We start from the raw sequence: 144,179 nt of genomic DNA, 5'->3' as shown, positions 1-144,179 counted from the left end.
CGATCCATTTGGAGAAGTAGTCCGTGAGTGCTAGCATGAAAACTTTTTGCCCTGGAGCTACAGGTAATTTCCCCACAATGTCCATGCCCCACCTCATGAAAGGCCAGGGTGTTAAGGTGGGGTGCAATACTCAGCTGGCTGAGTGTCATGCCTGCGTGTTCTGGCAGCTTTCGCATTTTTGCACATACTTCTTAGCATCAGCACGCATGGTTGGCCAATAATACCCGTATGCTAGGATTTTGTTTGATAAGCTTCTTCCAGCTGCATGAGACCCGCATTCACCTTCATGGAACTCCTTGAGGTGGGCTCCCACTGGTCTTTCTCAAGCATCTTTGTAATAGATCTAGCTGGCGCAAGCTCTTTTGAATAGAGTGCCGAAATAACATGATATCTTGTGGCTTTCATTCGCAGCTTCCTAGCTTCCAGCTTATCTTCTGGCAAGATGCCCCTTCCAGAAAATCGATGATTGGCTGGGTCCAGCTAGCTTCCTGCCTGGCTGTCATCTGTGCACCATGTTTACCTCTTTGCTGATAGCTGGCTCAGCTAGGTGGGCTATAGGTATTGATTTGAAATCGCATTTTCTGAGTGCTGATCCGAGGTTAGCTAGGGCGTCGGCCTTGGTATTCTGGTCCCTTGGGATCTGCTTTATGCTGAACTCTTCGAATAACTTGGCTTTGTCTTTCTAGCTCCAGGTAAGAGGCCATTTTAGAATCTTTAGCTGCGTATCTCCATTTACCTGGCTTACTATTAGCAACGAATCACTGAAGACACGCAAACTGTTAGCTTTTAAATCATGTGCTAGTATCATACCTGCATTAAGGCCTCATATTCAGCTCATTGTTGGTAGCTTTAAAATCGCAGCAGATAGCGCGTACTATCATGTCCCCTTGTGGCGACTTTAGCACTATACCTAGACCAGCCCTCTGAAGTTTGAAGATCCATCCACATACAGCTGCCAGAGCCTGATTTACCTACTTTGTTAATGTGGCGCACTTCTTCCTCAGCGGTAGCTGCTAGTCAGGGCTAAAGTTGCCACAAAGTCAGCTAGGGCTTGCGATTTTATAGCTGTCCTGGGTAGATACCTAATGTCATGTGCACTCAGGGATATGGCCCATTTGGCCATTCTCCCTGAATGCTCAGGTTTTCGTAATACTGCTTTGATGGGGTAATTAGTCATAACATGAATGGGGTGAGACTCAAAATAGTGCTTAACTTACGAGATGCCATATATAAAGCTAACACTAATTTTTCAAGTGATGTGTACCTGGTTTCAGCATCTAGCAGGGATTTGCTAACGTAATAAACTGGGAGTTGTTGATTTTCAGCTTCCCTGTAGTACGCACTTACCGCTTTGCTGCTAACAGCTAGATACAGCTGGAGAGTCTCTCCTGTAGATGGCTTTGATAGTAGGGGAGGTTGAGCCAGATAGGCCTTCAGATCCTGCAATGCAGCTTCATGCTCATCTGTCCAGTTGAATCCTTTATTATTTTTTAGCACGTTGTAAAACAGTGGCACTTGCGGATGATCTGGATATGAATCTGTTCAGCGCAGCTACCTCCGTCAGCTTCTGGACCTCTTTCAGGTTTCGTGGTGACTGATATTGATTAGTGCTTGCACTTGGCTGGGATTGGCTTCTATTCCTCGCTGGGTGACTATGTAGCCCAAAAACTTGCCTGCTGGGACACCGAAGGAACACTTGCTAGGATTAAGCTTCATCCCATACTTCTTTAAGACTTCAAAGGTTTCCTGCAGGTGGTCCACATGATCCTCTGCTTTCTTTGTTTTGACCAGCATGTCATCTATATAGACTTCCATCGTGTCCCCCAGCTGCTTCTCGAACATCTTGTTGACTAGCCGCTGGTAGGTGGCACCCGCATTTTTTAGCCCAAAGGGCATTACCTTGTAGCAATAGATGCCTCTTTCAGTCATGAAGGCGGTCTTTTCTTGTCTGCAGGATCCATTAGTATCTGATTTAACCTGAGTATGCATCCAGGAACGTTAGCCTCTCATGGCCAGCTGTAGCGTCCACCAATGCATCAATATGTGGCAGCGGGAATGGATCTTTGGGGCACGCCTTATTGAGATCTGTAAAATCGATGCACACCGCCATTTGCCATTTTTCTTTCCACAACCACCACGTTAGCTAGCCAGTCGGATATTTGACTTCTCGGATTTTGCCAGCTTTTAGTAGCTTGTCCACTCCTCGTTGACTATCATATTTCTTTCTGGGGCAAACTTCCTTCTTTTCTGCTTCACGGGCTTTGAGTTAGGATCAACGTTTAGCTTGTGGGTAATGATGTCAGGCTCAATGCCTACCATATCTTCATGGCTCCACGCAAAACAGCTTACATTTTTCTTTAAGAATTCAATAATCGCTGCTTCTCCTCAGCTGGCAGGGATGCCCCAATCTGCACGGTCTGCTCTGGCTTTGCTGGGTCCAACGCCACTTCATCTACATCTTGATCTGTTGGCTTGGCTGGCGCTGGACCTTGCTGTAATTGCTAGATAGATTCCTTTTTTGCTTTTAGAGATATGCTATAGCATTCCCTAGCCAGCTTGCGATCGCCCCTGATTTCTTGCACTCCCCACTTGGTAGGGAATTAATAGTCTGGTGAGTGGAGGTGAGCAGCTCGCATTTTGTGGATCCATGGTGTCCCCATTATGATGTTTATATGCTGAGGGACAATCTACCACATTGAACCTGGTTTGGAGGTTGACTCCTTTTGCATAGGTGGGCAAACGATCTTCCCGAGCGTTGTAGCTGGCTCGCCATTGAACCCGAACAGAACGGTTGCTTTCCTAGGATATCAGCTTCCTGCAGCCCCATGCTTTCTAGAGCCTTTTGAAAATGATATTAGCTGAGCTGCCATTGTCTATCAAGACTCGCTTCATGAGGCAATTGCTGACGGTGAGAGATACGACGAGGCCGTCATGATTATCAGCTTCTTCATCTCCATCTTCTTCGTCGAAGCTGATGGTCATGCTTCTGAGCTTTTTCTCTTCAGCACTCCTCGCGGGCTAGGTGCGTTTTGGAACCTTCTCGAGCAAATCTCTTGGCTGCAGAGTATGTTAGTCCACATATTTCTGAACCTCCGGAGATAGAATTGATTACCTTATCGTGTAGGGGCTCAGGTGGCGGATGAGGTTGTTGCTGGCTGGGGCCAGCTTTTCTTCTTGCTGCCCTTCCCCATCAAGTGCTCGAGATAGCCCTTCTTGAGCAGCCAGCCACTTCCTTTTTGAGAGCATTGCATTCTTCTGTTCGATGGCCATGGTCGCCATTGAGCTACACCACTTGGTGGGTCCTTCTCGCTGTCTGGTCTGTCGCTTTAGTGGCCACCTAAGCTGTGTTCCCAGCTTTTCGAGTGCGTTTACTACGCCTCCTGCATCCACGTTAAAACAGTAGGAAGCAATGGAAGGGTTATCGTTACTAGCTGATTTACCTGTGGCCTTGCTGGCTACGTTGTTACTTTCGCGCTTCTGATATGGCTGATGGCGCCAATCATTCTTCTTCTGGTTCTGGGATTTCCGATCGTAGCTAGGCTCGCTCACGTACCTGGACGCCTCGTCCTCCTCGACAGCGTATTCAGCCATAGCTCTGGCCCTGACCTCTTCGAAGTGCCACATGGGTACCTGGTCAATTCATAATACAATCTAGATTTATAGGTTAGTCCTCTCCTGAATGCTTCGATAGCGTGGGAACATCCAGGTTCTTGACAGAGATCATTTCCTTGTTGAATCGATCCAGGTACTGCCTCACAGCTTCATTGCTTCTGGGTGATGCGGTACAGTCGCCGGTTGCTTCTCTAGGACCCTGCTCTTGCAAACTGCATATAAAACTTGTTAATTAAAGCAGAAAATTTTGGATGCTACCTGGCTTAAGACTTATCAGCCATTGTAAAGCAGGCCCGATAAGGTGGCCCGAAGGACTTGCACATGGTGGCCTCAGCAGATGCTCAGGAATGGACAGAGTCCACATCTTCTGTTATATTGAGCACATGGTCATAGGGATCCAGCTCCATCATACAGCTTGTGAGGCTGGGTCACTTGATCTTTTTGGGAATCCTGGCTCTTCGATTTCTTCCACGAAGGGGGATTGAGCTAGCCATCAGGAGATTCTTCAGCCACAGGGGTTGGTGCTCCAGGCACTTCGTCAGCATGCGAAGTATCTTCCTGTTTGAGATTTAGGAGCGCCATTTTCCTAGCTGCAGGATCAGCTTCATCTGCTTCATCGTCGACCTAGCTGCTCCATCTTCACCTTCACTGGCTTGGAATCTCGAGATCAGAATCTTAGGAACTACGTTCGGATACGTTGCTTAGGCGTTTTGCTACTTTTGACAGAATCCAATTCCTTTGGAGGCTGTCAATGGTCTACTGGGCTTCAGATTGAGTGCGGTGAAGGTCTTCTTGAGCCTTCAGCAAGCTGCTTTCATTGCTTCAGCAGAATCGTCAGCCATTTCAAAGTTGGTTGAGTGTTTCTTTTTGGGATTTTAATGAGAGTTTAGCTTAGAGCCCCACGGTGGGCGCCAAACTGTTTATCCAAATTCTGATCAGGCAGAACTTAGCTGAGGATCTACAACTATGCAATGCAGCTAGAAATGATAAAGAGAACTAGCTACGAAATTAAAGAATGCAAAGAGGAGACAAAGACACCAAGAAATGGTGACGCGGAAAACCCCAAGAAAAGGGTAAAAACCGCGGGTGGAATTGAGTCCACCAATCCACTATATGAGAAGATTACAACTTACAGCTAGCAGCTAGCAGCTTATACTAGATACACTTATGAATATTGTAAATGTAGAAGAGAGAGTGTGAAAGTAAGAGCAATGTAAAGACTTGTGTTTTACATAATGTTTTTCCTTCTATTTATACTCATACATTTTATAACGTTATTCCTCCATTTGATCGTTGCATAACAAACTCTCCTAAGAAGGTGCCACAACTCCTAGAATCAAGGGAGATCCTCTCTTCTGCTGGCTAACCACTTCTTCCTTTTTCTTTGGCCTAACGTCATTACTTGACTTGGTCTTGGTTAGTATCCAATGCTCTCCCAACCGGTTTATTTTGCACTCTTCATCTCTGCTTGATGTAGCTGCTACCTGATGCTCTCTAACTGTGACAAACGCGTTACCTGCAAGTTTTAGCTTAGGAAAATTTTAGGACATAACAAATAGCCAATCTCAATGCTTAGGAAGTAGTGCATCTGCCCTAGATCTTTGATGCTAAAAGTGGAATGAAGGTGATGTTTGAGCTGATTAATACTAACAATGTATGTGCCTGTCAAAATAATGTCATCAACATACACAGCTGCTACGGTGATGTGATGATGTTGATGTTGATGAAGAGACTATAGTCATTCTTGGACTGTACAAAATCTTGTAAAAGGAGCTCATGAACAATCTTGGTAAACCATTGCCTAGAAGCTTGTTTAAGTCCATAAAGGGACTTTTTCAATAGACAAACTTGTTGATTAGGATTAGGGAGACCTTCAGGAACTTTCATAAACACTTCTTCAACTAAATCTCCATGTAGAAAAGCATTATTAACATCTAATTGGAAGATATCCCGATCCTGGAAGCTGTCAAAGTAAGCACACATCTTACGGTTGCCATTTTAATGACTAGAGAAAAGGTCTCTTGATAATCAATGCCCTCTTTTTGGTTATAACCCTTGGCTACCAACCTATCCTTATACCTTTCTAGAGTCCCATCTGATTTGAGTTTAACTTTGTAAACCCACTTGCACCCAATTGGCTTTTTACCTTTAGGAAGGTCAACGAGTTCCTAGGTGTGATTGGCTTGCAAGGCTTGTAACTCTTGTCCATGGCTAATATCCAATCAGGATTAGTAGCAGCCTGTTGGTAGGTTTCAGGTTCTGTGTATTGGGAACGATGAGAAAAGAAAGCATGATGAGATAGAGGTAAAGAGTCAACAGTGACCAGATTGCACCAATGATCAGAACAAGACTCCACAGCAGATTAAATGAAGTCCTGAAACTGTCTACTAGGAATAGAGAGTCTGGTGGATCTCCTTACAGGAGGAGGAAGGGATAAATTGGTTGAGAGATCATGTAAGGAAGACTGGGAAAGAGGAGAAGAAAGTGGTGGAGAGGAAGGGGAAAAAGGAGAAGTAGAAGAAGAAAGGTCAGGAGCATGGAAATCTGAGGTGGAAGATATAGATGTGTGAAAAACATCAGGAATATCATGATCATAAAAGGGTGTGGTAGGATTAGAAAGTGGAAGGAATATAGGAGCTGCTAGTGGAGTAGTAGTAGCATTAGAAGAATGAAATGGGAGATGTTTTTCATAAAAAATAACATCCCTAGAAATAATAATTTTGTTAGTGTGCAAGTTCAAGACTCTATAACCTTTTTGAGTGATGGAATACCCCATAAAAACACATGGATCTGATCTGGGATCAAACTTAGACCTTCCTTGCTTCAATGTGGAAGTGAAACAGATACAACCAAATACCCTTAGGTGTGAAACATCTGGTTTGTGTCCAAGAGTTTCTCAAAAGGACTAGAAAACTGGAGAGCTTGCAAGGGCATTCTGTTGATCAGATAAGTTGCACATAGGATGCATTCTCCCCAAAAACGAACTGGAACCTCGGATTGAAAATATAAGGCCCTAGCAGTCTCAAGCAAATGTCTATGCTTCCTCTCAACTACTCCATTCTGTTGAGGAGTTTCTGCACAACTAGTTTGGTGAAAAATCCCATGTTGAGCAAAAAAAAGCTTGAGTGGTCCTTCACATATCTCCTTTGCATTATCAGACCTCACATTCATGATTGAAGTATGAAAATGTGTGTTAACATATGCAAATAAATCAGAGAAAACTTGTACAATATATATCAGATTTGTACTTCATAAGAAACACCCAAGTAAGTCTAGTAAAATCATCTACTAGAGTCAAGAAAATATTACATCATCTGTGAGTACGAGTCTTGTAGGGACCCCATACATCTAGATGAATGAGCTGAAAAGCCTGAGTAGATTTTATTGTACTATGTGGGAAGGGGAGTCTAGTCTATCTAGCATAGTGATAGACTTGGCACATACAATGGGAGATAGTCTTGCACCTTGACATTGGGAAAGATTTTACTGATATGCACAAAAGGAAGATGACTTAATCTTAAGTGCCATAATTTGGCCTGTTCGACAGCAGACAAGCAAATGAGGACAGTAGATTCAGGAATAACAGTAGTAGTAGGTGAAGGAGAAGCTAGATCAGATCCATCCAAGCAATAAAGACCATTTTTGAAGTTACCAAGAAGCAGTTGCTGCTTCTATAGCGGGACCTGAACATAGCACGCTGAATCAAAAAAAGATATAGAACAGATCATATCCTTGCAAAGCATAGGAACAGATATGAGATTAAACTTAAAATGTGGCACATGAAGCACATTTTTAAGCACAATATGTGAACCAAGTTTGACTGTTCCTTGATGTTTTACTTGTAAAGAGCTACCATCAGGAGTGGTTATGCTAGCATGTTGAGCAGTAATATCATTAATTTTAGAAAACAAACTTAGATCATGACACATGTGGTCTGTTGCACCACTGTAAATGATCCAAGTTGTGTTACTCAGAGAAAATAGACAGAATTTACCAGCTAGGAAAGTAGTATGAGTGTCATGTGAATCTTCTGTCTTTGATTTCCCAATATGTGCCATGATTTGATTGTATTGAGATTGAGTAATAGGAGAATCAGGACCAGAAAAATCCTTGTTATCAGTTTCTTCCTCAAGTTGAGCAGCAGTTGCCACTCTTTTGCCTTTCCAAGTATCTCCTTTCCAAGGATCTATAGGTGGAAAACCATGTAACTTGAAACACTTGTCTATGGTATGTCCAGGACGTTTGCAGTGTGTACAGAAAGGTCTTCTACCTTGATTACCTTGATACATTCTAGTACTCTTGGATGAGTTTTAATTGGAATTAGGTATACTGTATACAAAGCCCTTCTCATAGTATCTCTTCTTGTTGTTATTTACAACAAAGGCCATTGACTCATCTTTGTTGTGAATAGCATTATAGACTTCTTTGTGACGTTCTTCTTGCATTAATAGCCTATATGCATGAGAATGGTTAGGCAAAGGATGCTGCACAAGTATTGTGCCCCTGGCTTGCTTAAAATCTTCTTTAAGCTTCATCAAGAACAATATAAGCCTTTGATCTTCATGTCTCTTCAGAAGTTGCCTTGTAATATCACATGTACACTTGTTGCATGTGCACGCTGGAAGAGGATTGTGAGCATCAAGCTCATCCCATAGCATCTTGAGTTGAGTGAAGAAACTAGATAAACTGTTAGTTCCTTGTTCAAGAGATGCATTCTATTGTTGTAAACTATAAATTTGTGTGCCTGAGGTTTGTCCAAAATGTTCCTCCATATTACACCAAATTTCCTGAGCTGAATCGAAGTACAATATACTTCTAGCTATTGCAACATCAAGAAATTGAATAAACTAAGATATCAGAGTGTTATTTTCATCTGTTCCAAGCTTTGAACAATGCACAATCATTGCTAGGTTTAGTGATAGTACCATCTATTAAACCTAGCTTGTTTTTAGCAGAGAGTCCTATGATTACCGAGCATTTCCAATCATTATATCCACTGTCATTAAATTGATTAGGAACTAGTCTATACTGTGAGTCACTTGGATGTATATAGTAAGGAGATGAAGGATCTTATGCTGGATCAATACTCGTGTTTTCAGTTTCAGGCATTTTGTGGAAAAATAGAAGTTGAGAACTTTAGAAATCAGATAGGATGATATATGAAGAAATTAGACTTAGATTTTGAGTAGAATCAAGCTTAATGAGATGATATCAGAGAAAAAATCCAGAATTATATATTCAAACACAACGAGATGACCACAGAAGAAGAATCTAGAGAAATCAACTGAAGATGACAAGATTTTGATGAAATTTGGATTTGCTTGACAGATTAACAGATTCTGGAAATGAAATAGGTGATGGTAAGATCTTAATCTTGATGATTTTGAGTCAATTGATAGATTAAAAAGATGTGATGATTTCATATTTGACTAATCAAACTACAACAATTTTGATTTCCATATGAAAAAAGAATTGATCAAGCAAACAAAGCAAATATTTGCGGAAATGAAAGAAACTTTGATTGATCAAACTTACAGATGAATTCCAATGAAAAAATTCACCTCATGAATTGTTCGAAATGATTGAAGGAAACACCAGAAGAATTAACTTCATAATTTCTGGAAAATCAACTCCAGAAATCGAAACTCTTTAGATATTTAGATCTTCAAATTGAAAAACAGAAGAATTGATTTGAACTTTTGCGGAAGAATTTGATGCAGAATCAGTATGCTCTGATACCATGAAACAATCTCTAAAACTGAGCAAATGAAGTTTGAGAGAGATAAATTGTGTATTGTAAATGAAGTTAACTCTAGAGAGGGAAACTCCATTCTACTTGTTATGAATTAAACTGTATGAATGAATACAGCTTCGAGAGAATTCTAGAGTATTTATACAAGAGATAATTACTACAAAAGAAGCTAACAACCCAAACTAATAACTAACTCTCATAATAGAATAACTAACTATATAACAGAATTAGTTAGAGCTGGATATATTCTCAATAATATATATATAATCCCAAGAAAGATCAAGCACGAAACTAACAATTGACTAAACAAAGTTATTTTTTAATTATGAGTCACATAAACCAGAAAAAAAAACAAGAGAATTAAAAGATGGAAAATTGTATTAAAAATTCATGGGTTATTACCTGAAATGTATAAGAAACGAGAGAGTTTGTTGGGATGATAGTCTTCAGTCTTCATATTCATCTTTGATGGGTATTTAATGCCAAGTTGCAATAGCGTTCATCTTCATCAAGATTCCACATTCATCTTTGTGGTGATTGTGGTTGGTTTGAGGAGATCAGGAAGGAAGACAGAGGTAGGGGATTGTCCAAGTGAGGAGAAGACTGAGGCAATCTTTTTTCTATTAGTGGTTAGCCGTTGCGGTTAAGAGAACCAAAGTGGTTAATAGAAAACCAGAGCGGTTTTCTATTAACCGATTTGGTTCTCTTAAGAACATAAGCAGTGCGTTGGTTGGTCTTGGTTGGTTTTTGAGTTTTTTTTTCTCTCTCTCTTTTCCTCCTTCGTACACCTCACATCCCACTAAAACTCCCACCAACTCATCTTTTTTTTCTCACAATGGTTTGGTTGGTCTTACTTGATTTTTCTATTTTTCTCTCCTACTTTTACCAAATCCCACCATATACTATCTCTCTTATTCAATGTTTATTTTTTTATGAAATAGATGATTTAAATTAATAAAAGCTAATTAGATTATGTTAAATTAATTACGATAAATTAAATTACATTACAAGCTAATTAGCTAATTAGCTTACGTTAAATTAAATTAGCGTTAACTTGATATTATAGTAATTATGTGTTAATTAGCTTACATTATATTAAATTACCTTAATTGACATTATAAATTAAAAACAACGAACACATTACATAAGATAGATAATTTAAAAAACACATATACATGAAATTTGATACATAAACATAGACAATTTAAAAAACACAAATACATGAAATTTGAAATTACTCAAATCATAATTAATTAAATAAAAGTTAATTAATCAACTTGACGATTAGGCCCAAAATTACGCCATATGTGTTCAACCAAGTTATTTTTTCAGTGAGATGTGAGTTTCCCCGTCTCGCATCTCAGATCTTCTCTCCATGTATGCACCTAAATTTCACACCTCGAGTCTTCCGTTGTGCACAACAAATGAGTCTTCTCCGGCTAAGTCAGATGACCCCTCGTTATTTTGAGTTTGAACTTGATCATATTCATTTGGATTTCGGTAATTTTGATAAGTATCAGGCTCATCTTCAACAATCATATTTTGCATGATGATACTTGCCATCATTATTTTCCACAATATGTCTTTATCCCAAGGGAGAGCGGTCTGCGAATGATTGCAAATCTAGCTTGCAATACCCCTAATGCACACTCTACATCTTTTCTAACAGCTTCTTGATGTTGTGTGAATAATCTTTGTTTTGGGGTTTGGGGGAGCTTTATTGCGGGGATGAATGTTGACCATCTCGGGAAGATTCCATGTTATAAGCTGTCCGGTTCACTGAGAAGCTGACCTCTGGAGCTTCATTGTAGGACATCATCAAAGGTGGGAGACTTATGCAATACGTTTATATCATTGCATGCATGAACCCGGGGTGTCAAAAAAAGCATGCCATATCCATAAGTAACTTGAAGCAACCACTTCTAAGATTATTATTGTTGTTTTGCTTCATCCTTGATACATTCCTTTCCAGCCTTGAGGACCATACTTCCAGTTCCAGTGCATGAAATTGATGCTTCCCATCATGCCTGGGAAGCCACGACGCTTGCCTTCATGTACGAGACGCTCAATGCCATTTGCATTTGCCTTCCTCAAGTATTCAGGTCCAAATCTAGCAACAACTCCTTCGACAAAATGAAGAAGGCATTCTCTAGCATTACTTGAAGCAATTTTCAGGTACTCGTTAATAGCATCAAAGGATGAACCATTTGCCAACATCCTGATAGCCTCTGTGCATTTTTGTAGTGCAGATGCACCCATCCTTCCAGTAGCACCTGGTTTTCGCGTAAAGAACTCATCATCTTTAATTATTACTCCTTCGACAATACGAAGGAAAACATGTTTATGCATACAAAACGTTCGACGAAAAATATTCTCGGGGTAAAGAGGTTCGTTGCTGAAATAGTCATGAAATAATCTTTCATGAGCTTCCTCACGTTCCCTATGCACATATTTTCTAGTGCGGGGTACAATTTCCTCTTCTTGTTGTTGCTCAACATCAACGGACTGACTCCATTCTATGTAATCTTGAACCATGTAATTAAAAAATTCAGATGCTGAACTAGAAGAACTTGAATCATAGTTCATTTTTTAGATATGTTGGTTGAAGTGGTGTTTTTCTAGAAAATAAGATATTGAGAAGAAAAAGTGGATGGAGATGTGATTTTATGGTTAAGTTATGTTCTATTATATAGCAAAATTCCATCATATGTACATAACAATAATTCACTTACAGATTAGACATATCAATGCAATGTAGGAGCAGACAATTCACTGCAATGTAGGAGTAGACAATTCACTGCAATTTAGGAGTAGACAATTTAATATGGCACTATGTGTCATACGATTCAATGTCAGGTGAGTAGATAATTCAATACAGTACTATTTGTTACATTATTCAATATCAGGTGATTAGACAATTCAATATAATAATAATGATAATAATAAGTAGGATAAGAATAATAATAAGTAGAATAATAATGAAAACAATGATGATATGATAATTTTAATTATAACGATAATGATACATTCATAATCAAAAGTTACGACACATACACATTCATAATTAAAGTACGATACAACTAAATTGCAAACTAAAACCAATCAAAAACATGAATACTAACTAAACATATTTATCCTTAAATTGTAACTTAAGTTTTTCATACATATCTCTCTCATCCGGATAAAGGGAAGACTTAGCCATTAATATATTGCAAATTTTGAACTTTCTATCTTCCTCTTTTATTGATTCTCTCAAGGCATCACGCTCCGTTTGATACTCAAGCCAGTCTTATCCCAAACTAACCCTCATAAATTCTAAAGAAAATTGAGATGGGTATGTAAAACTGGATATTGGGGCTTTTCTCAAGCTAACACCTTCGTCAGGACCAGGCCGTTTTGAGCTTCCGCCGCTTATTTGGGTGCCATCTGCCCATTTGTCGTAGTGTTTCATAACATTCCATGCATGCTCCAATGTAAATGGCCCATGGACTTTTACATACATCTCAAGGGCTTTAGTTAGGATGTCTTCGTCATTGCAGTCGGACCCCTTCTTCCTTTTCACCTCAGTATATATCCCGACCCATGCATTCACATCTCCGTTGATTTTTTTCAACGACAGTAAGTGCTTTGAATGTCCTTGAGCGTAAAGTTAGATTGAGTCATTGTGTCTCTTCCACACTCTTAAATACTGAACCCCAGAAACCGTCCCCATTTTGGTCGGGTCCCTTCAACAGATCTCCTCCGCACTCTAGATACGCCGAAATGAGTGCATGATCTTCATTGCACTCCATTGACACTTTGGTGTTGTGGCATTTTTTGAAGAAGGAGTGTTTTAAATTCTTGTGATTGGATTTCAACTACATCTTCATTTTCGCGAGGTTGTTCATGTTGTTGTGGAATATGTCGGGATATAGGAAAAGATGGTTGAGCTTGTTGTTGGGATAGATGATTAGAACTTTGTGGAGATTGTTGTGTAGCTTGTTGAGAATTTTGTTAATTCGATTGGCTTTGAAAAAACATAAACATTCTTTGGAATTTCGAATTTGTAGCACACACTTGGATCGATTTGAAAATTATTTTGGGAATTTTGTGGGTGCTTTGGATTATTTTTGAAGTAATTAGGATTATTTGAATCCATAATATTTTCATAATATAAGTAATATTAGGTAGGAGACAGTAATTAGAAAAAAATGGGTTGGGAAGAAGTTTGGTAAAATATATTAAACTATGACTCAATTTTAAAGATAAGAATATTTTATAGCCAATATTGTAATTAATTTTTTTAAAATAATAACCTAATTTTTTCTATTAACGTTACAAAATTTAGAACATTACAAATTTACAGTTGAACATTAAGTAAAGAGCGTTGCAGAGAAAAAAAGACATGTGGCGCACTACCACTTGCTGGTTAGTGGGCCCCTAACATGCGTCAGGGACACTGACAGCAAGCTGCTGCCTTGGCTAATGTTGTTGCCTTTTTCCTTCTTCCAACGTTGCATTTCACAAGGGCCCATCATAATTTTTTCGCCAATTTCTTGCCCCGCGTCTGAGATTTATTCGTCTTGTGCACTCCATCCTAGGTCCATATGATCTGGAAATCAAGACCAACCAACCCAAAGGGCCAAGTGCCCCAATAAGAAAACTAAATAAAGCTAGTTTTACTATTTTCTGAACCAACCTAAAACCATCTTATTGCACATGCTCTAAGGACCGGAGCGGTTGTGTTTGCAGCTTTCTCACCCAAAATTTTGAGCATTTATCGATTTGGTTCTTTTAAGAAACGCAACGGTTTTGTTATGACGTTTAGTGTTTTTTCCACTAGTATAACGAGGATTGTTTGATCTGGGGTCGGCGTCATATGGTGTTTATTATGTTAAAGTTGATGCTTTATTAGTGCAAGGTTTGGCTTTTGACCTCCCACCTCCTATATCGTTTATTTGGATTTGGAAACTTTAGATTCCTCCTAAAGTGAAAATTTTTCTATGGAGACTTCGTAATGATGGGCTTCCTACAAAAGTTAGGCTTCAAGCTCGTCATGTTTTTCTTCCCCATGAATGTTGTTGTTGTAACTATCATTTGGAGAATGCTAATCTCTTGTTTCATTGCAATTTTACTCAAGATGTGTTTTCGTGTCTCATCGATTGTGCTGGTTGGAGTTCTCTCCTTATCATTCATTACTCAGATAATTTAGTTGAACATATCAACAATGTCAAAGCAGCTTTGCTGGATGAAAATTTGATTAGAATCTGTATTGTTTGGTGGTTCATTTGGTTTCATTGTAATCATGTTATTTTTCAAGAGGTTAGCTCTTCGATTAGAGGTTTTGTAACAACATGTCCTTCTACTAGTAAGATACTAAACAATATCTACTCTAGATTGACTAAAAGACGTTAGCGAAAATAATGTCAGGATGGTTATACTACTCTTAAACAATAAAAAAAGACAACCTCAAACTAAAGTTTCATTGCTTCCAAATGAGATATTTAAAACATTATAATTCTAATAAAAAGGAACATCCCAAAACATAATAGAACATAACATCATCCCAAACTACGAGACATGCAAGTCTCCCATAACATCTCAAATAAAACTAAATGTCTTTGAAACCTAGCCTAACATAGGACTCCCTGTTGTCTGCATAGAGCTCATCTAACAAAAAGACTACAAGCAGTTTCCTCTCATTACCGACTCGCACTCTACTAGCCCAAGCAATCACATGTCTAGCAGTCATTTTCATGATTTGCAAGGATATATTAAATCATTCCACAATAAGTGGGGAGTAACTAGCAGTTCTCCCAGAACAAAAGAAATCAAAGCTCAGACGTAAATTAATAAGAAAGGAAAGCATACAATCAAAACTATAACATGCATCCAAAACCATAAAGCTCACAAGTAATACAAGTGATAGTAAATATTAAGCAAATAGGATAAAATGAATGAATCATCTCAAGAGTAATCAAATCATAATAAAAGCAAAGGTACAATAAGTTATTGAGTCAGATTCTGAACGCCAGTGAATCGCAATTCACTTCATACGGTTTGTCAGATCGCAATCTCCATGTCTGTTTATGGGCTTACGTTCCCCACTGCATGTGTCTAAGTATGGCCAAACTCCCGATGCAGGGTAGAACACGGAGAACTCCCCGACCTCTCGGACAACAACAATTAACGCTGGTGTACTCCTAGTTCGCAAACCAGGTGGTTGGCATGTTCTTCACCGGGGACTACATCTCCCACCATATGTTCTTATAAATAAATAAAAATCATAAAGTATCATCTAACTTAAAACTATTCGTCAAAAAGAGAAGGGATGCCACCTGGCCTTATACCCATATTTCACCAAAAATAATTCTTCAAAAATCCTCAAATTAGTAACTTACAACAAAAAAACTCCAACCGCAATACTTTGAACATCACTAAGCATCAACAATGATAATGAAATAGTTTTTACAGCACTAATAGTATCAATCAGAAATGCATCACGTCAAATAGGATCACCAACTACAAGTGAAACATACGTACACGATCATACAAAAAATTAGACTACACAAAACTGTGAGATCGACGCATGAGCTTGCGCTCAACGCCACACTGTGCATCTGGCCCACTAACTAATCTGTCTCTGACACATCAACGTGCGTCTGACATCACCACCGACCAATTAACTCCAAAGCTTATTAAATCAGTAAAACGTACACAACTAATCATTTTTACATAAACCAAAGATAAGCATAATGATACTCAATAATAACCATAGTAACCTGAAAATCATCAGCTCCCAAGAACATAAACGGTCGCAAATTATTTTTGGTTGATAAACCCTTAAATAATTAAAAGGAATACTCTAAAACTCATAACAAAAACACAATAAAATTTATCAAACTAATAAAAATGATCACTGATTATCACAAAAATTATCATACTATTATTGCGACTCTACAGACATGGTACAAACTTTATCTTTCTCATCTTAGGCCTCTAAAAGTAATTTTAAACGTTAATTTACAGAATACCTAATATTGCCAATATAATAATTAAAATAGCAATAAACGCCCAAAAATTACCAAAAATTCACATCACATGCATGAACTCACGGTAATACGTAATATGCAAAGAAATAAATTTTTCGACCTGCAAATATAATATTCACGATTTAAATACTAGTAAATATGAAAATGCAAAAATAGATAAATCAATTAAATAAACCCATAAAATGTAGAAAAAAATTATTCCAAGGCATGAAATACATATTATACACATAACATGCTTCACAAAAAATAATTTCAGAATTCATAAAATTCGTTCAATAATTATTCTGCAAATAAGCAATAAACACATAAATTACCAAATAAATCGAATACATACAAAAAAACTCATACGGAAATTAATTTTCTGCATACAATGTTCACACAGCATACATCAAGTATATTCCCTTAAAATTTCATTCAAAAAGTATTTTTAAACAATTTTCTATCGTATTTTCCAAGGCCCGCCTCACGGTATCCAAGTTGAGAGAGATAAATTGAACAAGTATGGTCTTCCCCTATTAGGATGCACTATTAAACCTAAATTGGGGTTATCCGCTAAAAACTATGGTCAATCTAATATCGAAAAACACCCTAATCTCTATCGTTTTAAGATAACTACTAGTTACCTGGATCGTCGGAGGCGAGCTGAAAATTAGTGGAAAATCCCAATATATATATGCGTGCAACCTTTTCCTTCTTGAAACCCTAAAGCACCATGTACAAGAAAGATGCAAATAGAATAAGTCACGAACTGTTGATGAAGAGTAGAAATGGAAGAATTTGAGAGAGAACGATGAAGATGATGATGTCCGGAATTTTAAGAAAATGGCAGCAATGAAGTTTTGATTTTTTTAAATTAGATTTTGGAGTGCTTAAAAGAATAAATAAAATGGATTTATTAGGAGAAATAATGAGGGGGTTATGAAGGTTACAAAATACAAAGTGTCATCCAAAATAAAAAATAAAAAGGAAAAATTGCATACAATAAGCCAACCTTTTCGTGATCTTCCCAAAATAAGTCAAATTTTGGATTATTTCTGATTGAGTTAAGCTTGTAAGGCTATTTTCTTCTATTGAGTTTAACCTGTTTGTGACCTGCTTAATAGGTTACATGTGCTACGTGTCACAATATGATTGATTTATTTTTTATTTTAACCTTTTTAAAATTTCTTACTTTTAAATTTGATTTTTACATTTTCAAAAAATAAATAAATCATTTTCACTCTCTCCTCCTGACCATTTCTCTCCTCCCTCCTCCTTCATGTCTCCTGATCTTCTCTATCACCACCATAGCACACACCCTTGTTCTCGACATCAACACCAAACCCGCCACAATCACCAGTCGAACCCCACCATCATTTAATCCTTCCACCCAAACCCCACTTCCATTCGAACCCCACCACCATAAGCCCTTGCAGCACCATTCGAACTCTACTACCATTCAGACCCCACCGGCCAAACCCCAAAACCACCAAACCCAACCAACAACACCATCGGCCAAACCCTACCATCAACCAAACTCTAAAATTGACCACCAAACCCCGCCACAAACCAACCCCAAATCCGGAACTCAAATACCACCCACCGGCCAGCCGAACTTCAAACGACCATCATCGACACCATTCCCATCCAAAAATATCAAGAACGAAGAGAAGATGATGGGATATTGAACAAGTTGATCCGAAAAAAAAGGTTGGGTGGGAGACCTGTGCTCGATGGATAGAGATAGAAGATTGGCAATTGTGTTGGTGGTTGTTGGGTGGATGAGGAGAGAGTAGGTGGTGACGGTTGTTGCTGGGTGGGTGAGGAGAGAAAGGGTCGTGGTGGTGGTTGGGTAAGGACGGAATATGTGGTGGCAGTGGTTGTTGAGTGGGTAGGGGAGGAAGCATAAAAAGGAAATTAAAATAAATGTAAAACATAAAACTTAAAAAGAAAAATAAAAAATGAAAACTTGTTGTTCAGGTAACAAGTATTTTGACTTAATAGAAGAAAACAATCTTACAAGCTTAACTCAATCAAGAATTATCTAAAATTTGACTTATTTTGGAAAGATCACGAAAAGGTTGGCTTATTGTATGTAATTTTTCCAAATAAAAAAGAAATGAAAGAAGAAAAACTTCTCCTTCTCCGTCCACATAGCCGGCTGACCCAAAGCCCAACTACACCAAATAATTTCGGCCCAAATCATCAAAGATCTATACGTCAAAGGTCTGTCACGCGATAAATCGATAACTTCTTAAATCGCGCCTACACTTTGAAAATACTTAATAATGAAAAAATAAATCTAATTTACTATATTATAAATAAAAATATGGATATACACATTAGCACGTCATATAATAAAAATAATAATTCGGCTCCCAATATTTATAAAAATAAAAATCATTGATTTAGAGAAAATAATAGTTTCAGGGAAAATTTTAGCGAAAAACTAGGAGCGAAATTATGGGTTGTTACAGGTTTGGCTTCTTGCGTTATTAATTTTGTGCGTGATTGGGTTTAGCCTCAAGCTAATGATGCTCAAGATGATGTTCAGGCGAGCTCTTCAAGGTCTTCACCTCGGGTGCCTAAGGAGGTGTTGCGATCTCCTCCTCCTCATGTGTGGTTTAATTTAAATTTTGATGTTTCTAAGTTGTCCAATGTTAAAGCGTCTTTGGGTTTAACGATTTGCAACCATTTGGGTGATTTGAGTCTTGTAGGGGTGATGACCCTCTCTTCAGATTTTTCTATTCTAAAAGCTGAAACTTGGGGTCTTTTGGAGGGGGGCTCGGGCGGCCGAGTTTTTTTTCCATTGCGAGTTTGTTGCAAAATGTTTGACGTGTCACGAAGTGAAGATTCAGCATATGAAACCTGGTGAAATGATGAAACCTTAGCTTTAGAAGTGCTGAGTTGGAAATGGGAGTTTATTTCAATGGATTTTGTGGATCGTTTGACAAAGTCGGCCAGGTTTATATCAATGAAGGATACTTAGAGTATGCAGAAATTGGCTAGTGCATATGTGCGAGAGGTTGTGAGACTTCATGGAGTATCAAAGGATATTGTTTGTGATAGAGACTCGAGATTTTTGTCCAAGTTCTGGGAGAAGTTACAACAAGCATTTAGGACTTGCTCAAGTTTAGTACAGCTTTTCACCCTACGACAGATTGACAGACAGAGAGAACAATTCAAACTTTGGAGGATATGTTGAGAGCATGCATGATAGACTTTGGAGGATCTTGGGGTTATCATTTGCTAACTATAGAGTTTTCGTATAACAACAGTTATCACTCAAGCATAAAGATGGCACCATATAAAGCATTGTATGGGTGGAAATGTAGGAGTCCTTTGTGTTGGAGTGACATAAGTGGGGTAACCGTTATTTAAGTTATACTAATATGTTTTGCTTAACGTACATATATATTTTCAATTTTTGTGCATATATTTTAATATATATATATATATATATATATATATATATATAATTATATATTATATATATATATATATATATATATATATTTAATGGGTACAACTAGTGCATTAATGATGTTACAAATGATTATTATAAGTTGACATTGTAACTTTATGATGCTCTAATAATGGGCATATTGGTAATATGAATTATGGATGTTTATTATTATAATTATATAAAGTGATTAAGTTGGAAAAATATTTATTGAAATAAAGATGTTCTTGTGTAGTGTTTACTATGATATTCGATGTGCCATAACTATTAAAATCTATTAATATGTAAAGTGGAAAAATTATTGAGGAAATTATCCTGTGGACTTAGATCCTACATAGGTGATGAACAGTACTTAATTTTTATTCTGTTACAACTATATTATTGTCTTCCTCCTAATACTTTTGGTGCGCGTTGTGGATACTCATAGATTAGTGAGGGGTGTGCACACTATGGACGTTCTGCAAAATGATATTGGCCATTACTCTTAATTTATTTGAGTGACAAACCATGTTGAAGTAGGTCGTTACTGGGATTAATCCCAGCCTACTGACGTTCAATTCCCCTCTAATAATTAAATTTGTTGTCGTGTGAATCATATAAACTTGAAGTGTTTAAAATGATAAAGTATATTATATACTTGTTGTATTATGTTATACTTGTTTGTATTATATTATACTTGTGTGTACTACATAATACTTATTTGTACTATGTTATAAAAATTATTTTCAAAGTACAACGATTATTATTTTATGGGATGGAGTTGTAATTACATACTTAGCTTGCGCTAATTTTTGCATATTTGTTTTTCTTTGTTCTTTTCCAATTTAAATTGTGCAGGTTGGTGAAAGGAAATACGTTGCAGGAATGAGTGCACATATAGTTTTAAAATTCACCTAATTTAATAAATATTACAGTACTATTATTTGGGATTGTTTAGTTTCAATTGTTTTAAGTTAAACAATTTAGTTTGGTTTATTTTGATACTTTGGATTGTAAGTTAAATTTTATTTCATCAATTAGTTTTGCATTTATTTTTAACAATAAATGATGTGGCGGTATCACCCTAAAGGTTCGGTCAGATATTTTAATGAAAATTATATATTTTATAAAGTTTTTAAACCAAAGTTTTGGGGTGTTACAAAGGAAGTCAACTAGGAGGCTTCTTCCTTTTCCTTTCTCAACTAGTCTCACGGCAAGTTTGATGGTCCCGACTGGGTGCATTGATCCTCCTCCGAAGCCTATTAGCGACTGACTAGTTGGGGAGACATCATGACATTCAAGGGTGATTATGTCCGCTACAGAGCCATTGTCAATTAGTAATCGCTTAACCGTAGAGTTTGCTATTTGCATCTCAATGATCAAGGGATCATCGTGTGGAGTATAGATAAGCCGGTTGGGCTCTCTGAAGGTCATGATCAAGCAGTTGGATGCTGTCAGTTCAATTTTCAATACTTTGTGTTTAAGTGCTTGAACGTGGGCTCTGCGGGCGCAACCGGTTACGCCTCCCGAGGCAAAGCTTCCTACAATGACTCCGACATACTTGTCAGTGTTATCATTGCCACCCCGAGTTTCTTTTTCTTTACCATTTTGATCCCAAGAATCCTTTAGATACCTGTTCAATTTTTCTCGAACGACTAAGTGATCTAGGGCCTTCTTTCCTTACCGATAGTCCTTAGTTGTGTGACCACATTCTTTATAATACTCGCACCATAACCGTTTATGCCTTTGTCATTTGAAGTTCTAGGGGGCGGGGGAGGGAGTGGGTAGATGATGTCATTGCGGATGCTTTAAAACAAGAATAATATGAATAATACTAAATATTAAAACTTGGTAACAAATATCTAATAAAGATTCGAACTTTGTAACAAATATGTTATAAAGATAGGATCTTTATAAGGCTAGGCTCTATATGTTACCTCGAGAACTAGAGGGTCTCTACCTAACCTTGATTAGGAGATGCACACAAACCACGATCTATGTGTACTTGCTACGACAACCAAAATCAATGCACAAGCACTTGACATTCTTTAATCAAAAACAACCAACTAAATTTTATTGATGTAACTTGTGCATATAAACACACGCCTAACACGAAGTCCTAACTAATGAGATAAACAACAACTAAGAAGATAAATATTAAAGACTCCTAACTAAAATTAACTAAGCATCCCACGCCAAAGATAAGCATCACACGCCTAGGATAAGTATTCAGCAATCTTATCTAACCTAGACTCCTAACAAGACTCTTTGACAAAGGAATTAGACTCTTAAACATAATAGGATTCCTTTATCATTCAAACACCTGAAACAAAGAATTATAAAGCAATTAAAATACATAGTCTCCTAACAGAATAGGAAACTACATAAAGAGTCCTAACAAAATTAGGATTGTCACACTTGATGCTTCACACATGCATCATACTTCCCTCCTTAGAAAAAACTTGTCTCGAGTTTTGAAGTCCATGGAATCATCCATATGCATTGAACAACCCATCAAAAGAGCATTATCTCATGAGAATCATTAGCACTGGAAAACCCATCAGCAATAAGAAAAGGATTCATGGCGTTCGCGCATCTTTGAGCATAAAAAGTCCAACATAGAATTTTTGCAACAACTAAAGTATTAAAGAGGACCGGATTGTTAATGTCTGCAAGAGCCAAAATTTTAATCTTTCCTTCAACTTCAAACACTTGATAATGATGAACATTCTGTTCCACATGATTCGTTGAAACTTGCTGAATTTCCTCTTTATTTTCTTCACGTTAATGCGGAATAGACTGTTGCACAAGTGACGCTAAGATTGCGTTCATGTTTCGTTGCAATTGTTCCAAACGTTCTTCCATCGTAGGGGGATGAAAAAGATCATAAATATCTTACTTAGCTTATTGCTTATAATCTTCTAAAAACTCAAGCGACCATCCACTCATGTTCATAATTCTCAAACTAACAAAAACCTGCCCAGAAAATTCATCTGAAATATGTACCCCAAAACGCAATCAACACACCTCGAAAATTCTGAATTTTTTTACACATCTAGCCCTATGTGTTTGAAAGGCTCGACCATTATTTCATTATAAAATACCCAGCCAATAGTTTGTAGTTTTAATTCTCCCAACATTGTGCCAGATTTACCTGGTTTTAGACCAATTTGAAAGATCGGTCTGTAATATATATCAAATCAACTCCAAATCTTACAAAATTCCAGGAAACCAAAGTAGACAAATAGCAGTCCAATTTAGGATCAAGAATAACCCAAAAATTCGACCGAAGGTGGGAGAACGAGTCGTTTAAAGTTACCTCAAAAAACTGGCTATTATGGACGATTTCTTCTTCCTTTGTTCTTCTTCTCCAAGAACGTATAAGCACCAAAACGACTTATATGCATTTGATCTGATACCAAATTGATGTGATTACGGATGCTTTAAAATAATAATAATATAAAGAACACTATATATTAAAACTTGGTAACAAATATGTAGTAAAGATTCAAACTTTGCAACAAATATGTTATAAAGATTGGATCTTTATGAAAATAGGCTCTATATGTTCCCTCAAGAACTAGAGGATCTCTACCTAACCTCGATTAGGAGTTGCACACAGACCACGATTATGTGTTCTTGATACGACAACCAAAATCAATGCACAAGCACTTGACGTTCTTTAATCAAAAACAACCAACTGAATTTTATTGATGTAACTCGTGCATATAAATACACGCCTAACATGAAGTCCTAGCATACACTAACAACTAATAAGATAAACAACAACTAAGAAGATAAATATCAAAGACTCCTAACTAAACTTAAATAAGCATCCCACGCTTAAGATAAGCATCACACGCCTAGGATAAGTATTTAGCAATCTTAACTAACCTAGACTCCTAACAAGACTCTATGAAAAAGGAATTAGACTCCTAAACATAATAGGATTCCTTTATCATTCAAACACCTACAACAAAGAATTATAAAGCAATTAAAATACATAGTCTCCTAACAGAATTAGGAAACTACATAAAGAGTCCTAACAAAACTAGGATTGTCACACTTGATGCTTCACACATGCATTAGTAGAACTGATTTTCCCTTGAGATCTAGGTAGGTCTATCTCCAATTCCTGTTGAACCAAGGGTCGTTTCTATGATATAAATCCATCAACAAAGGATGGTTGTTCCGGCTGCTTTTGTTTGATTCCCAGTAAGGAATTCTTCCTTTTGCTTCTTTAATTTTTCACCTACTTGCTTACAAATGTATGAGGCCTAAATAAACTTATACGCCCGATGAGGGAGAATTTAACTATGATGGGATTTGGTACCGCCATAATTTCCCGATTTAAGGATGTCATAAAGTTGAGCATCCCCCAGTTGACTAGGACAGGTTCTTTGTTGTGTGGTGGTCCCTAATCCTCCATCCCTTCTGTCTTTTCCCTGTTATACCTAAGTGCGGTGACTTCAAGCTCCTACGTTGAATCAATGAAGCTTGGGGTTCTTCCTGATGAGATTTTTCCCGCTGGCTCGCTTCGCGTCGATTGTTGATAATATTCCAAGCATCCTTCTTTCTAAGGCGCATCCGACTTTTCTCTATGATCTTCTTGGCATCCGCATCCCTGGCTTGTCGATAATTACCTTGGCGAACCTCTCTTCCCCTCGTTTGCGGATTATCCTAATGAAGTACATCATAGTGGGGCTCCTCCCGAGATGCACCTACACGCTTGTCGAGCCTCCCTTCGAGGGGATCTCGGTATGGCTTTGAGGTGTCGGTTGGTTGTTAAGTTGAGGCCCCATGTTGAACTACGGTATACCTGCTACGAGTTCTTGCAAGCTTTGCTGCATGTTCTCGTTGAGTTGGTTGGTTATTCTTTCTAAGTATGTCGTGACTATGACCTAAGGTGGGTTAGGAGGATATTGATTCCAAGGTTGAGGATGCCCTGCCTCATTCCAAGAGTTAATCGCTCATCCTCTTGACGAACTTGATTCCACGATATGAGTGTAGTGTGACGACAAGATCAGAGCCCTTTGGCCCAGATGAGGAATCGCGGTTGTTTTCTTTCGATCCAGTGTCATGTTGCTCTCGATAATTAATTTTGACGTGTAGTATCCTCATAGACAGTGGCAAACTATTTTTGTCTAGAAACTCGTCAAAAAATACGAGTAATGTTTTAAAGTACGAGAAGGTTCAAAATCCTGAGCTCTCATTTCATGTGATCTTGCAAAACACGATTAAACTGATCCGGGGGGTGTTTTCATGAACTCTCCTCCGACGCTAAAGTCTGATGTGAATGAGGTAGAGAGAGAAAGTAAATAGGATTTTCATTGATATTTCTCTCTGTGTTTTGAAATTCTATGATGTACATTTTTTTATTCTACACTATACCCCTAAGTTTTTAAAGTTTTCTACATAATATCCCTAGTTTGTATTAATGAAAATAGACGTTAATGATATTTGAATTTCTACCCAAAACTTCTTTTATAAGTTGATGACCTCTGAACTTCCCTATTTTCAATCTTCTCTTGTTCTTCCCTAAACCCTCCTTATTTAGCACAATACCAGACCCCTTTCAGTTGAAATCCTCAAAACGCATTGTAAAACCCCAAAAATTTGGTCTTTCCAGAAATTTCATCACTCGGAGTTGCATTGAAGACAAAAGTGCAAAATGGAGAGTAATCTGATATGGATAACCAACCTTCAGGTAATTTTCTTGATTATAAGTTATTAAATTGGTAAATTTATGCACTTGCGTTGTTTTGGTGGTTGTTCAACCACATGAATAATTAACAATAATCACATCTCAGATACACTTTGCTCTGATTTCTTTGAGACCTAGAAATGTGGAGCTTACATTTTTTGGGGGGATAAATTTAACTTAGGACAGACGAATTCCAATTCACATGGAGAATTTGATTTATGAGAGTTGGAACTTGACATCTTCGTTAATAAAGGAAAAGAATAGCAAAGAGAATTTGTGTGTGTGTGTGTGTGTGTATGTGTGTGTGTGTGCGTGTGTGTGTGTGCGTGTGTGTGTGTGTGTGTGTGTGTGTGTGTGTGTGTGTGTGTGTGTGAGAGAGAGAGAGAGAGGGGAGAGAAGCCCAGGTGTGTCAAATTTGAGAGAGAGAAGAAAGGAGGCAAGAAGGGTTTGCTTATGGAGGAAAATTTTCCCTCCAAACGTTGTTATTATGAATCATTAACATCTATAATAACTAAATAACAGTAAATATTGAGTACGCTTAATGTAGGGGTACTATGTAGAAAACTTAAAAACTTACGGGTACATTATAGAATAAAAACATTATGGGTATAACGTAGAATTTCAAAAAAACACATGGTTATATAATAGATAACCCAAGTAAATAAATATAGATAGAGAGGCTTTGGTTTTTCTAGCTAAGAATTGAATACTTTTTCATTGATAAAACTGTACTATTTTATATTGCTGGCAGAAGACCTGATGGGGAACATCCCAGCTTTTTGAAATGTTATCTCCCTTTTATGGTAAAGGTAATTCAGATGTGAAAGGGGTAGTGGTTCCTTTAATAAAATGGTTTGATCATAGCCCAAACAACATGCAATACAAGGTAACTTGTGAGGGCCTTCCAAATTCCACTACCTCTTAGGTTGTGTTCTCTTCACCTTAAAAAATAAGTTTTAGGTCCAATAAGTTCATATCATGTCTGACCAGGTTTAGTCAGGCCTAATACAAAATCAAAAATAAGTTACGATAAGGATCACTCAGGCATAATAAGCTTAGTTCAGAGAAAAACGCACCCTAATGCATTGTACAGTTACTTTAACTACAAAAAGTGACCTCAAATCACTATCAAGAGCATTTTAGTTAACAGATTTAAAGCCCTTACGCATGTAACAGATATGATTTCATTTTCTTTGCTCAATCTGATTCCTCATAAAGCTATTGAATTCTATGAAATTACCTTATTTTCAAAACTGAAAAGATGATTCACAGCCTTCGTTTACTGTTGTGATAACCGAGAATTCAAACTCTCTCTCTATAAAAACACAACCGTCCCCCAAACAAACCCTAGGAACTCGCTGGAGTTCTGGCGTCGCTTAGGTTTCTGGCGGGGTTCTCCGGCGAGTTCCTCTGTTCTTTTAATCGCCTTTTCTTTTCTCTTATTGGTTTTTCTTAGTTTTGCGTTCTTTTTCTTTCTTTGTCATGAGCAGCGACATCTTCCGGCGGCCTCCAGTTCATCGGTTCCCATCCCCCGTCGCGTCGGTCATGTTTGCTTCCTCCTCCATTTTTTAAATTTTTTGGTTTCCCCTCCCCTTTTTTCCTACGTGGTTGGCCTCCCTTCCCTTGTTAGGCGTTAGGTGCGGTGGGTTAGTGTTAGTTTTTGTTTGGCCTCTCATCCCCCCTCCTCATTTGGTGTTAGTTGTTAATGTTAGTTATGTTTGGCCTCCCATCCCCTATCCCCCTTTGGTGTTAGTTGTTAGTGTTAGTTTTTTTTTTTGGCCTCCTATCTCCCCTCCCCCTTTGGTGTTAGTTGTTACTGTTAATGTTGGCTTGGCCTCCCCTCCCCCCTTTCCCTGATTACTGTTTGAGTGTTTGTGTCAGTTTGGCCTCCCCTCTCCCATCCCCCTGGTTATTGTTAGTTATGTTTGGGAATACCCTCCCATATTCAATGTTAGTTGCGTTGTTGTGGGCTTCCCCCTCCCCCATATAGTGTTAGTTGTGGGTGTCCTGGGATTCCCCTCCCCCTCCCCTGGTTAGTTTTGCGGTAGTCATCGGCTTCCCTTTCCTCATCTCCTGTTCGAGTTGTTATGTCACCCCTAGTTGGTTTTCCGTGTTGTTTGGTTCTTGGTAGTGGTAGTATAAGTATGTGTTTTGTTTTCTCAATCTGCTTGGTCCTTCTGTTTCTTGCTAGACGTAGTTATTGTCTTCAAAATTTTTGGTCTGGTTTGTACGATTGGTGCGGGTTTGCATGGCAAGTGGTTTCATGGCTGGGGTTTGTTCTCTTTGATTTTGCGAATCGGATGTTTGTTCGAGATCTAACAATCCGTCTCGCTTGGTAATGATCTTATCGATCATTACCTTGACAAAACAATATCTAACAGCGGCTCCTCAATTTGTTAATTGGGTTTATAACACATCAACTCATTTGAGCTTCTCCTCACATGAGAAGTCTCATTGCAAAGGGTATTAAGTCACAAACGACCTTGACTGGTCATATTGAGAGTTCCTCAACTCGCTATTTCTTTGTTTCACCGATTGTGAAGCAGGTCCCCCTCCTACTCTTCTATTCAGCTCTCTGGCGCTCGTCTTCCATCAGCAACATAGCTATCCAGTTATCCAACCTCAGATACCACCAATTCGAGCAGATTTCTCCCAGTTTCAGTTATTTACGTTGTTGTACTTATTCCATAAGAGCACATAATGCTCAGTTTAGTTTCTTTGTTTTGGGAATGAATGTACTATTCTTAGGATGTAATCCTGTTTTTAATTAATGTAAATTTTCTCATGGTAAAAAAACGAGAATTCATCTACGAAGACGATAAACCGTTCAACATGAATTACATCGCCAAGATTTGGAGAAGTCACTTCTTTTTTTGGAAAGATAACCGGAGGAGGGGAGGGGAGGGGGTGATTAGACTAGGGGTGTTAACAAGGCCAACCAAGACCGAACATGTCCATGCTTGGCTCGGCTCGAATATTATTGAGGTCCAACTCGGCTCGAGCTCGAAGCTCATCGATCCTAGCTCGAATGGATCAGACCCATACTCGGCTCGAGGCTCGGCTCAAAATTGATTTGATTGAATTAGATAAATCAGGCTTTAAAATTTTTACGGCCCAACTAAATCTTGTCAAACTCAAATCTTTAATTCATTAACGATTTAGATGCTAAATGGTCATCCCCATTAGGTAAGCTAGGCCCAACATCTATAAATATCTAAAAAGCAGCAGATACACCTATATTTATAGTGATGAATTCTCAATACACTTGTTATTCCTTCGATATAGGACATATAAAAGTTAAAAAGCAAAATCATCTTCCCAGCTACAAGCCTTGGCGTGAAGATTCCATAAACTGGTTTGTAAATATTCCCACCACCTATACCAAAAAGATATTTTCCTAGCTACTGTAGACTTGTGGACAATCTAATCTAATAGTTTTATACTTCAGAATAATTAGATAGTGTTTAAGTTATTTGTTCGAACCTTAGATTGTACAGCTTATAAATTGTCAAATATTGTCAAAGTATACATAGCCTTCACCAAGAAAAGTCAGACATAACAAACAATAAGGGTAAATAAGGGTGTTGTTTTTCACCATATACCCCTGACAAATTTTTTTTGCACCATATATCCTTTCAATTTTTCAATTTCACCATATACCCTCCACTTTTCAAAAAATACATCAACTTACCCTTTTGACTGACGATGTTAGACTTTCGTTAGTCATTAGGTCCTAATTCTTCTCTAACCCTAATTGACTAACCTAAATCAAACCCTAACCACCCCTCTCCCACCCTTTACCCCCACTGCCACATCACCCCCTCACCACCATCACCACCATCACCACCCCCTCCCCTTCTCCCGTTGACCTCCCCCCCCCCTTCCCCTCCTAACCCCCTTCCCCTTCCCCCGTTGACCCCTCCCCCTCCCCTGATATCGACCTGTCGCGAACCCCTCTCCCCTCCCCAACTGTTGTCATGAATCCCCTCCACACTTGATGTCGGTCTGTCGCAACCCCCGTCCCCTCCCTCCCCTTCCCTCGCAAATGTCGTGCAACCCCCTCCCCTTCCCTCGCAAACGTCGCGCAATCCCCTCTCTCCCCTTCCCTTGAAATGAAATAAAATCGACAATTTGAAAGGATTTCAGATGCAAGGGTTTCAGGTGTGAGGGTTTCAGGGGTGCGCGAAGGGAAGGGGAGGAGAGGGGGCGGCGCGACTGGCGGGAAAGGGGATGGGAGGGGATTGCGATGGAGAGGGGATGGGGGATGTGTGGTGGGGCAGTGGGTGGCTAGGGGTAGGGGTGGGGGAGGGGTGGTGATTAGGGTGGTTAGGTATTAGATTAGGGAGTTAGGGTATTAGATTAAGGGGTTTGGTTTAGGATTTGGTTTCGATTTAGGTTAGTTAATTAGGATTAGGGAGGATTACGACATAATGACTAACGAAAGTCTAACATCATTAGTCATAAGGGCAAGTTGACGTATTTTTTGAAAAGTAAAAGGTATATGGTGAATTCGGAAACTTACAAGGATATATGGTGCAAAAAAAATTTGTCAAGGACATACGGTGAAATACCGTTAATTTGCATATATATTACACAAGTAACAAATTTTTGAGCTTGCTCACGAGCCTTCGAGTCGAGCCATAGACAGCTTGGGCTTGGCTTGTTAATTTATCGAGACAAACCCGAGCTCAAGTCAAGTCCACTTGAGCCGGACTTTGACCGAGCCAAACTCAAACAGTTCACGAGCAAGCTTGGCTCATTAACACCCCTAGATTAGACCATTTCAATATAAAACATGCTTCTCCCTTTCGTACTTCACTATATATAGATAGTTGAAATGATTAAAGAGTCCCTGCTAGATGGTTTGTTGTGTCACTGTTAGCTCTTTTCATATGTATTGTTGGTGGCAGTTGCTAATAGTGATTGGTGAAGTAAACCCAAAAACCCCTCTCCCCGTTCTAGTTGTCACATGAATTATCCCAGCGAATTCACCAGAAACCAAAAGCTTTTCAGAAGCATTCCGAATTACTGTCTCTTTCAAGAGCAGAAAAAATATAAAGAATTTTTCCTTTTTGAGGACAAGGAATTGCATACAGCTAAAGATAGGCGTACAAGGAAATCTCAACCCAAATTTAGCATCTTACTATACCAATAACAACTGCCACAGAAACTAACGTTACAAAATATAGGTTGAAAAGAGAGACTGAGAGGCACGTAATTTATTGCCTAAAATTAACGTTACAAAATTGCACTGTACTGAAAAAGTTGAATGACAATGGCAATACAAACAACCTTTTGAGACCTTTGTTGCAAGAAGAAGCAACAAACTTATATATGAAATCTCACCATTTGAGGGCTCACTAAAAGAAATGGTAAGATAACCTAATAACGGTTAAAGTAGGTCCTGCGTCTGAACCAGTTGTAATCGGGCAACTTCTGGATAGGACCCATGGCAGCAATAGCAATATCCTGCAATCAATAAAAAATACAAACTTTAAAAAAATTCAAAAAATATTCCACCATAATGAGTACGAAAAATGATATTCTGACCTTATGAGACTGAATTTCTTACCTGGTCATAAATAAAGCGATTAGCAACACGTTTCACAACGCTCGCATCTACAGCATCAATTCTAGCAAACAATTCGGCAAATGAAATCCTCCGGCCATAAGTGAGCAACTACAGGAACAAGATAGCAAGACAAAACATCAGCACAGCCACTACTTCACACAAGAACTGAGGTTGTAACTGGTAAGGATATTGTCATTATGAGCATAGGACGACAAAAACATCACAAAGGATTATACAGGGCCACACAGCTAATTCACTTGAAAGGGGACAGAAATCAAGGTACAACAAGCCTATCAATATACTAATCAAATCCCTCCCTATCAAAAACTTTTGTCCAGATCTGTGAAACTATCTTTTTTCACCATAATTCAAGATCTCCTTCAGCTTTCAGCCATTGCGAGCCAGCCATCCTAACCATTTCTGCTATTTCTTTGCCATACTGTACAGAAATAGCTGAAACTTTCATTTTTCCCTTGGAGACTTTCAGCTAAATCTTTGGATATCATCACCCCAATTTTTGTTCTTTACCACTTCGGTCTTGAAAGGACAACTTAAAGGTCCACAAGGACTCCATCTGACAAGATTTAATCTTCTGAATGGGCACAAGCATATAGAAAAGTTTCAGCAAGCATATCCTAATACACTAATTTAGTAATAATAGTATATACAACTCAATCCAACTTAACAAGAATAGGTGGAATATGCTTGTAATTAAAACTACAGAAATTGCGCCAAACATTACCAACTATCAAGGTATTGTTCAAAATCAGGGTCTCACCGCCTATGATGTATTCCCAGAATATTCTTGAAAGTCAACAACACATTTTTAGAATATTACAAAAAAAGAACCAAGAAAAAACCCAAAAATCCCCTTCCTCCCCCTCCCCATCCACCCTTTGCCACCATTGCTAGCTTGGGCGCCTCCATCTCCTGACAGAGTGACAGCTGCTGCTAGCACCAGTCCCACCCCTACCTTCTTCCACTTCTTTTTCCCCCATCATAATCCGCCCTTACCCACAACCATGGAGGAGGTAAAGGAGTGAAAGAACAGGACGAAAGAGACGATATAGAAAAAAAGGACAAAAGAGATAACATAGGAAAGAGGAGGTGACGTGAAGTGAAGGTGAGGGGAAAGAAATTGACAGAACAGTGCAGTGCTTGATGACTGCTTGTGCTTATCATTGACCTGTAAGGCTGTAACAAATCACCAGCACTCTCTTTCCCACTCTCTTACCTCATCCTCTCCCTTCCATGATGCCCAACACCACCTCTTTACCACCAGAAACTCAAAGCGCACCACCAATACACTGCCCAGATATCCAGCTAAACAGTTGCCAATTCTAACGACTTTCCTTTCCTCATCTACTGTCTAAGCAGCTATGTTTCCCAAATAACCAAAACATACTTTCAAAATGGTTATTTGCCTGTCTCAACTTTTTAACCGACCAATATATATCAACTTGGTATTTCGGGGGTATTTAATTCCCATTTTCTGGAAGTCGTTGTTTGATTCTGATATGTTGACAAGCGGCCCTTCCAACGTTTCAAAGCTTCATAGGCTCACAATTAACATCTACCACAACATCCTATTTGCTAGCTCAATAACTTTTGCCTAACATAACAAAAATCTGAAAACATGCAAGTCTGTTACAAAGTGCTACCTCCATCCCAAAATACATTTTAGGAGGAAGTATAAGGTGGGCCGTCTGAAAGATAGTGTAATAAAAGTGAGATAGTAAATATGATAATGGGTAATAATTTTATTGAGAAAACATAGCAAAAGTAGGGGAGAGAAAAAGTAGATGTGATAAGGGATAGAGGATAACTTGTATTGAAATTGTGATATTGGTCCCAATCCAAACAAGGGAAGGGGAAATATACTCAGAGACATTCTAAATAGCAATATGGGTAATGTATTTTGAGACTAATGGAGTACAATATTCTACAAAGAGCATGAAATGGTCACAGAGCTATTGAAACCTTCTTTTAAGTACATATTCACTGATCAACAAGGGAAATCAGAGGAAGGTCTATAAGCATTGCCAGACTGGTAGCTAAGAACAATCTGATACACATTCATATACAAAATCATCCAGTCTACATTTTATGCAGCCATGGCTCCTCTACTGACTTGCATGACAGGCTTTGAGACTCTCAAGTGTTATATTTGTTTCAAAATACAACTTGTTTAAAACCTATGCGTTTCTCGTAGCTGTCTTTGTGACTTTGTGTACCACATACAACTTCAGCTGATAGCAGGCACAATGTTGAACTAGTGGAGTCCAAATTGTCTGAAGGCTGCACCCTAGGCAATCCACATCCATAAGGGTACTGCAATAGCAGCAAAATTCTAAACTTTCTCCCACATCACAATTCAACTTACAGCAATGTAAACCTGAAGAATACCAACAACTTCTAAAACTATTTACACCTGGTGATATTACATCCATCAGTCATTCTAACATCTTCAATATTCTTGAAAGACACAAGGAATGTCATCAGGCTAGCATTACCTCTTTTATAAACATCTTCCCTTCCAAATTGAAGAGATTTGAAGGGAAAATGAAACTACAACTTCCCCATCCCTTTCTTTCCCCTCCCTTTCCTCCTTTATCCCTCCCCTTCCTTTCCCTCCTATATTGCTATCCAAACAAAGTGTTGGGAATAAGGACCTCATCTTTTAATTATCAAGGTTAAGGACCTCATACAGATGGAACTGATAATACCGTTAACCATTTCATCCATTGAGATTAAGTTGATAAATTAGAACATTAAATAGAACAATTAAAATTATATAATTGTTGCAGTCACCAAAACAAAGGTAATTTTGAAATAAAATCTCGACCAATAGACTTCAAAATATAAGATGTCTCCAATATATGCCTTTTATATGCTTTTATGATTTTTAGCTCTTGAATCACCCAAAAATTTCTCTTTCTTCCTCTTTGTTCTATAAATAATATGAAAAAAGAAGAAAAAGGGATCATACAGCATTTAATACTTCATGAGTCCTAAAATGACTCCACCAAAAATTAATAATATTAGGTAATGAATAGTTTCACTTGAGCACAATAATTGGGCAGATATATGCAGCTACAAAACAAGTCCAAACCATTAAGAGTAAGATATATGCAAGAAGCAAGTTCAAATTCTTCATTTCAACCAAACATGTATATAGGTTGAGAAATTTAACTTTGAGAAGCTTTGTTTTTGTTTTAAAACAAAAGCTTATAGTGATCATTGGATTATTTTTTAATGTTATATTTTACTTTTCTGAAGAAAAAAAACTCATGCTTGCAATCAGGGATGTATGTACTTGTCAAACTGTGGGGCATAGTTACCTGGACTCGGCTAGGAGTGTCGGATATGGGTACGGATCCGAGTGTCGGGTACGGCAATTCCAAAAAATCAGGACACGGGGACTCTGTCCGAAATTTGGACACGGGTACGGGTACGCGAAAATAATATTTTATAATATAAAATTTAATAATTAATTAGCTAATTTATATTTTATAATTGTCTATTTATAATATATTAATAAAATTAAGGTATTGTTGAGAAGAAAAAAAATATTTTAATAAAAGAAAGTAGAACACAAGAAGGAAAGGAGAGAAAGAAAATAAATAAGAAAAAAGAAAAAAGAAAAGAGAAAAGAAAAGGACAAGTCACGCACTCACGTGCACTTTGTGACAAAAAGAAAAAGAAAAAGAAAAGATGAAGAGACAGAACAGCTAAACAAGATCGAAGAGAGAGAAGAAGAGAAGAGAGAAGGAAGAGAAGTGAAGACTGAAGAGACAAAACACTTACCGGCGAGTTCGAAGTTTCGCCGGCGAGTTTGAAGCTCCGGTCGGCGAGTCAAGGTGAGTTATCGGCTTTTCTTCTTTTCTTCTCTTCTCCTCTTCGAATTCTAGGGTTTGAGAATCTAGGGTTTAGAGCCGCCGTGTCCGAGTGAACTTTGTCGGATCCGACACGTATTTCGTACCAGTGTCGGTGTCGTGTCGTACCGACACCGGTATATGGCAAAATTTGCCGAGTCCGGGTAACAGAGCTGTGGGGACATTTGAACCCACTTAGTTTAATACAAAACTTAATTAAAAAAAAGTAGATGTTATGATAATTCATGCCTTTCTTCCATTTGACCCCACTTAATTTGGAGTAGAATACTGAAAATGGTTTAATACTTCCACTCTATAACAAGGAGGGAAGTAATTTTACTGACATCACTTCATAATCTGTAATAGACTAGCCTAGGGGAGCAAGGGTATTTTAGTAATATACTCTAGTAGTCTAGTTAATATGCTAGCTTTGGGAATAAGGCAAGTAGACTAGTAGAGGAGATTAGGGAGGGAAGAAATCATCAAGAAAATATTGGAGAAGTTTATTTTAAAGGTTAGTTTAGGAGTGTGACCAAGTCACTCGAAAACTTGGTAATTATCCTTTTATTTTCTGTAATTTGCATTTCCATCAATCAAATATCATCATCTACTTCTTTGTTGTTTTTTTTTGGCTTGATTTTATCGTGAATACCAAAACAAAGGTGAGAGAATATTGTTCTCCAAATTTTTTACAAGATAGTATTATAGCAAAACATTAGTTGTTCTAAGGTTCTAGAAAGTCGGTTCTGTCTCCAAAAAAAAACCCTAGTTTTTCAAAGCCGCAATGGGGCTGTCATCATCATCTCTTTGATGATGGTAAGCCCAAGATCTTTAATCAATTTCTTAGTTTTTCTTGTTTTCATTCATAATAATCCTTCAGTCTCTCACTTTATGAGAGGTTTCTTCCCAATTCTTGGGTTTCTTTTCTCCTTTGTGAGAATTGTATCCCCAATTTCTGGGTTATTTGTCTCCTTTTATGGGAGTTTGGATGGATGTTTTTACGTTGTCTATTTGATGGTCTTTGTGTTGGGGAAGATGATGTTGACTCAAAAGGATTTAATCTATGGGGCAGTTGTTTACTCCATAATATCTACATCACCGTTGGTGAAGATTTTACTGAAAGATGCAATGTCATCGAAGATTTCACATGGTTTCATGATTGAAACCACCTTTGTGGAGATGAGCTTGAATAGAATCAAGTTTAGGTGTTGTGATTGTAATTTTTGTTGCTGTTTTTTATGTTCTTTTGAGTTTTGTTCAAATATTAATGTAGCTGCCAAGAAGGCTTTTTATGAATAATATAATATTTCCCTGTCAAAAAAAAAATTATCTACTTCTTTACTTCACTACCCAATTTCTCAGTTCATTATAAATTTTTATGTTTTATGATATGGTTGGGGCCTTTAAAGAAGTTTCATGTTATAAGGGTTGATTATTAGGATATACTCCATCCTCTTTTCATTGATCTACCCGCTTATCGTTTTCATCTGTTTTTTCAAAATCTATCCACATCTACTTTATCCTTATCTTTGGCCCACACTCTTTCTCTCTCTTCCATACCCTCTATTTCTCTTAAAATATAATTTATACACACTTTCTCTCCTGCGAGTGACCCTCCCTTACACTTCACTTGGTCTTTGGATCTACAATAAATGGGTACATCAATAAAGAACAAAAAGAGTATTATACTATTATCATCGATTAGAACATTAGGGTATTGATTGGGCTTTCATTTAACCTCCAAGTAAATTGATTTTCCTATGTTTTGTCCACTTTTCATGCTATAATAAGCATAAAAACATACATTTCGATGTGAGTTGAATATTAACATTTCATTGTATGTTATACTAAAATCTAACTTAGATTAAACAAAAACGGATTCTGTTAGTGTCATCTTGGAGTTGCAATCTTCAAGAGATGGATCTCTAAGCAAGCATGGTAGTTAAAGAGTGGAGTTTACGTGTTCCACACCAGGAGACAAGGCTCTTACTCTCACAACTGAGACCTCACAATTCGCAAGTCGCTCACTTAACAAACAGAAGAAGCTTCCACTTCTTTTTACATCAACTACACACGAGCATAATAATTCAAAGGGTGCATAGTGAAAATATTTGCACCAATCAAAACAACATCATCCTCTCCTTGCTTTAAGGGCATAACAAAAGTTGATAGCACCATTCATGATGTATCACACATTCAAGTCATCAGAGTTCTGCAGTAAGAGTTATATGGACATCATACTTGCTCAATATGTGCAACCGTATAATAACGGAGTGGAAAGGAGATAAATATACCTGGCGGCCGATATCTTCAGCAACTGGGCTTGTTCCATCAATGTGAAGTAGCAGAGATGACTTCAACTGTAATATCAAGAGACAAAAGCTGTTAAAAGATGTATATGCAAAATCATAACCATATGCACTACCACTGTCTTGCACACACATCAATTGTATCCAGAATCTGTTTTAGATGTCCTACAATAGTTTCCAACTAAGATAGGAGCAAGAGTAAACTGAGTAACTGTAAAGTTGGAAAAGAGGTTTAGAGAAAAGTGTTCTAGACATATCAAGTTTACTTAAAAACGGACATTATAGGCTCTCAAACTGGTCTTGGGACCAAACTCATAACAATCAGCACAATATGAGAGTTTAGAAAATAACAAGGGGTGGACAGAATAATTAAGAGAAATTCAGAAGAGCAATTATAACAAGAAAATATACCCTCAGTTTCTTTCCAATTCGACATTTAATATTAAACTTGGACCACAGAGAAAGTGAAAAAGGTAGAGATGAGAGTAAAAGTAAGAGCTAAAGAGTGTAAAGTACGACAGAAAGAGAAGTTGGCCAAAAAAAAATGTGTTGTTTTGCTCGTCGAAATAGTGGGCCAACCTACCATTTAAGGAAAATGGACCGAATGTAAATACTTCCTGGGTTATTTTTCAGTTGTTCCCAGAGGGATTGCCACATTTGCCAACGCACAAATTTGAGCATTAAAATCTCTAATTGCGTTGAAGCAAAAATTATAAAAAGTTGAAAGGTTGAAGATATATACCGAAAGGAATCTAATAAAACCCCACATGATTGTTTTTATTTTCTAATGTATAAATAACAAAAGAAGGTCAAAGTAGATTTTATGTATAGTGTAAATATTCAATATGGTACAACTAAACAATACGAAGGTAGTATCTAGAAAAAAAAAAAAAAAAAACTTAGATCAAAGTTCTAATGTACATGCTATGCTCATTGGTCAAAAATCAAAATATAATAGACTGTAACTTCACATGGAACTTCCCTTTTGATATCCATTGAACTAATCATACAACTACCTTAATACGACACCCTTAAACATGCATCACTAACCAAATATAGTGGTTAAACATGAGCACATTAACATAAATTTTCGACCCAAGCATTAATTCGAACCCATCTTGCCATTCCACATTGATTTTTTCCCTGTCAAGCACGAGGGTTCTAGTACCATCAACCAAGACCACAAAAAACCTTCCGCAAGTCATCACCAATGGAAGATGATAAGGCCATCACTAGTTTGCTTAGAGAAAATATGGTAAACAACTCAAACCCCACGACTTCTACTATAAAGGAAAATACTTGGAAATATTAGGTTAATTAGTAAGGCCAACTTCAAATATTAAAATTCCTAGACATTCTACCCCTCCCACCAACTTCCACCTATAAAACTCTTATCATCTCACTATTTTCATTAGAGCCATTACCATTCGAATAACTCTAAGAGATGCATTTATATTATTAATTTCAATCCACAATCAACATTTTGCACCAAAATTATGAATCATTAGTTCTTTGTAAGTCCAATAAATAAATTCAAATAACTACCCAAACTTTTCGCTAGCTTCTCTATTGATCTTTTCTCTTTACCAAAACCCTAAACTCTAAAAAAACCAACATGTGGTGCAACTCTATGGTTTCCCTAAATTTGTACATTCGCTCTAAGCCTCAAACATGCCATGTGTGACTCATAATTCAAGCACCGCACCGACAACAACTTTATTGGGGGTCCATCGACTTCACTCAAACTGGAACTTGATGGAGCTTATAAACTTATTGGAACTTGATGAAACTTATAAAAACTTATTGGACGTATCTGAATTTAACTTAATTTCTTAAGGTAAAGACACACCCCTAATATGCAGCCCAAACATAATAGGACAACACAGATCACCCACGTAAAATACATTTGAACAAGAGAGGGATCGCTGAAGAACATTGCAACAGACGAGAATACCTGGTTACAAGCACGAGTTACGTCAGCTTCTGAAACCCGATAAGACAGCTTGCTAACTTCTTGCATAATTGCCCATGCCAAATCATCCAAACAATCAGGCTGAAAAAAACAATATAACAATTAAGCCAGGAAGCATCGATTTGCAAAACTGTAATGCTTTTAGAAGCAAGGAAGGTAACAGCACACAGAGGTCTCTCCTTATGATCATTTACATAGCCAAACAATCCCCGTATAATCTAATTCTGATGCTCAACTACGGACAAACATAGCCAATATATATATAGGGAAATAATAATAAGGGATTTAAAAATTCCACTAATTCAAATAGGGACTTCAATTCAAAGATTTTACATACTTGGCAAGTAATATGCTCAAGGCCTTAAGGCCTTCTCTTGCACTTATGAGGTATCAACGTATCCTATGTTACATGGACAAGGATACGGGTATGGATCCGAGTGTTCGATACGGCAAATCCAAAAAATTCAGATAAGGGGACACCCTCCTAAAGTTGGCTACTATTTTTTTTTCATCATCATCATTTTATAATTTTCAGCTTTACAAAAAGACAAAATAAAAAAGTCAAAAGTCCAAAGCTTTAAATAGCATAATTAAAAGAGGCATAAGAATAGTAATTAATGAGAGAAAAGAAAGAGACTATTAAAAATTAGAAACACGGCTCATCAACTGATCAGATTAAAAATAAAAGAAGAGGAAAAATTGACATTACAGTTGTACAACTCTATTTACAAAAAATGTGGTCCCCCTTCCCCATTTCAAACCCATTTTAAGAAATGAAAAAAAAAGAGAGAGAGAAAGGAAGAGTTAAAACCAGACTTTAATGTTTCTTATGTACATTTCTTCTATATGACACCATCACCGGAAAAAGTGCTAGCAAAAAGAGCAACGGCAATGGGAAAACTTCCACAAGCATACGCGAGTTTACATCCCGAGTCAAAGCCCCAACATCTCAAAGAAAGAATATTCAAGATTTCGCCTCCAATCAACAAATCTAGGGTTTGACAAACCCTAAATCGCAAGATTTAATGGCGTAAACCATCTTCTCTCTCTATCTTTGTTTCTCTCTTCCTAGATCTAGCCGTATCCAAGTGTCGATTGACGTATCCGACCCGTATTCCGTACTCGAATCCATGTTGTGTCATATCAACACCGCTACGCCGGCCAAATTGCCGTGTCCGGGTATTGTAGGACATATCATATAAGAATCCATAATGTTTTAAATAAAAACAACTATCAATGGGACCTAGATACAGCAAGATTCCAAAACGTTTAGAAAAACAATTATAAAAGAGCCTCACAAAGAGAGAACATGCATCTGAAGTCCATAAAAGTAAAGCTTGTGTATGTGACACGAGATGACGAGAACATATTTGCCTTAACACCATTAAGAGATGAAAAACAAGGGTAGAAGAAGGTCAAGACATCTGAAACCTATTAGGAATATGCGATACATCATAGAACCGAATATGGGAGACTCATTAGAGCTAATATTGAGTAGAAAAATTTTCAATTATGAGCTTAATTCATCTTTCCATGCTGTAGCAGAACAAGCGTGTCAGTCCATGGGGCTGCAACTGAACAATTACCAATTTATTCATGCTCAAATCCAGCAGAGAGAACTAGCATTTAAAAATTAACATATCGAGTAGAAAACTACAGATATGTTCAGCATGTAAAGCCCAAATTATTCCGCTAAGAAATCTACAACTCTATACTGTAAAACAAATTAGAAGAAAATAACAGTAGGCAACATAAAAATTAAATTATAATTAGTCATTCTTTTAAGTAACTGATTTAAAATAGAGAAAAATAAGAGTTAGCCCATAGCTGACTTGGCTCCACCCACAAACACAACAAATCCCTCCACTATAAGTAGAAGACACTGACATATTAAAAAGTCAAGCTTTTTGAAAACTATTATTACAACTGCAATATTGATAATGCCATTTTTTACCAATGTATTTTAAAACAATTTAACTAAAACTTTGACCTAAAGGAGAGCAGGTGCCTTAGCATTTGAAGCTAAGGGATTATTATGATGCAAAAGAGACCATCAGTACGTTACAAGCAGTGTCATGATTAAGAGGGTTATCCAAATGACGGTCTCACGGTCATTATGAAACCATTAACTATTCTTAGTTTCCCAAATAAACAAGAAATTGAATGGCAAAACCTTCTTTGAGCAGTCATACAGCAATTTGAGTGTAAAGAGGACCAGGAAGCACATATGATGTGAGCACCACGAATGATTGAGAAGTTATGCCTAATTGTAGGATGTGACTCAGTGACTCTGACCTTAGCAACAGCATAAACACCAAATAAGCCAGTATCTTTGTAGTTGGTGTTGAATGCCATCATGCTTTCAGCGATTTCGTTGATGCCAACCCTTTGGGCAAGCTCAGACCTGTCGAGAAGTTGCAAGTTAAAGATCTCCTTAGCCTTGGCTTAAAATGAACTACAAAGTGAAGAGTGGACGCTGTCACTCACCCCATATGCTTTCCACCACCAGCATTTTTGTTCCACGAACCAAGCATCGACTGCATAACCATCAATGCAACTGAATCCGGATCTGTGTATGAAGCTCCATTGAAGGCAACAGCAAATTGGGCCAATGGAATATCATCATCAATCATTCTAACCTGATCAAATATCCAAGTTAGAGAACAAAATAAAATACTTGGAACAACTAGACAAGTAATGAACAGATAGATATAGACACACCTCAGAACCCGTAAACGTAGCTGGTTCCTTTGCAACTAATTGAGCAGCAGTGGTTGGATCAGTTGACAACTTTGTAAAATGTAATTTTACTTGCTCCACAAGGTCCTCATGTTTAACACCCCCCGAAGCAGCAATAACCTGAAATTCATGTATCAGCAACAAGGGATTGCCCTACAAACTGCTTTCATAATAAGAGCATACCATCCTTGGTGCCGTATAGTGTGTTGCTATATAGTTCTGAAGATGAGATTTTGTGATTGTCTTGATATTCTCAGCAGGTCCGAGAATGGTCCTGCCTAGTGGTGTATACTGGAAAGCTGTTGCATGCAAATGATCAAAGATCACTTCCTCAGTCTGCCCTTCAACCTAACGCAGAAGCAACAACTTCGATCAAACAGATAATCTTTTACAATCTACATACACCCATATTAATCAAGTGAGCTACTAAATCTCGCGCTATTTTTTTCTCACTATCACCCTAAATACAAGAGCCCCGCCATTTCTAGCTTTGTCCAATCTCAAACAATCTCAAACAAATAGGCATTATTCAAAAGCATATGAGGGGCCTTTTAGTAGATTAAAAATATTTAAATACAACATTCACAAATTACCATACAACGTTTTTAATTTAATACTATACTATACAACAATCAAATGTAATTTGATAATTCACTGAATAAACATGTAAGGTAGGTGCTTATCTACCACATTTTTTGTACAAAGTCCAACATTAGGTTTAAATATTCAACATTTATAAACTACAATACAACTTTTATAAAAACAATTAATAATTCATCAAATATGATTCAATTTAGTCACGACATTGCCATTGATATACGCAAAAGAAGTAAATCTCCAAACAAAATGAAAAAGTAGAATAAAATGTAACCTCCTCCATCTCACGCAAGATAACATCACGCTCACGAGTAATCCTGGGTTCATCAAACTTAGAATTCTGCAAGATATCAGCCAAAATATCAACCGCCTTAAAAACATCCTTATCCATAACCTTAGCAAAGTAAGTAGTCTGTTCTCTAGAAGTATAAGCATTCAAATGTCCGCCCATATTCTCAATCTCTTCCTCAAGCTGCCTAGCAGATCTTCTATGAGTACCCTTAAAGATCATATGCTCTAAGAAATGTGCAGTGCCATTAGTATCAGCGCTCTCGAAGCGAGACCCGGCATCAATCCAAACACCAACGGTGGCGGTGCGTGCAGCAAGGTGTGACTCAGTGGCGACGCGGAGGCCGTTGGGGAGGGTAGTGATTTTGGTGGCGGGTGAGGTGAGGATAGCGGTGTGATCGGCGAGGGTTGGGTGAGGGGAGTTGTGTTTTAGGAATTTGGGGTCGGGGTTTGAGAGCCGATTTAGTTTTTGTTTTACGGATTCGGCGAGGCGGTCGTAGAGCATGGCAGTGGGTGGAGGAGGGGAAGGCGAGGGAGAAGCGACGGCAGAAGAAGAGGCCAGGCGGTGAAGATGGTGGTACTGATGGGGGCGGAAACCACGAGAGCGAGAGAGGAGGCGCCTTAGAGCCATGGTGGTTACTTGTGAGGATGTTTGGGGGGGAAGATTAACGGAAGGTGTATTAGGGTTAAATATTAAGCCCCTCGATTCATCATTTCCCCGGGGTCAGGTTTAATTGGAATTGTACATCGAAGACATAACCTACTTCTTTTCTTGAAACTTAGGGCGTGTTCGGCAACAGTAGATATGGTGGTATTTTTAGTTGTGTGACTAGTTGTTAGTTGTGCTGGTAGCTGTTAGTGGTTCGTGTATACTTAGGCCCTGTTTGGCACTAGCGTTTGAGGTAGCAGTTAGTGGTTGGACAAGATTGAAACGCTACTTAAGAAAATTATGAGTGTTTGGTAATGTAGTGGTTGTAGTAGCGGGTAGCAGTTGGAGTAGATTATAAGTAGCGGTTGTGGAACGTTACTACAAGTAACGTTTGAGGTTTAGAGGTAGCGGTCTACAAATATTAATATTCGGTAAAAGAAGCTGTCAAAGTAGTTGGTTAGGAATAACTAATTAAAAACTCAAATAAAACTTTAACATACAATTTATACACCATTAAAAGCTACCCCAAAAGCTACAAATTTTAGCTTTTGACAAACACTACTAAAACACTACTTGTACCACTAAAAGCTGCTTACACCACTACTTTGCGAACACGCTTATCTTTTCTAATTAGTGTTTTGACCGAGTCAAGACATTAAAAGCTACTTAAAAAGCTTGTGCTGAACACGTCCTTAGACTATGTGTTAGTTCACCTGAAATTTTCTGATTTGAACTTATCTGATTTGATCTAAACTTTTTTTTTTTATCTGATCTAATCTGAACTGATCTTATTTGATTTACAAGATCTTATCTTTTATAAAATATATTATTACTATTATATTATTACTTTGTAATTCATTATTATGCAATACATTATATCTTTTTATTTCTATCCAACTTTTACACAACTTTTATTAATTATAATAACAACAACAATAATTATAATCATAATAATAATAATAATTACTAAAAATAATTACATAACTCAAGTCATTAATTTATAAGAGCACTTATAAAATGTTTCACACTTTTCCTTAAAAAAAATATTTCAACTTGAGAAGTCGGCAGACTCAACTCTTTTTTTCATATAAAATAAAATAAGATATACATGGATGGTGATAGTATTGTAACTAGGATTTTCCCTTCCCCCCTAATTATTGTTCGGAACAAATACTTTCGGATTGTAATATGTTTAACATTATTAGGTAATGAATGAAATGCCAGCATGTTTACCAAAAAAAAAAAAAACTATGACTTGCACAAGAAAAAAATGGATAGCGTGCAACTTCAAATAACTAGAGAGATTTGAAATTCGGTAGGAAGAGGTATACCATATCTAACTTTACAATTTGTATCTCGCACTTAGCTTATTTCGAAATGTAATCCAAACTTAGTAGTTTCTGTAACACCCCCGCCGACCCGAACCCTTTTTCATTTCGGTAAAACTCGGGTTTTCGGGGGAAAACGAACCCACGAGGGTCCGACTCGACGGGGTGGTGCTACCGCCGCAATTATCTCCTTGGAAATAAATGCAAGGCTAAGTTACAACACACCATCTCACTTTCATTAATCATTACAACTAAAAAATTGTTCATTAACATTACTAATTTATTAAAAAGTTTCAGAGTTCCAGCGGAAGCTAATCAAATGCTAAGTGGATGACAACTCTAAATGATTTCCCTTTTGTTCCCCCGATCGATCACCCACCTGCACAAATATATTGAAAAGAGACAAGAGAGACAAGCTCCCAAAAATCAGATAAACTGAGTAATTCCAACTCCATCCCGTAAAATACTTAAGTTGAAAATACTTTGTAAAATAATAGTTAATAGTTTGAAAGTCATAACAATATACACACATATTATACACTGAATAATCATAACAATTCATTAATCCGTTATTCAAGGAGAGGAAAGAGAACGCCAGTAAGCCGGGGAAACCCCCTGTAACCACTTACTTCAACATAGTAGGCCGGGGAAACCCCCTGTAACCACCTACTTGTAGGCCGGGGAAACCCCCTGTAACCACCTACGAAAAATCACATTGGCCATAACAGAGTCCCTAGTGTGCACACCCCTTCTACTTGGATCACAACAAGATAGAAGGAAGACAGTAACAGAATAATCAGCATAGTAACCAGAGAACCTGTAGGGGCCGCTGAACCACTCATACAGGGCAACCTGTTCATCATTTCCCTCCGATATTTCACTTTACGTGATTAAATTTTTAATTCACGTCATCACATAATTCACATATACATTTACATCATCTTATTCATTTACGTCATCTTGTTCAAACCAGTGTGAACATATTCAATCCATCATAATCTCAACCATTCATAGAGATTTCAATAACTCATTTCCAACACAACTCACTTGAGTTTATTTATCACTTCAGATTTATAATCATTTCGTTATCACAATTTCTTATCAATTCCAACTTCCACAAAGTTTTAATGATAATAATACTCATGATAATCATGATAATAATAATAACAAAAATAATAATAAATATAATAATAATATAATAATGTAATCATAATATTATTAAATAACATTAACCGATTTTAATAACGTTATAATAACATCTATGTCATATTGTACATCGTCCATAGTCATATTCATAATCGAAAATCCATAGTCATTGTCCATTCGTCATTCATATTCATAATCCGCATTAAGTTGATAATCCATAATTATAGTCCATACTTATAAATTTTATAAGCACATAATAATCACGTAATCAATTCGTTTTACGCTAACGGGATCTATATTTAGATGGACATTGAAGATTACCTCGTGACGCGTGCCCAAAAGTTAAGTTCACGAACAGGTTAGCGCTCTTGATAATCCTCGTCTACGAAATCGGAGTCTACAATAAATATTAACGAGATCTAAGTTAGTTCCTAAGTAACCCCTTTTTATATACGTATATAAAATAAACGATTTAAATGATTCAAATAACTTAAAGGAAATTCATAATTAGTTTAAGAGAGTTTTACGATTTCGAATTATTTTAGAAATCGTTTTAAGTACTCACAAAAATTACTTAAACAATTAATTTAAATATATAAAACTAACTTTATTTTACTCCTTGTTTTAATTTAGAAATTTAGAAAACATTAACAATTTTATAAAAGATTAAGTGAAACTAAAACATACTAACTTAATTAAGTAAGCTAGTTTAGGAAGGTTATGGTTTTTAAAAATAAAAGTGAACAAAATAATTAAAACCAATTAAAACTTAAGTAAGTTAAAAGAGAAAATAAAAGAGGGAAAAGGAGATTATAAAATCTCAGTTCCTCAAACAGAGGAACGAAGCAGAGAGGGGCGAAAGAAGGGGAACAGGGAGGCGAAGGAAATTCTGTGGTGCTGATGTTTCGGTCTTGGCCGGCGCACGGCCAACTCAGGTGAGGTGGTCTGACAGGTCGGAGGTCAGGCGGTTGGGCGCGGGTTGCGACGCAGCAGAGGCGCCGCGAAAAGAGGGTAGCGAAGGGTTTTGCTGGTGGTTCGACTTGTTTGTTGTGTGGTTCAAAGGTGGTTTCCGGCGAGATAAGAAAGACAGAGAAATTTTTTGTATTTAAATTTTATTTTAATTTTCAAAATTAAATTCAGAAGTTCAAGGAAGAGAAGAGGAGAATTGAAGCAACCTTTGTGGTTTAGTTTGCTTGGGAATTTTGATGTGAATGAATCAGTATTTATAGGGGAAAATTTCTGAACTTGTGGAGCTTGGTCAATACTCCATTAATGGAGGAAGTGAGGAGAGAGAGTTAGAACTTTGAAAATATTTACTCAATATCTGATTTTGTGGACTGATATCAAGTTTCCTTCTGACAAGGTTGAATTGTTGACAAAAAAATTGCTCCTTTTGAGCTGTAATTCAGACGAAGGAGGAAGAGAGGAGGGAAGAAGATGAGAAACGTTTCATCTTCTTTTTTTCTTTTTCTCTTTCTTTTTTTTTTTTTGTTTTATTTTAGCTTTTCTTTTTGGTAAAAGACACATGGACCTGGACTAATATTTGGGTTTGGGTTACTAATGGATGGACAACATGGACAAAAGTATCCATAAACCAATTTATGAAATTTGATAAATTATAAAATGAATACATAAACAAGTAAATAATTTAATTGAAACTTGTTAAATAAATCAAAACTAAATGAAATCATTATTTTAATAAACATAGTTTATCAAATAAAATCGCATTATCATAATATAATTTCAAGTGAAAATAATATTAAACTTTAATAAATAATAAAATAATCGTTTGAAAATTCGGGGTATTACAGTTTCATTGTCATGAATTTGAGCTATCATATTTTATATATTTCTTATTTTTGAGCAAATCTTATGTACTTAACACGTGGCTTTTAATTTTGTATTATTTAATAACAACAAAATAACTTAAAATAATGATAACAATGACACTTATAATAATAACAACGAGATTTCCCATCAAAAAAAAATAACAATGAGATTAATAATAATTATCAATATTAATAATTAATAAGTAAAACATCAACAATAATAATCCTTTTGAACAAATGTACTAGTAAATAATAGTAATAAAAGTAATAATGAATTTTTAAATATAAGCATGATTTGATCTGAACTTATCTGATATGATCTCATTTGATCTGAAAGAAGCAAAAATAAGGTGAGCTGAACATAACCTTAGCGTGAGGTGAGACCAAATTTTTGGAATAAACAAAGTTGTTGTATCGCGCGCTGTTATCTCAAGATATCATAATGGTAAGACTTAAAATCAAGTTTGTGTATTTAATTGAGAATATTTTTTGAAATGTTGAAATATAATGTAGAAAAATTAGAGGAGCATTAAATGAAATTAACATATAAATCATGATGTTGTGCAAATAAAATTACAACAATGAAAGCTTACACTAACAATAACTGCAAGATTGCCAAACACCACAACCAATGAAAGGCGTGTAATATGTGTGGTCACCAAGTTAGTGAAGTTCATGCAAAGAAATTGAGATAGTAATGAGTTAATGATTTACGTTACATAATTGACTATGATTAGATTGAGTTATTGAAATAAGTTTTACAAAAAAAATAAATTAAAAAGTCGTTATGGGGAGCATCCAACAATGGTAGGGAGATGATTTTTTCCCTTTTTTCTAAGATGGGAAAGATGCTTTAATGAGATCATGGAACTCTTTTGTTACCAACAAATAAGATCGAATCCTAATTTTAACATCCCAAAGAATGAAGATATTAATAATAACGAGGACTATAGTTGACCATCTCATATACCTCAAAACCAAAATAAAACTGAGTACTTGAGAACTGTTAAGTAGAATTGTAGTAGATAACATCAGTATTCAACTCACAACTCACACATTGTTTTAAAAACTTAGCACAATCAGGGAGGCAAACAAAAAACTTAATCATATATATGTATAAATAAAAAAAAACATTAGAAAAAAAAATCAAGCAGAATTCATTCGTTTTGAAGTCGAAAAAGCTTAAACCAAAAATTCACAAATCTCCGTAACATTTAGTATTGAGTAACAAATTTGTGTTCATTAAATTGGGCAAACGTTTTTAGAGTTCTTATCAGGTATGGTCATGCAGTCTTTACTTTTTAAGCTTAAACCAAAAATTCACAAATCTCCGTAACATTTCCCTCTCTCTTCTCCCCTCCCCTTCTAGCTCCCTCCTCAACTTTGTTTTTTTTCACTCAAAAGTAGATAGTAAAATTTCAGGAAGCCTATATATTTAGACTAAGATGAAAGAGAAAATATGCAGCAAGGCTAATTCTCCTATTATATATCCTCATCCTATTTCATTGTTTGACTCTTTCTCCCCTCCCCTTTGTCCTTTTTTCACTCATAAGCTAAGTAGATTGTGAGATTTTAGCGAGAATATATCATTAGACTAAGATGAAATCGAAAATATTTGTAAAGCTAATTCCCCTCCTACATACCCTTGTCACATTAGAAAAGTTTCCTCTGTCGTCTCTCCATCCTCTTGCTCTCTCATCCCTTGCCCTTCTAGTACTCTCCTTCCTTTTATCTTTTCTAAACTCGTAAATTAATAGTAAGATTTCAGTGAGCCCATATAACTAGATTAATATGAAAGAGAATATTTAGTAAGGCTAATTTTCCTCCTACATACCCTGTCACATTAGAGATTCCCCATCTACTTGGCCCTTCCATCTTCTCTTTTTCGGCTCCTCTCTCTTTCTAGTTCTTTCCTCCCCTTTGTCCTTTTTTACTCATAATAGCAAGATTATAATTGGCTATCTTTTAGTTTTGCGATTTGTCAGATCTTAGATTTGTGATTGTTGCTAAAACGCATTTACTAATGCTCTTCAAGTGAGTGGTAATATAAGACTAACATTAATAGAGATCTGTTAAAAGTAAAAGTCGTCATGAAGAGCAAAAATAAAAGTCAAAGATATCAAAAAGTTATAAAAAAAAACTCTGTTTTTTTTGTAACAGTTCTCTTTTCTATACTAGAGGATATTTTCCCTACATAAAATTTCTATACATAAAAGGTAGACAATAGTATTTCAGATCAAAGTGCACCTGAAAAGTATTAGAGGGAACTTTCCATCCAGTAACAGCCTCTGTAATACATTGGTAATTTTATCCAATTCACTAACTTTAGAAAAAGGGTTATAAAAGAAACAACATTCTAATAACATTTTCAGCCCTTATATCTACAATTATCTGGCCTATTTGTATATTTTTCTTCTGAATTTCTTTCTCAGTCAACTCAAATTCAACCTTTAACTTCTGGTCATCCCACTATCGGTGCTTGAAAAATTAAAAGTGATGGGTTTGTGCCTCCTCTGATCATTCATCAATTGCATCCTTGGCAATGTTGACACTTAAGGCATCATTCGGCTTTCCTCCCAACTTCACTTCATCAACACCACGAACCGTATGTGATAACCACAATGAAATTGATTTTTCCATTGTCTTGTTCATGCACTTTAGTCTTCACTTCACCATTCGCCTTTGGCAACTCAGTTCCTGCAACTTCCACATCCATTCTTTCCTACACCACAATCAAAATACTACAACTAGAAAACCTAAACAAATTTCAACACTAGTGACATAATCTAAACCATGATTTAAACATTAGTTTGATCAAACATAATTCATAATCCATAATTCAAGAGCTATAACATGTCAAGCAAGGAATGGAAAAATGGGAAAGGTAAGTAGAATTTGGGAGAAGTAAGAAGAGATTACCAAAGCAGCCTACTGACTCTTTTTCTTCCTCTTCTTCTTCTTCTTGTACAAGGAGACTAGGATCTTTTTCAGAACAATTAGATCAAGCTCTCTATAACCTGCTTCAATAATTTTTCATCCTACTTGTAGTTTATCATCAATTGTGCTCTGATATTTGCCATATAAAATTGGAACTGATAGAGCAAGGACTCCTACCCAAGATAACAACCAACACATCGAAATAAATACACAGCCACACACATAAGCCAAGAGCAACAGGAAAGAAATAGCAAAAAGGTCATAAGTGGATAGAAACACTCACCAAAATAAACAAAGGTAACGAAATTGCACAAACTACTGATGCATGCAAACCACTTCGTATAACGAGGTTGGTAAATATTTTAGATGTAACACCCCCAAATTACTCACTTTTAAATAAATAATTTAGTAAATAATATTTGAGTAATTTAAGAGCATTACCGCCACGTGTCTAACACGCTTTCAGCAACCAACTACTGACTAACAAAATAACTTACAGGAGAAGACTTTAAATTAAAAATAATAATACCTCATTATTAATAAAAGTAAATATTTTCTCAAAAATCAATATAAGTAAAACATCCTAATCTAGGTGAAGATCCTCTTGCTAGTATGCTCCCATGCACATCCAAAATCCACTTGCAAAACAGCTTACCAAAAAGGTAAAAGGTAAACAGGGAAAAGCCAAATAGGAAAAAGGAAATAAAAATCAGTATAAAACTGAGTAAGAAATATATTAGATAAGTAACACATTTGTTAGTTCGCAACATTTTTCATTTTGAAAACTCCATCACTAATAATTCAACAATATCTCTTTAAGAATAAACTAATTTCAAACACTTTAATAATAGTTCAAGAATAACATTTTAAGAACAAACTCTTTCCACACACTTGAATGATAATTCAAGAATAACCTTTTAAGAACAAACTCTTTCCAAACACTTGAATAATAATTCAAGAATAACCTTTTGAGAACAAACTCTTTCCAAACAACTTGGATTAAAAAATAATCTTGAAAACAATTCATCTTCTTATCTCTCGGCCTTCTATTTGCTAAGTGTGCACCCCCCCCCCAAGCTAGTCATCCCATCACAGAGCTATATTAAGGGGTAACTATAATTACCAACAAGTGAACTTTGAAGCTCTTGATGTTAATTAAGTGGTAATAATAATAATATGACTTGTAAGTCATGAATAAATCTCCTTTTCTCATAAACAACTTTTTGAACATTTAAAGTTCATAAAACCAATCAAACCTTTCCTTGTAAAAACATTTTTTATTTCCAAAAAGGATAACAAAACTTTTTTTTATAAAAATGATTAATAAATCATTCCTTCTTTCACTTGTAAAAACAATTTAATTTTCCGAAAAGGATAACAAAACTTTTCGATAGAAATGATTAATAAATCATTCCTTCTTTTCACTTCCAAGAGGAATACTAAAATATTGTAACCGCTTCCAACTATTAAATCAATAAACAACTTTATCACATAAAATCACATTTCAAAAGATCTAGCTACATAACGTACCTTGATCTTGCACAAAGAGTGTTACGTAGTGCTAGACTCGTAAAACAATACTACTATCCCCAACAGTAGGTTCTATACACTATTACATTATTAATAAAACGCAATGGTTAAAATAAGCTAATGCAACAGTTATTTTTTAATACCGCTGCAGTAAGATCATCTATTGCAACGACCCATTTCAATTTAGGTTCATAGATTAAGCTATTGCAACGACTTTATAGTAACCGTTGCATTAGATGTATCTCTATTGCAACGACTTGGTGATGGTCGTTGCATTAGATATATCTATTGCAACGACTTGGGATGGTCGTTGCATTTGATGATGTTATAACTTAATTCGCGTATTCGTCTTATTCGTTGCGTTAGCTAGCCACATACTCCATCCATAAAAAATTACGCGTAACAATTATTCCCTCAGTTTTTTTCACGAAAGTTTAAACACTTCACAAAGTTTGAATAGTGCCTTATCTCCCTAAAACAAGGAAACCGATTGATCAGGTAACTGACATCGAGATCACAACTGAAAAACCCTATCAATTGCAGGTTTGCCAACAAATTGCAATCTCCGATCCCAAATCTCTCCTATGAACTGAAAGCACGAACTGAATTCACCCAATTATATACTAAGAGCAAGAGGCCAGGCGAAATTTCACGAAAGTTTAAACACTACTTCACAGAGGCGAAATTCAAGAAAAACAAGCAAAGAGTCGAAATTTTGAACTTCAAAGGTGCATAATTCTATTTTGGGAATTCTGGAAATCCTTCAAAAGTCACAAAACCCAGTCGAGCTCCAAAATAAAGGTACTTTCTCGAATTTTGTGAATTATGGAAATTCTTCAATCGATTTCTGGAAATTCTCTAATATTACAGTTATTGTTTTGGTCCATGGTAATAGGATATAAATATAGAGGGTAAATTATTCAAGAAAAGACACCAAAGAGTCGAAATTCAAGAAAACCCAACAAAGAGGGGAAATTTCGGATCATTAGTTGAGCTTCATAAGGTATGTTCTTCAATCAATTTATTATTGGAATTTTATGTTTTAGGAAACATTATTTTAGCTGTGAAATAAAGTAGGTTCTGTTACCTTGTACTAGTAGGTTCTGAAGTAATGTTTGTTCCGCATTCTGAAGTCTTCGACTTCCCCATGATTTGGATGTTCTTGGAATTTTAGTTGTGGAATGTTAGAGTTGTGATTCAAATACACTTTTGCCAGGAGAAGTTGTGAATTTTTGTAAATGCACCGTACCTTTTTCATTAGAAGTGCTTGATTAAAATATAGAAAATTCAGAATGCCTAACCCCACCCATTCCCCGTGAAAGAGAGAAGAAGAGTAGTTGTTAATTGTTATCCACGAATTTTCTGACTTGTTTCTAGCATTATGGAGGCGGTTAAAGTGCTATGTTGAAATCTCAATATATTCTACTATGTTACGAATGTTATTGAAATTCTGCTATGTTATTGAAATGTAGTTAGCAGAATTTTCTTGAAATGTTATTGAAATTCTGCTATGTGCTATGTTATAGAGGTGATCATGGATCGGGCCGGGTTCGGGCCGAGTCACGGCCAAAAAAATTTGCCCATTGGTCGGGTCGGGCCTAAATTTGGGCCGAATTTTTGTGTCCAATGCCCGCTAATTCGGGACTAAATTAGCGGGCTTTTGCGGGCCAAAACGGGCCGGGCCAGAAAATAGACTAAAAAGTCGTTTTTGGCTTGCCCAAATCCCGCCCAAAGCCAAAAAATACGACCGGGCCCGGCCCGCGGGCCGAAAAATTCTACCCAAAACCCGGCCCAAAAGCGGGTCGGGCCAAAATGATCACCTCTACTATGTTATTGAAATAGCAGAAGTATCTTGAAATCTCAACCTCGTAAGTAAAAAAGAGTTTCAGCCCTTACTTTTATTTTATTTTTCATAGTTTTCTTTGCAGACTACAAGTAATACATGCTACAACCATGACTTTTTTCCCTGATTTTCACTAGTGCATAATTGGCCTAAAGTATCACCCCAAAAGTGTTACTTAATGGCCTAAAAGTGTTGCTTTAGGTCATATAACACTTTTGTAAGTGAAACATCTGCCCGTGCTACCTATTCTCTAAGGTAACACTTTCCAATGCTAATTTTTCACTTTCTCAAGTGTTACTCAAAATTCTCTAACGTAACACTTTTTTCAATCTAATGTAGCATTTTTACAGTGTTACTAATAATGTTTTATGTAACACTTTTTCGTCTATAGTAGCATTTTTTATGTCATCTCTTGACTTATAGTAACACTTTGTTAAATATTATGTATCATTTTGAATCAGCCTATGTAACACTCAATTAGATATTTGGCAACACTTTCTTATCAGCTAGTTTTATAGTGTAACACTTCTATTTCACATATCTTATAGTAACATTGTTTAATTTATCGGCATGTATACAATGATAATAATAGTAAAACTTATAAACGTAATAATTGAAGAGGAAATAAAATTATATTATTGATATAAATGAGTAGAAATACTCAACGACCATTGTAAAAAATGAGCCAAAGAGTATACTCAATCGAAAACATACTATTGCATCCACAATATAAATAGTTAATCTGAAAATTAAATCATAAAATTATCATAATATATATATCTCTCCTTAAATAAACCTAAATCAATCTTAATGTCATTCTTTTCATTATTCTTCAATTCCATTATCCATGTACGCATGCTTCTCAAAGTATCATGCATGCTTGCTCCTCTAATCCGCCATTATTTCCATCATCCTGCAGTAAGGAAAAAAAAAACTTCAAAGTCTTATATGATAACAAATCTAGTCTGTCAAAAAAAAAAAAATTAGAACTAGTGATATACTTGATAATATGGTAAAAGCAAATTGATAATATGGTAAAAGATAGGTTCTTATAGTTTATGAAAAAAAAAAATTCAAGAACCAAGAGAACCAAACAAAGTAGTAATTGCTTGACAAAATTACTTCGCAATGTTTTTTCGGGTCGGGTTATAGGATATCCGGGTTAATCTTTTTCTTTGTTTTAGTATACATCGATAAAATAATGCCTAATGAACTGAACATCTAATGTACTCCCTGTACATTGTATCTAATATATAACATCATCTCAAATATATATGGACTATAATAATAAAAAAATACCTGTTGAAGCTCTTGTTCATTCGTATCTTTAGAAGGATGCTCCGTGATCTCTAAATCAGATGACACGTCGCCGAGTGATCGAGTCAAATTAGCAAAAGTTTCAGGAGGGAGTTGTTCCTTGAACATCTTCATTACTTCTCCATCTGTATCTTTTATAATCTGATCTTTATATGATTTCAAAAACTCATCCGGGATGATTACACCACCAACGGCTGAAGTCCCCTCACTCTTTTTTCCTTTGATAGTTGAACACCTTCCGAGTTGCCTTTGGTTGTCCGAATTATCAATATTCATTACTTCATAATACTTTATCTCCATCAATCTGCTTTTGCATTTGAACTTCCTCCATCTTATCCTACATTTGAAATAATGGAAGCAGAATAAATAACTACCAAAGTTGCAACCAAAAAACGTAGCGTAAATAAATGTTAAAGCAACTAAACTTACGATATTATATTTAATAGGCTCATAAGCTGTTTTGTATATTTTGTTCGCTTTCCTCTTTCGAGACTCTTTGTACAACAGTGCTTGGGATGGTCATTTTTTCTCATTATCTTGTTGTTGCTAGCATGGAAATATACAAAAGAATCCGGAATACAAAAAAGTTACATGATCGTGCCAAGGGGTGATAAGTAAAAATAAAGCAAAGATATTATTATTCATTATAATTAACTTACCAATTCACGTTCCTTCCTTGCAAAGCTCACGGGACCCATGGTGTGCCTATATTTTTGGTTGATACTGCTTTCACTTTTCTTCTTGCTTTCTTCCTGCGTGTTAAGAAAAAAAAGATGAATACCTCTTAGAAAGTTCCTTTAAAACGGGTAGTTTGTGAATTTGATAAGAATAACTTAGATAATGTGAAAGCATAACAATTACTTCAATGATATCTAATTTCCAATAATCTAATAATTCTTTGAAATAAGCTTCTGGAATATTATCGGGAGCATTTTCCAATCTGTCATCATCATTGTCATAAGCACTAAAGTGTTTCTTCTTTACAATGCTTTTATGTCGACGCCAAAGTTTTCCAACTGCTGCCAACACATAGTCCTTCCCTTCTCCAGAGATAATGAACTTAGTCTGCAACAATCATGAGTCATTTAGATATATATATATATATATATATATATATATATATATATATATATATATATATATATATATATATATATATATATATATATATATATATATATATATATATATATATATATATATATATATATATATTCAAAGAGATCAAGAATTTATAGTCCCTAATTCCTATATATATTAAAAGAACTCATACTTTGATAAATTCCCAAATTTTATCCTTATCAAGGACCTTATGCCAATTAAGTTTGTTCAATGGAGCAAGACTACAATTACGAGCTAAAGTGCCTAGAAATCTTGAAAATTTATCTAAGTCTTCTTATCAGGACCAATAGGCTTCCCCATTTCATTCAAAATTATGGGCTTACGATCATCTACTGTCCATTCGTGGACATCTTTGCACATAGTTGGTCCTCTAGTTCACTTCACTTTTGACAATGCTATAAAGAAACAAGCAAAGGCAATAATTAGAAAATGTATCTTTCTAACTTTATAGAAAATCAGAATTATAAGCTTTAAAATGCTAGGATTAGTGACCATTACCACTACTTTCATCAATACCACCTTGAACATCATCATTACCACATTCAGCATCATCATCATCTGATATATGTCTTGATTCGAAGTCATATGAGTTCATGTTATTTTCATTTTCTTCCTCTAAGACATGTTGGAAATGATTTGCTTCTGAAAATCTCTCCAATTGGGAACCGACCATTTGATATTTTAGGTCTTTCAAAACATTTGATTGAGTATTCGCTTTTCGCAGAAATACCTCATTTGTTTCTCTCTCACTTCCTTTCCCTTTAAATGTGTTTTCATCTTAATGTAATCACTGAGTGAGCCGGGAGCAACCATTGCCTTAGTATGCCCCATCTTTGTTTTGTGACCACGTTCAACCTCTTTCTGATGTTGGATTTGGGATGCTAGTTGTTTATGGGCACTAGACTTGCTCACCCTTTCCTCAGAATTCACTACTACACTTAGGCCTACATTATGTTGCTGAGTCAGAACTCTTCATTGCATCCCTTTCTCTAAGTGTTCTTTCTGAGTGTTTGGATAGTGCATCTTAGTTTTAGCTGCCATTGACATCGACGAAACATTTGTCTTCTCTTTCATCTTACTAGGGTCTTTTCCTTGAACTGCCGAAACCTTAAAAAATACGAAAGATAAACATGATTAAACCATAGCGGTAAAGTTAATAATTATAAACCACAACTTTTATGAATTATATAATTACCTTCTTTGAGCCGGTCCTCAGGTTTATAGTTTTTCTCCTTAACTCCACGCCATTCTCGTCACTCAATTGGTTCTCCTCGTCACTAGGTGTGTACTCATCAGTGCCTTCGACCACCTTCTTAGATTTCTTTTTAATTTTCTTTGGGTGAAATAATTCATTAGCCATTGTAGTAACTCCCATTTCCTTCATTTTTATTTTGTTTTGTGCTATCCTCATTTCTCTTATGTTTTCATAATCTGCCATATCGATCTTACTTCCTACAAAAAAGATGTTGTAATTGATATAACTATTAGGTCAAATAATAAAAGTAACATTGCAAAATCAGGATCACTTCTCATCTTATTTGTTAGTTATGGGGTGCTATTCAGTTCAATGTATTAGTGGAGTGTGTTTCTGTCATCTGACCTCACAGAACCCCCTGCACAGAACCCCCTGCACCCGCACAGTTTGAAGATTAGACACACATCTGCTGCCTTTTCCGGTGCATGCACCAATATGAATCCTGTATTTACTTTTCTTTTGGCTTTGCCACTAAGGTGAGATGTTTTCTTTTCATTATATGTACTTTCTATTGGTGTAAAGAAGGTATTCTTAGGCTATGTTACTCTGATTACGATACTCATGTAGGACGTATGGGTACGTGTCCAAGTGTCTAAATTATTTATTTTATATGTTGGAGTTATGAAGTAATATGAAGAGTAATAAAGTGTTGGGTTCACTTACTGTATTGAGCTTTTTCAGGCAAGAGAGTGTGAACTTGAGAACCAAACACAGGAAACCCACATATAATGCTAGTAACTTGAGTATGGTTACAAAAGTTGGAAGCAAGGAAGAATGGATTCTTACAAAAGTTGGAAGCAAGGAAGAATGGATTGTTGAATTCAGCTGTATAAGCTCTAACATGATTTGATATCTTTCTGCTGAATATTTTCACAAGTTTTTTAGCCATTCTTGTGCAGATTTCATCAAGATGCTGGTATGATGGACCTAATGCAGTTTACCTGGTAAGATCATAACTTTGAACAAGTATCAGTCACAAGGGTATCACTATGTTCAACAACGTGCACTCACCCCTTGAAAAAAAGGAAATTAAGAAATATATAAATAAACAACCTATGCACGGATAAAAACGACATCATTGTGGCTGAGTAAATGGTTTCAATTTGGTATTATTGCATACTAACTGTGGACCCTCTACAAGACTGGAAGGAAGACCTTTTCCTAGGTGATGCGGGTATTGTTTACAATATATTGTTTAAACTATGCAGGGGAATTGTCAATGACACATATAAGAGGTATGGCTGTGGTAACTAATACAAGCTGCTATCTACTTGAATTGAATCTAACATGTTCATGAACTATTCTGCAGAATTCAGAGAAGTGGAAGGCTTCTCGATCAACAAAGGCAACCTTCATGGACTCCAATTACAGTTTCCCTCTTAATGTTGCTTTGATAACTCTTCAGGTACTTTTGATTCTTAAGGCTTCTATCTTAGCAACATTTTAAAAGAGATACTCAAGAAGTAACTTTTGGAGCCTTTTAGTAAGTGTATTAGTGTAATTCGATGCTTTCTGTACAGACTTGTCTGACTGTTCTAAGCTCAATTTTGCAGGAACTGGAAGATAAAAGTGTGTTGCTCTGCTTGGCACATCTCTATGACAATAACAAATATATAGGGGTGATGTGAAATAAAATAACTCAAAGTTGACTAAACATAGGCTGCAAGCAAGCTCAACAAGGGGCCACCAACATCTCAAGTATGGTTGATAAAAACTCCTTATCCTCCATCTGAAGGAACTAAAGAAAACGCCCACTAAGTCAAGCTACTTTAGTGAAGGGAATTGATGGAAAGAAACCAGAAGAGCACCAATAATCCACACAGCAAAGTCAAAACAAAATAAATCTTAACCTATAAAATTAAACAATGCCAAACTAAATAGCCGCAATCCACAACAAACAAGAAAGAGGCTCGTAAAACAGATCACCAGGAGAACACAAAAACCCACTGCCCACACAGAGTTGACAACAACCCACCTACTCACAAAATAATGCAGGAGATCATTCACTTCAAAATTTTTTTTGATGAGAACATCAACTAAATTCGATATATTTTTTAATGAATCAAATAAATCAATGAATCAAATCAAACAAGTTGAGAACCCATTACCCAAATTCTGAATTGAACATGATCAATTATCAAAGAAACTGATATTTTCGAACAATTAAAATAAAAACTAACCAATTAAATTCTCTAAACGGTGAGCGGTGTTGAGCGAATTAAGGAGTGGGGTGAGTTCCTGATATTATCGAATCTGACTGGAACAAATTTAGGAGAGAGGAAATCAATGAATCATCAAATAAATTGAGAAACGATTAACATAATTATAAACTGAACATGATCAATTATCAAAGAGAACTAGTATTTTCGGACAATTAGAATCAAGACTAACCGATTAAATTCTCTGAAATGACAAGATTGAACGACGCTGGTGACTGGTGGTGAGCGAATTCAGGCGTGGTAGGGAGCGAATTCAAGCGTGGTGGTGGTGAGCGAGTCTAGGTGCGTGCAGTAGTGTATGTTGAACTGAAACGACCTAAGCAGCAAAAGAAAAATCAAGACTTTAATCTCTTTGGCGGCTGATTAAGCGCCAAACATTTTCGGGATCGATGATATCATTAGTATTAATTAATTAAAGTTGACTTTGATTTTTTGTTTATGTTTTTTTTTTTTATATTTGTTTTTAGTTTTTGACAAGATGGAAGATTAGTTTAATTTGTTGAAAATATTGCTTTATAAGAAATAATACAAGTATATAAGAAATCATAATATTATTAAAAATTACACTTAAATTACACTCTAAAAAATTACTTATCTTAAAGTGTTACTTAAAGAAAAAAAAGTGTTACTGCTAAATGTTACCAATATGTATATGTTACCTAAAGGTGTTACCTATTTAAAAGTGTTACATCAAAATGTTTCTCAATTAAAAAAGTGTTACTTCAAAATGTTACTTATTGAAAATGTGTTACATTAAGTGTTACGAATTGATTAAGTGTTACCAAGGTGTTACATATATATTAGACAAACTTAGATTTTGAAAAGTGTTACCTCATACATGTTACCTTAGGCCAACTTTGTACTAGTGTTTATTCTAGTTGTCACATGGATTATCTGCTTTAGTTGTCATATGGATTAAAATAATAACAGAACCTACTTTATTTCACAGCATTGAGACAGAAGTAAAAGTGTCTTGTACGTTACTAACCATATGTTTACTTAACATAACCTACTTTATTTCAAAGTTTATATTAACAATTTGTTTTAAAATTTGAGGATTTTTATAATTTTTTAAAATTGGATGCTGACTTAATGTTCTAGTTTGTAACATACGGTTAAGGAACAAAATGGATAACATAGATAAAAAGTGGTGGATGTTTCAAAGATGGAGCGATGAAATATGAAGAAGGAGTTGAGGAGTCCATTAGTAAGACTTTTGCTATTAAAGCACAAGGGAACCAGATTTGTTGTCCTTGCAATGTTTGTCATTATCGTTTTTGGCAGTGATGCAGGAGCATCTAGTTCAAGCAACCAAGGTCTTCTTCTACATGATCAAAAGGAGAACATGGTAAAGGAGGTTCAATTTCTAAGCCTAACTAGCTCGGTTTATTCTAAAACCTTACTTAAGCAACTTGATTAGGCTAATCCTATGTTAATCTCTACTTAAGCAAGATTAGTAATACTTAATGACACCTTAAACATCATTATGTATTGTTAATCAAGTTTAGTAAGTGATTAGTAGCCTAAGTACATGCTTAAGTTATGTTAATCATGCTTTAAGAGTAAGCTAGTATAAGCTCATGTAATCCGTTGTTAAGCTAGTTTAGGAGATGTTTTTGTGCTTTTGGTTGCCACCCCTACTGAATTGAAGCCTTGGAAAGGGAACCATATGAAGTCACATGGCAAGGAGAGCTATCCAATGAAGAGAGAAGCTTCAAGGCAAGGATGCCTGCTGCCCAGCTCCCAGCGTCTGTCCTACCTTCTCTTTGAAGCTTTTGGGCAACAATCATTTCTTCTGCAAATTGGACAAGCTTTTGAGGAGTAATAGTTTAATATGTTTACTTTAGTATCCTATTGGTAGTTTTACTGTTTTGTAACTTCCAATAGAAATCTAAGCTAGTTTGTAGGAGGTGTGCTGGACAGTTGTAATTGTTGTTTCATGTTTTTTATTAGCTTAGTTGGCATAGCTAGGGAAGTCCAAATCAGCCGAAATTTGGACACAATGTAAACAAATATGTTAGCTTTGCTTCTTTTGGAATTAAGTCATTTGAATAAAATTGAAAGAGTTATACTCAAAACATTAAGCTGTGTGCTTATTGTCTTTCGGTCAGTTTAGACCATTTACAAATCTTTGCTTAATTCTTCACTTAATCGTTGAATTAGTGATGAAACTCAAAGTAGATGCAAGTTAGAAGCTTATTGTTATAACTTGATCTTAGTTTGGTGGTAATTGGGTTGTGAAAGTGGTGGTTGTTCAATCAAATTGAACCGGTTTAGATACAATTCGATTGTTCTTGTTTCTTTGTTCTTGTTTCTTACTTTGAATGCTCTGTTATCTTAATCAATATGTATCATTTGGTATCAGAGCTGTAGGTTGATTAAGAGCATTCTAATTCATCCCTTAAACACATTAAACACACAAACAAAACCCAAACACAATCCCCCCCAAAACCGAACCTATTCTAAGCCAAACACACTTCTTTTCTTCTTTCTAGCCTAACTTTCATTGAGGTTGAATCAATCATGAGTGGAGGTGAAGAAAATCAGTTCAAAAGAGGTATGAATGTGCATGAAGCAAGGATGGTGGGATGGAGAATCAAATGCCACTTTGAGTGAACAAATGGCTAATTTGATGACTGTTGTAGAGAAGGGTATAGAGGCCTTTAAGGAGAGAATGTGGAGGATGAAGGTGTAGCTTATGATAGTAGTGAGGAGGTTCTTTCTGAATCTTCAAGAACTAGGAGAAAACCACAAAAGAAAGATGATTTTAGAGACATTAAGTTAGAAGTTCCTGAGTTTGATGGAAACCTTAATCCAGATGCTTATTTGGAGTGGGTTTCAAGGTGTGAGAGATCTTTGAACTTAAGGAGTATGATGATGTAAATCTTTCAAGTTGCTGTAGCTAAGCTAAAGGGGTATGCATCCCTTTGGTGGGAGAATGTTGTATAGCTAGAATAGAAAACAAAAGCCTAAAATCAAGAGTTGGAGTAAGCTAAAAAAGAAAATGAGGGAGAAGTTTTTACCATCTACTTACACCCTTGATTTGTATAACAATTGGCCGAATTACTCAAGACCATAAAGGGGTAGAACATTACATCCATGAGTTTGAAAAGTTGTTAATGAAATTGATGTCAGAAGAGAAGAGGAGCAAACAATGTCTAGATTTCTAGGAGGCTTAGAAAAAGACATTAGGAGGAAGGTGGAGTTACATCCTTATTCTACCTTAGATGAACTCTTTAAGTTAGCTCTTAAAGTTGAAAAACACATTAAGGAGAAGAAGAAGAAACCTTTTGTGAAGGGAACTACCTATTCTAAGGGAGTTTCTAATGTTAAAACACCATACACATCTCCTTACACCCCTAAAGTGGACGGTTGAAAGTAGTTGATAAAGGGAAGAAAGTAGTGGATGAAACCTCAAAAAAATCTGATGTAAATGCTTTAAGTGTCATGGTTATGGTCATTATCAAGCTCAATGTCCTAATAAAAGAGTAATGACTTTAATTGACATTAAAAACATTGAAGAATCACTTGAACAGAGAAAACCAAGAAGAGGAGCTGAAGAGGAGGCCGAAAGTGATGAAGCTTTGGAGGTTGGAGAGGTGACTCAAGGAGATCATTTAAGCCTTGTTCTAAGAAGAGTTCTTCATGCCAAAGAAGCTGAATTGGTTCCTTCTCAAAGGGATCAAATCTTTCAAACCAAATGCTTGATTGGAGGGAAGATATGTTCGATGATCATTGATGGAGGAAGCTGCACCAATGTGCTCATCTTCTATGGTGGACAAGCTCAATCATGCTACTTTCTCACATCCAAAACCATATAAGCTTCATTGGCTTAATGATGGCAATTGTGTGGAGGTAACAAAACAAGCTTTAATTAGCTTTTCTTTTGGTGATTCTTATAAAGATGAAGTTTTATGTGATGTATTACCTATGGATGCATGTCATGTACTCTTAGGTAGACCTTGGCAATCTGATAAAGAAACCTTGCATAATGGTAGGACTAATACTTACACTTTCATGCATAACAAGAAGAAAATTGTACTTAGTCCTAGCCATGGCCGAATCATCTAAACCAAAACAACCTCACCTAAAACACAAACAAAAAAAACCTTAATCCTTTCTAAACCTCAACTTGATAAAGCTGTAGAAAAGGGGAAGGTTATGTATTTGTTGTTGTTATTGGATGAAAATGATGTAAACTTTAATGAAGTGCACGAAATGGTGAAACCTTTAGTGAAGGAGTTTGGTGATGTTTTTCCTATTGATCTTCCATGTGGATTACCCCCTAGTAGAGGAATTGAACACCAAATTGACTTATACCTGGCGCCCCTTTACCTAATAAACCAGCTTATAGATGTAATCCTGAAGAAGCTAAGGAGTTCAAAAACAAGTTAGTGAGTTGTTAGCTAAAGGATTTGTGCAAGAAAGTCTTAGTCCATGTGCTGTGCCTGTCATTTTGGTTCCTAAGAAGGATGGTTCTATGAGGATGTGTGTGGATTGTCGTGCTATTAACAACATAACAGTGAAGTATAGGTATCCAATACCTAGACTTGATGATTTGCTTGATGAGTTACATGGTTCCACTATATTTTCGAAGATTGATTTAAGAAGTGGTTATCATCAGATTAGAATCAAAGAGGGTGATGAATGGAAAACAGCTTTTAAAACTAAGAGTGGTTTGTATGAGTGGCGTGTGATGCCATTTGGTTTGACAAATGCTCCTAGTACTTTCATGAGACTTATGCAGAGGTACTCAGCCCTTCATTGGTATCTTTGTTGTTGTTTATTTTGATGATATTCTTGTGTATAGTCAAAGTGAACAGGAACATCTAATGCATCTCAAGAAGGTTTTCCTTAAACTAAGGGAAAAGAAGCTGTATGCAAAGATGGAGAAGTGTGAGTTCTTTACTTCAAGTGTGACATTTCTTGGATTCATAGTGTCATCTAATGGCATTTCTATGGATGAATCTAAGGTGGAAGCAATCAAGTCATGGCCAGTTCCTAAATCTATCACTGAGGTTCGAAGTTTCCATGGTTTAGCTTCTTTTTACAGGAGATTTATCAAGAACTTTAGCACCATCTTGGCGCCATTGACTGAGTGTATCAAGAAAGGGTCCTTTATTTGGACTCCTGCAGCACAAGAGGCATTTGATCAATTGAAGAACATGCTTAGTAAGGCTCCTGTTCTAGCCTTACCTGATTTCAAGAAAGTGTTTGAAGTGGAGTGTGATGCAAGTGGTGTGGACATTGTTGCAGATGCTTTATCAAGGAGGCATTCTATGCTTTCTCTTATGGAGGCTCGTGTACTTGGTTTTAGTCATCTTAAAGACTTGTATTATGATGATCCAGATTTCTCTTTATTGTTAGAAGCATGCAAAGAAGGATCTCATGGAGCATATTCATTGCAAGATTGCTTTCTTTTTCGAAACAACAAGCTGTGTATCCCTAAATGCTCATTAAGGGATTTGCTAATCAAGGAAGTTCATGGAGGAGGACTAGCAGGACACTTTGGCATTAACAAAACTGTTGATGTATTGCAAGAACACTTCTACTGGCCGAAACTTGCAGGAGATGTTCATGCTATTCTAGCTCGATGTTCTATATGTCAGAAGGCTAAAAGTTCCTTTCATCAAGGACTTTACACACCTCTACCTGTTCCAGTTCAACCATGGAAAGATGTGAGCATGGATTTCATTGTTGCTCTACCTAGAACTCAAAGGCAGAAAGATGCAATCATGGTGGTGGTAGATAGATTCTCTAAAATGGCCCATTTCATTCCTTGTAATAAAACTGATGATGCTATTCATGTTGCTGATTTGTTCTTTAAAGAAATAACTAGACTTCATGGAGTTCCTAAGTCTATTGTTTCTGATAAAGATGTAAAGTTTCTTAGCTATTTCTGGAAGAACTTGTGGAAGCTTTTAGGTACTAAGTTGCTGTTTAGTACTACTGCTCATCCTCAAACTGATGGCCAGACTGAGGTGACCAACAGGACATTAACTATGCTGCTAAGGACACTTGTGAACAAGTCTCAAAGGGATTGGGATCTAAAGCTAGCTCATGCTGAGTTGCTTACAATAGATCACCAACTTATGCTACTAAACACTCACCATTTGAGGTAAATTATGGGATTAATCCTTTAAGTCCTATTGATTTACTTCCATTTCCTATTGAAGCACATAGTAGCAAGGAAGCTGAAGTGAAAGCAGAGGAAATAAAGCAACTTCATCAGCAAATTCGAACCAGAATAGAGAAGGTGAATGAAGCATACAAGGTTCGAGCAAACAAGCACAGGAAAGAAGTTCTTTACAAGCCAGGTGATCTAGTGTGGTTACATCTAAGGAAGGAGAGATTTCCTACAAGGAGGAAGAACAAGCTAATGCCACGAAGTGATGGTCCTTTCAAAGTGCTAGAGAAGATCAACAACAATGCATACAAGATAGAATTGCTAGATGAAATGGGGAACATCTCAGCTACATTCAATGTTGGTGATTTAGCTCCATATCTTGCAGATGATTCAGAGTTACAAGAAGACCTTTTCGAACCTGAGGAGAATGATGCAGGAGCATCTAGTTCAAGCAACCAAGGTCTTCTTCTACATGATCAAAAGGAGAACATGGTAAAGGAGGTTCAATTTCTAAGCCTAACTAGCTCGGTTTATTCTAAAACCTTACTTAAGCAACTTGATTAGGCTAATCCTATGTTAATCTCTACTTAAGCAAGATTAGTAATACTTAATGACACCTTAAACATCATTATGTATTGTTAATCAAGTTTAGTAAGTGATTAGTAGCCTAAGTACATGCTTAAGTTATGTTAATCATGCTTTAAGAGTTAAGCTAGTATAAGCTCATGTAATCCGGTTGTATAAGCTAGTTTTAGGAGATGTTTTTTGTTGCTTTTGGTTGCCACCTCCTACTGAATTGAAGACTTAAGGAAGAGGGGAAGTCCACATGAAGTTCACATGGCAAGGAGAGCTTCATCCAATGAGAGGAGAAGGCTTCAAGGCAAGGAGTGCTGCTGCCCAGCTCCCCAGCGTCTGTCCTAGCTTCTCTTTGAAGCTTTTGGGCAACAATCATTTCTTCTGCAAATGGTACAAGCTTTTGAGGAGTAATAGTTTAATATGTTTACTTTAGTATCCTATTGGTAGTTTTACTGTTTTGTAACTTCCAATAGAAATCTAAGCTAGTTTTTAGAAGGTGTGCTGGACAGTTTGTAATTGTTGTTTCATGTTTTTTATTAGCTTAGTTGGCATAGCTAGGGAAGTCCAAATCAGCCGAAATTTGGACACAATGTAAACAAATATGTTAGCTTTGCTGTCTTTTTGAATTAAGTCATTTGAATGAAAATTGAAAGAGTTATACTCAAAACCTTAAGCTGTGTGCTTATTGTTCCTATCGGTCAGTTTAGACCATTTACAAATCTTTGCTTAATTCTATCACTAATCGTTGAATTAGTGATTGAAACTCAAAGTGGATGCAAGTTAGAAGCTTATTGTTATAACTTGATCTTAGTTTGGTGGTAATTGGGTTGTGAAAGTGGTGGTTGTTCAATCAAATTGAACCGGTTAGATACATTCGATTGTTCTTGTTTCCTTTGTTCTTGTTTCTTACTTTGAATGCTCTTGTTATCTTAATCAATATGTATCAGGCAGTATAGAAATGTTGTTAGGGATCATATCATAGTTAATGGTTTTGTTCCCAGAACTGATAAGTTGTTAGACTTAGATATATATATTGAAAAAGAACCGGATGTGACAGAAGAACATGATGCGATATTAGACATGAATGATGACATTGATGGGTTGTTGCATGATACAATGAGAGAAGGGCCGAATGAAGATGCAAAGAAGTTTTATAGATTAATAAAAGAAGGTCAACAAAAATTATTACCAGGTTGCAAGAAATTTTCCAAACTGTCCTTTCTTATTCATCTATTTATATACAAGTGTGACCATAAGTTGAGCAATGTAGCAATGTCGGCTTTGTTAGGAATATTTAGAGACACGCTACCCGATGCAAATTTGCCCAAGTCTTTTAATGAAGCAAAAAATATTTTAAGAGTTTTAGGGATAGATTGTCAGAAGATTGATGCATGCCCTTATAACTGCATGTTGTATTAGGAGGAGCACGCAAATACAATAAGTTGTTCTGTTTGTAAGACTTCAAGGTGGAAAGTAACTAATAAAGAAAAGACTAACGGGAAGGATTATAAAATTGCTGCTAAAGTTCTAAGGTATTTTCCAATTAAGAAAAGGTTGCAAAGGTTATTTATGTGTCCGGAAACTGCAAAGTACATGATATGACGTAAAACGAATGATTCAGAAGATGAGCTTTTACAACATCCAAGGGATGGTGAATCATGAAAAACATTTGACAAGAGATATTCAGACCTTGCCAAAGATGCTCGTAGTGTGAGGCTTGGGTTAGCTTCAGACAGGTTTAACCCATTTCACAGTATGAGCATTGTACACAATACGTGGCCAATGATATTGATCAATTAAAAATTACCTCCGTGGTTGCTTACGAAGCCTGAATTATTGATGTTAGCATTGCTTATTCCTGGTCCCTTATCCCCCGAAAATGATATTCATGTTTATTTGCAACCACTAATTAAGGATTTGAAAGAATTGTGGGAGGTTAGATTGGAAACTTATGACTCTTTAAGCAATCAAAGGTTTGATATGCATGCAATATTGATGTCTACTATTAGTGACTTTCCTGCTTATGCAATGTTGTTTGGTTGGAGCACAAAAGGGAAACTTGCATGCCCTGCTTGTCATTATGAAACTGAATCCTTATTCTTCAACAAAAGCCACAAGCATTTTTATATGGGTCACCCTACTTTTTTAGATTTGTCCCACTCTGGCGTCATAATAAGAGATATTTCCTTGGAGTTGCGGGGCCAAGAGACCAACCAATGCATTTAACAGGAATCGAATATAAGGAGTTACTTTGTGATTTTCGAAATAAATGTGGAAAGTTGCAAAAGATAACGAAACAAGAAAGAGAGGTTCCATGGAAAAGGGTACCAATATTTTTTGAACTTCCATATTGGAAGCATTGTTCACTTCGCCATAATCTTGATGTAATGCATATTGAATAAAATGTATGTGATAATATCATTGCGACACTGTTAGATTTACCTGGAAAGAGCAAAGATCATGCTAATGTTCGTCAAGATTCGAAAGCCTTAAATTGGATGCATGAACTTCATCCTCAAGTAGTAGAAGATGGTAAGGAAGTATTCCCAAAATCACGCTTCTCAATGTCATTAGAAGAGAAGCGATTGTTTTGCCAGGTCATTAAAAATGCAAAGCTACCACTTGGATATGCTTCAGATATCGCTCGATGTGTGCAAGTTGGTGAAAGGAAGATCACTGGATATAAGAGTCATGATGCTCATTTTCTAATGCATTACTTGCTTCTTGTTGCAATTAAGACAACTTTGAGCAAAGATGGTGCAAAACCTTTGTTAAGATTATGTGCATTTTTTAAGGGCATATGGAAGAAAGCTATCGACCCCCAAGATCTCGACTATTTGCAAACTAAGATTGTTGAAACCCTTTGTCAGTTAGAAGAGATTTTCCCACCTATCTTCTTTGATGTCATGGTTCGTTTACCAATTCACTTGGTGGAAGAAATTAAGCTTGGTGGTCCAGTCAGAGTTAGGTGCATTATGCAATAGAGAGGTACCTCCGAGAGTTAAAATCTGATGTTCGGAACAAGGGTCGTCCGGAGGGCTCAATGGCTGAAGGATATTTGGCTAAAGAATGTGTTGCATTATGTGGAAGATACATGAATTGATTAAACAGTCCTTCAGATAATGTTGTTGATCCTAGTATCTCAAATCCATTATTTCCCAATATTGGGCTACCTATTAGAGGAAAGGGAAGGAATAGAAAGAAGAAGGACTATGGGTTTATGATGGTTCACATTACACAGGCCCAAGTGTATCAATATGTCTTATTCAATTGTGATTCTAAGGAAGTTGAGAGATACATCGAGTAAGATAACTTAACATGCAATTTTTTCTAATTATTTTTCTTAATTTTCTATCTTACTAATTGTGATAGATACTAACATATTTAATAAAATCACAGTGAACATAAGTTGTCTGTAAGCAGCCACAGGAAAAGAAAATGGGATTCCGCACAGTGAACATAAGATGAAAATGATGAGTGAAAATCACGTTTTTCAATCTTTTTATTTTGTTTTATTTTTCTTTTTCTTTTTGGCTAAAACATATGGGTTATGGACTTGGCATTTGGGCTTTGTACTATATGGATGGACAATTATGAATGGACAATTAGTATAAGGATGCTCATAACAAATGTAAAAAGTAATTAATTAGAAATAATGAAATGAATAATAAAACAAGTAAATGATTTATTTTAAACTTTGTTAAATGAATAGAAACTAAATGAAATTATTATTTTAATAAACATAGTTATCAAATAAAATCGCATTATCATAAAAAAAATTCTGAGTGGAAATAATATTAAACCTTAATAAATAATAAAATAACTTTTTAAAATTCGGGGTATTACAGGCGACACCTCAATGCTCCGGCAAACAAGAAGGTGGTTGTTATGGGTGACAGGTCGTGGTGCAAGCAGTGCTAGAAGAGTGATAGATGCAGCGAGAGAGGAGAGGAGGTGTGAGCGAGATAGAGTGGTGCTGGGACGCGGAAAGGTGGTGCTCAGAGGTACGCCGATGGTCAGCGAATGACGACAATAGGTGGGGTGGTGTTGCAGTGGGACGAGCACGGTGATGCGTCGAGATTTTGGAAAAAACAGAGGAGAGAGAGTATGCATAAATGGGCGCTTGGGTTTCTTTGGGATGCATTTTTCCGGCAAAATCAACGGGACCTGGGCCGGCGGGGGGAGGGGGTGGGGGGCTGCGGCGGTGGAGGGGAGGGAGAGGGGCACTGGCGGTGGAGGTGGAAGGATGGGGGGCTGGGTTGGGGTGGAGGGGTGGGGAGGGTGGGTTAGGGGTTAGATTAGGATTAAGGTTAGAGTTAGATTAGGGTCAAGATTAAATTAGAGTTAGGGTTTAGGGTTAATAACGACAAAATGGTAAATAAAGCTAATGACAAGTTACCGTTCGTTAAAAAAGGGCATTTGGTGAACGTTTTTGGAAACTCAAAATTATATGGTGAATGATCTAAAACATAGAGGATACATGTGAATTTCGTGATTTGTCGGGGCATTTGGTGAAAAAACCGTTCCATTAATCATTAGGCCAAAACAACATAGCCTAACTATAATCCAGGCTTCGCAACAAGTTTTGGTTTAAAAGAAGGAAGGGTGAGTAAATCGATCAGCGCGACACAACCGAAGGCGAGTGGGAGCCCGTAGTTATGTCAGGGCTTCACAGATCTTCAAGCGCTCCATTGAAGAACGGCCTTCCTCCTCAAGAACTCCTCGATGATCTCTGCAGGTCTCTCCCTCACTCTCTCTCTTTCTCTGTCCCCTCCTTATTGCTCCTCTCTCTGTTTTACTCCTTTTCTCTACTCAAAATCAGCTTCAATTGATCGCACTTCGCTTTCTTCTGTTTTGGACGCACTTAAAGTTATACTTGGAAAATCAATTTTTATTTTTATAATTTATTATTTGTTTTATTTTATTTTATGGTTTATTATTTTGGGTTTTGAATGTGAGTAAGTGATCTTCAGAGCTGTTCTAAACATTTTTGTTCACATCATACCGAAAAGAGAAGACTAGTAGAAGGAGAAATAGATAAGCAGGAGAGAAAAAGAATAATAAGTTTGTTCTATATTCTATTGATTTTTTTTTTTTTGAAAAAAACCCAACAGACAACTAGTTTTCATTCATAGAAACATCACAAGATAACAAGGGATACTTGTCTCTGGAAGATTATCCAACCACACCCTCCTCCCGGAACCGATGGCAAACAATGAGCAAGCGCATGCACCACCTTATTTTTGGTTCATAGGGGGTGTTTGGTTCACATAATGGTATGGGTTTGGAATCAGGAATGAAACAAGGTGGTATAGATTTGGAACTTGATGCCTAATACCATGTATTTGGTTTTATTTGGGAATGAAATTTTATCTTCTATTTGATACCTTGAGGCATTGGTATGAGCCATTTCCACCTCCCCCATTGGGTTTCTAAACCTTATACCTTATACCTTATGGTTTGAGGTATTAGTTTTAAGTCTATAAATTTTGTAAACAAACACTAGGTATGAGTTTTGCTCATTCTAAACCCATACCTTGTACTAGGATCATATGAACCAAACGTCTCCATAGTGTTATGGGTTTGGAATTAAGAATAAAAACCAATGTGATATAGGTTTGGAACTTGATACCTAATACCATGTGTTTGATTTTATTTGGGAATGAAATTTTTTCTTTTGTTTGATACCTAAAGGTATTGTTATGAGCCATACCCACCTCCCCCATTGAGTTTCTAAATCCCATATCTTATGGGTTTGAGGTATGAGTTTTAAATTTATCAATTTGTTAAAACAAACAATAGGTAAGCTTTGCTGATTCTCATACCTCATAGAATCATATGAACCAAACACTCCCTAACAAACTTCCAAACGACAACATCCAAAGAACGACTAGCATGAATAATATTATCAATAACAAGGTGGAGATTATTTCCTCCATGTTCATGAGACGAAATCGCATTCACCACTTTGTGACAATCACTTTCCGTCACAATCTTAGTGAGCCCATACTAGACCGCAATCTGGACACCAAAGAAGATAGCTTTAGCTTCAGCTGTTGGTGCATCACACTGATCAACCACCTGCAAGCAAGCTGCAAAGAGAACCCCACCAGCACTATAACAAGCCACACCTCCAGAACACGAACCAATTTCAGTCAAACACCCAGCGTATGTTTTGAGTTTGACATACCCAGGGGGGCACCACCTGGTAAGCTAGGCTTGTGCATATCCTCCACAAGCTTGCACACATACCGCCAAGAATCCAGTGGGTCACAAGCCTCCCCTTCAAAAATCCATCGATTTCTAGCATTCCACATTGCCGAAAACGTCGTCCAAAAACCAGCTTTGGTCCTCCTTCTCTAGCCCCTTCAACAATGTACAATAGATTGGACCACGACCTTAATCAGGACCTCCCTACCTGCTTTAGAAAGATTAATTCCCTTCCACCCTTTGATTTTCTGCCAAACCTTCTCCAAAACATTCTTAGTAAACACTTTTTCTGATCTCCCAACCACAACTAGGAGTCCTAACTGCATGATCATCCATCACTTGGACTCCCAATTTAGTAGCCAACTCATGTCTCCGACTCATCTTCACACCTTTACTAAATGACACATTTGTTTTCTTATCACTTGACCACTTGGCTGGAAGCTTGCTCATAAACCTTTAAAATATCAAGGATAGCACTCGCCTCTTCCGTAGATTCCGAGGAAAAAATATGCTATCATCTGCCAATAATAAGTGAGAACAACAAGTACCCCCATAACAATAGGTATGGGGACAGTGGGTCCTGTTGCCGAATATCCCTCCCCAGCCTAAATTCTCGAGCCGGTTCCCATTCACAAGCACCTCAAATGACACAAAAGTCACATAATGCAGGACTCGGTTAATCCATGCTGCATGCAACCCAATCCTACCCATAACAGCTTCCAGCCGGTCATATGCTTTTGACATATCCAACTTCATAGTCATCGAACTTGCTTGTAGAATTTTTTATGTGATGAAACATTTCAGAGGCAACCATAATGCTATCCGTGAAGCACCATAGCAATAACAGAGTGCCCAACAATGTGCCAGTAGGTTTGCAAAAACAACAGACAAATTCCATCCGGGGTATTTTAGAGGATGCATTTGCTCGAGAGCATGAACAACCTCTTCACTTGAGTACGGGGCTCGAAGAGACATATTCATAGCGTCTATAACTTTGCACTCAATTCCCTCCAACGCCTTTGCTTTTTTCAAAACCTTTGGGAGAAGCACAAGTAATTAAAGAAGTAAAGTAATTGTTAGCAATCACACCTAGTGCCTCATTCCCTTCTTTTATCTCCCCGTCATCATCAATTAAATATTTTATGGAGTTTTTTGGTTTCCTATTCGAAGCTTTTTGGTGAAAAAAGCTTGTATTTTGGTCACAACAAATAACCATGGATTTCTCGAACGTTGGCTCCAATAAATTTCTTCGTGGTGAGTGAGTTCTGCAATCTCCCTAATAAGCTTCTTTCTCTCACGCATCTGGCTTGCCGAAAGAGCCCCCAAGTTCACCTTTGCTAATCGAATTCTTTTCTTCTTTGAATTCCGAAACACAACACCAAATTCCTTCTCACTCCACTCTCTCAACTTCACAACACAATGAGAAATTAATGCTTCGAACTCATGGCCACTCCCCACCCAAGCCTCGTGAATAACCTTCTCACACCCTTCATGGTCCACCTCTAATTTGCTCGAACCTAAAGGGTTTCTTCTTTCTTCCTTCACCCGACAACCACTCTTAAGAATAAGCTTAATGGGAGCATGATCTGACCATTCTCTATCCAAGTTGTGAAGGAGGGCAATAGGAAAAAAACATAACCAAGCTGTATTAGCGCATTGAACATTTTTCTCCTTGACCATTGTCATAAGTAAAATCTTACCCTGTAAACGGAATATCTCGAAGCACACAAGCATCCATGGCTGCCCGAGAGTTACTCATCTGCCATTGCGCTCTATCCCGACCCCCTTTCTTTTTCTTAATCAATAGCAATTTCATTAAAGTCACCCATACACATCCAAGGTAACGTCTAACTCTATGAACAATACCCATGAGATATGCCTGTTATGAACCTATCGCCAAACATAAAACCCTGTGACCCTCCATTTGCCCTCGCCTAAGCCTGATAACTACATCAATGTGATGAAGAGACATCGATCTCAACGAGACACCGGTATCTTTTTTCCACATCAGTGCCAATCCTCTACTATCAATTGCAACTCTGTCATACTCCACTAACGTATTCTTAACCTTCATCATCTCACTACAACTTAACTTCATCTCCGATAAGAATATAAGAGACAGGGCCTCCCTCTACAGGGGTATTGGGTTGGGTTATTTGCCAGCCCCTTGAAGCTTTTAATAGACTCATTGGTATAGGCGGGGTCGATTCGTGCCAACCCGTGCCTCTTGTTCATAAGCTTCAACACTTAGGATAATTTTCTTCCCTAAATGAATGTCCTCCTTGTTGATGTCCTCCTTCCTCCCCCTTTTTCCTTGGAAGGATCTCCCACATGATCACCCTACGAACCCCATCCTTCCTAGCTAACCTCATCCATTTTCGACCTCCATTATTACCCTTCGACGGGGTATTAACCTTCCCCTGCTGGTTGTAACCCTGTAAACCCTCCACCCAGGTCCTCCTTCAAATATTTGGAAGGCTTGACCATAAAATACAAGGATTTTACAACTAGCCTTTATCTGCATCATTTCGGCCCACCCTTTCCGTGGAGATGCACGTAACTACAACCCCCATTGTTTATTTCATGTGCCTCCTCCTTTGGATCCATAGGACAATCTCTATCCATATGTCCCAACTTACCACACAAAAAGCAAAACATAGAGAGACGTTCATATTTGAATTGAAGACTAGTAATCATACCTCTCTTATTACGAATACTGTACACTCGCAGAATAGGTTTAGTAACATCCGGCATAACACGTACCCGCCGGGATTTATCCCATCCTAGAACATCATCCTCCACCTCCATCACCACACCAACCTTGCTAGCAACGGTACTAACATCTTCTTAGACCGAGTATCCAGTGGGAGGTTGTATAATTGCAACCAAAAAGGGGCAATGAGTTAGAGTCATGGATTTGAACACGCAAAGGAAACACTCAGTTTTTCGTCACTAGGAACCCTAAAATACGAGAGAGAGACTCAAATATTTTGTACCAACAAGAATATATTAGTATATTACATGAATAATATTAAATTAGTAGGACCATCTAAAAAATGGAAAAAACTAAGTAGTATATTGAAACAAAAAGTACGAGTATGTTGGTTTATATATATACTAAAAAAAAAAATGTTTCGAACGGTTCTGTATTAAACATTTTTGTGCTCTTTATCTAGAAGACTAGAACAAAAGAACTTCATACATTACTAATTGGGATACGGGTTATTTATTTGATTGTGCTCTTAATCATCTTATGCTTCTATCTACGAGTGTCACGATTCACGAGCACGAAAATGTTTCCCCTTGTAATTGAATTTGCTTCGTCGAAACCTCCTTACCTCTTAAGAGACGTCAAGGATGTTGATCTTGGTCTATAGAATTTTGCTCCTTTTGTACGGCTTACAAGTTAAGAATTTGAAATTAATGTATTAATCCATGGTTTAAAGATATTACCTATGTAGTCATGTACTGATTGATTTGTTACGTTGCTAGCTCAAATTACACTATCAACATGACAAATAAGTGATGGAGCTTACTTGTCTTTATCTTAGAGTTACCAATGAGATTTAGAACAAATTCCGCATACCGGGATGTTAAGATATGTTTGTTAAGTATCATTTGAAGTTAGAATCAACTGCTTGTCCAAATAATTGTGTAGTCTTTTGACGACCATGAATTTGAGGGGAACACATGAGTCCTAGGTTGCACATAGACGGATACGAGAACGGGTACAAATTCGGGTACGGGGACGGAAAATGACAAGATTTTGAAAATTTTAGGAATGGGTACGCGTACCCATACAGGATACGTATCGTATCGGGCACGGGTACGAGTACGTGACCTAAAGAAGTACCCGTGCTACATAGCGCATCACGTGGGTGAGAACATATTTTTTCAACATTTGTGTTGTTACTCACTCGTCATTGTTTGCTTTCATCTCCTGAATTTTGGACAAGTCATACTAAATTACACTTGATTCTTTTTGCAATGACTTAGGATCTACTTTTCTTGTTTCTCTTAAGTGTTTGGGGTATCCATTGATGTATCGAATAGCTTAATGCTTTTTTTGCGAATGTAAACAAAGGCTTGCTTTGAAGTTTGCCTGTAATGCACGTATTATGCTTCTGTCTGCATACCTTGTTGACGGTTCGACAATGATTAAGCCACAAGTGGAAAGCAATTTGTAGAATTTTTTGGCTGCCTAACACTTGTTTCTTCTTTAATATTCTTTCTTTTTCGTGCAGTCGCTTTGTCTTGAATGTTCCCAAGGAAGATCAACAATCATTTGAAAGAATCTTGTTTCTGGTTGAGTATGCACATTGGTTCTATGAGGATAATACAGTCGAGAAGAATCCATCTTTGAAATCATTTACGCTCAAGGAATTCACATCTTTAAGTATCCTTAAATTCTTCGGTCTGCATTTCCTTAGGGAAAATTAGTTATCAGTTTTCTCGTTTCATGACCATTGGTATAGTTTGGTGCTTCTGCACATGAAAGCAAATTATAGACTTCTTAATCATTATTCAAGAACATAGAAAAAACGCGGTCCGATTGCGGTCGTGGTTGCGGTAGCGGTCACTTTATTGCGGAAGCGTCTTGTGTTAGATGTATGCAACGAATTGTGTCTAACGCCCTGTGAATTTTTTCAAAAAGTTCAGACATAAGGAAATTAACTTCATATCTGCAAATTTATAGTTTAAGAAGTATTTCTTCATCATAATATATGAAACAACTCATATACATCCAAACATAATAGCCACATTAATTTATTCTCCCTTCTTGAGTGTGTGCATGTTGTTTTTCTTACTATCTATGCTTTGTCTTTTGTCAATTCTATCAAAAGAACGTACGTAACGGGAAAAGTAACGCTCTAACATGGCAAGTCACCGTTATGTGACGTGGTGAAAAGGACGTGTTTTTTCCGCAGTATTCCATGACGGGGTTTCTCTGAACGACAACTTCCAAATCTGTTACAGAACGACCGTTACGTAACGGCCGAGTTTAAATTCCATGTTCAAGACATGCTTATAAAAGTGCTTTTGTGTTCCTAGATTTAAGTAAATGAAAAAACGATCTTGAATAGTTTACACTGGTGTTCTGGGTGGATGAGGGGGTTGTCTAAATTTTTGACATTCATTGCAATTATTAATATATTCGATTTTTTCTATCAACATCTGCTTTTACTTAACCCTTCTAGTGTTCAATAGTTGTGAGGTTCTGAAACCCTATGTTCCTCATATTGATGATATATTCAAGGACTTTACTTCCTACAAGGTCCGGGTTCCTGTAACCGGAGCAATAATTTTGGACCGAACGTATGAAAAGGTAATGTCCATGACTTGTTATTCACTTTATTTGAAGGTTGATGTTTTATACTTATCATCTGGTGAAAGAGTAACATTATTCTTTATCTGTGTTTTGCCTATCTAAATTTACGTCTTCTGTTTGTCCTATGGTAAGATGAATTAAGCTGTTAGCTGGTGCAAAGCCAAGAAGATTTGTGGTCAAACAACCTTCACACAACTGTAAAGTTTCTTATAACTGTGAAAGGGCAGTTATGTGCAGTTTTCAAACATTGAAATTGATGTCAGATAAAGCCATTATATTGATTTTAAGTTGCCACATGTGGTTTCACACTCCAGTTGCCAAATTCTGAAACATTTCTCACATGATGCTTCATGGGCTATAATAAAATTATATGGAATACCCTAAATATTTCAATTATTTTGATTGTTCATTGTTTGATGGAAATTGTTACAAATTTAGACTAGATTATCAGCTGTCATACGGAAACTGATATTAAGAAATGTTTACAATGAAGGAACGAACTATGAACCACATGAAAGAAAAGAAGATTTAAGGCATCTAAAGTGCTAATATGAATAAAAAGAATTTCCTAATGATGTCGTCGGAAAAATTACTCTGGATTTTTTTTTTCCATTCTCTTCTTTGGTTTAGATTCCTAAAATGCCAACTCTGATATCAACAGATCTGTTTAAGATAAGATGGTTCATAGTTTAGGTTATATATTTATTTATATTTGTGTATTTACTGGCTTCAGTTTGTTTTTGTTAATTTTGCATTGATTAACTTTAGGGAACCATGATATTTATAGTTGCTTTTAACTAGATTAATTGACTTTCATGTGATGAAGCCATTGATGATTCTCAAATTTCAATTTGGTGGTGTGGTATTATGGAAATTGCCACATTAACATTCGTTTCTTTAACAGAATCGGCCAACTTGTTGAAATCACATTAATAAATGCCTCAAATCTACCTTTATGGGCACAAAGGATAATCTCAATTAAGGAGATCATCACGCAAATTCTCTTCTTTGACTATTTTGGAATAAAGTTGCATAATGAAAGACCATACGAGGGGGTAATCTCTATTCCAAACTTTTTGCTTAAGAAACAAGAATGGGTCATCAATAGCGTAAATGAAGACCATCAAGGAAAAATTAATTTGTCAATATTGACCATGGTCATTATTGCATAATTGGTTGATAAATGATAACGTTGATAACTAGTATCAGGTGTCTAGATCTTGAACTCCACACAAGTCGGTTTTGGTAATTGATTCTTGTTCAGCTTCTTTGGGCTTTTTGTAACTAACACAACCTATCATGTGACGACCATGATGTAAGTATGGGGAAAAGGAAAGTCAGAGATTTAGATTAGATCTCTCGTCCTTGTGTCATCACTCTTAGTAGTGTTGATTGCAATAGCTTATGTGATTGCCTTTTTCATAGCTTGGACAATCATGCTACTTGGGATTTACATTGATGTATGCATGTGTTTGTGAAATTGATTTTCCTTTTTTATTGTTTGGAGAAGGAACTGATTCACCTCTGCATTGTTGTTCTTCAAACTATGAAAATATGAAGGGAACATTTGAGGCGTGCTCCCTCTTTAACACTTGCCATCTCTTTTGCAATGTTCTTCTCTAACACCTCTTCAACTTCTGACTCCTTGATTTGGGTATGTCTTGGGAAAATGTGCACTTTATGGATTTAGGTCAATTTTAAGTGCTCAAATATTCGGTCTATGGTTGTGAGTTTATTCTTTCTCCATTCCATTATAATTGCATCATTGGGGTTTGGCACACATATTAAGGAGTTAGGAGTCCATGTGATGAGGAGAGAGATAAAGGGAGAGAAACAAAGGGGACACATGTGATAAGAGATGTGTAATGAGAACACATTACCAAATAGAATAATGATGCAATCGATATGGAACTTCCAAAAATGGGAAATGAGTAATCATAATAAAATGAATGAAGTAATGTATAAACAAACAAAAAATAAAGGGCATTCACGAATGTATTTAGATCATCATGAAAATGAGTTGTGCTGGCTATTATACGTCTATAAATATTTGGAGATTTGGAGCATCATCTCTACCACTATCCAGATCTGTATGGGATATTTTGCCTCTGGTCGTTCTTATACTATTTCTTGTACTTCTATAAATCTTCTTCATCGGTTACTATGTTGTGCTCACCCCTGTCCTCTGGGACTTCTTATTTGCTTTTAAGTGGATTCTGATCAATCATATCCTTTCCAGATTTCTCTTTTAGTTGTTTTTGATCTAAATCAGGATAATACTCCCTCAGTTCCTTTAAGTTGGTTATTGTTTTCTGCTTTTGTCCGTTCTTTTAAGTTAGCTACACACTTCTCTTTCATCCATTTTTGGCAATGACTTATTATTGTTGTACTCCAACCCATCCCACTTTATTTCCATCTTCCCCTTTCTTTTTCATTTAAAAAAGATGTCACTATCAACCTTTCCTTACATTACCCAGACGACACTACTTCTGTCCTCCTTTTTCTTACTTTTCCCACACAACACCACTTCTCTGGCTCTCTCCAGTCTTCACTTGCCATAATACATGCATGCAAATAGTAAGTGTAACCTTCTTAAAAGAAGGTAAGAAATTCTACATTAGATGTAGATTTAATCCTTAAGGTATATAAGGCTGGACTATGTGTTGATATCTCTTTCCTCCCATAATGCCGCTTTTGTCTTAGGTTCTCAGGTTTTCTCTAGTTGCTTACCTCTTTACATTTAATCCTTATTTTCCACGCCATATAGCATCCGTAGGTGCTATGAGAAAGTTTCTGTAAAGTGGAGCTCTAGTTTGTCCTTCTTCAAGCGAATTTTATATCTAAATGATCACATAGATTTATCAAACCTGAATGCAACCCCTTAGTATGGGGTCATAATTTGAGAAAATTGCCATGTGTTTGCTTCAGGAAAATATCAACTTGCCTGATGTATGACACTTAGGTGATACTTGTCATTTGTTCAGCTTATGGGATGAATATTTCGTGAGATGTTATAGTTTTTATTGGCTGATGTGGTAGATACGAAACTGAGACGGTCAATGTAAGGCCAATGTGGATCAATACATGTGTGACATAAGCTAATGTGTTCCATGCTGAACTTGAAATCATGCTTTGTCATCCTTGACCCTTGATGTGGCATGTGACTCCAGTTCAATATGCTTCCTCTCAAAGGCGCTTGAGGAACTTAATTTCAGGAGGCCCACCTTAGCGTGGCTAATTAAATTTATTATAGCTTTTTAGTCTTTTTGAAAACAAAGTATGAATGTATGATAATTGATACGGTATATATGATGTTTATTTATGGATCAAACTATATTTCAAGCTATTTTACTTAATACCACCTACGTCTTTATTTGTTGTATTGTTTTAACTTTTGGAAGTATTCATACGTTGACCTTGATTAGAATATTTTGACTAATACATAAAACAAAAATTTCTATGTGAGATGTTGGATTCATCTCATGTTACATTTCTAAATATCAACTTTCCCTAATTGTCACTAATAGATAATCAAAGATATAAATGATCATATATTTGTTACCAAGTGTGCAAGTCAAATCGTTGCAACTAGTATAAAACTAAGGGAGTACATATTGTGTAAATCACTTGAGATGAAGTACTAGACCAACTTTAATGTTGTTGCACCCAATGATATTTTGTCATAGATTTTGTCCACTTGTCTAAGCACTTTTAAAAACCTCCCTTCTACTTTAGATTCCCTTCACTGAAACCATAGCTGGTGTCATATCATCTAAATTATCCTTTTTTTTCATGCAAATATGGGCCTCACTTTATCTAGGCACTTAAATTGTTAAAAATAACCAATGTGTAGATTTTATATCCTTTTTTTTTCTTTCCATCAACGTTTTCTCGTCTCAGGCCTAGGCTCTATGACCCTAGAGTCTACCATGTAACAACTATGTCCGTGGTTTATTGTTGATCATGTGCACTTGTGGGGGACTCAGGTAACTTAAATTTCAAGCAAAAAATTATGCCCGAACTGTGTTTCTAATGATTCATGTGGGGAATGAAGACTCCCATGTCAAAAAAAAAAAAAGACTCCCATGCCAGCATTTGCTTCTATTCTGACGTATCAACTACCAGTGAAAAATTTGTCTTGGCTGTATTCTAAATTGAGTACCCTAAATGCTTTGGTTGCTGGGGTAAGATGGCAAATATCTTTGGTTCTGGTTGCTGTTGTTGTTGAAGTGCTTACACATAGTTTGAACTTTATAGTCCTTTGAGGCGTTGATGCTATTAACTAATGTCAAAGTTGTTACTTGCCATCTGGGTTAGTTTTGGGTGGGCGATCTATTTTTCAACTCAATTTCTTTATGTCCATGGGTGGTCTTTTGTTGAACACTTTATCTCAATCCTAATGTACTTCTCAATTAATTATTTGTTTTGCTTTTTTTTGAAAGTAAATCAATCATATCCTTGGTACTTGTGAGTTGCAATATCTGAACTATTAACCTACTCTTTATAGTGACTAGTGAGTAAATTGTTCAATACAGGGAAGTTATTTGGTATAGGTGTTATCATGTATGCTAGCAAAGCTACTTCACCAATTGGTCATCGATTTTGGGTTGGATGTCTCTTGGTTATGTTAATATTGGTACAATGTAAGCTCAACGTGTAACTTGAACATGATATCACCTCCTTGACTAGATTTGCGTTGTATCACAATCACCTTTGATTAAGGCACATGTTATAGGGACATTTTGAGCTTTAATTAGCAATTTACTCAGGGTTACTGTAATAGGTTAATTATAATTCCACATTTCCACCTATTACCATGGTTTTTCAATGGAACTTTATATCCATTGTATATGCTGAAATTTTATAAATGCTATAGTGCAATCTTTTTTCGTTCGTGAAGTATTGTATTTGTAGGCATGGTTGCATTATGACTTTGGGGGCCATGGGTTTGGACAAGACAATACATCCAATAATTGAGAATCTAGTTGCAATTAAAAATAAATCCAAAACATGGTTACTTGATGTTGGCTTTTGCATAGTCATTTTATCATGCAATATTTTATAGCGTTCAGACTGATATTAGTAATATATAGATTATTAGTATATGTAAGTTTGACAAGGACATATAATCTTCCACAGTGCTTACTGGTTAAAGGTTGGAAAGGAACCAGCTGGAGTTTTCCTCGGGGCAAAAAGAATAAGGATGAGGAAGATCATGCATGTGCCATCAGAGAAGTACATCTTTCCTTCTTTTTTGTAATTAGTGTAGATTATTCTCAATAAATAGTATGCTTTACGAAATCAAATAAAGCCCATTCCTACATGCTCACTATGTAAAGATTGTTAAATTCCATTCTGCAAAGCAATTTTTTTTGGCAAATAATGTTTATATCACCATAAAGTAAGATTGTACAATTACACACAAAACACAACACCTAATGTGCGGTACCAGGGACTACAAACACCCAGTAACTACTTACAGCAACAATAAATGTCTATCTCCTCATTGCATCTACAAAACACTGTGATTATTACGTCTATTACCATCTGAGAAGGAGTACAAATAGTTTTAGAAAACACTTTAGAGTTTCTTTGCAGCAAATGATGTGCACTGCCTCTGTAAACGCCATGATATACAAACTAAGCTCGAGCAGTAGACTTCATGCAAATTTTTTGAGCTAACAACACTTCCCCTGAGAACCTCTTGGCCCTCCTCTGAATACCCAACAGCGACAGAACAGTACACCACACAGCAGCAGAATAAGGGCACATATGGTCTAAACATTCCACAGCAACATTTTTTTTTTTTTGAGCGGATTCCACAGCAACATCACAAAGGCTACAAACAGTATTGCAATTGACATTGCACTGAATCAGCCTATCACAAGTGAGCACTCTGTTCTGAACAACTAGCCAAAGGATAATCTAACTTTTAGGAGCTGCACCATTGTTACAAATAACTCTTCTCCTTTCTCCCAATAGCAAATGATAGGTTTTTCTGACAGACGATCTCTGATGTTTCTGCATCACAGTCCACTCTCCAAGCTGGTGAACTATATCACTGGCCTGCAAAACCTTCCTGAGCATCTAAAAAGAATTGAGAGAAATAGGCAGTCCATAAAGAGTGTCTCTTAATATAGTAACTGTGGATCCATTGGACCCGCAACTTCTCCTTTTAAAGTCAATAGCCCACAAAATCTTCAGGAGAGCAGCTTTGTTCCATATATCTATTTTCCTAATATTCCACCCATCATAAGTTTCTGCAAAGCATTTTCTAAATTGCTTCTCTGCAGAAAAGTATAACTTGTGTTCAAAATCATACATTTTTATAGTGTGTTGTGTTATCGCATCGATTCCACAATCCATTTGGCCATTATGCATATTGACACTTCTAAAATTGACTTCTAACAGAACATTAGTTTTTAGCTACTTTAAATGTTAAAACCTCTGCTTGCCTCACAAAATGTAAATAATGTACTGAAAAGTATATCTTTCAATCAAATCTGTTACCATATTTTAGATGCTTGGTTTATATATCTTTAAATCTAATCTGCCAAGCATATTGAAAATACTTGGACCCACTATCTCGTTTTGCCTCTATAAATATGGTTGGCAGATTAGATTTAACGATATACATTCGGCAATTCTATTAAAGACAATTTTATTTCTTATTACTCGTTTTGGACCTAATATCTCATTTGACATATACTGCTTCATTAAAATAACAATAAAATTTCCCTGCTATCTCCTATTAATTACATTTTACTATCAAAATTATAATAGATAACCCAACAAGCTTCCACGTAGAACTTTGTGTCTGACGAGTGTTCAAGTTATTATGGGATACAGAGAGTATCATTAACAAACAAGTCAGGTAGATCAAATGAATTGACTTTGAAAGAAGTATTACTGTCATCAAAAGAAAAATACTTCAGGTTATAATTCCTAATATTACTACTCTCGATTTGATTGGCTGAGGGTTCTTCCAGTGATATGTTAAGCGTAGCCATCGTGGGCTCTGAGGCCCTTGTTGCATAGCCAGGATTTGAAATATTAAAATTGGAATAGATTTCTTTTAACTGTATGTATCTTCTATTCTTCCCTAAAGCTCTGCTTTGGGAAGAAAGAAAAAATAGGAAGAAACTGAAATATAGAATATACAAGGGGAAGTGGGATATTCCTTTTTTTTTTTTTTTTTTTGGGGGGTGGGGGGGGGGGGAGGGGAGTTGAGTGGAGAAGAGTGCTATTCTTTTGTTTCTGTTTGACACTGTTGTTTGTTGGTTGTCATTTAGTGCTCATTGTTTCTGTGATGGGTACAGGTCCTGGAGGAAACAGGTTTTGATGTGTCTGAATTTCTTGACAAAGATGAGTACATTGAACTTATATTTGGGCAGCAGCGGGTGCGCCTTTATATAGTTGCTGGTGTTAAAGATGACACTTCCTTTGCGCCACTTACCAAAAAGGAGATCAGTGTAAGAATTTCTTTTCCTCTTTCTTTCTCAGAGACCAAATTCTTATCATCTTTTGTAGGTATCCCGCCCTTCTCCCATGCTCTTCCAGAAGAGCTTATTGTAATGGCTTACATCTTTATCTTTAGGCACATTAACTGCAGAATAATATATAATTCTTCCTTCTTTAGTCTCTCTTTACTTCTTTCAGGCTTCAGCATACATCCTCCCACCTTTTTGGAGTTAGAGGGGGGATAATTTTTTTATCATGGGGCTAGCTGTCCCTTTACTTTGGTTTTATTGGTAGTTTCATCTTCTTTCTTCCTCTCTTATACGTGATTTGGCTATTGGGAAGGTGATTGTTTCTGCAAAAAGAATCAATTTTAGGACATTTGGATATGAAGAAAAAATTTGTTATGGTCAATATTGATGCTTTGGGTCAGGCCCTCAGAACCCATGGAATGGCGCCGTGCCGCCGGCTTATGCTATAACTGTAAGCTGCTTCCCTGTAGTCCTAGTTGGCTATGTAATGAGCCCCGCTCACTGTAGTCTATTTTTTCACCGGGTATACTATAAAAAAATGCAACTTATGACCTGCCTATGTGGGCATATAGTTGACTTTGGATTGTTTTGACTGTCAATTTTCAGGAATTCATATTCTACGAAGATCTGAACTCATAAAAATTGTAATCCTAGTAATGATGTGAACTCCCACGGTCCCACCCAATGAGAAGCAATCAAATTATGTGGGCTGGAATAAAACCTAACAAATAAAAACCTCAATCTTTGTGGAATAGGATCGAACATCAAATTATATAATAGAGTGGTCATAAATGGGGCAGCATTTTTTCCAATATATAATTTTCGCAAGTGACCTTGTACTCTTGGGAATAGCCACCCCATTTCTCTTTGACAGTCACCCTTGTGTTATTTCTGAAAGTCAGCTTATGACTTAGATAGAATATGTCACCCAGTCTTAGCATATACCCTTCTCATATAGTACTGTTCTCTTTATTTTATGAATATTAAAGGGGCATAAAGGAATTCACGTATAGTGCTCGTTTCGTTTGACTAATATTTTCTGTGCTCAGGAAATTGCATGGCATCGACTAGATGATCTCCAAGCCGCAAGTGATGATGTGATATCACGTAGTGTCACTGGCCTTAAACTTTACATGGTTACTCCATTTTTAAAGTGAGTTTATTTGGCATACCTTGTGTGTTTGTCCTGTTAGCCAAGTATGCTATATATTCTAGTGTTTCTATGTTCTTTGCAGGTCGTTAAAGGCATGGATTTCAAAGTATGCACCTCCAGTTGCTTCAAAATCTGATGCTTCCCACAGAGGTTCTTCTTTATTCTCATTCTAGGCTTTCAAGTTATTTTATATTCTTGTACAGACCAGGAGGGATTATACGTCAGATGATGCATATTTGACCTCTTAACTATGAGGCTATGAAGCACCCCTTAGTTAGGCTGTGAACTAGTTGACGGAGCAGCTCTCGGAAAATGTACTTGCGGAAGGATCGAATGGATTTTGGATGGTCATAATGGTAGAGGGATAGCATTCTTCACCTCTTAACTCTGAAGCACGAAAACTGCTGAGCGTTTTGAGGTGTTAGAAATGGGTAGCGTCCGTGAAATTTATTAAGGGAGAATGGAACGTTTCTAAATTGCCATCTCCCAGTTGGAAATGTCTTGGTATTTTGGAAATGTATGAGCCAACCTTTGTGAGGCGTTGAGATGCTGGTGGTGTTGAAAGTCGAACCACTCATTTTTATACCCAAAAACCACTACAAAGGAGAAGAGGAAGTGAAATAAGTTCAGATGTGGACAAAAGAAATGTTTGAAATTTGCTAAACCACCCCTCCCTCCTCTCTTGCCGAAGTCGACCTCTTTCTTTTCTCCAGTCTGTTGTCAGAGTGTTTCTAAAAAGTGTCAGACTAACTAGTGCCAACAAAATATTGTGAGGTTTCAAGGCCTTGCTTCACAATCTTTTTCTATCACTTTCAGCAATTGAAGGTTACGCGACACCTGATAAGCCTTTTATGGGGAAAGCAAAAGAGGTATGGACTAGGGGTTAGGTGAGCCAAATCCTAAGTTTTTCTAAGCTCGGGTGGACCTTGACTAATACATGTTTTTACGGCTCGCCTCGAGATTGAGGCTCTAGTTGCGCTCGAGTTTTTATCCCTTTGAAAATTTTGAATAAGGCTCTGTTTTTTAGGGAGGTTAACTGGTCACATGTTCTTTTTTATTTCTTTTGGAACACAGCTTATAACTTTAAAAATAAAATTAATTATTAAAAGCTGTCATGTTTAAAGTTGTCTCAAACATCAAAAGACTAAACATAACCAAACATATTAGTGATACACCACTTATAACTACAATAATTGGAAAACGCAAAATCACGATGATACAACACCACTCAAGCTAAAGAAATCAGGCTTCTTTTATTTCAAATTATATGCTGCTCCATATCTATACGCTCATAAGATAACATATTGGTTAAAAAAATTGTGATGATAAATATGGTATAATGAACTTAATGTTATTAATACTTTATTGATCATTTTGATTGTGAAAATTGACAACCAAAAATTGAAAACCACTTTATTCTGGTTTCCATATCTTTGTTTGTAGTTTTAATGAGAACTAAAATTTGATAACAGAATACTTTAACAGACAGACCTGTAATGGTTTGTTTGGTTTCTCGGATTTCATCATAAATTCAGAATTTGACTCTAATACATCGTTTGGGAATACATCAGATTTTGGATTTGGATTAGGCACAAATTTTAAAACAATTTTAGAAGTCGTAGGATAAGGAATTTCAAATTGGCAACGAAAATCTTGTCATTTCGAGATTCTATTCTGGTGACTTTGCTCTACCCGCACTTGTGTGTATTCCATTATTCATCGTGATGGGCAAAGTATCAACATGTATTTGAGAAATACTGAAAATGAGAATATTGTTGGGGGTGAGAAGAGAGAAGATTGGTGAAGATGAATGAGAATAGGTCTTCTTCTACATTTGTCACTTTCTTTTTTTCTTTCCTTTTCTTGACATGCCTCGTTTTTTTTGATTCTAAAAGTTTGCCAAACACTAAGTTTATAATTATTATTGAATAAAATCAATGATTTTAAGTACATAATTTCAAATCCGAAATTTCAAATGATATATAAGTTCCAAAACACTACCTTAGAAAAATTTACAAATAAGCATAAATGGGAGTTCCATTCAAAAAAAGTCTACATATGAGAAAATTCAAAAGAACATGGACAACATGCCATAAAAAAATTTCTTAAGAGGAGAAAAACTGAAGAAACATGAACAATTTGCCATTACCTTAAGTATCGGACGAACTGTAAGATTTTGTGGATCTTACTTCTTGTTCTGAAAATATTCCTTATTATGATTAGCTAATATATATTTGATTTTAAACCGTATGCAAATACACTATGTTTAATAAATGGCCTTATTTCAATTTTTTTTCTCTTCACGTCATTAAGGGACTGACTAATCTCGTGAGCAAATCAGCATTTGCACGGTTTTCTTAGACTTGGTGAGCTAGTGATGCTCTACAAAAATCAATCACTTGATTACCAACTCTAATTGTAGCCTAAGATACTTATATTGGGGATGACTAAGATATCGACCGCCAATCTTGACAGAACATGAAACTTTTCGCAGTTTTGTCATTCAACCAATCCAAGATATCACTTCAGTGTCTTAACTGTAGAAACACGTTGGAAATGGGATACTGTGATCCTAATATAATGTTAGTTAGCTTCAAAAATCACTTATATGGCGCAAATAGGAACATGTACTCAAGAGCCTGTAGAGGATGGTGCACCCTGTGCTAAACGATGTAGATTTAATATTTTAAGAGTATGATTTTAAGAAAGATGTGTTTCCTTAAATCTTGCAACTTGTTTTAATTTTTTTAAAGAAATGGTTGTTGGCGAGATTCCTTAATCCAAATTTGAATTTAAAAGGTATGTTCTTTTAATTTAACCTAGCTGTTCATTTATAATATGTTCATTTTATTACGACCTATGTTCTTTTATAGTTGGAGATTCATATGTTCTTTAATTTTAAATTGTGTGTTCTTTTTATCTTGAAAAGTTGTTGAAAAAAGTTCATGTTCTTTTATATAAATGGTATGTTCTTGGGGTGCACAAGGAACATTGTGCACCCTAGTGCATAATTCATGGTTGTTTCGTGCTAACGAAAGTTGAGAAACATAACAGCAATACATGATGATTTTGGAGCAACTGTTTACTAGTCTCTCTCTTGCTCGAGTTACTTCTGCAAGCTAACTCTGTAAAAACCGATTACCTTTTTCTTTTTCTTCTGTTACATCGGGAGAATAGGTACTTATATTTGAAGAGTGCTTGTTGATGCTCCTGTTTGTGTTATTTATTGTACTATATATGTGACTGATACAACAGGATCTGTGCTTTGCAGGATTTAGTGTTTGGAAGGCCAAAAATAGTTCTTTGGGAAGCAGCTCAGCCATGGTTGATAGTCAGCCTACTAAGTTTGTATCTGATACTCATGTTACTGAAACAGGCCTTGGCAAGAGCCTTAAAACATTTAGTTTTGATATGCAATCAATCTTACAAGCCATGGAATCAGGATTTTCTGCTTAAGTGCTCTGCATGGCTTTGATTATGAAGGTTATCTCACATCTCACATGTTCTGCGGCAATGATAATCGAGTTAAGCGGTGCATATTAATTATCTAAGGTAGTTATGCTTCTGTACATTGTTTTTCAGGAGTTCTAGGTACTTGTACAAAATGTATAGAATTCCGTCAAAGTAAAGACAGACTGTCCATTTTGTGAATCTTTGCTTCTAGCAAAGTGTCATTTTACTTGATTTTTAGAATATCGTGAATTAAACGGAGTATTGTTCAAACCTAGCTGGTGAACGGCACTGACTCCAGTTATTGGTAACCTTGAAAGTTGAAAAGGCAAAACGGAAATCAGTAATACGAAGCTCGATCCCAAATAGTGATAACGCTACTGAATACTCATACACTTGAAGTTGTCAAAAACTGAAAATTTGCAATATCTAAAGCTAATTAACTTCATTGCTTAGTAGTCAGTGACTCAGTGGTGAGCTTCACACTTCGATCGAGGATTCCAAAAGCCCATTTACCTTTATCCCATACGTGATTCTACATGTATGTGATTACGTATATTAATAGATAGTATTAACCAATTTGGAATTCGATTAATTAACAAATTACCAATTAAATAGTTAGGTGCGATTTTAACAAATCAATTTTCTCTAATATTATTTAGTTAAAATATATAAATTATTTACACTCGTTAATAGTTTATAATAATTTAAAACATGGGATGAAGAGGAAAGTTAGAAGAGAGAATATATTTGGTGAGTGTATGATTAAAATTAGGATAGAGAATGTGAAAATCAAAATTATAGATAATTCATTGGAGTTGCACAACAAAGCTTCGATTATGATTTCAAGTGGACCATGTGCACTACGGACCTGTCCAAAAACGCAACTACTATTTAAAACGCAATATTTGTTTCAAGATTAAGCCAAAAAGAACATCATCTAATGGCAAAAAGCATGTGCAGTTTACAAAATTCAGTTATAAATATGATTTGAGTTATTCCTGAATTATAGACAATTCTGTAGAAGATATCACAATTTTAAGTAGTTACTATCAACACTTTGTTACTCTCACATCTCGGTGAAATCCAAAAAAAAATTTATTTTTTTTATCTTGAATATTGAAGATACTTGGGAAATTATTTAAGCTTTCAAACTCATTTTTTGTAACTTAAAAAAGGTTTTTTTTTTTGAAGAAATTTGGTTTGGAAATATATTCGTGAAGATTAAAGATGGCGAAGAAATAGAAGAACTGACAGAGAGGGAGAAGAAGGAAATAAAGAAAGAGAGGAAAGGGAAAGAGAGTGGGAAGAATATGTAGGAATATTGATGAACATATAGCGGAATTTTCATAAACAAATTTCCTAACATCTATCACAAGATCGCATGCATAACATAAAAATGAATCGCATTATAATGAAAAGAATGTACAACCTTTGTAGTGTGTTTTCCATCGGATTGCAAGTACCAGAGATCAAAGAACAACAATTGATGTCCCTCTACTTAGTCCATGAGAACCAATCGAATTCCCACGTTTGCTAGAACGGAAGAGGATGAACATATTTCACTCTCTTGCTTTTTAGGGAGGGTGGTCGGATTTTCCAAAGGGAAATATTAGGTTTTTCTCTCTCTTTTCAGTTTGAAAGTTACTGACAAAAAGAACACTCTGTTCCACTCTCCTATTATAAACTTTTATAATAATAGGAGAATAGGTTTAGAGAGAGACTAACCTAACCCCAATTTCTCCTATTGGCCGGTTCCCTTATTTCAATTAGTTACTACAATATGTGACCTTATAGGATTAGGTTAACTTAGTTGTAGGTTCAATGAATATTGTCCTACTAACCAACATTTATTCTCTAGCAAGTACATGTGATTACTAAATGAACCTAATTTATTATCTCTATAATAATTCCTTTTGTAATTAGTAATTGTCGGGAAATCTAAGGACATATTTCTTCAATCTCTCACTTGTCTGAAGGCAAGAGTGAAAGGTTAAATTCCTTAAGTCACTTAATTCTACTTTTAGAATTTAATTAGGTCAAGTATCGATGCATCAAGTATACATCCATATAATCAATTAGACATCTCCATGTTTCTAAAGCCCATGGAATTGCGCTATCAATTAATTATACACCAGTCTATTAAACAAATCACTTATGTCCAATTCAATTTAGTGATTTAGACTAGGGACTTCAAATAAACTGTGATTTTAGTTTACATTATAAGGTTCCAATATCAAAACGTTTTTTATAATCCTATTTCAAACACAAATTATTTTGACATTTTATTTAATACTAAACCAAACAATTAAATAAGAGCGAAATTTTCTTGATAAACTTTTCAAAGCGTAATAAATGTCTTTACAATTGTAAACATGAAGTAAACAACCTAAAGCCATTCTCCCATATGCTTAAGCCCCATGGACCTAGTATGACACTCATGCTTAGGCTGAGCAAGCGATTTAGTCAGAGGATTTGCTACGTTATCCTCAGTATGAACCTTGCATACTTTCAAATCCTCTCTACTAACGATTTCTCGAATGAGATGGAATTCTCTGAGCACATGTTTAATTTAGACCTATGATGCGATCTAGGTTCCTTAGACTGAGCAATGGCACTATTGTTGTCACAGTACAACTCAATGCCATTCTCAATGCTGGGAACTACACCAAGCTCACTAATGGACTTTTTTATCCAAACAACTCCTTTGCTGCATCTACTGCTAGCCTTTGTTGTAGAATCCGTGATGGTACTCTGCTTAGAGATCTTCCAGCTCACAGCTCCTCCATTGAGACAAAATATGAAACCAGATTGAGATTGGAAATCATCTTTGTCGCTCTGGAAGCTTGCATCGATGTATCCAATAACAACCAGCTCATCATCTCCACCATAAACCAAAAAATTATCCTTAGTCCTTCGCAAGTACTTAAGAATGTTTTTCGTTGCAATGCAGTGCACATCTCCTGGATTTGACTGGTATCTGCTGTATATACTCAAAGCATATGCAACATCCGATCGAGTGCATATCATGGCATACATAATGGATCCTATTGCAGAAGCATAAGGAACATTACTCATACGCTTGATCTCATAAGGACTCGAAGGACACTGAGTCTTGTCAAGTGCAATGCCATGTTGCATGGGAATTAAACCTCTTTAGGAGTTTTCCAGTTTGAACCTTGCAAGAACCTTATTAATATAAGTTTCTTGACTAAGCCTAACTAGCCTTTTCGATCTATCTCTATAGATCTTTGTTCCCAGTATATACTCTGTCTCTCTTAAGTCTTTCATAGAGAAACAATTTTTAAGCCATTCCTTGACTGAATCAAGCATGATTTTATCATTTCCTATAAGAAGTATGTCATCCACATACAAGACCAGAAAAGTAATACTACTCCCACTTAACTTTTTCTGTATACAATATTCCTCTTCATTTCTAAGAAAGCTAAATTTCTTGACTGCCTCGTCAAATATGAGGTTCCAACTCCTTGATACTTGCTTTAGTCCATAAATAGACTCTTAAGCTTGCATACCCTCCCTGGATCTTATGGATCTTCAAAACCTTGAGGTTATGTCATGTACACATCCTCTTTCAATAACCCATTCAAGAAAGCGATTTTGACATCCGTCTGCCATATTTCATAGTCATGAAAGGCAGCAATCGCAAGGATTATCCTAATGGACTTCAGCATGGTTACTGGTGAGAAGGTTTCATCATAGTCAATACCATGAATTTGCTTGAAACCTTTCGCAACCAACCTTGCTTTGAAAACACTAATATTTCCATCCTTGTCTGTTTTCAACTTGAAAATCCATTTGCATCCAATGGGTTTTACCCATCATGCAAATCAACCAAGTCCCATACTTGATTTTCAAACATGGAATCCATTTCAGATTTCATGGCTTCAATCCATCTTTCGGAGTCTTGATTATCCAAAGCATCTTTGTAGCTAGTAGTTATTCTGATTGTAAAATCGTTATTTTAGAACTTTCAGTCAAAAGAAAATCAATATATCTCTTTGACATGGTCCTACTAGACCTACTGTGGGGAACAACAGAAGAAGTTTCTACCTCACTAGGTTGAGTGACTTCGCATGGAGTATCTCCAAGTAGGATGGTAGGAGGCATTGCGTCTTTAACTCACTCATCTCAGGAGGTGCCATTCTATAAGGTGCCTTAGATATAGGTGTAATACTCCGTATTTTGAGAATTAATTCGTATTAATTAAGAAAATCTATAGAAGTTAATAAAAAGGTATTTTAATATTATTTACAGATAATAAGAATATAATAATATTAATACGAGTCGGTTGGGTTAATTTCGGATTTATAAAAGTTAAGCCGAGTTTACCCGATCTAGATTTACCACTTTTAGAAGGTTATAAAAAGGAAAAGAAGAGGAGAATAATTTTAGAAACCCTAAAATCCTCACCTTCCTCCCTCAGTCGTCATCTCCCATTTTTCTCTCTCCTCTCTCGCTGCTTTCCTCTTCTCTCGCTGCTCTCCTCTTCTCTCTCGTTGCTATCCTCTCTATCTGTCCTTCCCTGTCCTCGTCTCCCTCGCCGCGCCTTCTCAGATCCTCGTCGCGTTGTGCGACGAGTAGCGCTGCAGCGTGTGCGAGCGAGAGTTGGGCGTGGGTCTCGAGTCAGTGCGCGAGGGTGTAGTGCGAGTGTTGTGCGAGTGAGTGCAGTCGAGGGTGCGAACGAGCAAGCTGTGCGAAGTGGGGTTTGTGCGACGAGAGGGTTGCGGTTGCGAGAGGTTTGGTGCGACGAGGGTGGTGCGATCTGTGCGAGGGTGTTCGAGTGCTGCGTGACGAACTCGACCAAGTGTGCGCAGGTGTGTGTGCGAGGTGCAGTGCGAGCCAGGCGGGGCTGTGCGACGAAGTTGTGTGCCGTTGCCGGAAATCGGTCGTCGGAACTTAATTTCCGGCGAGCTTAACGGTATAAAACATTTTATATATTGAATATTATTATAATAAGTTTAATTATAAATTATGTTTTCATAATTATGTTAAATTATAATTCAAGTTAATGAGTTTATTTTACTGATCTGAGTATAATTGCGGATCTGACTTTCGGACATAATACTGGATTGGACCTAAGAGTGTTGGACATAAGATTTTGGACATAAAACATGGTTGGACTTATTATTTAACTGGTTTGGTAAAGATAGTGGACTAATGACACTAAGTAATATTAATATGTTCACTAGATTTGACTCATAAAAGACGTTAAACTCTTTATAATAAGAAAAGTAACGAAAATTCTTAAACAAGGGGTTTATTTATCGTTTACGTCGAATTATTAAACCGTATAGTCTTAGTTACGTAGTAGTTGTAAATATTACCAACGACGTAGCACTAAAGCTTTTATTTAACGGTTTAGGTCCCAATTTCATAAGCGGAACGTTCGATTAAGACAGCGAAAATTCTCCGTTACAAGGTACGTACGCGTACCAGTTTAATCCCAAGTATTAGTATCATGATTAGGTTGCAATCTATGTTATTGGAACCTAGAAGCATGATAGGGAATGTTTGATTGATTGAGATTGTCTGGTTAGACATTTGTAATTGAAATTGATATGTTGCATGGGAATGCGTAATTCTATCGTAGTATTTCAAAGAGCATTTTTAATCTATCCATAGTGTAACAAGGTTGTTACAAGAGATACGATTTGAGCATTTTAATGAAGAGAACAGGTAATTGATTCTATGTATCCATAGTGTAACAAGCGTGTTACAAGAGATACGATATGTGGTTATGAAATGAATGGTTAATATTAAAATGAATTATGGCAATATCTTGTAGCTGGACTCCCTACAAGTGATGACAATGGGGGGAGTGTGGGACTTGTCCTACGCTCCTACGCAGGCCTACTGTGACGACAGTAGTGTCCTTATATTTTTGACACTCAAGTAGGCGGAAGGTTCCGTTCGATCTTGGGGGTATGCATACTAAGGTGATGGGTGTGAGACGGCTCGAAACCGTATTTGCATTTCATCTAACAGACCTAGTGTCTGTTAAGGATTCAGTAGCCCGTATGATTCTAGTAAGATGACGGTGCCCGTTCGATGCCAATTAAAGATTAAAGATTAAAGGTTAAAGGATGTAACATAGTGTAGCATCATGCTTAAGATTGTTCATGTGTGCATCATTTATGTTTACATGTATTCAATGGTTCATTACGTACTCAGCATGCTGATTGTGTGTTATTATGTGTTTGATGAACTGCGATGAACCATTGATGCTACAATGGGGAGCAGACTAGGTGTGCTGGTGCTGCTGCATAATCTCGAGCATACGGGGACTAGGCTTGGGTATTTACATTTAAAGCATTTTGAAATAAGTATTATTGGTTTTTCTAAGACTTATATATGGTTTGTGGTTTGAATGAAAGGGGTCATTGATGATTCCCGAGTTGTATTTATATTTTAATTCCGCTGCATTTTAGTTTTCAAGTTAATGTTTTAAGTTATCGTTAACCTTATTATGCCTTGCGTTCCATCGCGGCGGTAACGCCCCCGAGGTCGACGCGACGCAGCAGTGGTAGGCGCGCGTGGATTTTGGGGGTGTTACAAAACTGGTATCAGAGCCGAAGGCTCTGAATTTCAAAGACGTTTTAAAAACGATTTCAAAATGGGTAGTATGGGATAGGAGCATATAGAACATATTATGTTATGTGCATTAAGTCATAGGAATGATTGCAAATGTGATTTCGTTCGTGTCTTGAACTCGAATGTGTTGTTTGATTGTTCAATTGAAGTTGCGAACGATTCTTGCAATATTCAAATATGAATAGGTAAAGAGGATGTACAAGGATGTTTCAAAAATGGTGTTGAACTAAAACCTTATTTTTGCGACAAAACTATTTACTTGATTGAAACGATCGTTTTATCTCTTAAATACATATATATACATATATATGATATATGTTCGAAAACCTTTAAGGATACTTTATGATATTCCTTGTTATGGTTGTGACGTCTCATGTGAGATGTTTGTGTTGCAAGTCAATAAAGACTTAATATTTGTTCGTGACAATTGCTTGCTATATGTGCAATGTGTATTGTTATAGAAAGGACAGGATGATGTGTGTCACTGAGATAGCTATTATGTTATTTTCAGCGTAGAATGGTTCGGGAGGGAGGCACGCCTGAAACCTCTCTGAATATCGAGCAATCGATACGTGACTTGGTGCAAATCACTGCCAACCTAGCCCAAGGTCACAATCGTGAAGGGGATTTATCTGAAAAGGTTGCCCGTAGGAACCCACCAATACTGAATGGGAAAGGGGGACCTGAAGAATTAGAGAACTGGGTTGGGGAATTCGATAAACTTTTCTTCACCCTCCTGCCCTGATGAGAAAACTGTGCCCTTAGCGAGCTACTACCTTCAGGGAGATGCTCATTTCTGGTGGACCCAAGCTAAGAGCAACCTCCTGAGTCAGCCTGGTTTTGGGTGGGAAACTTTCAAAAAGGCCTTAAGGGACAAGTATTACCCTCCATACCTTAAGAAGCAGAAAGCCCAAGAATTTATGATGTTGGAACAAGGGACTCTGTCTGTTGAGGAGTACTACCGGAAATTCATCGAGCTGATGAGATTTGCCCCGGAAATAGCACCTACTGAGGAATCTAAAGCCTCACGTTTCGAACTAGGACTTACCCTTGACCTGCAAGGAAGACTAGGGGGAGATACATTCACCTCTTTAGATCATGTGTTTGGCAAAGCTGCTCATCTTTATGCCATCAGGAAGAGAGAGGAAGGGGTAAGCAGGTGAGAAACGAAAGATAATCCAAACACTGAGGTCCAGAAGTTTGAGAAGAAGCATAATGGGAACCAAAACCATCAAGACCCTCAAAGGAATTTCGGTAAGGGACCCAATAACAACAACTAATCCCAACAACAATAACCGCAATAACAACACCAATAACCGCAGATCTGAGCGTGTGTATAGGTGTAGAAGTGCCCTAACAACCATCCTGGTAGAGACTGTGAGGGTAACAAGGTGGAATGTCGAGAATGCGGGAAATTGGGACATAGGGATATGAGTGCTACTCGAAGAACAAACTGATCAACCCAATGGCCAAAAGAAGGGAATTATGGGGACAAGCCCGAAATGGAAATGGAAAGGAATGGGAATGGAATTGGGGAAGTGCTTACAATGGGAATTCTAACTACTCCAAGCCTTCAACCAACACCAATAATCAGACATCTAATGGGAACAATGCAACCAATTCCCAAGATAAGGGCAAGGGGAAGCTGTATATGATGTCGACTAGAGAACAAGAGGCTCGAAGGGTGTTGTCTCGGGTACATTTTCTATCAACTCCACTCCTGTTAAAGTATTGTTTGATTCTGGAGCATCATTGTCATTTATTGCCCATTCAACTGTTAGGACTTTAACATTGATCGAGTCTGAGTCGATTTCTATGCCTATAGTCATTCCGTCTGGGAGACTGTTAATTGCTCTAAAAGATTTCTAAAAGTGCCACTGAAAATAGGAGAGAGTTTCTTTCCTTCTGACCTGATAGAGTTTAACTTATCAAACCTAGACATTATTTTGGGGATGGATTGGCTTGGAAAGTACATGGCTAAGATAGACTGCGATGCGCAGAAAGTGGAACTGAGAGATCCTTCGGGAAAAAGAGTGTCATATAGGAGAATACCTCGAGAACCGGAATTAAGGTGATCAATGCCTTACAACTTAAGAACTATGTAGACAAGGGATGGCCTCTATTTATGTGTTCGGTGAGAAGAATTGAGGATGATCCGTTAAGACCTGAGGATGTGCCAGTAGTCCGAGAGTTCAGGATGTTTTTCCTGAAGATATACCTGGTATGCCACCAAGGAGAGATGTAGAGTTCACCGTTGACCTAGTACCTGGGACTGGACCAATTTCGAAAGCCCCATATCGAATGGCTCCAGCAGAAATGAAGAGTTGAAAAACCAGTTGGAGGAACTACTTGACAAAGGGTATATTAGACCTAGCATGTCACCATGGGGAGCACCTGTCTTATTTGTGAAAAAGAAGGATGGTAGTTTGAGGTTGTGTATAGACTATCGGGAGTTGAACAATGTCACTGTGAAAAACAAGTACCCATTGCCTAGGATTGATGACTTGTTCGACCAACTTCAGGGTGCGGGATGTTCTCCAAAATAGATTAAGGTCAGGTTACCATCAATTGAGGATTGTTGATCATGATATACCTAAGACTGCTTTCAGGACTAGATATGGCCACTATGAGTTTACGGTAATGCCTTTTGGGTTATCTAATGCACCTGCAGTTTTCATGGATCTTATGAATAGGATCTTTCGACCCTACCTCGACAAATTTGTCGTTGTGTTCATAGACGATATACTGATCTATTCTAGGAGCAAGGAGGACATGAGGGTCATTTGAGAGTCATTTTGCAGACACTTAGGGACAACCAACTATATGCGAAGTTTTCGAATGTGAATTTTGGTTGGAAAGAGTGTCATTTTTGGGTCACTTTGTCTCCAAGGAGGGTGTGTCAGTCGATCCTGCAAAGATCAAAGCCGTGAGTGAATGGCCTACTCCAAAGAATGTCACAGACATAAGAAGTTTCTTGGGTTTAGCCGGTTACTATAGGAGATTTGTGAAAGACTTCTCCAAAATAGCAAAGCCCATGACCCGTTTGATGAAGAAGGATTGTAGGTTTAACTGGAATGAGGACAGTGAGAAAGCCTTTCAAACGCTCAAAGAAAGGTTAACATCAGCCCCTGTCCTAACCTTGCCTAATGGGAATGAGGGATATGATGTTATAGGATGCGTCCAAGAATGGGTTGGGTTGTGTTCTTATGCAAAATGGGAAGGTCATAGCTTATGCGTCTCGGCAGTTGAAGCCATATGAAGTCAATTACCCAACACACGACTTAGAATTGGCCGCAATAGTGTTTGCCCTAAAAATCTGGAGACACTACCTTTACGGGTGACTTGTCGAATCTTCACTGATCACAAAAGCCTCAAATACATCTTCACCCAGAAAGACCTTAACATGAGACAGCGCAGATGGTTAGAGCTCATCAAGGACTATGACTTAGACATCCAGTACCATGAGGGTAAAGCCAACGTCGTTGCTGATGCGTTAAGTCGCAAGTCTAGCCATAGCCTGAATACATTAGTCGTTGCCGACAAACTTTGTGAGGAGTTTTCTAGACTCCAGATAGAAGTTGTTCATGAAGGGGAGGTAGAAAGATTGCTGAGTGCCTTAACCATCGAGCCCAACTTTCTAGACGAAATAAGAGAGAGTCAACCTGGGGATGTGAAGCTTGAGCGAGTCAAAGCAAAGCTTAAGGAGGGAAAAGCAGAAGGGTTTGCGATCCATGAGGATGGAAGCATAAGATATAAGGGTAGGTGGTGTGTGCCACAAAATGTGAAGAATTGAAACAAAAGATAATGGGTGAGGGTCATAACACGACTTATTCCGTCCACCCAGGGGGAGTAAGTTATATAAGGACCTCAAGAAGATGTTTTGGTGGCCTGGGATGAAAAGAGCAGTAGCTGAATTTGTTTCAAAATGTCTAACGTGCCAGAAAGTCAAAAGTGAACACAAGAGACCTCAAGGAAAGATTCAACCTTTAGACATTCCGACATGGAAATGGGACTCTATCCATGGATTTGTTGTAGCCTTACCTAGGAGTCGGGGAGGCAATAATACCATATGGGTGATAGTGGATAGACTAACCAAAACAGCAAGGTTCATACCTATGAAAGATACGTGGAGTATGGAAGCCTTAGCCAAGGCCTATGTGAAAAATGTCATTCGATTGCATGGAGTACCCACGAGTATAGTATCAGATAGAGATTCGCGATTCCTTTCGAATTTCTGGAAAAAGGTTCAGGAAGCTTTTGGTAGTGAGCTATTGATGAGTACAGCTTTTCACCCAGCTACAGACGGTCAAACCGAAAGAACTATTCAGACCTTAGAGGACATGTTGAGAGCTGTGCCTTAGAATACCAAGGATCATGGGAAGACCATTTGGACCTCATAGAATTCTCATACAACAACAGCTACCATGCTAGTATTAAGATGGCACCATTTGAAGCACTATATGGGAGAAAGTGTCGTAGCCCTTTTGTTGGAACGACATTAGTGAGACTGTGGTGTTAGGACCTGAGATGATTCAGGAGACAGTGGATCAGGTGCGATTCATTCAAGAAAAGATTAAGGCTGCACAGGACAGGCAGAAATCCTATGCGGATCAGAAGCGAAGGGATGAGAATTACGAAGTCGGGGAAAAAGTATTGCTTAAGGTGTCTCCAATGAAAGGAGTGATGCGATTCGGGAAAAAGGGGAAGTTAAGCCCTAAATTCATAGGACCATATGAGATTCTGGCGAGAGTAGGCAAAGTCGCTTATCGCCTAGATTTGCCCAATAACTTAGAAAGGGTCCATAATGTGTTTCACGTATCCCAACTCCGGAGATACGTACCGGATGAGTCACATGTACTTGAACCGAAAATGTCGAAATAGACGAACCTTATCCTATGAGGAGAAACCTGTCCAAATCTAGACCGCAAAGTGCGTAGTACGAGGAATAAGGACATCAGAATTGTCAAAGTGTTGTGGAGAAATCAAAATACTGAAGAAGCCACCTGGGAAGCCGAAGATGCAATGCGTCTGAAGTACCCTGAGCTTTTTCAAGAGGTACGTGAGTTACGGGGACGTAACTTTTCTTTTAAGGGGGGAAGAATGCGATAGAATTTCGCGCTTTCACCCTAAAGTATGTTAATTATTATAGTCATTTGTAGTTATTGCTGATCTGTTGTGCGAACGTTAGAAAACGCTTATGAAATTTTGGGACTTAGAAGTGCAAAAGATCGTCGTTAAGACTGGCTACCTCCAAGTTTCGGGACGAAACTTCTTTTAAGGGGGAAAGCCTGTAATACTCCGTATTTTGAGAATTAATTCGTAATAATTAAGAAAATTAAGAAGTTAATAAAAAGGTATTTTAATATTATTTACAGAATAATAAGAATATAATAATAATAATAATATGAGTCGGTTGTGTTAATTTTGGATTTATAAAAGTTAAGCCGAGTTTACTCGATCTAGAGTTACCACTTTTAGAAGGTTATAAAAGGAAAAGAAGAGGAGAATAATTTAGAAACCCTAAAATCCTCACCTTCCTCCCTCAGCCGTCATCTCCCATTTTTCTCTCTCCTCTTTGCTGCTTTCCTCTTCTCTCGCTGCTCTCCTCTTCTCTCTCGTTGCTATCCTCTCTATCTGTCCTTCCCTGTCCTCGTCTCCCTCGCCGCGCCTTCTCGGATCCTCGTCGCGTTGTGCGACGAGTAGCGCTGCAGCGTGTGCGAGCGAGAGTTGGGCGTGGGTCTCGAGTCAGTGCGCGAGGGTGTAGTGCGAGTGTTGTGCGAGTGAGTGCAGTCGAGGGTGCGAACGAGCAAGCTGTGCGAAGTGGGGTTGTGTGCGACGAGAGGGTTGCGGTTGCGAGAGATTTGGTGCGACGAGGGTGGTGCGATCTGTGCGAGGGTGTTCGAGTGCTGCGTGACGAACTCGACCAAGTGTGCGCAGGTGTGTGTGCGAGGTGCGGTGCGAGCCAGGCGGGGCTGTACGACGAAGTTGTGTGCCGTTGCCGGAAATCGGTCGTCGGAACTTAATTTCCGGCGAGCTTAACGGTATAAAACATTTTATATATTGAATATTATTATAAGTTTAATTATAAATTATGTTTTCATAATTATGTTAAATTATAATTCAAGTTAATGAGTTTATTTTACTGATCTGAGTATAATTGCGGATCTGACATTCGGACATAATACTGGATTGGACCTAAGAGTGTTGGACATAAGATTTTGGACATAAAACATGGTTGGACTTATTATTTAACTGGTTTGGTAAAGATAGTGGACTAATGACACTAACTAATATTAATATGTTCACTAGATTTGACTCATAAAAGACGTTAAACTCTTTATAATAAGAAAAGTAACGAAAATTCTTAAACAAGGGGTTTATTTATCGTTTACGTCGAATTATTAAACCGTATAGTCTTAGTTACGTAGTAGTTGTTAATATTACCAACGACGTAGCACTAAAGCTTTTATTTAACGGTTTAGGTCCCAATTTCATAAGCGGAACGTTCGATTAAGACAGCGAAAATTCTCCGTTACAAGGTACGTACGCGTACCAGTTTAATCCCAAGTATTAGTATCATGATTAGGTTGCAATCTATGTTATTGGAACCTAGAAGCATGATAGGGAATGTTTGATTGATTGAGATTGTCTGGTTAGACATTTGTAATTGAAATTGATATGTTGCATGGGAATGCGTAATTCTATCGTAGTATTTCAAAGAGCATTTTTAATCTATCCATAGTGTAACAAGGTTGTTACAAGAGATATGATTTGAGCATAAGAGGACAGGTAAATGATTCTATGTATCCATAGTGTAACAAGGTTGTTACAAGAGATACGATTTGAGCATTTTAATGAAGAGAACAGGTAATTGATTCTATGTATCCATAGTGTAACAAGAGTGTTACAAGAGATACGATATGTGGTTATGAAATGAATGGTTAATATTAAATGAATTATGGCAATATCTTGTAGCTGGACTCCCTACAAGTGATGGACAATGGGGGGAGTGTGGGACTTGTCCTACGCTCCGACGCAGGCCTACTGTGACGACAGTAGTGTCCTTATATTTTTGACACTCAAGTAGGCGGAAGGTTCCGTTCGATCTTGGGGGTATGCATACTAAGGTGATGGGTGTGAGACGGCTCGAAACCGTATTTGCATTTCATCTAACAGACCTAGTGTCTGTTAAGGATTCTGTAGCCCGTATGATTCTAGTAAGATGACGGTGCCCGTTCGATGCCAATTAAAGATTAAAGATTAAAGGTTAAAGGATGTAACATAGTGTAGCATCATGCTTAAGATTGTTCATGTGTGCATCATTTATGTTTACATGTATTCAATGGTTCATTACGTACTCAGCATGGCTGATTGTGTGTTATTATGTGTTTGATGAACTGCGATGAACCATTGATGCTGCAATGGGGAGCAGACTAGGTGTGCTGGTGCTGCTGCATAATCTCGAGCATACGGGGACTAGGCTTGGGTATTTACATTTAAAGCATTTTGAAATAAGTATTATTGGTTTTTTCTAAGACTTATATATGGTTTGTGGTTTGAATGAAAGGGGTCATTGATGATTCCCGAGTTGTATTTATATTTTTAATTCCGCTGCATTTTAGTTTTTCAAGTTAATGTTTTAAGTTATCGTTAACCCTTATTATGCCTTGCGTTCCATCGCGGCGGTAACGCCCCCGAGGTCGACGCGACGCAGCAGTGGTAGGCGCGCGTGGATTTTGGGGGTGTTACAATAGGTGCAGTTCCAGGAACTAAGTCTATGGTAAACTCAACGGCTCTTGCAGGCGGCATACCTGAAATTTCACTCGGAAATACGTCCATAAACTCATTCACTATTGGAACATCCTCAAGTTTCAGTTCAGCTTCCTTACTAACATCCTGCACGCTACAGAAGAATAGCTCACACCCCTTTCTCATCAACTTCTGCACTTGCATAGCAGAGATCACTCCAAACTTCTTGGGTTTCCCAAAACGTCTATGTGAAGTCAATTTTCCCAATGGGTTTCTCAGCTCCACCTTTTGAATCTCACAATTGATATTGGCCTTGTAAAGACTCAACCAGTTCATCCCAAGAATCACATCTAAGTCTCCCAAATTAAATTCCATTAAGTCATATGGAACTACAAAGTCTCCTATCTTTAAAGGCAAATTTCTGAACAATTTGGTACACCTTATGATCCCTCTAGTAGGTATACTAATGGACAAATCAAACACTTCAAAATCTACTAAACCCAATCGAATTTCCTCAATCAAAGCTTGCTCAACTCATTGAGCCTTTAACTCCTCAATGGCTATTACCTCAAATGCAAATTAACCTAGCTATGAACTTTCTATAATACTTAGAGATGGTCATGCTCTCCATCCTAAGATTGATAAACTCTTAGGCCTTTAGTTTCCTCATAAAAGCAGGGTAAAATTTTCCTCTAAAGCAGCAATAAAGGATTCCCAAATAAACTCTTTCATAATACTGAGTCTAGTCTCATTCTCTTTCTACTATAAGTCAGTCTCATCTTTCAGATACAGTATAACTTGACCTACTTTCACACTCTCAGGACAGTTCACAGCCCCAAAAATCTTTTAAAACGCCCTAATCCGACTCTCTAAGAGGATAGGGTCAGCTTACCCCTTAAGGTATGATGGTTTAGTCTTAGCTAGTCTCTCAAACATGTCCCCATCAAAATCGGGACTCTCAACTCTTTCGAGTCGAAATCTCTGCCAATAGGCGAATAACGAAAGCTAATTAAGGCATCATTGTTGTTTGACACTCTACTTCGCGACTGAAACTAACGTAATTCACTTTGGGTTCCAGCATAACTTACATGTCCATCTAATAAGGCAACATTTGATTTGATCATTAAAGATCGCATCAACAAACAATTCCACTAAGTTTTCAACAAGAAGTGTTCTCTAATAATCACATAATCAACCATGGAAAATATATTCGCATCAACGTGCAAATAGAAATAAGCAAGCAAGAATATAATCACATAATGAAAAATAATAATAAAAATTTTCCCATCACGTGCCCAGAATAAATTCTTATTCACTCATATAAAGAAATAATAACTTCTATTCCTCAATCGATAATAAGAATATTCTCCCAATCCAAAATAACCAACTTATTCCTCAACAATATCAGAATAAGGAAATTTAAACCATTATAGCTTGACTACTTTCCAACAATTAATCTTAAACCATAAATAAATACTCTATGGAATTACACTGTCTTTCCTATCCCTTATTTCCTTTATACCTTCACGGAGTAAACATTTCATCTCCAAAGTCTCCAAAGTCCTCACTATAATAGTAATAATAGTAACGATAATAACTTGAATTCCTAGATCTAGTATATCTTCAAATCCTTTTGGGATGATGTCCATTTTCATCCATCTCTAAAACATTCACATCGCTCAAATAAAGGTCTCCAAATAACATTGTAGATGTCCTTTCAGGTTTGCACTCTAGTATGATCAAAATCTTGAATTACTTCTTATATCGCTAACAGGGATGCCTACTTTTAACACATAATGCATAATGCTCTCTAAGCTAGGGTAACTATAACTTCAAGGCTCATGACATCGAACATTCTCATCATCACTCAATACAATTGAGTTATGATAGCTTCCTACTCTATTAACTTGCTCGACAATTCTATTAACTTGCCTGGCAGACATTGTTAGAGATCTACAACAGATAAACCTATAATGTCTTAGAACTCTCTCTAACGTGTTCCCACAAAAATCATTAGGGTAAACAAAAACAAAGGCATGAAGAATATAACACCTTAGCAGGCAAGAAGGATATAACGGTTAGCAGGGAAGAAAAATATTTATGCATCAATAGCAGGGAAGTATAATAATAATAATGCATCATTACAAAAAAATGATAATGTGCAGATTTGCAAGGAAGAAAAATAATAATGATGCTGAACTAACTTCCTGATGCAGACATATAATGTTTCTATCCTATATGCCCTTCTTATACTACCCATTCTCACAATGCAATACTACAAACCTTAAAGGCATGAAAAAATAATGCAGACACTTTTATAATTAAGATTACTCCAGTGCCTGAAAATAACTTTTCGAAATAAAAAAAAATTTTGGACCACCTGGTCACTCGAAAAAAAAAATCTTCACTCGAAAATTTTTTTTTTTTTTTTTTCAGACTCGGCACTTTTTCGAATTTTTTTTTTTCGCCGAAAACTCAAAATTTCGAACCCCTAATTCTTCCGAAAAATTGGTGTTAAAAAAAAATTCGAAATAAAACGTAGGAGCAATACTAAGGTTTCCTCCAAATAACCAATAAGCTAGGTAACTTAATAAGCTAAAGTCACTTAATAAGCTAGTTAGTTAGGCACCTATAAGTCTTAAACTAACCTAAAGCTCCCAGATACCACTTTGTAACACCCCGATAATTCTCTTTTTCTAGAAAACACTTTTATAATAAACCTTAGAGAAATACCCAGGCATTATCGCCCGTGTGATAACGTATCGGCTTACTCAGAATTTTGCAGCGGAAAACAACTTATTAAAAATCAACTTTATTAAAACTTATGAAACCAAAAACAATTGTCAGAACTAAACACACCAACTTAAAACTATTGTCTGAAACATAACTCCTATGAAAACAACTTAAATGGTTCTAGTAATACAAGAGCCTCTCCATTCCAGATTCCCCAATGATATGCATCTTCGAACCTGTAATGTCAATGCCGTCTCAACTCTGCTCCCCCGAAGGATCACCACAGGACCAATAGGCAAAGCCATGATCACAAACACAGACAAGCACGTAATCAGCAAAGCTGAGTACTCCATATCAGACATACATAATCCTAAACATGATACTACAAAAATAACTTGCAGGAATAAATAATAATATAAGTAAATAATAATCTGCAGACAACTTCTACTGAACTAAACTTAAACTAACTTTTTAACACTTAAATGGAATAGTTATTAGGACGAGTTGTCTTGCCTACTAAGATGAAATGGGGGCGCAACTCCGCATTTCAGAGTGACCTGCGATATCGAGGAACCTTTGAAATAAAAGAGGGATGGTGATCAACCAATTCCTAGAAAAGCTATGGCACGCTCACCATAATCCCAACCCTTATGTCCAACTCTAGACGTGCACCAGTCTAAAGTCTATACTCTATTCTCGTTCCACTTTACGTCGAATATATTTTATTACTTGTGTTGACACCACAACAAGCAAATAACACACAATTCATAATCACACAATCATAACAAAATTCCTTACCTTTATATAGGTATAACTTGTACTTACCAAATAAGATCCACAGTTCTTATAAGATAAATAGATAATACTCAAGAATCCATGTAACACATGATTCAATCTTACTTACATTAATTCACTCACGAATTAATACATAAACTGAACTTATCTGCTTGCATCAAACTTCCATACAAACATCAATACTCATAAATACTTCTAGTTTACATGTAGTACACAGGCAAATAACATGTAAAACAATTCCAATAAATCATATATATGAACAACAGAGTCCTATACATGATACTAAGAAATAAAACATCCTTAAAGCATGTTTCTAAATCATGTAGCACGTAGACAATGTACGTACCTTGTATAAACAATTCTGTAGGCCACTTTACGCTCTAAAAGTCTCCCACTACGAATTCTCCGCCTAGAAAATAAAATAATGAAATAAATACCTTGAACTAAAAATTTACAGCAACTTTAAAAATGACCCAAACCCCTTAAACGTGTTTTAAAATCGTTTTTACGTATTAAACTTTCGTTATTTTTAATCCCTAGTATAGTACAACTATTCTAGTGATTAAAAATCGTTTAAAACCCTTAAAATACTTATTTTCTGAAATTACAGCATTCATAAAATTTTATAAATCTTCTGAAAATATATTTAATACATATAAAATTATATGCTAACCAAATCTCATGATTTATATTTTATAAATATAGTTTCTAGTGATTAAAACCCTAAAAACTATAACTTTCTTAATAAAAACTGAAAATAACTTAATATAATAAAATCTGGAATTTATTATAAATATTCATATGATAGCCGAAATATTTTTAAGCATATAAACAATAATTTAAATCATGAACATGCTAAATAAATAATAAAATAATATAAAAACTAATACTTTAATGGAATCTTAGAGAAGAAGAAAAGAAAAACAACCACAACAAGGAGGAAAGGAAGGGCCGAACAGCAGCAAGGACCGAACAGGACTGGCGGCAGCAAGTTCTTGGCTCAAAGAAAGATTTGTGACGTTTCTTGTTCAACAAGAAATGTTACTTAGCGAAGAAGAAACAAGCTTTTGAGAGAAAATATGAAGAACACGCACAAAGAGGAGAGAGAACAAGAAGGGCCCCGGGTGAGAGAGAAAGAAAGAATGTCACGTGGAAGAGGAGAGAGAAATAAAGTGTGTAGGGTAAAATTTTGGGTTTTTAGGATATTTAAATAGAGGCTTTTCCTTTTGGGCTTAGAAAAAGATATTTTAATAAATAAAACTTTGATGACTAATAAGATGGGCTCATTAGGACTTTAGTCATCAAATAATCCTTTCCCTTTTTCACTTTTGGGCTTTCGATTCCATTAAGCTTTCTTTTCAAATATGCTTTTAATAAATAAAACTCTTATTAAAACATGCTTAATTAAAACATTACAAATTTTATTAAGCTATGAAAAATATTTTTAGTTGACTTTTAAAATAGTTAACCGTTTTTAAAGTCAAATCATTTTCCAAACTCATTTGGATTTAAATATGACTACATAAATACTTTAATATATTTATGAAAATCCTTTAAAATTGTGGGGGATTACAACAATCCTTTAAATGACCACCAAATTCTTGAGATAAATATTCACTACCACGATCGGATCATAGTGCCTTACTTTTCTTCCCAAGTTGGTTTTGCACTTCATTCTGGAATTCCTTAAATCTTTCAAAAGATTCCGACTTATGTCGTATAAGGTAAACAAATCCAAATCTGCTTACATCATCAGTAAAAGTAATGAAGTAACTATACCGGCCCCTAGCCGACAAGCTCATAGGTTCGCATACATCCGTATGTATGAGGGATAAAAGGTCATTGGCCCTTTCACTTGAACCCGCGAAGGGAGACTTTGTCATCTTCTCCATCAAGCAAAACTCATAAGTATCAAATGATTTGAGAATTCCATGTCTATGAATCTTCTCAACACGCTTTGAACTTATGTGGCCTAATCGACAATGCCATAGGTATGTAGGGTTTGAATCATTTATTTTATGTTTCTTACTGTCTATATTATTGATATGATTACTAAACCAAATAGCTTAATAATCAAGGATGAATAAGAATCTTGAAGAATTAACTCCAAGAATTCGAACAACTCAATGATATTAGTCGAACAAAGGGGACATTTCTTGATCCAAGATCACTCCTGAAGCTTGAATACAAGAATCTAATCACTTCTTAAAATCACTCCTGAAATTAAGATGTTTAGCACTAAACTTAACAATCCTAAAACGTCTTTAATGGTTTGATTAGTTAAGCTCTTAAGCAAAACAATAATCACAAGTATGTTTAAAACACAAATAAATTCTATGTATTATTAATGAAATAAAACGCCCCTTACATAGGGTACAAGTTCGACTAAAGATAAGAATAAAACTAGGATAAGAATTAAACTAACAACACGATAAGAACTAAGCTAATCCTATCCTATAATCACACGCCTAAGATAACATGTACATTACATCTTTATATATATATATATATATATATATATATATAGCAATCCTAACAGAACTAGGGCTCCTCTTTACTCCATTCCCAGGCCACCTTCCATGGTCCATGTCACCACACATGCCAAGACTTGATTATTTCCCTTGAGTTCAAACCCTAGAGTGTCCATGATCAAGTCAATAGGCTCATGTATAACAAGTGCCTTTGCATCCATATCATTCTCCCCCTCCACAAAAGAATTTTCCTCAAATTCTCATCATCATAGTAAGGAGACAAATCACCCACATTGAAAGTAGCACTCACATTTCCAAACTCATCTGGCACGTCTATCTTATAAGCACTATCTCCAATGACTCCAATTACCTCAAATGGACCATCTGCTCGAGACATGAGCTTGTTCTTCCTTTTGCTAGGGAACCTATCCTTCCTCAAATGTATCCACATAAGATCACCAACTTTGGATCTATGTTGTTTGCGCCATTTGTTAGCCTTATCTTGTATTGGATGTTCATCTTCTAAAGTCTAGCCTTTACTTGCTCACAAGTCTTGTTAAATGCTTCCAACCTTTTCTTTGCATCCGTATGTATATCATGCTTAATCCATCTACATGAATCATGATGATTTAGTTTGGATTATTTTTTATTTTGACCAATAAAACTTTTACACTGTGTGAGTTAATTTAGGAGGATTTTTTTTAAAATCTTGCTTGTTAACCTTGAACAGTTAGAATATTGTGTTTTGATTGTATCTTGCGTTTTATTTTAAAAAACTTCCGTTTTAGGATGGACGGACATAACTCTATGTGCACTCTGGTTCATGTAGTTATTTGTCGTACATAAACCATAAAAAGTACTAATAGATCATGAGTGAGAGATAAAAATATTAAATTAATTAATGATTCAAAATTTTAGATCAACTATTGGCCATTTTAAAAGGTTTTATTTTTGAAAAATGTGAATTTACGAATTTACCCTGGATAGGGAATTGGTTAGTAATTTATCATTTCTCTTCTAAAAGGTCAGGGCGCTTCTTTCATCCATTGTAACCAGCCTTATATGCACGCTATGCTTTCGAAATTGAAGGATGAGTGGTAACTGCTTTACAGTTTCTCAGATCAGTTTTCTCCTTTATTTTTATTTTTTTAACTAATAGCGTGGTAGGTATGTGTTGTAGTTTTATTTTCTAGTTAGGGATATATTGGTAAAAAATAATGGACATGAAAGTTTTCAAGAGTTTATAAATATTATAGAGACTCTCTCTGTTCGATAATATAGTGTGTTTTTCTCTCTCTTGAGGGTGAAACTTTAAAATATTTGACCAAATATTATCATCGATATATACAAAAAATACACTCATTGAAGATTTTGTTAGGTTAGTCTCGATGTGTATTTTCATAATATCAATTTTTTTATATTTTTTATTAATACAAAATTAGAAGTCAAATATATATCTAGGAGATCGTGTGAACAACAAACAAACACTATGTTATTGAGACGCTAACTTGGAAATATTCGGGTTCCCTTTAGGGTTTCTCCTTGGGAGGATTTTTTCTCTCTAGGGTTTCTCCTTGGGAGTATTTTTTCCTAGCCTCCATCGCTAGGTTTTTCTTCTTTTTTGAAGGTTTTTCCTTCATTCTTTCTTCTTTCTCTTTGTTTTTTCACCACTTTTCTTCTTGGTCTCAATTGTGAATCTTTGTAGGGGCTTCCACTGGTGTTCGTACCGGTGGTAAGCCCCAAAAACCTTTTTAATTGCTTCGAATAAATATATTCCATCATTAAGATGGTATTTATTTTAGGATGTTCCATTTCTTTTTTTGTTCGTCTAATGAAGAAGGAAGATCAAACAGTCACTATTCTCTGTAAGAATCTAGAAGACCACGGAAGTATTTTTACCCAAACGACTATGCATCAGCGGAAGTTAAGCCGAATCAGGGTGAACTCACAGATTGTATTGCTTCAGATGAAGTTTTTTTATTAAGGCTATTTTTTTATCAAATCTGCGATGTATCTAGTTCTAAGGTGTTATATACCTATGTTAAAATTTCGATTTTTCAGGAATTGATTGTAAGTGCCGTTTGACTATCTCTTATAAATGAAATTAGTTTTCTTCCTGTCAAAAAAAAAAATTGAGACGCTAACTTGACTCTAATTTGGGACCCAAGCCCAACCACGAATGATTAAACTCGGGTTACCCGCCTTTGTTCGACTGTTAGAAAAATCCAGAAAAATAGTCAAATTGAATGATCCCGCATAGGCGTCCAGGTCCTTATTGAATTGCAGACTTGCACGCTTTTCTAAGTAGTGGCGTAGTGGGCCAAGTTAAAACTGTTAAAATTACCAGAAATGATCCTTTCTTCTGCCATCCTTTAAAAAACACAAATAGAGAGAGAAAAAGCAAGAATCTATGGGAACACAGTGGAATTCATATCCGTTGGAAATCATATACCAGACTTTCGGATGGATCGCTTTCTTCTCTTGGTCTATCAGTTTCTATCCCCAACTTATCCTCAATTTCCGCCGTAAAAGGTATCTTCAACACGTCTTACTTTACTTTCTGCCATTCGGCGACGTGGCAATACAACCCCGAAAAATAGGGGAAGTTTGGAGGAGATTAATGAAAAATATTTTAATTGGTTGAGAAAGATTTGATTGTTCAAGGGTTGTAGTGATATTTTCTGGAGATAAGTGAGTGAACAAATAGTAAATTGGGAGACGGTTATACTGTGACATCGTCTCATTTGAGAATTTGCTATTTTGAGTCTTTGAACCTTGATTAATCATGGAGTTTTTTTCGTGGTTTTCGTTGATTATTTTTGTATATTTTCATTTTGCTGGTGCAGTGTTGTGGGGTTGAATTTTGATTTTGTGGTGCTGAATTTGACGAAGCATAGTACGTATCTCATATACAACGCGACACTTTACTTCAGCTCAGTTGTTCAGAGGCAGTACCGCGACAAGTATGGCATTGGCGAGGTAATCTCTCTTTGTCTTTCTCTCTCCTTGTCATTTTGTCCATATTACCAATAAATCGATTCATATTTTAGAAACTCTTGTGTGGACCTTATTCACAAAAATCCAACTATATCATACGGAAACTAACTACATGAGAAATTGGCTATTGTTGATGTGATATTCTTTGCTATTTCGAACTGTTTTTGTTATTTATGGACAAATTGTTACTAAAAATAAAAAGGTTCTCTTGATTTAAGAACTAGGAAAGTTACCAATACTCCTAATAGAACTAGGAGTATTTTACAAGTTGCGTTTCTAAGAGAAATTAAGCTATTCCATTATACATCAATTGTACAAAGACTCATTATACAAGAGATGATTATATCATACAAATACTAACTATATCAAATAAAACTGATTATATCATACGATGAGAGACCGAAGGAAAATAGTTTTCGTTCAAATTTTAGAGGAACATATTTACAAAGGGATGTAAAACTTTTTTTCACCTTATTTTTCCTTTTCAAATCCCTTGTTTAACGAAACAACAAAAAACGGGAAAAAATCGTTTTCCTAGAAAACGTTTTTCTCCAAAACAAATTGGAGCCTTAGTCACATTCATCTTCCCTTTCCATTTTTTATTCTTTCTTTTCTCTCTAACTTTGCATACAATGAAGTAGATAAAGGAAAACTAATTTACAATTATCTTGTTGATATGATTCCGTGAATGTAATCTAGCTTAGTTCCTCACAAGCTTCACTCACTTATGATTCCCTAAGGGTTCTAACTTTAATACCTAGGCTTCACTCACGAAGGGTTCGAATTAGTGGTGTTTTGAGATTAGGTTTAATAGCTTCACTCACTAACTTACTCGAATCTCGCTTAGTTTTAAGTTTCACTCCCCTAATACTAAGGTTCTTGTGTTAAGGTTTACTTCCTCAAACAATAAAGTCTTGGAAAAGTACGTCCAATCCTTACAAAGACAAGAAGTCCGAAATTTCAATCAATCACCTCTTTATTAGCCTCATAGGACTAGGCATGTATTATTTATAGAAGATGAACAAGAAAACCTTGCTCACCAAGCAAGCATAGGGCCGAAATTACTAGACAAAGCAAAAGGAAAGTTTTCCCTTAAAACTAGCTTAGAATCTAGCACAACTTAATGAAAGTTTCTCCTTAAAACTAGCCTAGAATCTAGTACAACTTAAGGAAACATTTGATTTAGGAAAGCTTTGCAAAACTTTCCATAAATCTTACAAACAATAACATGCCTAAAATCATTACTCATCCTTCCTAATTTTCGGCCATAATCTTAAATAAACTACTCTAAATAACTAACTTAATTAACAATAACAATAAAAGTCATATTTTTGGTTACATATAAAACATTCACTTTAACGGCCCGTTTGGTAGTTGGTCATAAATGGTGGTAATGGGAATGAATTTGTGTGTAAATTTGTGAAAAATATCATTGTCCATTCCCATGGTAATGCTAATTTATCCTAAAGTGTCCACTTTTCTTCTTGAATTTTCATTCCCATCCAATACCACCTTGTAGGTGGTAATGAGTGGTAATGAAAATTGCTTCCACTTGGAGACAAAAACACAAGTTTAGGGGTGAGATTGCTTGCCCATGGAGAAAAAATGCCAACACATGGAGATTTTAAGGGTACTTCCCTAATAAAATTACACTTAAAATTCATTCCCATTACCGCAATTTATTAACGACTTCCAAACGGGCCGTAAGAGTAAAGTAAAACTATGCAACAATCCTAAGAAAGCAAATTAAATGTACTTGAGCTTATGATGCTTGATCTCACATCACTTCTCCATGGGAAAATGTTTTTTTTCATGAAAAATCATTTTACATTGAAGATGTTTTGCGTCCAACCAAATAGAGTCTAACTATTGAACTTCATATTTTTTGTTTGGTTCCTCGATAAAAAAAAGTTACATATAATAGGTGAAAGGGAAATGGATGGAAGGGTAAGGAGAGTGGAAAGATGGCGGAAGGTAAGGGATAGGTGGAAAATGTAGCATATTTTTTACGCAATAAGAAAATGTTTTCCACCATGGGCAAAACAATCCTCAGCCAAAGAGAATTATTCCTGCCCCTTCAAAACCAAATAACGGAAGAACTAATATGAGTTCCATAATAAGATGAAGGAGTGCCATAAGCAACACTTCCTTAGGAACCTTACTTTTCTTATCCTCTTGATTTGAGCCTTTAGAGCTATGCCCAAGTGTGCAGATGTGTTGTTGAGGAGGTTAGGCTTTGATGTGGTTCATTTCTTATTCGATCAAAAAAAGGGAGTGGATTGGATTATCTATTTATCTTTGGATTCTATCTATGGGAGAAGTAACGAGTTCTGGTGCTTTGTTTAGAATTTAGAGATCTCTTTCTCATGGTGGTTTGAGCCTTTTTAATGTGGTTGAACTGTCACATGGCCATGACAAATTGACTAGGGAGATTTTGTTGGTTTCCGTATGTGCATAATTCTACATTGGAGCTACTAAAATCTTTAAGTACTCACCTCATTAGGACAAGTATAAAAAATATTTAACTTTGGCGACTTATGCTGTCTTTTGGGTTAGATGTCTTTTTTCTCAGGTTGTGCTCCGTAATATACTTGGAAGTAGATACAAACACTGGAAGCCTTTAATTTAGGCTAAATATTTGTGGTTTGATATGAATTACGTAAGTGCACTTCAAGATGTACTCATGCTTTAGAACTGAAGCTTAGTCCTTATAAGAATAGGTTGGCATTCAATAATTGGTGAACATCAAAACTGTAATGTGTTTTCTTCATGTCTGTGACAAGATCAATTACCTTTGTGCCAGAATGGTCTTGTTTCTTGTCACAATGAAATAATACAGATCAAAATGACAACAAGCCATGAATGAGTGTCTAAGAGCTTGGCGATAACCATGTGCACAAGGGCAAGCATATGTGAGATGACCTTAAAAGGTTTTTGGAGATCACTTCACCTTAAGACGTTAAGTAAAGAAGTTCAGTAGGTTATAATGGAGGCGTGAAACATCCAAAATAGGTAGATGACAAGAATAAACTAAAATTATAGTGCAATTTCATAGAATGTAAGGGAAATTAGGATTTATCTAGCTAGTAGAGGTATGTGAGCAGATATATATGTGCTGTAAGTGTGGGGTATTTATAAGTATCTTTAAACTGCTAACTTCAGGCCAATAAATGTATTTGGACTGCTAGAATACCCCAACTTGGGAGATTGATGATTGGTCGATTAGTTTAGCGATCAAGAGCTTACCTTATTTTTTGCCTTCTCCTTCTGGTGAGGGGAATGTGTGCTGACATGTTCTCAAGCATTTTGTAGTTTCCAGGTGGTGTGCAACCAAAATCTTGCTGTGAAGCTCTTGATCTAGTTAACTTGATAACTTGATTAAATATTGGACCTTCCTCTCCGTCCCTTTGGCTGGCAGTGGTATTTTAGGTTAATTGTGTAATAAGTTTGAATTCATTTGATCTTAATACTTTGGGTCCCTTCTATATGGTTACTACATGATGATTAGATCTATGGGTTATTTATAGAACTTCTGGTAGCTTTTTCTCTCTTACTGTAAAGATCTGGGTTCCACTTCAACATCCATCCCTGGACATAAATGTTTGTCTAATATAACAATATGCCTCTATGAGTGTACATGGAGCAGTTGAGCCACACATACAAGGTGAGTGAAGGTGAAGTGTGGGATTAATTCGTTCTTCAGAGAGTTTATAAAACAAAGACCAAATATTAGAGAAAATTGCTGCCTAAAGTTTAAGCATCTCCCTCATTTACATACCATATGAGCGAGAGGGCCCAAATCTAGTTCTTCTCCAATTTTTGCATCCTATACCCTTATTACAGCTTGTGAAGCTCCATTCTCTGCACTCTAGTACTATCATTTAAAATGATGGTCATAGTCATTCATAAGAAATTTTAAGTTTTCATGTAGGTTTCACATAGAATAGAGTAGACTGAGTAGTAATTAATTATTCTTGCCATTTACATGTTATATCAATCTATGTTTGGTGGCTCAAGGTGATCTTTCTTTTCCTTCATTTTGATCATGTTGCAGATGATTCCTGTCGCTGCAAATGATGTTGCATTCTCCATACATGCTGTTATTTTAACAGCATTTACTTTGTTCCAGATCTGTATCTATGAAGTAAGTTGCATCATCTTCTACATGTTTAATTTTTCATGGTAGATTTTTTAAATTATATATTGCTGCCATATCTTCTTTTTGTTATCAATCTAATTTTGTGTACGTTTTTTTATCTAAAGCGTGGAAACCAAAAGTTCTCGAAGATTTCCTTCTTACTTGTTTTTGCTGCATGGGGTGCTGCTGCAGTATGTGTTCTTATTGCCTTGCCAAGCCATTCTTGGCTTTGGCTGATCACTGTCTTCAAGTAAATAATTTTTCTCCCAGCTAATATTTTCTGCGGTATACGTTAGCTTTAATTTTATGACAATTGACAAGGGTAAGACTATATGAGCTAAAACTCTACATTCAGCTGAGGATATAGTCACTCCATTCTATCTTATCTGACCTCTTAATTAAGTTTTCCCATTCCATATTTATGTTAATTGTTATTAAACGAAATAGTTGATCCCTTATATGTAATTGTAGAAATTCCAAACTTTGAGATAAAATGGAAAATAGCTAATATTACTAATCATATAAGAATATAATATCTTCATAATTTGTATTTTCGATCAACTATTCCAATATTTGATTACTGATTATGATTATTTAAAAAAAAAAAATTAAAATTAGGACTATATTAGTAATTTAAACAAAGAAATATATTCTCAATATAACAAATTTTACCCATGTATGACATGGGTCACTAAGTCTTGTATACTAGGTAAAATTATATCCAAGGAGTAGGACTAGAGGCAATGGCTACATCAGTTATGGGTTCCATATCACTCAAGAATAATGCTTTTATTCCAGGCTGATTGTCCGATGAGAAGCCAGTGAAGAATTTTGATGGTGGTTTTAACTAGTTGAGATGTAAGGATCTAGGTGCGATATTAATGGGAACGAAGGAGAAATACTCGATTCTGGGTAGATATTGGCATGTTGCTTGTTCTTTGATCATGCCAACTAGAACATAATGGATCTTGTATCTTGAAGATCAAAGGCAAAAAAAATGCTTACCAAGCTCGAAAAATTAGTCAATGGAACTTTGCACGTCTTGGTTTTTGAATTGTATGAAATTGAGGGATAAATGAGAGCTCCAACAAATATCTCAAGTGTTGTGATGAACTTAGGTCGAATGCTGGGCCAACTCCTAATGAGCCTAACTACAAGTTAGAGGCTTATATTGCATGTAAATACTCAAAAAAACTTCAAACTGACTCCTAATGGGATTTTTATGTCAGATGGGGTAAATGGGGATTAGAAGGTTGGATAATTATAGGGAATAGGTGAACAACATAAAGACAACAATGCTCATACTTTGTTTGGTGTGTCGTGGAAACATTGTATGGATACTCAACTAGGATGAAGGCACTCAAAGGTGATGGGGTTTCTAAAGCCTAGGCGCTCTAAGCCGATTGGGGCTCTTGGAGCTTAAGCACAAAATGCAAGCGAAAGGCATGCCCCTCTTTGAACTCAAGGGCAGTTTCTAATACTAAGAATTATGGGTATGTAAAAATAGGTTGTCAAGTTCGGTTTAGCCTTTCCCTATATAGCATGAGTATTGTCAAAAAAGGAAGTAAAAGAAAGGGATGAACTTGACTCTTAGCTAACCCCTTCGCAGTTGAATGTTTTGGCTATTGTGTGCTGCATGCTTAGATAGCTATTTTTATCAACTGTCACCTTTGGCAGCTAATCATTACAATAGAAAAAGGATGCTGTCCTGCACACATTCTGACGTGGACAACATTATTGGATGCAGAGTGTATCCGTGTAATCACTAGGAATTGTTTTTGAAGGTTTATAGTTTTTTAGGCTAAAGGCTCCTATCTTATGAGGATGAGTAGCGTAATAGACCTTAAATTACTCCTGTATTCCATATCCTTTCTTGATGTGGACCAAATTTGAGAAGCATTATTGAATGATAAATTTATGCAGATTCTTATGTCTTGGATTCATTCCTGACATGAGTCCTTTTTGTTTCAATGTTACAGCACTATTCAAGTGACCATGACAGTCATTAAATATATTCCCCAGGTTAGTGTTGGATTCTTCTAAAAATGTCTTAATTAATTCCAATAAATGACTTCATATTCATCGACAGTAAAAGATTAATTGTAGCTACTTCTGATCTCAACTGTGATATGTTAATTCTGAAATGTATTGAAATGGCTGAAGTACTTGGTTTGATTCAAAACAAGGGGAGTATAATTGTTTAGATCTCTAGAAAAGGGGGTCTTTTAGTACATCACATTTAGTCTCCATTCTTGTCTTTCCAGTTGCTCTCTTTCTTGGAATTCTTCAGTATTAAAAGTGTTCTGTAGAAAGTCACTGAGCATCTCTTTATCTGGAATATAGGCATTTATGAACTTTTACAGGAAAAGCACAGAAGGATTTAGCATAGCGAACATTTTACTCGATTTTCTTGGAGGAGTGACGAACTATGCACAAATGGCTACACAGTCTATTGATCAAGGTGCATTGCTTTTTATAACAGGAAATATTCTTGCAAAAGTAATTTAATTTCCTTAAAGTCGCCAAGAAATGTATTAATATTTGCTCTGTCTGTAGGTTCTTGGGTGAATTTCTATGGAAATATAGGGAAGACCTTACTATCTCTTGTATGTGTTCCATCTGATTTATCGTCTTTCCTAGTTGTTACATGTCTTTACTTTAAGGAAAAATTTCATAAAACTACCTTTCATAATCAATTTTTTTTTCAAAAACTACTTTTTAAAATTTTTCATTCAAAAAACTACCTTATATAACAAATTTCTTTCAAAATACTACCATTTCACCATTAATGGGTTAAATAACTAATAATTGACTTATCATAAGTTGCTTTTCTTTCTTCCTCTCTCGTTTCTCGCTACCCCATCGGCAACATCACTTACGACGATTGTCATTTATTGATTAGTATTAAATATAATTGTAAAATAGTAGTATATTGATAGAAATTTGTTATATAAGGTATTTTTTGAAAGAATTTTTTTAAAAGTCTTTTAAAAAAGTTGGTTGTAAAAAGTAGTTTTTTGAAATCTTGCACTTCTGTAATGTCGAATTCCCTTGCAGGTGTCTATCTTCTTTGATCTTTTGTTCATGTTACAACACTATGTGCTATATCGTAGCAAGCCAATATGTCATCCTCTTAAGCTTGATGAGGCAAACAAGGAGCCACTGTTGAAAACCTCTGATCCAGCAACGTCAGACCTTCCGTAAAGCATGACCTTGGAGGATTTTAGTCTGATCAACCCAATTATTGAGTATTTTAAACATGGGCTTCGGCAATTGATTTTAGAGAAACTCCTGCATCTCTAGCACAGAACTCTTTCTTTAAAATGAAATGGACGAAGATACACCCCACTATACCTGCAATTAATTTAGCGAGTGAACGCTCCACTATACCAGCAATTCTGCAAGAATGTTCTCAAAGATAAGACTATTGGTCATCAAATTTATAGGAACAGAAGACAAGTTTGTACATATGATATCTTTTCATTTTTACCATCTGGAAATGATAGATGTTTCTTTATTTCTGTTCTGTTTTCCAATTATCTGATGTATATATACATACACGCGTGATAGAACGATTGTTAAGGCTACGAATGGCAACGGGTTGGACTTGGATCAGAGTATGCATAATCCGACTCTGACTGTACAAGAAGTTGGATTTTAAATCAAAGTCGACTTCGACTCCAAAAATTCAAATTTGACTTGACTTAAAATCCGAACATCTGAATCCGATCCGACTTAAAAATCGAAAAATCTGACTCCGAACCCGATCCGGATTATTATTCTGTCCATTTTTAATAATGAAATAGTCCTCTATAATATAATAATCTAATCATTACTATTTATTCTGAATTTCATATGAAAATCTTATATAGTACCAATAATCTAAATATTACTATTATTTTTAACAATCATTTCTTCAATGGGAAAATCATATATAATACAATTTACTGAAAGTCGAAGTCAGATTATACATAAATAAAACATTAACATTAATAAGAAAAAAAGGATTGATTGACTCAAAGTCAAAGTTAGAGTCGGATTCGGATTATTTTATGAGATCCGACTTCGACGATACTCCGACTCTTAGTCGAACTTTCAAACGGAGTCCGATTACTTTTTTGTCGAATTCGACTCAGGTTTTTTCCTTCGAATTTGAGCGGACTAGGGCCAGAACCAAACTGGGTTGCCATCTCTAGTTAAGGGTGGTGTTAAAACTTAAAAGTGTGTAGGCATTCCTTTTCTGTTTCATTAAACTTTTCGGGATAATTGTGAATCGCGAAACGTGACATTTGAAATAGACCTCTTAGTGTGAGTTTATCATTCAAATTCAAATTTCAGATTGTGTCATATTAATGTTCCAATAAATTTTACCTACTTTTAGTTATTCAGGCTTACTTCATATTCATTTCAATTTTACACTTTATGCCTTCCTCCAGATTCTCTTCAAAAAGTTTGGCATTATTTTATCTTTAATCCGATTCTTGATTTCTTTCTTTAACTTTAATCATATATATATATATTATTTTAATAGGTAAGAATAAATTCTTTGGGTTTGTTCTCGTACAGGGCCTCCAACCAGAGGTCCATCACAAGCCATATACATTCCAATCCCCACTCCCCCACTCCCCCTTAAATCCCAAGCAAATGTTAGGGGGTAGGAATTGAACCCTAGTTTAACAAGGAAAGATGGAAAAACTTAGCATTTGAGCCAATTTCAATTCCTATTAACTTTAATCATATACCATGTCATGAGAATATATAGTTTGAATATTTCTATTATATAATTGAAACTAAAAATTCATATATTATTGAGGGAAATTCTACGTGGTCACCTCCTGTTTTGAGATTTTCTAAATAAAAACAAAAATTTCACATTTTCTAAGATGACCATGTGTTGTTTATTTTAAGGAAAAAATTGACAAAATAAATAGTCTAAACTATGAGCATTCTTCCTTTAACAGTCCAAACTATTGATTATCCGTCGATAATCCCAACTATTACCCCCCGTCTTCCGAAAATGATCCATATAACCTAGAAACCTACTAGAATAGGTAAACCTTGAACATGTGACTTGCACATAATTTTTAATGAAATGTAAATTTTATCCCTTTTTTCATGTTTTTTAATGACTTTGACTTAAGTTTTTTTTTTTTTTTTTTTACTTCACCCCACTGAAAGTTCTTATCTTCTTTCTCTTAGTTCTCTGAAATTGCAATCAATCTCCAACATTAACAATTGATGTGAGTAGTGCAGAGGAAAGAGCGTCGCCATTAGCGAATTCAATTTCGCTCCAAAAATTTGAAGAAAGCACAATTTAACAGACATGGCACAAAATTCGCAGCAGATGCATGAGGACTTGCGAAGGAAGGAAAAAGTTACTATATTTTTCTTCAATTTCTTTACTTTGTTATATCTCGTGCCTAAAGACTGTGAATTTACAATAATTTCATATGTAAAAAACTGAATTTAATATGTAATGGAAATTTTGAAAGGAAAAAATTAACAAAAAATTAATGTGTAAATGGTAATTATTCTGAAATTTTGTATCTTTTGAGTGTAAAGACTGTAAATTTCATGTGCTTACAAGCTTTGAGTAATTCCTCTAAATTTTGGTTGTAACTTTATTGCTAAGCATAACACATCTAAAAGAATTGTTACACCTAAGAAAAAAAGTGACTTCACCATAAAGCAATAGTCCCAGATTTAAAAAACCATCAAATATACCCTCACCAGTTAATGCATCCCACCCAAATACCACTGAACCCTCTACTTCTCACTCCAGTGTTCAAAACACTTGTCCCACAAATCATAATGAAACTAACCTAGAACCTCCTACACAAACTTCTACCCAATACACTATTGAAATAAAAGGTGGAATATGATTATAGATGAGGAGGAGTACTTACAATGGTATGACATCATACTTGATAGTCCAATACCATTCAAAGACCTAATTGGTGGGTAAAAAAGTGATACTTTGTATGAGCTAGAGGATGGGTTCGAGATTGTGGATGATGTTGAAACAGAATTACAGAATGAAGATATTGTAGGTGAGGAACATATTGAAGATGATGACATTGATGATCTAGAAGCAGAAGATGATGATAATAGTGATGAGGAGTTGATTGAGGCTAGGGAAAGGAAGAAAAAACAACAAAAGAGCTTCTAGATCTAGCTGTTAGACTACACATAAAAGCTGAGAGTGGGTTGGTGAAGGGTGGTGGTGATATTGGAGCAGGCACAAGTGGCGGTGGAAATGGAGGTGGCTATGTTAGTGATTATGCTAATACCTCAGATGAAGAAGAGTCACCAGAAGAAGGTGAGGATGTAGATGACGTTCTAAGAAAAAGGAGTGTTAGGAGACTTGTTGTTGGTGAAGGGACAAACAGGAAGTCTTTTGAGTGGAAAGTTGGCCAAAGATTTCCAAACAGAGAAGCTTTCAGAGTTGTTGTGGCTAAGTTTGCTGTACACCAAGGGAGAAACCTTAGCATAGCTCAAAGTAACAAGAATAGGGGTCAAAGACTTCAAGTAAAGTGCTTGAAAAGTTATAGCTTCAGGTTGTATGCATCATGGGATAGTGCCAGTGACTGCGTTGTGCTTAAAAGTGTGGATAAAGGACATTGTTGCACAAGGAACATGGAGAAAAACAAGCAGTTGAAGTCCACTTGGTTGGCAAAGCAATTCTTGGAGGTCTTCAAAGCAAGGACACATTGGCCAGCAAAAGAAGTTGTTGAGGCTGTGAAGAGGGTGTTCAGGGTAGATATCAAGAAGGTTGTGACATATAAAGTGAAATACCATGCTCACATTTTACATGGCTCTATGCAAGAGCATTACTTGAAGGTGGGGAGATACTTAGAGGCTATCAGAAAGAGTAGCCCTGACACAAAGCTTGTATTAGTAACTGATGATGAGAAAACACCTCCAGTGTTAAAGAGGTTGCTGTTTGCTTTGATGGGATTGCACAAGGTTGGATTCAGGGATGCAGAAGGGTCTTATGTGTCGATGCATGTTTCCTTAAGACATTCTTGGGTGGAAAGTTGCTGGTTGCCATAGGTAGGGATGGGAATGATCAAATGTCCCCTGTTGCTTGGGATGTAGTAGAAGGTGAAAATAACAACAATTGGTCCTGATTCGTGACTGAAGTGAAGCACAGTTTGAACCTTACATTTATCCTTTGCTTACATGTTTTATCATCTATTTTGGCTACCTTTAATTGTTACTCACGTAACCTGTTAACATTGTTGCAGTCCATTTTATCGTCTGTCAAGCAAGTGTTGCCAAGTGCAGAATATAGACACTGTGCCAGGCACATCTATGCTCACTGGAATTAGAATTTTATAGGAGATGAGTTCAAGAAACGTTTTTGGAGAACTATAAAAGCTTACAGTCCAGAGGACCATGTAGATGTTCTTGGGAAAATGGAAAAAGTAAGTTCAGCAACAGTAGATGCTTTCAAAAAATATGACCCTAAGATATTCTGTAGGGCTTTTATGAAAACAAAAACCAATATAGATGTCATAGTCAATAACGACCTAGCTGAAACTTTCAATGGTTACATTATAAAAACTCTAGGACAAAACACTTACTGCGTATGCTAGAGGAAATTAGGACTAACCTCATGCAGAGATTAGCTGTGAAGAAAATGGAAATGGAAAAATATCAAGGGATAATGGATTCAAAAGAAGTTAGAGGAGGCAAAAGAGAAAGCTATTGAGTGCACTGTTGTCCCATCTAGTGTCACTGTGTTCCAAGTCAATCATTTGATGGATGTTGTGTTTATTGACTTAGAAAAGAGGACATGTATTTGTAGGGTTTGGGATCTATCAGGAATACCATGCTTTCATGCAGTTTCATGCATATTCTTTTGCCACAGAAAAGCTGAGGATTATGTTGCGAATTGGTACACAAAGGAAACTTACTTGAAGTCATATGCAGTGGCAATTCCACCATGTGTAGGTGAAAAATATTAGCCTAAGGTTGAATATCCTTTGATCCCACCTCCTATTAAGATAGGTCCTGGTAGACCTACGAAGAATAGAATCAAAGATCCCTTTGAGAATCCTAAGAAACCTGGTAAGTTAACCAAACATGGTATTTAAATGAAATGTTCTGTGTGCAAGTCAACAACCCACAACATAAGAAGATGTCCTTAGAAAACCCCAAATGAAGAAGCATCTACATACCCTACAGTTCAGCAATCCAAGAGACAGAGAGTAGTTGGGCCACAAGAAGGGGCTATGAGCCAAACTGCAACATCAACTCCATCTGTTGTACTTAATACCACTACACAACCTACTAGAACATGCAAAGGTGGTAGGGTTATCAAAGTGGATAGAGTTACCATAGGGGGTAGGGGTGCTAGAGGTGTGGGTGGCAATACTGGTGGTCAAGGTAGAGGTGTTACTGGAAGAACTGGTGGGAGAGGCAAGGGTGGTGCAAGTACCGTCACTGGAAGTGTGGGCAGCAAAGGAGGTGGAAGTAGCAACATTAGCAACATTGGTAGGGGTAGGGGAAGAGCAATTCCAACGGGAGTTGGTGCGTTTATTAGTAACCAATGAGGCACTTATTGCAGTGGTGGAACCCAGCTCAATGTAAGTGTTTGGTTTGTGCTTATTATATTATTGCAGTTAGTTGAGCTTACTATCTTGCACTTATGTGTGCTTACTTGTATATTTTCTGGTTTATAGATCTCCAGGTTTACTAGCCACTCACAATCATCAGTCATTGTTGGAAATGAAGCTGGAACACAAGGGTCAACAACAACTTAGTGTTTGAAGTTATTGTCTCATGACAGATAAGTGTTGTAGTTTTATGGTTGTTTTTGCTACAATCATGTTAATTAAGTCAATGTATTTTGTTATAGTTAATGTCTCTGTACTGTGCTAGAAGCTTGCTTGGACAATTTGTACCCATTGTCACACTTGAACATATACTAATAGTGAGTCCACTTGAACTTAAGTATAATCTTAGCGTTTTACAAAGAAGCCTTATTACAGCTAACAATCTGTTTTAATGTTCATTTAAGTTTGTTCAGGAGGTTATGTTATATATTAAGAAATAGTTGAGTACAGTGAACATCATTTGATGCATTTATTTCAAATTAGGAAGTGGATAGGATTGTAGAGCAATGATATAACACTGATGAGTAAGTTCCATTTCATTCATTTCACCATTGCAAAACAATCATTACACCATGCAAAACAACCATTAGAGTCATTGCCACACACATCTTACATATTCATTCATTCCTTCCTAACACTTTAACCAGCACCTAGGGACACTAAAAACAACTCAACTAACACTTAGATTAACTACCTAATGACAATTAACCAGAACAACCATTATGATCATTGAAACACAACTTCCTAAGTAGTTACTTCCCACACAAAATGTAACGCCCTGTAATTTATATACTTCTAATAAAAGAACATTAAATGCCAGTACCAGGATCGAACCCAATATTACATCTTTTGTTTATTATAGGATAATAAAGAGTTTACAGGACATTACTGTCGTATTCCTAATAATAGAAATACAAGGCGAAAACAACCTCAAATATGATACTAATATTTGACACAAGTTAACAACATATAATATATATATTAAACCTAATTTTATCTTCTATTCCTCACTTTTACCCATTTCCAATACTGGTACATGAAAACAAAACATTTTATAACAGTCAACCCAAAAGGGTCCAGTACATTCTCAATACCATGTAAAAACACCTTGCAGATCATTATATAAAATAATCAGTTATGATTGTATAAAATCATTTGGTTTAGTTTCTCCGACAAAACTCGTGTGCACACCTTACAATGACGTACGTCACTCCGGGTAATATTTTTAGGTCTTTAGCCTCTCCTGATACTTCCGTGTGCACACCCCTACAATGACGTACGTCATTCCATATATAATTCTTTCCTCCAACACAAACCACGAACCTCCATTTTAACATTTCTCCTCCATCACGAACCTCCATTTCATTTTGATCATAATAACATCTTTATGTACATATAACCTCATTATTACCACATATGATAGCCTTTTTAGAATCACCTTGTATATAAATTATAATATGACAAATACCATTTGCATTATAACCACATTATTTGCAAATCACAATGTACCTTTATTATTAAGCAAAACCATTTTTCCACTAATAGTTTATCTAAAAAAGTTAGTATAACAAAATATTGTAGCAAAACAACATTAAGAAGGGGTATTCAAGAATATACCTGATAATAATATTGATGGTACCAAATTTTTAACTTACTAATCTTATTCTCACGCACTCTCTTTCTCTTTCTCTTTTTTTTTCTTTGTTATTGTTTTCCCTTACTGCTCTCTCGCCAAGATGCTAAGATTAGTATTAGGCTATTTATACTTTATGCATTGCGGCGTAATGACGGCACAAACAACTTACGTAGAGAATTTTGCTATGAATTACCTGTATCTATCCTTTTTGCTAGTTGACCACATTACGTAGTTATGGCAAGCATGCTTTTGAGATCTACCTTTTTATTTTTTTCTTTTCTTCTCTACATTACAATTCAGCAACTAACCTACTAAACTAGGTCATATAGGTGCTAAAATTTAGTGGCCAAAGTCAATGAAGCATCACCATCTACGTAAGTATGGTGATATTTATCACCATAGAAAAGGTAACTAACTCATTTAACAACGACCAAAGTGTCATTGGTGTGTTTCATTTGATACCCACAAATATTGTATTTTACGTATTATCTGAAAATGGGTAGCGGTTGTCAGTCCTTAGGTAAAATGATTAGTGACAATTCTAAAAACTAAATAAAGTTAGTCATTAGGTTAATCATTTATAAGTTTGGAGCATTCTAGGTTTATGTGGTCCTTACTAAAAATCCTACTAGATATATATATAAGCTCATAAACTAGTAACTAATAATTTTATTAATCTTTGACCCTTAAAGTACTTTATAAATTATAATGTTAATATAAATGATATAGTTATGCACATAAAACTTTCCTTGAACAAATGTACAAAGCCAAGGAAACACATAACTTCACCTAAAATAATCATATAAACGACAAAATAACATATATAAGATCTTAGAGACTAGTTTATCTTATAACAATACTTTAACCTTCAATCCCTTACTTACATTTATAATAAATATTGTTTTCTTGGTTATTACATTATCCCCTCTTTAAAAGAAGTTTCTTCCTCGAAAATTTCTTTTAAATTACCTTAAAATAAGTGTGGGTACTTGTCAAATCTTCCCATGTAGCTTCTTTTTCGACGTGATTAGACCATAACACTTTTACCAATGGAATTACTTTGTTGCGTAGTACTTTATCTTTATGATCTACAATTTGACAGGGTTGCTCTTCATAAGTCAAATCTTCTCCAACTCGGACAGGGGATATAGTAATGATATGGGATGGGTCTGGTATATATAGGCATAAAAGTGAAACGTGGAACACATCATGACTTCGAGAAAATTCACTAGGGAGTGCTAATCGGTAAGCTACACTTCCAATTTTCTCGATAATCTCGAATGGCCCAATGTATCTAGGACGAAGTTTTCTTGCTTTGCCGAACCTCACTACTCTGGTAAAGGAAAAATTTAGAAATACTGACTCACCTACTGAAAATTCTACATGTCTTCTTTTAAGGCCAGCATATCTTTTCCGACGACTCTGTGTAGTTCTCATTTTCTCCTGAATGATTCGAACCTTGTCAGATGTTTCTTATATAATTTCAGGTCCGATTATCTTTGATTCATCTATATCGCTCAAACATAAAGGGGTTCTACATTTCCATTCATATAGAGCTTCATAAGGTGCCATATCAATGCTAGCATGGTAACTATTGTTATAGGAAAAATTCTATCAATGGCAAATGCTTTTCCCATGAACCTTTGAATTCTAAAACACAAGCTCGTAACAAGTCTTCTAAATTTGAATTTTTCTCTCAATCTGGCCATCTGTAGCTGGTTGAAAGGTTGTGCTAATGTTCAGTTGTGTGCCCAATGTTTTTTGTAACTTTTGCCAAAACATAGACACATATCGAGAATCTCGATCAGACACAATAGAGCTAGGTACTCCATGAAGTCTAATAATCTCTTCAACATACTTTCTTGCTAATCGCTCAAGATCCCAAGTATTATGAATTGCTAAGAATTGAGCACTTTTTGTAAGCCTATCCACTATAACCCATATAGAATTCATCCCTTGAAGAGTTGTTGGTAACCCCATAACAAAATTCATTGCTAATATTGACTCTCGTTTCCAAGTGGGTATATCCAAAGGCTATAAAAGTCCTGAAGGGCGTTGATGTTCTATTATTACTTGTTGGCAAGTCAGACATTTGGCAACAAACTCTGCAATTTCTTGTTTCAGGGTACTCCACCAAAACATACCACAAAGATCTTTATACATCTTATTTCCACCTGGATATACAGAGTAAAGGGTATCATATTGCTTCAGTCATGATTTTCTTTTTCAAATCACACAATCGTCCTTGAAAACGAATGAAGTGATCCATCATCTTGTATCACAAAATCAATCTCTTTCCCAATCAATACTCTTTCATAAATCTTCTCTAATTGTGGATTCGTTTTTTGCAACTCCTTAATTTCTTCACTCAAGGTCGGTTTGATTTCTAAGGCTGCTAAATATCCTTCCAGTTCACCTATAATCAACTCAATTTCTAACTTTCGAAGTTCTCTTTGGGTAACAGGCTGAATTGTAAGTAAGTTAAGGGTAGCGTTATTTTTTCTGATTGAGAGCATCAGCTAACATATTGGCCTTTCCAGGGTGATATTGAATATCCAATTCATAATCCTTTATAAATTCTAACCAGCTTCGTTGTCTCATGTTTTTATCTTTCTGGGTGAAGATGTATTTAAGGCTTTTATGATCTATGTAAATTTTACACTTTACCTGATATAGATAATGTCTCCAAATTTTCAATGCAAAAATAATGGCGGAAAGTTCAAGGTCATGGGCAGGGTAATTCTGCTCGTGAGGTTTTAACTGACGAGATGCATAAGCTATCACTTTCTCATGTTGCATGAACACACATCCCAACCCTTGTCTGGAGGCATCACTATATATTTCTAAACCTTCGGTACCATTAGGAAGAGTAAGAATTGGAGATATGGTAAGATAAAATTTCAGTTATTGGAATGCTATTTCACACTTGTCACTCGACTCAAACTTCGTAGTTTTTCTTATTAGTTTTGTGATAGGTTGAGCAATTCGAGAAAAGTTTTCTACAAATCGACGGTAATATCTTGCTAACCTAGGAAACTTCGTACTTATGACACATTGGTGGGTCGAGGCCAATTAATGATTGCTTCTACTTTCTAGGAATCTACTTGCACACCTTCTCTAGACACAAGATGCCCTAGAAATGCTATTTTATACAACTAAAAATCACACTTTTTAAATTTTGCAAATAACTGGTTCTTTCTTAGAGTTTCGAGAACTATTCCCAAATGTACCTCGTGCTTTCTTTTAAGATACACTAAAATATCATCAATAAGCACAATAACAAAATGATCTAGATAAGGTCTGAAAAACTCTATTCATAAGGTCCATAAATACAGCTGGGGCATTGGTAAGACCAAAAGGCATAACAAGAAACTCTTAATGTCTGTACCTCGTTCTAAAAGCAGTTTTCAAAATACCCAAAGGTCTGATTCTTAATTGATGATATCCAGATCGTAAGTCTGTCTTTGAAAACACCGACGCACCTTGTAATTGGTCAAAAAGGTCATCAATATGAGGCAAAGGATATTTATTATTTATGGTTATCTTGTTAAGTTCTCTATAGTCTATACATAACCTTAGGGTTCCATCTTTTTTCTTTACAAATAAAATGGGTGCTCCCCATGTTGACGTACTTGGTCTAATATATCCTTTTCCAATAACTCATTGAGTTGTATCTTCAATTTCTTTAATTCTGCAGGTGCCATCTTATATAGTGCTTTTGAGATAGGTGCTACCTAGGTACTAACTCAATCGTGAAATCAATTTCTCTTTGTGGAGGCATATTTACAATTTCTTCAGGAAAGACATCTTGGAATTTTCTAACAATAGGTATGTCAGAAATTTTAGGTTCAAATTTTTCAGTACTAATAACATCACAAAGGTATCCTCAGCCTTGTCTCAACATCTTTTGTGCTTGAAGAAAAGAAATGATTCTAGATTTTGGTTTTGGTTTTGTCTGATTATTCTGAAATGTGACTATCTTTTCTTCAGAATTTTCTAAGATTACCAATTGTTTTTGACAGTCACTATGGCACAGTGTTTATTCATCCAATCCATTCCTAAATAATATCAAAGTCCATAATACCAAATTGAATTAGATCAGCATGAAATATATTTCCCTCTATACTTAAAGGATAATTTTTATATATTGTTTAACACGGGATAATATTTCCTATAGGGAGGCTAATGCAAAATTCTAAATTTGGCTCATTAGGATCCAAATGTAGATTTTTAGACATGGTAATGTATATAAATGAATGGGATGCCCCGGTATCAAATCAAATGTTACCCGTAACTACTTCATTTGAGTTTTCGACCTCTTGTGGATTTATCATAAACACACGACCATAAATTGGATTTTGACGTTGGATAGCTCCACCTTGATGTCTAGAGGTAGGTTTTGAGGTGTTGGGATTATGTGTAGTTACTTTTTCATTTGACATTGATGCGGAGCCAAAGGCATCAAGTCAGGTAGAGCCAATTTCACTTCTTATGGAACACATGGGATTCACTTTGAAGTACAACAATGCATTTGTATCATGTGTTACTTGGCTCGAAGACGAGGACTAGTTAGCATTTGAACTTAGTGTCATTATTAGTTAAAATGTTAGTTAAAGTAGTTGAGTTGTTAAATCTTCAATAAGTCCGAAAATACTAGGAGAATTTCGGATTCCTTAGTCTTAATATCATGGTTGTATTTTAGGAAAGAGGTGCCTTAGCATGAAAGAATAGTAGGCGTGTGAAATGGCGTGTGAAATCCATGTAATTAAGGAAAGATTTGCTATCTTTCCTTAAAGCTTTTGTTTCCTTAAGTTCTAGCTAGATTCTAGGCTAGAATCAAGGGAGAAATCTTTCCTAAACTACTCTATGTTGGCCGAATGGCTAGGTTGATTGGAGGGCAAGTTGATTCTTGTCATTATAAATAAACATGTCATGCTACCTTACGAGAGCATGAATGATTTAGACAAAAACCTTTGTTATTGATTTTAATTGTGCCTTGCAATTATTTTCGACCACTAATTAATTTTCAGGAGTGTTAATCAACTAGTGTTTAATCTACTTAATTCCAGGAGTGGTTTGAGTGAGATTAAGAGTTAACTAAAATATTCAGGAGTGTTTATTTTAGTTTTCATATCCGAAATTCCTTGTGTTTGTTCGAAATTCTTGGTGTTCAACTACCTAGGGCATTCATATCAAGTGGTATCAGATTTTCCAGGAGGGTGAGGATAGAAGGGATTCTACTCTCTCAAGATCCAAGTAAGTTGTTACTTTCACTCTTTAAAGTTTCAAGCTTTCGTGGGGTTAGGGTTGTTGTGCTTCTTGTGTGGCGTACTATTGGTGGCACTGTATTGTCTTGTGTGGCGAACTGTTGGTGGCACTGTATTGATATGGAACGTGAGTTGGAGAAAATCACTAAAGCTCTTGCTGACTTAACTAAGCAACAATTTGATTTTCAAATTAAGTATAATGCGGATTCTAGTAATGTTAGTAGACTTGAAACTAGAATGGATGCTATAGCTTTTATAATCACAAAGAAGCTAGATAAAAATAGCATTGAATACATAGGGAACTCGGATGGGGAAGATGTTGAGGAAGTAAAGGTTGTAAAACCTAATTTCAATGATGATAGAGGGTTGAAGTTAGAGGACTTTACGGGAGACACTAATCCAGAAGATTTGCTTGAATGGATTAGACAATTGGAGAAGGTGTGTGATTATAGGGGATTTGATGATCAAAGGAGGTTCAAGATTGCTTCGGTTAGGTTAACCAAGTATGCTGGAATTTGGCTTGAAAACTTGAAGGCCAAGCGTGCTAGGAGAGGAAAGGAAAGGAGAAGCTTAGTAGTTGGACTAAGCTAAAAGAGAAACTCAAGGAGAAGTTCCTTCCACGTGATTTCGAGCAAAAGCAATACATCAAGTTGACAGCTTTGTGCCAAGATACGTTGAGTGTGCATGAGTACACTATGGAGTTTGATAAGCTATGTCTTGTTTGTGACTTGGACGAAAAGGAAGCTCTCAAGATTGCTCGTTACATCAAGGGGTTGAACCGTGCCATAGCAAGGAAGATAGAGGTGTCTAGCTATCACACTTTCGAGGATGTTTGTAGGTTGGCTCTCAAATTCGAAGCTCATGAGAAGGAGGAGAGGCCAAAAGTTTTCTATGCAAAAACTGGTAACTCTTTTAAACCTTCTTCATCTTATCATTCTTATTCATCTTCTAATAAGAATTATGAGGGTTCTAAAAAGGATAATGCACCTAAAGAAGATAAAAGGGTGGAAAAACAAAAGGTGTTCGTGCCTAAAGAAAAGTTTGAAGAGAATAGAAAGTGTTTCAAGTGCCAAGGAAGAGGACATATTGCTAGTAATTGTCCAACCAATGCAAGAAAGCTCTCACTATGAGACAATATATGACCTTGAATGAAGAAGAGGAGATGTATAAGTTCGTACCTCAAGAAGAACGAGATGGTGAATATGGTGAGGAGGATGCATATGCCGAAGATGATGGTAAACTCATTGGTGTTGTTAGGAGGGGTTTACATGTTGATTTCCTTCCAAGCAAAGAACAAAGGGAGAACTTGTTTCATACACGTTGCAAGGTGGGAGAACACACTTGTAACATGATCATTGATAGTGGTTCTTGCACGAATGTAGTGGCGGCAGATGTGGTGAAGAAGTTGGACCTTAGTGTAAGGGAACATCCACACCCTTACAAACTAAGTTGGCTTGATGACACAGGGCTAAAGGTGAAGAAACAAGCACTACTTTCTTTTTCAATTGGAAGCTACAAAGATGAACTATGGTGTGATGTACTTCCTATGAGTGCTTGTCATGTTTTACTAGGGAGACCATGGCAATTTGATAGAAAGGTGATTCATGAAGGAGATTCCAATGTGTATTCTGTTTTGTTTGGAACAAAGAGGGTAAGGTTGCATCCTTTGGCTCCTAGTGAAGTGATTCACAAGAAATAGGAAAATAGGGTTAATGTGTTGCTTTCATACAAGGAGTTCGAGAAGGAGGTGGAAGAAGAAGGACTGTGCTATGCTCTGTTTGTAAAGCATGCTGTGAGGGACGAAAAAACACCATGTGATCTGAAACTTGATGCACTCATGGAGGAGTTTAGGGATGTATTCCCAGAAGAACTTCCACAAGGGTTACCACCTTTGAGAGGGATTGAGCATGCTATAGACTTGGTTCCAGGAGCTCCTCTACCTAACAAACCAGCTTATAGATGTGATCCAAGTGCTTCAAGGGAATTGCAAAGACAAATTGAGGAATTGATTGAAAGAGGGTATGTTAGAGAAAGTATGAGTCCATGTGTGGTTCCTGCTTTACTTGTGCCAAAGAAGGATGGAACACGGAGGATGTGTATTGATAGTAGGGCTGTGAATAATGTAACACCCCGAAATTTCTCTCAAATTTTCGCGTGTTAATTATTATTACTTGAGTATTAAATTATATTTTTTTTACTAAATTATTTTCGGAAAGTATATATATATATTCTACATCTACATTATTTTTGTCGACATTGTTCAATGGTTATAATGTGTGTTTGATTAGTGTGGCGTTGTTGTTAGTCGTATAATGTAGTTGTCTGCATTATTCATATGAAACGGACAATGTAGTACTCGTGTGTGTGCCGAGTGTAAAATGTGGTAGAGTATTGCGTGCGTATTTGTATTACGTTAGTGTTTATAAATTTTAGTTTTGAAAATATATATATATATATATATACCTATACATTTTATTTTTGAACGTTTTCGTGGGTGTCTGAAACGTATATTGTACTAGCGCTTTTGTACATTGTATTATTAGTATTAGGAGGTCCGAAAATTCTGAATTTTATTTGTAGTATGCGAAGAGTTTTGGACAGCTTATTTCAAACTCTTGTAACGTTGCGATAACCAAAGGTTTATCACTTCATGTGCCTCCTTAATACACCACTTATTAATCCCAACTCTTCAGATTCATTTTTCTGAACATAAAATCAGCAACTCTTGGCCTTTGTCATCCTCATTTTACACGCCTAACACAAAGGAAAAGGGAGAGGAAAAGTTTAAGTTTTCTTTCACAAATTTTCTCTCACAAAAATCAGTCCACATTTCTTGGTTTCAAGCTATTTCACACCGGTTTTCAAGCGCGCATTGAGATCGTTGTTTTTGTGATCTTAGGAGGAGAAGGTGGTGATATTCCACAAGACATTTAGAGTACTTTGAAGTTTTCTACCGCGTATCTTCCCAAGAAAAAGGTAACTAGCGTTATTCTAGTTCGGTAGAGTATAGATTTTGAACTTAGGTTGTTAGAAATGCGTTAGAGAACGTAGTATCATGTTAGGTGGAACTTAGAGGATTGTATGGTTACAGTTTCATGTGGATTTTATTAGTTGTTGATGATTGTTTTTGTAACAGCCCGATTTTCGAGCTGCTAGGTAAACACTCTTAAGATTCACTAATCACAATTAATGCTTAATAAGCCTCGAATTAAATATTTACTCGCAGCGGAAACATAACCTTACAATCGATCCTGGACCTGTGGGTTATGGGCCCACAAAACAAAATCCTTTATATAAGACTTCAATTACACCAATATCTCGACTAATATTCCCAAATATTGTATACAACGAAATATATTAGAAACTATTCCATAATTGCTATCTAAAATACAAACTCAATCCATAAGCTACGAGACATCTTTATCTTGCTTCACTTCAGAATCCTGAGCTCACAACACCAAACCTGCAACAATATTTCACTCTGCCACCCACCAAGTGACAGGCCACAGAAATGACAACACTATCAGCAAAGCTGAGTACACACTGTGTAATAGAAAATACAAGTTTAGGTGTATTTTGAAAACTAACACATAGTTATAATAACAGATAATCACATTCGACTCAGTTATTATAGTTTCACAAAATCAAATCGTTTGGCATGAACGCGAGTGGAGAGGGTACCACGCAGTCCAGCTGTCTCCAAACTATTGAGGGTCGTCACCCAGCCTTTTATTGTTATGCTTGCAAGACTTACCCGGACATGTCCTATAACGCCAGGAGTTCGCCCTTCCTGGAAGGCAACAGTAGGGACTCTACCCGCCCTAACTCGGGGTGCCTATTCATGCCTCACTTTCATATTTATAAAATAAGATATTTAATGATTCATACTTGAATCCTCAATACTCATAACATAACACCATATTCGACCTTATCTGGTCTTAACTCATATCTGAATCATTTCCTCATTATCATACCAAATCATATTTTGAGAAATATAGTATTTTCGAACGATTTCGATAATTGAACAAAATGATACTTTTATAACAATCCAATAGCAATTCACAACTAACTCATAGAGATGTATCTATAATCATGGCCATTACCACAAACGATATATGATACCTAAAATTCAATATAACGCCCACGGGAGCATTTAAATATATTTTGCTGAACCTAAAGGTTACCTCAACTCTATAACAATTATACGAAACCTCCAATCATCATAACTTGATTTCCCATATCATCTTCAATTATATACGTCTACATAGCCATCCTCCAACAACCACCTCACAGTAACATCAATAATCAATAACCAAACTTAACTATTCTAATTATCTTCTTCTAACGCAACCATTATGCTAATCAAACTGAATCCCGTAAATAGAAATTAACGAAGTCATTCCATAACTCATAACTCGACTTCATGCATATCAACTCCAACTACAATAATTATAACAGTCTCCCAATTCTAAGATTATGACTTCCCTCGCATCATCAACAACGACTATCCAATAAGAACGATACAACAACAACATAATAACAACAGCACATACAACAATAATACCACCTCCACCACCAACAATAACTCCAACACCAATAACACAACATTAAGCACAATAACAGAACAACACAACCACAATACAACAGCACAACCAACAACAGAAACCACCACCTACTATGTTCATAACAAACCTAAGTAAATCATATTCCCAAATTTATCACTCCAACTTCTTGAATCATAATAACAAGATGAACCATATTGTTCTACTGAATACTTTGGAATATATATACTTAAACTTAAACCACATGATACTAGCTCTGGACACATCATCGTAACCTTTTTAATCATATCCAAACTAATTCATCTTCCAAACTAGTAAACTATTTTAACTATAACCACCACAACATCACCACAACAACAGAACAACAACATAATAAATTCACCACAACCATCACAACTACTCCACAATAGCCACCACAACTACAACAACAACCATAACAACGGCGCAACAACAACAATAGGCAACAACTTTACAGCAACTCCACCACAACCACAATGACAGAACAACAATAACCCAACAACACTACTACAACAGAGCAACAACAACAATAGCAACTCCACAACAACTTCACCACAACAACTCCACAACAACAATAACATAACAACTCCACCTCAATCATCACAATCACTCCACAAGTCCATGTACTAAACATATCCATTAAGAAGCATAATCGTATACTTAGTGTATAAGTGTGTTTAGGTCAAATGAAACATCTCTAATGAACCTTAGCATGTTATATCCATGTTACATACTCAATATACAATAATAAAATACACATCATAAGTAAATTCATTTCATAGACATGCTTTACACTAGAAAGAAACAATCACCTAACTATAGGTATGGAAATCTCTAGGGTAAAACCAAACTAAGTGTGTACCTTACTAAGGATGCTTAAAGCCACGAAACTCCTTAATCCAATTGGTTAACTACTCCTACAGCTTCCCCTGAATGTATAAAATGCTAAAGATTAGTTTCAACAAGCTTATAGATATGAAAAACTAAGCTTAAATACAAGAGGTGTAAACTGTTGAACTTACACAACTTATGTGATCTTTCAGCAAGGTTTTCTATATGAGTTTATGGTCTAAAGATTGGAACAAATTGAACTACTTTGTATGGATGCTAGAAGATTCTATGTAAAGAAAAGTGGGTGTCCAAGAGGAAGAAAAATAGAAAAGAGAGAAAATCCAGAACAGGCTTTTATAGTCTGCTGGCTACCCCAGGGAGGGAAACCTCTTCTGGGCAAGGTCGGTTTCTTGAGTTTTTGGGTGATTCTTGCTTGAGGTGTTAGCCTAAGGTGTTGGCTTTCATGCATAAAAAGGTCTTTGAGAGATCGACACTTAAGTAGCTGCTAAGCAGCTTTCTTTGAGCATAGGTCTGAGCTGTAATTTCAGCTGGCCAGGTTTTACTATGTAAGCAATTTACCTATTGAGCCACGTAATTCTTGGGATAAATGACCATTTTAACCTTAAGACATCCCAAGCATGTCATATATCAAGTTTGGTTAGGTTCTGAGCTCGATTCAACCCGAAAGGCTCTTTAACTAGAAGTTCATCTTACCCGATAAAACAATCTCCAAACGATTTTCATAATCTTAATGTTTAAGGCTCTCAAGGACTTTCTAACTTATCTATTGGTTTCCAAAGCCTTCTTACCAATAAGAATGATGGTTCTTATCCTCTTTGACCTTTCTTAACCATTAAGAAAATAATGCTTATCCACAAGCTTTCTTAACCACTAAGAATGTATGCTTATCCACAACCTTTCTTAACCATAAGAATGATATACATCCACAACTTTCTTAACCATTAAGAGATGATACTTATCCACAAGCTTTCTTAACCATTAAGAATGATGATGCTTATCCACAAGCTTTCTTAACCATTAAGAATGATGATGCTTATCCACAAGCTTTCTTAACCATTAAGAATGATGGTCTTATCCACTTTTAGCTTTTAAATAAAGGTTCTTAAAAACAGGGTTATTACATACTACCACCCTTAAAATAAGTTTCGTCCTCGAAACTTCAAAACATAAACTCATAGATCAACCTTAAGTATCCATATATCAAGCACTATAGCCTCCGATAGTCTTTACTAAATTTCTATGAAAAAGTTCTCAATATTCCCAACAAATAGATTTCAAATATCCTCAAATTACAACTTTGAATTCCATACTCTTATTCCCAAAGATTTACACAAATCTAGACTCTTATTCTTATTTATAGCTCAAAACTTGAACTCTAATTACCTAAGTAACAGATACACATTCCCAACGATCTTTTACCCTTGCTAGGTAGCCAACTAGGCATACGGTCGCAAGGTTGCGTTGATACCATTTGTAACAGCCCGATTTTCGAGTTGCTAGGTAAACACTCTTAAGATTCACTAATCACAATTAATGCTTAATAAGCCTCGAATTAAATATTTACTCGCAGCGGAAACATAACACTAGTAGAAAAAACCTCAAATGCTCCGGTTTTTAAGGCCACAAATGCTTCGTATTTGACCCGTAGCAGACGTCACACGAGCATTTGAATATCTTACAAATGCTTCAGTTGTGAACCGGAGCATTTTATAATCAAATGCTCCGATTGTAACATAAAACCGGAGCATTTGACTAACAAATGCTTCGGTTATTAAGGGAAAACCGGAGCATTTGACTACTAAATGCTCCGGTTTTCCTTAACAACCGGAGCATTTGCTCTTTTTTTTTATATAAAAAAATCACATAAACAGCTAGGTAGCAGCCCAACACTACACAAGCGTCCTATTACACTGCCACCTAGCCCCCCTACATTACACAACTAGCTTTACAGCAGGCAAAAAAACTAAATTATGTATTATATATTCTCTACAATACAAATAAAATAAACAAAAGATTTATTATATATTCTGTACATACAAATAAAATAAACAAAAAATTTGTTAACCATGAATAAATAGATTCAAAGTACATGAATCATATAATACAAGTACTATACAACTATAATCACTTGTTCCTTAACTACAAATATAGGAAACCATCTTAGGAGCAAAATCTTCAAAACCCCATCTTAAACACACCAAATTAAATAAGCCGACTTCAAAACACCATCTAAAAATTACAATTAATTAATAATTTGGCTATAATAATAAGATGCAACGGAACTAAAAAAATTAACCAAACTAAACATCTACTCCCACAATCCCTTTTCAACCCTCATTTTCAAATTATATTACAAATGCAGATAGAAAAGCTACAAATCCCACAATTAACTATAATTGAAAAAACTATAAATCCCACTTTAACTATAACTAGAAATGAGACTAAATGAGAATGGCAATGAATGAAAACGACGCATCAAAAGCTTTCCTAAATGAGAATGAATCAAATGACTAAATGTCATCATACCCACTTAATGCCATTCTCACAATCACATTCTTTCCCTATTCAAAGAACAAAAATAAATCACTGTTTCACATACCTTGACATTTGAAGCTACAATAACAATAAAGAATATTATGACACTGACGCAGTTCCAAAAATCTACCAACAGCGGCTCCATCTTGACTAAAATAATAGCAAGAATTAATATAACGAATATTGATTAATAATATACGAGAAATCCTCAACTACCAAGACAACTTCTACCATCAAGTTGGGGTAATGCAAATTGTCTTTCTGAGTTAGACTCTGGCATCTAAGATCACCACTTATCCACATGAAAGACAAATAGACATTAAATCTGCTGCTCTATATTCTAAGAAATTGTCAAATGCCATTAGAAGCAATGTATTAAGGGGCTGAATACTACACATTGCCGCCACTAGATATAAATAACATAAGGGATTGTTAATTTCGTCCAGCCATAAGACCTTGGTAAGCCTTTAGCTGTTTTTTCAAGCAAACTGATACTAAACTAAAAAGAAGGGAGAGAATTAACATCAACACAGTCATGGAGAAACTGATACTCTTATGTCCTTCAACACCAAGTTCCAGTCAATGAAATGAGCTGCAAGAAAAAGAAGAAAAATCAGTGGGGTGATAGCAATTTCAGCAAGCTTGAGTCTGGCTTGGCTCGAAATAGCTCAGATCCTAATAAGTTGACTTGACCTTAAGCTTGTCAATCTTGTTATTGACTGAAGCATGACAGGTTTTTGATAACTCAAGCTCTAGCTAAACTCACATATCAAGTTGCAACCAAGTAAGCACTTCTTCAGGCTGCAAAATTTATAGAACTAGAGAATACATAGTTGAAACCCGAAAAAAATATTGTAATGGGTCTTCTTTAATTAAATTTTTCATTGAATATAATCATTATATTACTCCTTATTGACTTTGTAAGATCATTATACTTCTTTTAATTAACAAAAAAATTAATTTAAGACGATATGTAGATTAATAGTTAGTCCATTTTAACAAAAAATTGTAAGATCACTAAGTTATGTACTTCATAATCATTGCTCAATACTCAATAGTCAATACTTTCATGACTGTTGATCAAATTATTAAAAAGACATTCAGGATGAATATAAATCTGAGACAACCCATAAAGAAAGATCAACAAGATAGAGCAGCAAAAAAACTCTTTACCAAATTGAAGAATTGAAGCAAGGTCTCCGTTTTCCCACCCCTCTCTTCATCTCCACAAGGAAAAATAAGGAAAAATATCAATAAAGTAACAAGCAAAAGCTACTTCTAAAACCAAGGTATAAATATAATTAAAGACCACAAGCTACTTTCTTTATCGATGAGTAAACAAAAAAAAGATTAACTTTCAAGCAGCAACTGTAGAGAGAGACAAAGCGAGTGGAATAAATACTTTTGGCCCGCAAGAGAGACCTTGCTTGTGGACCGACAGAGCGAGCTGTAATGGTAGATAGTTGCTTCAGATCAGCAAATAAATGTAAAGCCAACAAGTAATCACAGCTTCCACTTATCAATTGAGCTTGAATCCCAAAGCTATAAGTACGCGGACATAACCAAATATAGATATTTGAATAAGCAGTTGGCACACAACATATATGTATTATTGACCCTGATTACATTTCTTCCTCACATATGAAGCTCCAGACAGAATTCCTACCTGAATAGATTACGTACTGAAATTTTACATTAATCACCATAAAGTATTGCGGAGCATCCCATCTCTTCTCTTTATGGTTTATAGTTTGGGTGAGCACGGATCACAACTTACTCACCTGCCATCAACCCTAAATTCCTAGTCCCTATTCTCAATAACGCTCATTCAACCCCTAATAAAATACCTTTAATTATATTTTCATAGAGCTGATGAGCTAGAAGATTAGTGGTCAAGGAACTAGGGTAATAAACCAAGGCCAAGGCCATTTGCTTACTTATTCATTTATGATGCCTAATAATTCATTTGAAAGGGCTAAATATACCCCAGCAAAGATCTAGAAAAGGCCTGAAATACACATCGTCGGAAAATAAAAGTGCAGAAAATACCTCTACTTGAAAACTTCCATGGCAGAACACCTACTCATGCTCAAAACATTGCAGTAAATAAAAGCTTATGAAAGCCACGCCCACTTACATGAATGTTAAGTTACAATCTGCAAACCAAAGAAGAATGCAAGTTTTCAATCAATCTAATTTATACGTCCCCATAAATTTCAGTGAGAATCTAAGAGTAAGCAACCAAATCAATTTGATTTCCCCAACAGAATAGAAAGGCACCATGTTTACAAACAGATAGACAATAAAGTTTTTTTTTTTAGGGGACAATAAACTTTTGACAACTCAAGTTATTTACAATTTTTTTCACTTCCACAGCTTGCAAGGGAATGAAGTAGCATGATTTTTCTATCATAATATAAGCCCACACAAACACTACCAAGAGGATCATGTGACATTTCGACATTAAGATGTGACAATGAAGAAATACGACTTCCATGTTTTTAGAACCATCTACGTTTGTAGAAAAGCCCTGAGACATATAACTAATCTGAAAGGGGGAAAAAATGTCTTTGACAGTTGACAAAATCCAAGGTATTACCCTAGTAATTTAAAGAAAATTAATTATATCTTAGATTTCAAGCGCAAAAAAACCAACAGATAGATATTACCCTAGTAATTTAAATTTTAGAGAATGATCGCGGTTTGTTGGAATATCCACAGCAAGCTTTTCATTCATTATGCAAGCTAGGCTGACTGTCAATCATTATTTTTAACACACCGATTGGTCCAAAAGACCTTATTATAACTTAC

At 36.3% G+C, this 144,179-nt stretch overlaps 4 protein-coding genes and 3 long non-coding RNA genes across 8 annotated transcripts; 3 read left to right on the top strand and 4 right to left on the bottom strand.

The window, feature by feature from the left end:
- Positions 1–11,311: 11,311 nt before the first annotated feature.
- On the bottom strand, positions 11,312–11,950 carry LOC104906371 (uncharacterized). The gene has a single exon (XM_010695112.1). The coding sequence runs from the start codon at positions 11,948–11,950 to the stop codon at positions 11,312–11,314; it is 639 nt and encodes a 212-aa protein (XP_010693414.1).
- An 18,557-nt stretch (positions 11,951–30,507) lies between these two features.
- LOC104906354 (probable mitochondrial-processing peptidase subunit beta, mitochondrial) lies at positions 30,508–43,579 on the bottom strand. Of its 2 annotated transcripts, XM_010695095.4 has the most exons (9): positions 42,859–43,574; positions 42,171–42,335; positions 41,970–42,107; positions 41,736–41,887; positions 41,544–41,652; positions 39,231–39,329; positions 37,262–37,327; positions 31,093–31,200; positions 30,508–30,989 (listed from the first exon to the last, which is right to left on the bottom strand). In XM_010695095.4, exons 1-9 carry the CDS (start codon positions 43,501–43,503, stop codon positions 30,903–30,905), a joined length of 1,569 nt encoding a protein of 522 aa, XP_010693397.1. In that variant the 5' UTR covers positions 43,504–43,574; the 3' UTR covers positions 30,508–30,902. The 2 variants fall into 2 exon arrangements, 1 of the variants encoding a protein (XP_010693397.1); XR_007271150.2 differs by lacking the exon at positions 30,508–30,989 and having other exon boundaries at positions 31,128–31,200; positions 41,422–41,652; positions 42,859–43,579.
- A 1,393-nt stretch (positions 43,580–44,972) lies between these two features.
- LOC130590593 (uncharacterized) lies at positions 44,973–46,456 on the bottom strand. The gene is made up of 2 exons (XR_008968441.1): positions 46,317–46,456; positions 44,973–45,228 (listed from the first exon to the last, which is right to left on the bottom strand). It is a non-coding gene; the product is annotated as an uncharacterized LOC130590593 (long non-coding RNA).
- An 8,291-nt stretch (positions 46,457–54,747) lies between these two features.
- On the bottom strand, positions 54,748–55,650 carry LOC125495171 (uncharacterized). The gene is made up of 2 exons (XR_007271856.2): positions 55,434–55,650; positions 54,748–55,047 (listed from the first exon to the last, which is right to left on the bottom strand). It is a non-coding gene; the product is annotated as an uncharacterized LOC125495171 (long non-coding RNA).
- A 15,676-nt stretch (positions 55,651–71,326) lies between these two features.
- On the top strand, positions 71,327–90,659 carry LOC104906355 (mRNA-decapping enzyme subunit 2). The gene is made up of 8 exons (XM_010695096.4): positions 71,327–71,488; positions 77,205–77,356; positions 78,159–78,286; positions 83,429–83,524; positions 85,609–85,761; positions 86,829–86,932; positions 87,015–87,082; positions 90,204–90,659. Exons 1-8 carry the CDS (start codon positions 71,409–71,411, stop codon positions 90,386–90,388), a joined length of 966 nt encoding a protein of 321 aa, XP_010693398.1. The 5' UTR covers positions 71,327–71,408; the 3' UTR covers positions 90,389–90,659.
- A 4,975-nt stretch (positions 90,660–95,634) lies between these two features.
- Positions 95,635–97,006, top strand: LOC130590592 (uncharacterized). Its single transcript, XR_008968440.1, has 2 exons — positions 95,635–95,822; positions 96,644–97,006. It is a non-coding gene; the product is annotated as an uncharacterized LOC130590592 (long non-coding RNA).
- A 16,067-nt stretch (positions 97,007–113,073) lies between these two features.
- On the top strand, positions 113,074–121,398 carry LOC104906356 (cystinosin homolog). The gene is made up of 8 exons (XM_010695097.4): positions 113,074–113,274; positions 113,589–113,721; positions 117,794–117,883; positions 118,003–118,127; positions 119,857–119,899; positions 120,221–120,338; positions 120,434–120,483; positions 120,935–121,398. The coding sequence occupies exons 1-8, from the start codon at positions 113,153–113,155 to the stop codon at positions 121,079–121,081; spliced, it is 828 nt and encodes a 275-aa protein (XP_010693399.1). The 5' UTR covers positions 113,074–113,152; the 3' UTR covers positions 121,082–121,398.
- The last annotated feature ends 22,781 nt before the right edge of the window (positions 121,399–144,179 follow it).

This window comes from Beta vulgaris, chromosome 2 (genome assembly GCF_026745355.1).
Source record: "Beta vulgaris subsp. vulgaris cultivar EL10 chromosome 2, EL10.2, whole genome shotgun sequence".
Classification (NCBI taxonomy): Eukaryota; Viridiplantae; Streptophyta; class Magnoliopsida; order Caryophyllales; family Amaranthaceae; genus Beta; species Beta vulgaris.
This window is presented reverse-complemented; position numbering and strand designations above follow the sequence as displayed.

Bases quoted from the DNA above. Each gene is read 5' to 3' on its own strand.
- LOC104906354 (XM_010695095.4), bottom strand. From the start codon at position 43,503: ATGGCTCTAAGGCGCCTCCTCTCTCGCTCTCGTGGTTTCCGCCCCCAT. The intron at 42,336-42,858 runs GTTACATTTTAT...CTTCTGCGTTAG, and splicing joins TCTTGCGTGAGATGGAGGAG to GTTGAAGGGCAGACTGAGGA. The intron at 31,201-37,261 runs GTATATTTATCT...TTGTTCCTGTAG, and splicing joins CTGAAGATATCGGCCGCCAG to TTGCTCACTTATGGCCGGAG.
- LOC104906355 (XM_010695096.4), top strand. From the start codon at position 71,409: ATGTCAGGGCTTCACAGATCTTCAAGCGCTCCATTGAAGAACGGCCTT. The intron at 77,357-78,158 runs GTATCCTTAAAT...TAACCCTTCTAG, and splicing joins CAAGGAATTCACATCTTTAA to TGTTCAATAGTTGTGAGGTT. The intron at 86,933-87,014 runs GTGAGTTTATTT...TGTTCTTTGCAG, and splicing joins ATGGTTACTCCATTTTTAAA to GTCGTTAAAGGCATGGATTT.
- LOC104906371 (XM_010695112.1), bottom strand. From the start codon at position 11,950: ATGAACTATGATTCAAGTTCTTCTAGTTCAGCATCTGAATTTTTTAAT.
- LOC104906356 (XM_010695097.4), top strand. From the start codon at position 113,153: ATGGGAACACAGTGGAATTCATATCCGTTGGAAATCATATACCAGACT. The intron at 113,722-117,793 runs GTAATCTCTCTT...ATCATGTTGCAG, and splicing joins ACAAGTATGGCATTGGCGAG to ATGATTCCTGTCGCTGCAAA. The intron at 120,484-120,934 runs GTATGTGTTCCA...ATTCCCTTGCAG, and splicing joins GGAAGACCTTACTATCTCTT to GTGTCTATCTTCTTTGATCT.